A 121,896-nucleotide genomic window follows, 5' to 3' on the forward strand; every position below is an offset into this window, starting at 1 on the left:
ACCTTTAAAGTGCTTAAATTTGGAAGCTACAAAGTATTTCCCCCGTGACTGAGAGATCAGCAGGTTGGTCCCCTCCCTCACCTGCCCCGGTGTGTCTGGAGAGGCCTGATAATGCAGCTTGAGTTCAGATCCAGCAGCCTCAGGGGTGCACGACTTCGGAGTGAGACATTGGTTTTCAATGCAAAAACCCAGATAGAAAATCTTTAAGTGACAAAAGGTTTTTAAGACATAAAAGGAATGTACAAAACAAAGTAAGTTATGAATGGAAACGCTGGGCCCTCCTCTGAGTCCCCGGCGCCCAACGGCCTTTGCTGACAGAGCCTGGAGGGATCGTGAGGCCTCCCCGAACCCCACAGGATGAGACTAAGGCAGGAAACCTTGAGAAAGGATCAGGCTGGTCTGACCTGAATGTCCCCCTTTTCCATCCTGAGCCAGAGGAAAGAGGAGTGACCCTACTCCTCTGCTGGTGTCCCCCCCTCTCAATTACTGTGGGAAATAATCCCCCCCTGTTGTTTTTAATTAATTTATTCATTTTTGGTACAGTGAACTAAAGTGCCCTGAGTTGTGGGGGTTTTATGGCGTGTGTTGGGAATAGATATAAAATTTTCCCACATCAAAAGCTTGGGCATACTTCCAAGAGCAGATCTTTCCATAGCAAAGCATCATCTGTTTTCCAAATGACCCTAGAGGTCAAAGGAAATCGGGGTGGAAGGCAGGTCGTAGGCACCAGCAAGGGATCGGAATTGATCCCACAGGCCAGCGCCGGCCACGCACTCAGGCTCTCACCAGGAGGCGCTGGCCAGTGAGTGTGAGCAGTCAGGCAAGCAGCATTTCATAAAAGGCCTAGTAAGAACGCTGTAGTATATTTGTTCTGTTTTTATTTTTAATCTTCACCTAAGGATATTTTCCCCCCCACTGCTTTTCAGAGAGAGTGGGAGGGAGGGGGAGAGCGAGAGAGAAAAAAAATGGATGTGAGAGACACACGGACCAGTTGCCTCCCGAACGAGCCCCTGCTGGGAGTGGGGAACGAACCTGCAACCCAGGTACGTGCCCTTGACCGGGAATTGAACCCGCGCCCCTTCAGTATGTGGGCCGACACTCTAACCACTGAGCCACACCGGCCAGGGCTGAATGCCCTCTTTCTTTGGAGTTGCCTAGGTATTTGGGCAGGTGCTATCCTCTCTACCAGGACCCAGGGCTCAGGTGAGGGTCAGTGCCTCGGGCTCACATTGAACTAGAAGTCAAGTCCAGACTTAGCATTTTACAGCCAAGGCGACAAGCCCCGAGAGGAGGGGAACCTGCCAGTGGAGAGAATTCGGCTCACTGTTAGCTCAAAAGTAGCTTTTATCTTTGATTCCTCCCCTGCTGTCATTCCTTCCACAGCAGGTGTCCAGGTGATCTGGGTCATTCCCAGATGGTTTTCCCTCTGAAAGAGAAAGTTGTCCCTACTGGGGCACATGGCCAGAGGCAGGACAAAAATTCTGAGCTCCCTGCTCGGTGGCCTGATGGGAGCCCATACATTTTTCAGGCATTTCTCTCAGTAAGACCCCAACAAGCCAAGGGGATGTTGGGACAACCTTTTGAGCCACATAGCAGGCATTCAAAGTCCTGGTGGCTGAGCCCCACCTTCATCTAGGTTCTGGGGAGACTGAGGTCAGGCAGGTCCTGTCCTCAAGAGCTAAGGGTCTAGTGTGGGAGGCAGGAGAGGAGACTGGTGACCACCCCAAGCTGCAAGAGAGCCCCAGGGCACCAGAGATGGGAGGAGCCCTGGCTGGGACGGGCACTTTTCTCATTCCCCTGGGGTATCAGGTGCAAGACCTTAGAGGAGGGGTGTGTGTGAGCTGGATAGGCTTGAGTAGGGGAGAGCTCTCCAGACCAGTGAAGAGAGGCAACCATTTGGAATTCAGGACAATTTCCAGGGTCACCAGGAATCGGAAAAATAGTAACAGACACAATCTTGGATTGACCCAGATAGGAATTCACTCTTAGTTTCCGATAAATGATGTGCAGCTTAGGAACTTGGCTCAAAGGCGAACAGCTGACAAAAACCTAGAGGAACCACAGATTTTCACTAAAGCTCTGTAGACTGGCCTTTTGACCGCAGAAGCAGTGTTAATCTTGGGGTGCAATGGGCATTCCACACAGGGGAGAACTCTCGGTGTAATATCTGCTGAGGGAACAAATCACTTCTCTGGAATTTGCTTTTGCTAAAACGTTAATTGGGAATATGCATTATTTTTGCTAAAAACTAAGAAACATTATATAAAAAGAAAAAATTACTTACAATCCCAATACCCAGAAATACCCGCTGTTAACTATTGGTGTTTTAGAGTTGAGGTCATACAATTTGACTTTTTAAAAAATCTTTATGTATTGATTGATTTGAGAGAGAGAGATGGACTTGTTCTTTCACTTACTTATGCATTCACTGGTTTATTCTTGTTTGTGCCTTGTGCCCTGACCGGGGATCGAACCCACAACCTTAGGATATTGGGACGATGCTCTAACCAAACAATTTGACTTTTGCTTCATTTATTTAGCAATATGCCACAAGCATTTTCCAGTTAATTTAAAATGCATCGTGAACAACATTTTAATGTCCACATAATATCCTGTAACCTCTGCCGCCATATGCTCCATTCTGTCTAAAACTCTTTGCCATTTAACACAGCACTGGCTTAAGGAATGAACGATGACATGTCAGGATGCTGGTGGCTGACTTTCAAATGTGGCAGAACGTTGAATCTAAGTGGTCGGTACATAGGAATACACTATATTTTTCTTTCACATTTTCAGTTTGAAATTTTTCATAATAGACATTGGATATAACAGTGAAGTGGTGAAGCCTTTTGTATACAATATTTTTGTCCCTTTGTCTGATTTAATCACTCAATTTAGACTGATCACGTATTATATCCCAGGCATTACTGAGTCCTTGGGACTTGAAAGAGAGCCCTCAACAGGAAATGACATAAATCTAGAGCTACCATTATAAACCTACAGCTATGAATGTGGCTACCGGGTATACACAGGGACGGTGGAGGCACAGGGGTAACCAGTCCTTCTGGGCAGACCCCCTTCTACAGTAACAGTGATGACAACTGTGTCAATAGCAATATCAACATTTGGAAAACCCTGTTCTGTACAAGGACTATTAAATATCTGTTTAAGACAGAAGCTTTCCCTTGGTTTTAAAATGACGACTTTCTGGGTTTCCCGAGCAGAGGTATCACCTTGGGCAGGATGAGTCCTGAGTCACACGTCAGCGATGCTGGGAGGTTTATTAGCGGCACTTTAAATGTCTGTTTCTCCTTCCGTTTTTTAAATGATGGATTAAAGTTACGATTTCATTAAAAGAAGTGCTCTTATGCAGGGCAATACCTATGACATATCATTTGTCTAGAAAGGAATGTATAATACACATTTTTGGACAAATTTCGTATCTGGCAAACATTTTTCTTGAAGGACACACGATAGTATGCAAGTCTATGTAAGTCAGAGGAGAGCTTTGTAATGACTTTTCTCTGCTTCTGACCAGTTTGAACGTCTAAACCATGCATCGATATTGCTTTCATAATAAAAAATTAATTTAAAGCAAAATAAAAATCTCACCATAACATGCTATTAGAATGATTAGAATGGAAAGCACTCCACCAACACAATTGTCCCCAGGGCTGTGTTCAGGACTGAAGGGCTGAGTCACTGGTCGGCCGGGAGCTGAGCGCCGACAGAAGCTGCCCGGCCGGGGCGGGGAGGGAAAGACAACTGGGCAAAACGCCGCAGGGCAGGTGTTCGGAAAGTTTCACAGCATTGATCTGCCCGCCAGCTCTCTGCCCCTCCTGCCTCCAGCCTGTAGATGGTGGAGTCTTCAGGTCAGGGCCGGGTCCCTCCAGTCCCCCTCGCTGTCCCCTGTCCTTCCCTTTCCTCTGGCACCGTGGCCACGACCTGGACTGGAGCCAGGATTACTGATGTCCATGTCGCTTCAGGGCTAGAGACAGGGCCAGGGCGTGGAGAGAAAAATCATGAGCTCCCCAGGCAAGAGTCAAACAATCTGACAGCAAAACCAGCTGGTGGAAGCAAGGAGGTAGGAGTAAAGCTGAGGTCCCGGCTACACCCGCGAAACCAGAAATCCAAACACGCCAACACCAGGGAGAAGCAGCAACCTGGACACTCCAGAGGGTGTTCGCTCACTGAAGTGTCCCAACAGCTCTACGGTGTTGACACCATGCAAACCCTCATCTTACAGATGCAGAAACCGAGACTTAGAGAGACGTAGAGTTTGCCCAGGTCACACAGCTGGCAGGTGTGGAGATGGGGTTTAAATTCTAGAAGTTCAGCGTTACAGCCAGGAACTGTGCTAACGACAGAGGTAAAACACTCAGTACGTTAACTTATTAACCTCTAATAAACACGTGATTACAAGCTGATGTAAGAGGTTTGAAGGGAAGAAATGCAACTTGTGCCCAGCTGGTGCGTCCCGGTGGTTGAGCTTCATCCCAGGAGCCAAGAGGTCGTCGGTTCGATTCCCGGTCAGGGCACAGGCCTGGGTTGTGGGTTTGTTCCCCAGTAGGGGGCGTGCAGGAGGCAGCCGATTGGTGTTTCTCTCTCATTGATGTTTCTATCTCTCTCCCTCTCTCTCTCCCTCTCCCTTCCTCTCTCTCTAAAATCAATAAAAACATATTTTAAAAAAAGAAAAAGGAAATGCAGCTTGTAACTAAGACCCGAGGCATACACTGCGGGGTTAGGAAGGCTTTCCCGATGAAGGGAAACTTGGACTGAGGCCTAAATATTGAGTTAACTAGATGAAAGGTAGAGGGAGGGGGTCAGAAGAGCGCTCCCAGTGAAGGGAACAGCACATGCAAAGGGCCTGTGGGGAAGGACAGAGAGAAGGCTGGGTGTGAGGGAAGCCAGCCGCACAGGCCGGCCGGTCTTGGGGACAGCACGGGGCAGGAGAGCAGCTCCGGGGTGTGAAGCCTGGCTGCGATTTGGGGGTTGCCTCCTGCTCAGGCTTCAGGGTAGAGAGCGCCTGGCCCGCAGGACTCAGGCCTCGCGGGGAGTTCAGCGGACCGTGGGCATCGGCCCCCCGCGCTGTGCCTGCCGGGCACTGTCGCCTGACTCTGCCCCTCTCCTCCCGGGCCCGGCCTTTCCTCCGGCCACACTCCCGGGCCTGTGGCTCAGGCAGAGGGAGCGACGGGCCGTCCGCACTAACTGGGACGTGGCGGCCGGCTCCCTGCTCTTTGTCACAGGGCCCCCTCCCGGGGGAATGACTCAGAGCAGAGGAGAGGCGACCGCTGGGGCGCGCTCGGCCAGAGCCATGAGCACACTGCGTTGCAGAGCCTGTTGGCGCTTCCTGCACTGGGCCTGCAAAAGCAATTCGAATAAGAGAGGCACCGGGTGCCAGGGGCCATTGATCTGCGTCAGTTAGGATCAGGTGGACGTCAGCCGTGTCCCCGGTTGGCGGCTCCCTTCCAGGCGGTGCAGGGGCGCACCGGAGATGCCTGCGGAGCGTGTGAGGGGACCGGGCTGCCTGGCCCGCCTTCACTTTGTTTGTCTGGGCCTCTGCGCAGTGGCTCGGCCTCCCTCCACCACAGCATCGCCAGGTTCCAATTGTTTGACTTCGGCATTTTAACTCGTTTTCGTTTCTATAAGTAAAAAAAAAAGATTATTCACCTAATAATCAGAGGACTGTTGGTTATTTAAGAATGTCCTATAAGAATTACAGGGGTCAGTCGGTCCTTGACCTTTACAAAGAAAGGAAACAGCCCTGGCCAGTTTGGCTCAGTGGTTAGAGCATTGGCCCGCAGACCTAAGGGTCATGGGTCCGATTCCGGCCAAGGGCACGTACCTCAGTTGCAGGCTGGGTCCCCTGCCCCAGTCAGGGCATGTGCAGGAGGCAACCAATAGGTGTGTCTCTCTCACATCGATGTTTCTCTCTCTCCCTTCCACTCTCTCTGAAAAGCAATGGAAAAATATTCTCGGGTAAAAATATTCTCAGGTGAGGGGAGGGAGGAAGGGAGGGAGGGAGGGAGGGAGGGAGGGAGGGAGGGAGGGAGGGAGGGAGGGGTTTAATCTGCATTGAAGCAATCCTAAACTTCCTACTAAAACTGTAAAAGGTTAGGCAAAAATTATATTTGCTGCAACCTTCATTGGGTGACGCAAATCCTGGAGGTCAAGATGAGTGGCTCTAACAGTGTAACAAGGACGCCTTAAAGAGCAGTCTACATGGGAGCAACTTCTTTTTAAAATTTGTTATTCTGTGAGTAGCTCTGCCATAAGCTGGCCAGGGAGAAGAAAAAAAAAGACAATATATCACTCAGCACTTTGGAAACTAGAATATATAAGCCAAACCTCAAGGAGACAAGAATAAATAAGAGCCTCACCGAGTCCCTGCCCTCTCCCAGCCCAGGAAGGAGAGACAGAGAGTGAGGGATGGCATGAGTGCCCTTTTCCAGCACTGGGAGGGGGATGTGCCCAGCGGGCACTCAGGCCGGGAAAGGGTGGCCCGCTTGGGGGTGGGGGTGCCTCTGAGCCAGGTGAGACCGCACACCCCAGCCTTTCCCATGGGGTTTGCCCAATCTGGGGCCACCAGGGCTGCAGGGGTGTGGGGGGAGAATGTGGGGTTGGGAAGGGAGATCTGGGGTCCAGTCCCAGCTGTTTTATCGCGTGGAGACTTCCTTGCGGTGTCGCCCGAGCAAGTCAACGCGAGCGTGTTGGACACAGTGGGATGAGCACAGATGGTTCTGTTTAAACCTCAGCTCTGCCTCTGCTCCGTGTCCCCTGCAAGCACATCTCTCTGACGGCAAGAACTATGCCCCCTTCGTCCTTGCGCTCCCAGCACCTGGGCAGCAGACGCTCGGTGCTGGATGAACCTCTTTCAGCCTCAGGGTTGCTGTGAACGTTAGATGAGTAAGTAACTGTGAAGCGTAAGCATTTAGCAAGTGCTCAGTAGGTATTACGAAGGTGACAGTGGGAATAATGGTAACGATGCTGAATCGGCTTTTTTAATACCTCAATTTCCTTGACTATAAAATGAAATAATAATTATAATAATTGCTTGACAGGATCATGTTTGTAAAAAATTAAGGTAGGATGAATACAGAAGCATTTTTTTTTCCCCTCCCATGGAAGTTTTTACCTCTCTTTCTTAAAGCATTAGTTATAGTACATGAGAATTACTTTTCCAGCCAGCTCGGTAGCTGGAAAATAGTAGGTGCTTGATAAATGTGTGCTAAGTTGGTAGCTTTTGTAATAATAGGGAGAAGCATAATCATAGAAAATGACACTACAGAAATATAACCTTCAATTTTGAAGGTAGTAAGCATCCCAGCAATGCTATAAAGAATCTTTATAAATAGAAAGAAAGTGGCTTATAAATTAAACATTTTATGCCAGTGCATACATTTATTAATAATCTCCTGTAGTTGCCAATTTCTGGGGGTTTCCCATCCACAGAGTCAGCATCTCGGATCGATGTACCTTCCAGACATTGGTTCATCTCTTTCCTGAACTGAAAAATAATTTTTGTTTTTTGTACAGAATTCTTCCATCGTCAATATCATTTGAAATATTTTATTTATGTCACTAATACTTTCCCAATTTGGTTGAGCACAGGTGACTGAAACCATGAAAAGTGAAACCACAGATAAGGGCATCATCAGATGTCATAGATCCACTTATTTATGTATCAATACAATGAGCATTTACTGAGCATCTGCCATGTGTTGGGGCCCTGCCATGAACCACTCTAATTGACAACCATAAAGATTAAACTCGTGAATCAATGGTCTGCTCACATCACTGGTTGTGAGGGCAGACGTGCCAGAGGTTCCTGTCTGTTCCACGTTCCTCGCATCAAATCTGAATCACCCGTGTGAGCAGGTGGGATACAAACAGACCATCCTACTTCATTGTGTCTCATTTTGCTCTGGGAACATATGATGTAGTTTCCAAAGCCGGTAATGTCTGTCCTAAATTTGTTCATCTGTAAGTATTTTTGGTTGAGTAATTTAATGATTGAAACATTTCAGAGCTTTTCCCAGGGCATCAAAACTCTTAGCATGGTTTGTAAATTCTGCATCGCCCTCTGGCTGACTGTTCGCAGCTGTTGGGGAGCCTTTACCCTGTCTCTCTGTAAGTCCAAAGATCTGGCCTCACAAAGGAGTTTTCATACCTTTAATTTCTTTAAAATGTGTTTCAGTTGATCTTATATAATCAGGCTCTGATTGCGTAAAATACCAGAGACGGGACAGTCCAAGGAGGATAGATATTATTGTAAACATTTTTCTTAATCTTCACCTGAGGATATTTTTTCCATTGCTTTTCAGAGAGAGTGGGAGATAGAGAGAGAGACGTTGATATGAGAAAGACCTTGATCAGTTGCCTCCCACACATGCCCTGATCGGAGCTGGGCATCAAGCCGGCAACTATCGGCCAGAATCAAACTAGGGACCCTTCTAACCACTGAGCCAAACCAGCCAGGGCTATTGTAAACATTTACATAATCCTTTGTTGGAAGAGTTTTTGAACCTGGAGCTTGGGAACATCTAAAATTCTTTCTGAAGACCTGACAGGATTCGGCTGAGTGAGAAGATTAAGGGAAAGAAGCCTGCATGAGGTTGTTGTTACCACTTCCTGCCCGCTTATTAGGAATAAAAATGTAGTGAATAGTAATTGTGAATTAAGTGCAAAATTCATTCATCCAGAGTTGACCGTTAGCTGAGTTTAGAGTGTCCTAATTCAGGAAGCAAATATCCTGTCAACCGCCAAGGTGACTCCACGGCTAAGGCTCCCATCAGCAGCGCAGGCCTCACCGTGCACTCTCAGGGTGAAGGCTCGCTCGCCCTCAACACATGATTTTTTCCTTAATGTTCCCCCCTTTCCCTCACCCTTGGAATTTTTCTATGCTTCCTTTATATTCTAAGCATGATTTTATTAGGAGAGCTATGCACATTGCTAATGCTAAGCTGTATTAAAGAGCTGGACATAATGTCAAGAAGAAAACTATTCCGGGCAGAATTCCAGAAAACACAGACCCGGATGACTTCATTCCTAGCTCCGTCGCGTGGTGCTGTCCTTGGCCAAAGTGTGGCGATTGATGTCCCTTCAAATTCCGAGATAGCTAGAAGCTTCTGAAAGGGTTAGTGAGATTTGTGGCAAAGAGTTTTGCTTAGATTTTTAAAAAATTGTTGTTCCATTATAGCAGAAAGTTATTTTTAGTTCACTCTTCTGCATTCTTGTTAAATCATGTCTAATCTTGGTAAGGAGCAGCTTCCCAGATGAAGTCACAGGTCAGTTAAGGCTAGAATATCTGCTCATTAATAGTCCGACAAGGAGGACACTGATTTTGGTTTATATGGGTTAGCAGGCAATCATGTTCAGCTCAGTTGAATTGAGGCAACTTGCTCTGCTAAAAGAGCAAATAACTGAACTTCTAAAAGGTCTTGGAACTATTCAGTTGTGAAGTCCATGAGAACATCTTAACATCTCTGAAACTGAGGATGCGTCTGACTGATAACGATGGCATGGTGAAGTTAATTGATAATGCTTTTTTTAAAAAAAATATGTGTTTATTGATTTCAGAGAGAGGAAGAGAGAGAAAGAAACATCAATGAGGAGAGAGAGTCATTGATCGGCTGCCTCCTGCACGCCCCCCACTGGGGATCGAGCCCACAACCTGGCATGTGGCGTGACCGGGAATCCCACCGTGACCTCCTGGTTCATAGGTCGACGCTCAACCACTGAGCCACGCCGGCTGGGCAAGAGCACCTTTTTAGATATGAGTTCTTTTCAGAAAATTCTTGAACATTCTGGGAGGCAGTGTAATGTTGAATGCTCTCAAGGCTCAAATCAGGAGTCAGACCACAGACAGCTCTGGGCCTAAAAATGCTTCCAAATCTCTGAGGTGCTCACTTGAATGTTTAAAATTCCTAGCATATCTGCCTTCAACCCTTCAACCCATGGTCCTGAGAGCAGCGAATCTTCATTTCCTCGCAGCCCCCTCTTCTTGGGCTAATTCCACGCGGGAGGCAAGTCTGATAAACAACAGGTAACCTGTCACCCAGCCCTTTTCTCAACAGGCGCAGGGAACAAGAACAGGGCCAGAGACTCTCGGGCAACAAAACAGCCAGCGTTTATTGTTGATTTGTCACTCCTTCCGTGCCGCCTTATTTCCCCGCACACGTTAAACACACGCCCACCAAGCCTTCATCACGGTACACGCGGGGCGAGCGTGCGGGGCAGGCACGCGACCCAGCGCGTGGCGGTCCCCGCGGGGCCGTCCCTTCCCGAGTGGACGGGGACAGGGGCCGCGCTGGGCGGGAGGCGGCCGGCGCCACCAGCGTCTCTGTTCAGCTGCGGGCCCGGCTCGCCTTTTCATTTGTAATGAAGCTTCTCTTTGTTTCTTCCTCCAGCAAATGCTTTTAAATTAGTGAAATACTAGGGGAGGCAGGAAGGAGCCGGAGGACGGGTACAAAGCGTCGGTGGGAGCCGGGAAGTGGGTGGCGGACGTCGGGTAAGTCTCCTTGATGAAGACACAGCGCCGGTCACGACGACAGGAAGCCCCGGGCGACTCCACGGCCCACCGTCCTCCAAAGGGGCCAACACGCACTCTGTGTCGGGATAAATAGCTACGGCTCTTGCGGAGGGGACAGTGTCACGAGGAAATGGAAAATATCTCCGATGTCTATAGCACAGCAATAACTAAACGTGATAAAACATTAAAGGGCAAGGAGGTATGTCCGTAAAAAATCACAGGGCACATGTTGGACGAAAAGCCTGATTGATGGGGTTACACGGTTGTGCTCCCGGGGTGGCCCCTGGTGCCGAGGCGCAAACACCCCCTTTCAAGTTCATTTCCTCAGAGGCTGGACCTCAGATGCGGGCGCGCCCTCCACATGCTCTTTGCCTTCATTCTTCTTCATCCGAATGAACACCACCGCCAAAATTACACCTGCGCGAGAAAACTCGGTCAGGCGGGCGATCGGACAGAGCCGTCGCCCCGTTTACAGAGCAGCGCCCTGGCAGGAGCCCCGCGACTTCATTGACGTTTGTGGTTCGACAGAATTCCTGTCCTGGTGGGAGGGGGATGCCGGGCCTTGACCCTCAGGGGAGCCACTGTTCCTGAGGCCCAGGACGGAAACCCTCGAACCTGAGATGTTATACTCACCGATGACCAAAAAAGTGGTCAGGAGAATGCCAACTGCCATGCCCACCGTGGGCATCCCACGCTGGTGGCCCACTGGCTGGAAACACCTTCCTTCCACACACGTGCAGAAAGTAACTGACAAGCAGAAGGACATTTGGTGGTTTAAGTTTTTAAGTAAACAACTGCAGAGCCTCGTGTCAAAGACGAGAAATCCTTCAGACTAGCCCCGGGAATGGACACGGCCTGCAGCAAGATACCTACCTGGTAAAGAGACGGTCGCTTCCAAGGGTGGCTGCCCACCGTCGTTGATGCGGATCGGGACGTCATAAACTCTCTCCTCGAAGCCTGTGTGCTTGGTGGAGACTCTGGCATGAGTTCCTGTCAGAACAGGGGCAAAATGAGTGAAAGGCTCGCAGAGCCAGCACCCAGGGCAGCAGGAACCAAGCGCATGGTTGTCTCACATGCTAAGGGTGGCGGGAGTGGTTAACTGGAAGCAGGAGTTAAACTACCCAAAGTGTGCCCGCTCCACAGGCACCGCCCACAGTCTAGAGCGTTTTGCAAATCCTCAATTCACGCTTTCTCTGCAGAAACAAGCACTAAATGCAGCCAGTTGTCATTGTTCCCGGTAGTTAAGTTGATAAAGTTGCATGAACGCTGAATTATATTTAAAAATTTTGAAGAAATAATTGCTAATTCTTGCCACCCCAGATTTAATAAAAACGAAATCCTCAGTCCAAGAAGATCAGCGAATCTCAGGGAAAAGACAACAGCAACAAAACACACGGAACTACGACAAGGCTCATAACAATCAAATGGCTCAAAGCTGGTACTGAAGAGAAAAATCTTAAAAGCATCCAGAGAAAAAAGACGCATTACATTCAAGGGAACCAAAAAGAAAAAACGCAATCCAGAGCACAGGAGAAATCTTTAAAGGACTGAAAAAAAGGCTCAATACGCCGAAAAGTGTTCCAGCCCAATGGTTTCTGGTCACTGTGGAATTAAGTTAGAAATCAGTAACCAGAAAGATATGGGAACTAAGTGACACACTTCTAAATAACTCACGGGTCACAGGAGAAATCTAAAAAAAAACAAACTTATAAAGTATTTTAGATTGAATGAAAATGAAAACGCGATGCGTCTAACTTTGTGGAGTGCAGGTCAAGTGACACTAACAGATGGATTTATAGCACCAAATGCCTGAGTTAACCAAGAAAGAAGCTCTCAAGTTAGTTACCTCAGCTTCCACCATAATGAAAATCATCCAAGAACAAATTAAATATAGCATAAGAAGAATAAAGGAAATAATACATATCTAAGCAATGAAACACAAAACAAAAACACAATATAGAGAAATCAATGAAATCAAAAGCTGGTTCTCTGAGAATATCAATAAAATTAATAACCTCTAGCCAGATTGATGGGGGGGGGATAGAGGCATTATTTTCCAACACCAGAATGAGGTGATATCGCCACAAAGTCTACAGATATTAAGAGAATAATAAAATAATATTGCAAATAGCTTGTGCCAATAAATTAGACAAGTCAAATGAAATAGACAAATTATATGAAAGATATAAACTATAAGCTCAACCGGGAAGAAGTCTATAACTTGAATAGCCCTCTATCTATTAAAGAAGTTGTATTAATTTGTTTTGATAAAATCCTCGAAAATGCAAACTAATCCACAGTAGACAGAAAGCAGGTCAGTGGTTACCGGGGATGGGGGAAGGTGATAGGGATCGTAACAGAGCATGTAACACCTTTGGGGGGGGTGGAAATATTCTCATCTTGACTGTGCTGACTGCATTCAACGGTGTACACACACATCAATTTTCATAGAATTATATGCTTTAAATATGTGCTGCTTGTTGTCTGTCAGTCATAGTTCAATAAAGCTGTTTCTGCAAATCATTACGAAACCTGTGTCTCAGCTGCCATTGGAGATTCTGCAGATGCTGCTCGGATTATCCAACGATCCACCTCCGTTCACCAGGGGCGGCGGCTGAGTGTCGACAGCCCTTCGTCCCTCCCAAGCCTGGGCTTCCTCCCTCTGGAGAACCGCCCTGGGCAAGGCCCAAAGCAGGACATGCCCGGAGGGCGGCGGTGCCCTGCGCCGGGCGCTGCAGGCCCACCACCGGGCGAACAAAACCCGCCCGGGCGCCCGTCGGCGCTCCTCTCGCTGCGCTTGCGGCCACTCACCATTGATCTTGGCAACCTCCCAGTCGTTCCGCAGGCTCTCGCGGCCGAGGGAAAACGTGAACTGTGGCCCCCGAAAGGACTGCTGGTCGTCATCAGTGGCCTCGACGACGAGGCTGCCGGGGGCGGGGAGGGGGTGGCAGAAGAACAGGCCCGTGTACTCCTTCACTAGGCGCGGGGGGTTGTCGTTCACATCCGTGAGCGACAGGTGGAAGTCCGCCGTGGTGCTCAGGGAGGACCCACCTAAGGAACGGTCATCCAAACAGTGTCAGCTCTCATTTCCTCTTAAGAAAGAATACGTATTTTAAATATGTCTTTATTGATTTCAGAGAGAGGAGGGGGGGGAGGGAGAGACATCAGTGGTGAGAGAGTCACTGATCGGCTGCCTCCTGCACGCCCCTGCTGGGGTCGAGCCCGCAACCCGGGCCTGTGCCCTGACCGGGAATCGAACCGTGACCTCCAGGTCCATGGGTCCACGCTCAACCACTGAGCCACGCCGGCCGGGCTTGAAAGTTTATTTTTTGGTCTAAAACTGTATTTCTTTGGTCATAATTTGTTCAATTTTCATTTTTTTGGTAAACCAAGCAGATATAGTGACTACCTACTAATGAGAGGCTCAATCAGCATAAGATCAACAGAATTCCTGCTCTACCTTGAAAAAGAGCTTGACCCGGCTCCCGGGAGAGACCCCCAAGCACTTTGGAGAAGGCGGGCACACGGGAACCTCCCTGGAGCTGCGGCGGCTCCGGGAAACCAGAGTGAGCAGCACCCATGGGCCCCGCCGGTGCCAGGGCAGGGCGTCCTCCGCCGGAGCCAGGCAGGAGCTCCCTCCACTTCCGTGCGCGTCTTGTCCTTCGGCCACCAGACCGTCTGACAGCCCGACCCGTGAGCTTGCCCACTCGCCTTCCCGCCCTCCCGTTTCTCTTGACGACCCCCTGAGAATCTGGTACTCTTTTCGCTCACCTACTTCAGTGGCCACCACTTGCACGCGATACAGACTTTGGGCTTCCCTGTCCAGCGGAGCCGCGCTGAAGATCTCGCCTGTGACGGGGTCAATTTTAAGCCAGTGCCTCGTGTCGCCTCTCAGTGAATAACTTCATAACATGAAAAGAGCAAACGAAAGCCCGCATTACTTTCCATGAAAGCGTGAAGGTAGTTTACGCATCATGTGCTGTTATGTCAACAGGCATATTACTCACGGTGCGTTTAAAAGATCATCGTTTAATATTATTAACGATCTATTTGCATAACGTCTATCTTCAAGATGAAGGTTTGCCCATCTTTACAAAGTGGTAGTTTACTTGTTTTGTTAGAAAATGCACAGTCACAAACTCTGGGGGAAAACAGTTAAACTTTATCGGATGAAAGGGAACTTTAGTTCCCGGCAAGGAGTGGGTCCCGCTGGCCGAATAAAAGATAACTTTAATAATAAACAATACATTTTCTTTATAAATGTTTTTACTTTTCATAAATAACTCAAAAAATAGATAAGATAGAGGCAAAAAAGTAAATGCCTGCAGAGCTGAATTTAAATGCCCAAAAAAGCTCTGGCCGGGAGACCCCACTACGGGAATTTAAATGTCGTCTTTTAAAGGTTAAACTTTTCTGGCAAGCAAGGTCAAGTTCACCATGTGCACTGGACATGGCTTCAAATCGCTGGGGGCTCCCTTGGGAGAGAGCCTGGGAGTCAGACCAGCTCCCCTGCCCCTCCCAGGCCTTCCTCCTTCCCACCGGCCTTGGTCTCAGCCAGCCAGGCTTGCCCTGCCCAGCTCTCTACCTTACGTCCAGACCTTCTGGGTCCCTGGCGGTCACATTGCCCACTCTAGTGCGTACAGGCACATCTTCACTGACTTTTGCTTGGAATATGTGTTGGAAAAATTTAGGTGCTTCATTCACATCTGTTACAAAAAGATTGAATGTGGCAAAGGAGCTGGCGTTGTACTGTACACCAGGCACCAGAGGCTCGGGATTTTCCGCTTGGAACACGATGTTGTGAATGGCCGTTCTTTCAAAATCAAGAGGCTGTGGAGGGCAAAAAATAGAGAAAATTAATTCAGGGATGACTAGCTCCCTTCAAAGAGTCATTCCCTCTTCTCCTTTAAAAACTCGGACAGAGCGGCAATTCTCGAGTCAGTGCCAGCAACACCTGCTTCTCAGAATGATAGTGGAGTTGTGAAAAGTCTGTGCCGCAGGACTTAGCAGAGCCTTTAATGTGCTAATATGCATTTGGACTCTCCTAGAAGAGCAAATCAATGTAGCACTCCTCAAATTTATTTAACCCCGAGACAGTTCATTCACTCATTCAGCAGAAACTTATTGGTTCTCTCAAGAGAGTTCCCAGGAGACTGTGTGGAAAATGCTTATGTAGAGATTTCCACATTATATGGAGAATGACTTGAGAGGGACCTCGGGATCCAAACCCCGAAATAAAAGTCCTTAGACTCATGGAGGGCGGAAGAGGTGAGAAGAGATGATCGAAAGAGAGAGGACCCGCTCTTGTGCCAGGCCATTCCAGACAGGCCAGAAATGGAAAATCAAGAAGCCAGTTTTGGTTTAGTGGGAGGAAGAATTTAATACTTAACACTACAGTTAGGGCTACGGTTAGGGCTACATTAGGGCTACCCGAGACAGAAAGAGCTGCTTCAAAATCAGTAAGTTCTCAGCTCTGGAAGGTTTCAAGAATGGGCTTAAGCAACATGTGACAGGCCAGTGCAGAGAAGACTTGCATGTCATTTAAGCGGTTGGTTCTATGGGCCTTTTAAGGTCTCCCTCAAGGCACAGGGTCCATGAATCTAAGGGGAAAAAATATCCTAAGTCTGAAGAGTGGAAAGGTGTCAGCGCCCCTTTAACCTGATCGAATGGAAGAACAGAGGAAACCAGGAGCAGCCAGCATTGATCAGCCTGCCTAACTTTCACACCAGGAAAAACATGGAGCCAAATCTTCCAGGGGGAAAAAATTAGAAGTGAAAGATACCAAATTAGCTAATGATACTCAGCAGAGCTTGATCAAGGACAAGTCTTGTCACACCATGTGTATCATCTTTCATAACACAGGGATATGCCTGCAGAGCCAAGTCCAGAGGCCCATCCCGGCCTCTCTGGACGGCCTTGGATCCGTCTAGGAGACACAGTCACCAAGTCAGCTGAAAAAATATGCTCCCACCACAGTTCCTGTTCTGCACACAATCGTCTGAAAGGCCAAACCTGGTGATTTAGATTCAACCTGAAGGCAGAGCTAGAAGTGCTGAGGGAGAGGAGTGGCAATGGGGGATATTTAACATTTTTACCAATGATGGGTAATGAGAAAAAAGTGTGTGTATTAGTTTTCCAGGCAACACTGGGGCTGGTTAAAAAACAGGTCGTGCCTTAGCTGGTTTGGCTCAGTGGTCAGAGCGTCCGAAAGTAAATAGGAAAGTAAATGGAGCTGCAGTGAGAATTTTACCTACAATGAGCACATCTGTAATTTAGACGAACAGTTGCCGATAGAATTGTGATGAAGAGGCTTTGTTTCTGGACGTAATACGACAAGCAAAGGCAACAGAAGCAAAAATACAAGAGCAGGACCGTATCAAACTAGAAAACTTCTGCACGACCAAGGAGAGAATCAGCGGTGTGAGAAGGCAGCACAGAATGGGAAAATATTTGCAAGCCATAGATTTGGTGAGGGGTTAATACGCACAATGTGTAAAAAACTTCAAAGTAGGAGTCCTGGCTGGCACTTTTGAAGGCCGATAGCCTAAATGGCTCATGGGGTCCATCTAGTCCAACACCCCACATTTGCAACGGGAGAAGTAAAGCCCTAAGCACACACCCCCACCACCCAGACTCAGCAAGTAAAAACCTAGGACACCTCGTTAAATTTGAATTTCAGATAAACAACAAACAATTTTTCAGTATAAGTATGTCCCAAATATTACATGGGACAAACATATACTACAAATTGTTAATCGTGTATTTTACGGAGTTTATATGGCAGCCCTCTCTCCCTCCATCCACAAAGCTCCCTTGGTCAGGTAATGACAGTCCCAGAGCTAGATTCCTGGCCTTTGAGAGTCCTCCAGGCGTCCATCACCATGCCTGAGAGGTCACTGCTAATACATCACCTCTGCTGATCGGTCCTTGCACAGTCACAAGTAAATTAATCAATGGGGAAGACAAATTCCACTAAAGGGCCATTTACCTTCTTAATTATGACATATCCCGCATTGGTTTGGGGATCTGTGTCAATCCCCAGGAGCCCCTCACTGTCTCCCTCTGTAATTCTATACACGATCTTAGAACTCCCAGTAAATGGCTCATCAGCGTCCGTGGCCTGGATGATTAAGATGGTGGTTCCAACGGCTGTGTCTTCCGCAAGAGTTAGGTTTCCATACTGAGAAGGAAACAGTAAGAATGTGCATTGTCATCAGGAATAATTAATTGTCAAAGGGCCAACTTGTCTCTCTATCTTTGGAATGGACACAGGTCATAGTTTGCATCAGTACTCACCAAGCATGTTTTCTCTTATTAATAAATACGTTGCAGTCGATTTTGACATCAGTCAGACTCATAGACTGATATCCAGCGTACCAAGAACCACAACGTCTCAGACACCTGCTGGTGGGATTCTAAAACAGATTCCCACCCCCACACCCAGTACATTTAATAACCGTAATTATTATGTTAGCGAGGATGTAAATAAATACTATATATTGAGTACTTATAATGTGGCAGGTATTCTATATGCATTATTTTAATTAGTCCATAATCTACCAAGGAGAAGTGGTTAAGAGCCTGACCTTTGGAGTCAAACAGCCTTGGTAGGAATCCTAGGCTTGCCACGTATTAGCAGGCTGAGCCGAAGCAAGTTACCTAACGTCCGTAAGTCTCAGCTTCACCCTCTGTCCAACGCAGGGGTGTGTTACCAATGTGCTGGCCAAGGCTACCTGTGAAGTCTGGCATTTTCTCTAACTCCTGTCTGTGTCTCTATTCCAGAAGGAGGGATCAAGTCGCATGAACGAAGGAAAGAAAAAACAACGGGTGACCACTACTCACATCCTGCTTCTCAAAGATGGGAATCTGGTCATTGATGTCAATAACGTTGATTTGCACTGGACAGAGGGTCTTGAAATCTGAAAATCAAAGTCATAGCACAAAACTTTTTCACTGAAAAATCGTGCATTAAAATCAGAAACCTGCGAGGAAAACATTGGCTAGTGAAGTGAGAGCCACAGTCACGGTTCTGCTACTGACATGCCGCTGATGCGGAGCCGGGGTTCTCTGCTCCCCACCTGCCCCCACAAGCAGGGTCACCGCGGGGAGGCTGAAGAAGGCCCTAAAAGGGGTTCACCTGGGCTTCCCACCCCCTCCGCCTGCCCGTCCAGGGGAAGGCTTGTTCTCCAGCAGGCCTTCCTTTCCCGTGAAGCAGCCTCTCTTTTCTAACTACCGCAAGTTCCGTAGCCTTCAAGGCCCAGAGCAAAACCACCCTTCCAGAAACCCTCCCCCGAGCAGCCCAGCGGCTCTTCCCTCCTCTGAGCACGCCAGCGCTTACTGCCCCACGTCTCCCGCTGCCCGCCGTGGGAAGGGGCAGGGTGCTGCTCCCTTCGCTCCACGCAGGGGAGGGGCTGGCACAGTTAGTCCCCTTTGGCACCTGCTTCTTGGGGGACCGGGACCAACACGGGAATGTTGCCTGAGCCGTGAGCTGGACCAGCCGCCCTGCGTGGCACGTGAGCATCCCTCTGGGACACGCCCGGCACGGGGACACCGCCCCGGCCCAGCTGAGAGGCCCGAGCCACGCCGGCCTGGAGCCACGCTCACTCACCCTTGTCGGCCGCCTCCACCGTCAGGTTGTACTGGGGCGCGTCGCGCTTCCGCAGGGCCTGGCGCGCCAGCTGCAGCAGCCCCGAGTAGGTCTGGATCAGGAAGAGCCCGTCCTGGGGCAGCTTCGGGGTCTGGTCCAAAATCCTGTAGCGCAAAACGCTGTTCACCGTGTTCGCCTCGTCCATGTCGTGGGCGATAAAGTTCCCGATGCCGCTCACTGTGAGGAAGGAGGGGGAGAGGGCAGCCGTTAGGGGCCGGGCGCGCGAGCTAGAGCCGTCCGGCGGGACACGCGGGCTCCTAGGAGGTCTGAAGGCCACGCCGCGCCGCCGACGGGAGTCCTGAGGCTTGGTCTGGGCCTTCCAGCCCTCTCCACGGTGCAGCGCGTTGGGCGGTGTATTTGTGGGATTAGGGTCGTCACCACAAAGTGCCACCGGGTAGCTTTAGCAGCAGAAATGCACCTTCTCGCAGTTTCTGGGTCTCACAGAGAGGCCTGAGGTCAGGGGGGCAGCGAGGTTGGTTTCTTCTGAGACCTCCCTCCTTGGCTGGCACACAGCCGTCTTCTCCATGTGTCTTCACATGGTCTTCCCTCTGTGCATGTGTGTGTCCAGGTTTCCTCTTCTTGGAAGAGCACCACGTCAGGGACGGATTCGGAGTGTTGTGTCTATTCTACACACGGAGGGGGAAAGGGGCACAGAACTACGCCCCCACCCTTTGGGGGGCTTACGGTCTAGCTCAACAACGTACTAAATTATTCCTCAGTATTTTTATAGTCTTCTGTTTGGTGTCTTATATTAGCCAGAATCTTGTGGGACTCATGTCCCCAAGTCTTAGCCATGCTGACATTAAGTCATGTTGGATTAAGACCCGGACGAATGATAGCATCTTAACTTTATTTCTTTAAAGACCCTCTCTCTAAATAATAGTGGCCTTTTGAGGTACTAGGCATGAGGACTTTACCATATGAATTTGGGACAGTCACAGTTCAGCCCATAACAAATAGTCTCCCACAAAAACTCAGGTTCCCTCAGAACCTCATTGTGACCTAATTTGGAAATAGGGTCTTTGCAGATGCAACAAGTTAGGGGTCTTGAATAAAATTATCCTGGATTTACAGTGGGCCCTAAACCTAGTGATTAGTGTTTTTAATATTTTCTTAATTGATTTCAGAGTGAGGAAGGGAGAGGTAGATAGAAACATCCACGATGAGAATCATCGATCAGCTGCCTCTTGCACGCCCCCTACTGGGGATCTTGGGGATGGAACCCACAACCCAGCATGTGCCCTGACCGGGAATTGAACCAGTGACCTCCTGGTTCTTAGGTCGACGCTCAGCCACGGAGCCACAACGGCTGGGCTGATATAGTGTTTTTATAAGGAGAGAAGACACAAAGTCACACACACAGAGGCGGAGGCACGTGAAGCAGGAGGTAGAGATGAGCAAGCAGCCAGGGAATGCCAAGAGCCAGCAGAAGCCAGGAAAAGCAGGGGAGAGCTCTCCCCTGGCAGGCACCTTGATTTGAGACTTTCGGCCTCCAGGACTGTGAAAGAATAAATTTCTGTTGTTTTAAGCCACCAGCTTTGAGGTATTTTGCTACAACCACCCTCAGACACTAACACACAAGGCAAATGGTATAACTAAAAAAGGGGGAGCCAACAGCAGGTCCCTTCTTAGCAACATTATGGAACAATTGCAGAGACTGACTCCACCCCACAGATAACACGGGGCACAGAACAGGTGTCCTCTCTGCCTTGCTGCAGTTTATGGCCCTGCGTGTTTACGCCTGTGCGTGTTTCAGCCCAGGGAGTTCCAAAAGCCAGAGGTTACGGCTCAGCACTTCCCCAGGCCTGGGTGGGGCCCGATAGGTCATGGACCATCTTGCTCTGTGAAAGGGGAATCCTGGGTTTCTCTACCTGAGGCATGACCCCACCGTGGGACTAAACTTGAATATGTCCCATTTGTGGAGCTAGGTTTTCCCCTCTCTGCCATATCAATTGGCATCTACTGACTTACATGAAACGTGAAGGACTTTGATTGGGGGGAGGGAACTTCTGGCGTACGTCTATAATAGAACTGGGCCCATGTAGGTGTGTCTCGTGGCTGAGGAAGGACGGCGTCATGAGCAACAGAGCGGAGAAAAAACATGTATCTAGTATTGCAGCAGCTGCTGTTTCCGAGTCCATCACAACCAAGTGACCTTTGTGGCATCTCTGCCCTTGTTTAAAAAAAGTATCTCTGAGCTGGATCAAAAGAGGGTCTTACTAAATTCTGGGATCCTTTGATGTCTGAGCAGCCACCCTGCCCAGCCAATGGACTCAACACCAAGGAGTAAGAGAAGAGTTTCCCCAAATCCAGGGAAGTCATACAACTCCCGGAAATCCTAATGTAGTTGTCCCTGTGCAAAACGAAAGCTACCCTGAGACACAGAAAAGAAAACAAAGCAAGTCAGGAACAAAGGGGCAAAAGTAGACAGGACTGAACTTCATCTACCAGCCTCCGAGCCATTACCATCAGCTCCCTAGAGAGGGAGCACCAAGGGCCAAAAGGCACTCTCCATTTATTGTGCTTACTTTTTGCAGAGTATCTGACCTTGGGTGTAAATGCTGATTTAAATTATTTAGCAAATTTGATGAGGCTTTATCTGTGACTGAGTTTGTTAGAGGGCAAATAAGAATCTATGTAAAAACCTTGCAAACGATAACCTTATACACGGGCACAGGACAGTGGTGTAAGTGGTTACGGTGTTAGTGCTAGTGGAAAGGGTGGCCGTGGTCGTAACGGCGGTAACAGTACTAGTAGGGGCAGTAACAGTGGTAGTCGTGGCGATGGTAGTCACAAACGCTCCGATTTGCAGACACTGCCCGGATAGTAACTGAGCCAGAAGGCTGTGCTTGTGTGAGCCTCACGGTGTGTTCAGCCCCCATACGGCGCCAGGATGGACACCTGACGGCCACTCGGGTTTACGCCCACCTTCTACAGGACAGAGAGGGCAGGGGTTAGAGGCAGCAGAGGCGAGGCTGTCACCAGCCCAGCGGCTCCCATTCCTTACCTATCCCTTCATTCTCCTGGACCTCAAACACAGGCATTGCCGGCGGGCACGTGGGGGGGTTGTCGTTAATGTCTTTAACTTTCACGTGAACTTGCAGCGGGTACGAGAGTGGTTTTCCAAGCTCGTCCTTGGCAATCGCGTAGAAAACATACTACGACAGGGAGATGGGAGTTAAGACGTGGCCCGGCCACTGCCTTCAAAAGGCGGAGGAGTCGGCTGTTCCCGCTCTAGGCCACTTAACCCCTATTCCCAGTCTTCTTAGAATTGCGAAGTGAGAAAAAAAGGAAATGGGGTGGATTTGTGGGGATACCATGTCTGAGAGCAATAATGTACGCACTGGGGTTCAGAACACAGTGTGGCATTTTTTGTTACTGTTTTTAAGTAAAATCTTTCCTGCTGTCAGCTCCCCGAGCCCAGCCCGTGACCCGTGGCCTGCGGAACGCCCCCCAGGTCTACTCACTGCATCTTTCTCTTCTCTGTCCAAGGGCTGGGTCACGTAGATGTCTCCTTCCTGGTCGATCGAAAACGGGAACCGTGGCAGCTTCTCCTTTTCGACTAAGGAGTAGTGCGCGCCCGGCTCGTTCCACCGCACCTGCGGCCCAGAGCGCCCGTGAGAGAGGCCCACGCGTGAGCGGCCGCACCGCCGGCCGCGCCCACACTTTCCTCGACAGCCCCCGGAGCAAACAAGCACGCGCACCCTTTTAGCATTTACAAATCCTTATGGGAATAACCTAAGTACGAAATAGGAAGACTTGAGTCGAGGCCCCAAATCTGCAGCTGTCGTGGTATCGAGTCCCGACACACCCTCTCAGCTGGCAAAGCAGAATAACTCTTGCTTTCATCTTTTTCTCCTTAATGCTGAAGTTTGTGAATTCAACATTCAATAAATAAAAATTCTTTTAGGTTATACAATAGATATGGGATGGACCATTCCAGGGCCCCTCAGCAACAACGGTGTGATTTTGAAACAGTCTTAGGGGAACTGCAGGCTGGGACTCACTCGTAACATTAATACCTGTCATCCACTCTCACAGACACGACCTCTTAGTTAATCTCCACAACAACCCACAGAGGCGTTACTGTCCCATTTTACTGTTGAGAGGTTGGGGCTCAGAACAGTGAAATGACTTATTCTATGGTCAATCATTAAAGTAATGGAGCAAGGACATGGTTTTGGTCATCTGCTTCCAAATCCAGTGCTCTCTCTCTAACCCGCAGCTTTCATGTCAAGGAAACTCCTGATTTTCCAGAAAAGATCAGATCTAGGTGGAGTCCAGAGTGTATTTTACAGGCGCTGGGGGAGGAGGGGACTCAGGGTGAGGGCATCAGCCACCGAGGTGGGAGAGGAGAGCATGCGAATGAAGAGGAGAGGCACACAGAGGAGCTGGAGCTGGGGAGGGTGGTCTCCAAGGGTGGCCTGCTCAGCTCTTACTCTTGGCCAGTCCTGTCTACATTCCTCAGTCTATGAGGGGATGAGTCTACTGGAGAGAGATTTCCCCACAAGCACAAGACACAGCCTTTCAAAATTCAAATCATATGTATGCACATGATGTGTGCACCATACACAACCCGCTCTAGTGCAGCCATACCCCAGATTGTTTACGGGGAACGGCAAACATCAGTGGTACCTTGGGAATCTTAGATGAAGTTCTCTTCTAAAGATATAGAGGATATATAGATAGGCAGATTCAGATGTGAACCCAATTTGGTGAACCCCCGAGTTTACCCATGATGGTAAACTCCAGAGACTTGGGGCCAGAGACTTTGTCTACTTAGTTTGCTTTATAATGAGGCTGTGTAAACATGTACATAATAAATGTGTCCCTGAAGACCACGAGGGTGGGCTTCTGCAAAGCGAGAACATTTATCCGGTGGGCTCTCGGCATCCCTAGGCACTACCTGAGTGATTTTGACGGGGTGAGGCTCAGTCGAGTTTTCTGTAATCTCCACGGGTTCTGGTGCTTTCCAAATATTCTCCTTCACTGTAATATCCACAGATGTGCTGTCACTGAAGGAATTCTCAGTCTGGCCTCCCATGTCCTTCACTGAGACCACCAGACTGTAGAAAGGGTTCTTCATGGGATCCAATTCCTTAGATCCTATGGAAAGTAGGAAAGAACAGAAAAGGAAACATATCTAAGCTGGCACAGACCTAGATCCCTTTTTCCAACCCAGTCCTATGAGTGCATCACTGGACTTACCTTCAAGGGTGAGTGATATTGCCCCTGTTTTGTTGTTTATCTGAAAGTACATGATGTCGTTGATCTTGGGAAGCTGCATGACGATCTGATAAATGAGCTGGCCATTGGGAGTGGCTGGATCATCCAGGTCTGTAGCATTGACATACATGAAAGGCTTTCCTATTTAACAAAACGGATCCAGGAAAAAAAAAAAAAGATATTAATGGAAACTCAAACCAACCATAGCCACTTTGGCCTTCTAAGAGGCAAAGACAGAATGGGTAAGATGCCATAATTCATTTCAGTGGGGAAATAAATATTCTGCTTCCTTTCCCTAGGATGAGGTATGGTCCAGGGACCTCTAGGGGTCTCTGAGACTGTTTTTAGGGTCAATGGAGTCTAAATGTATGCACATGTAAAAAAGATCCACTCAAAGCACAAGTTAATTTAATGTATTTTAGTGTAAAGGAGTACCAAAAAAAACAAAAAAGGCAATGATATGGTTTCAGATTCCACATTTTAACCAGCCTTTAGGAAGCCATCACTTGTTGAGTTTAGGCAGAATATCAAAGAATACCCATAGTTATCTGGAAATGCTATTACAGTACCCTCCCTTTTCTAAGTACATGTCTGTGTGAGGCAAGTTTTTCTTCATAAGCTCCAACCAAAACAGCAAACGGCAACAGAGCGAGTGCAGAAACAGACATGAGAACCCAACTGTTCTTAATTTAGGCATTAAAGGTCTGCAAAGATCAAAACAATGCCATTCTCAATAATTCTTTTTGGTTTTGAATATATCATTTTTATTAAAAGTTTATTATATTAAATGAATTAATAAATATTTTGACGTTTCTCAGTTTTAATTTCTAGTATGATCAATATTGACAGAGATAACCAGTAATGGACTGAAGCCAGCTCTTGAGAGCCAACTGTTAAATTCCCAGAAGTTTTTTGAGCAAATTATTAACACCATTGATAACTTAAAATAGGCCATAGTAAGAATGTGCTATAAGCGGGACTTTTCCCCCCAGAGAGACAGCTATTAAACATTTACCAGCACCCCTCTGGATAGAACCCACATATAATACCACTGGGTACATCCAAAAGTTCACAAGAGTCCTTAATAATTTTTAAGGGAATACAAGAGCCCTCAGACCGAAAAGTTTGAGAACCACTAATCCGGCAGATCCTATTGATGAAGAGAGAGAGGAAAAGACATAGAAGATTCTTATTTAGCAGACTCTTATTTAGCAGAGTTTGAGAGTCTTTGGTGTGAAATTTCAAGGACAGAGACTGAAATTGCTGCACCTAATAAAGTGGAAAAAATACTCTTCCTGAGTTTTTGGAAGTGGGCATTCAAGGAGAGATAGGATTTAGTAGCGTAGAAGGAAACCTGACAGCGAGTTGATAGAAGTGGCCAATAACCTTTCGGAGAACTGGGAAGTCTAATGCTCCGTTCATTTCGTGCAGTGTCATGTGATGCCCCTTCGTCTCCCCAGATCCCAGTTAAGTCTGTGGCACACGCCTATGGCTTGATGGGCTTTTGTGGAAATGGAGGGTCACATAGTGAATGGATGAGTCACAGCTCGGGTGGGAAGTAAGAGAAGAAGAAATGGGAGCTGACAGTGACCTCGAGGATGTCAGATTCGGGGAGGACCTGGGAGGGTGAGCTCCCCTTTCCAGAGTATTCTGAAGTGTTACAGAGCTCTAAGGTGTTCTAAAGCTCACTCAAGAATAGTGGTTCTCAACTGGGGAGCCCCAGGGAACATGAGGCGTCACAACAGGGGTAAGCATTTCTCCTGGCATCTGGTGAGTGGATGTCAGGGGTGCAGCTAAACATCCCACAGTGCATATAACAACACCTGGCCAAAAAGAGGATTATCAGGCCCAAGATGTCAGTGGTGCCAAGGTTGAGAAATCCTGCCCTAGAGCAACAGAGATAATGAAACACCTCCCAGAGGACTGCTGTGAAATTAAATAAGAATTTAAATGCTTCACGAATGACGCTGCAGCTGTTGGCCACAGAAACCGGCCCTTCTGCCCCGCAGCCCCCCATCTTTCCATAAAGACCTCCGGGCCCTGATTACCTGGCCGAGAATTCTGCCTGACCGAGCCTTCATATTTTGACTGGAGAAACGTGGGTCGATTGTCGTTGATATCCTTCACTTCTATCGTGATGGGAACCGGACCCTCCACCGTGGCTCCGTGGGAATCCACGGTTGAGACCTGGGGTGGAAAGAGGAAAGGAAACCGGTTGCCTTGGCGGCTCTGGGCTTCACATTACACAACGAAAGTCACTCGAGGGAAATTAGAGCTCCAAGAACCAACACCTGGAAACAAGGGGTGAAAGATTCCCATAAAAGCCCGAGCCAAGATAGGGGCCCTATGAGTTAAACCTGGATTATCATGACTGCTTTTCCAGTGCTGGGGTTTCCTCTACACTAGACACGCTTCTTCCCTAAATAGCTGGAGCCAATGAAATCAGGACACTCTGACCCTGATTTCTGATCAGGCTTTCCTGATTAAATGAAAACTGATTTCTGATGGAGGGGGCATGATGTCCTCTTCCCGAGGCATTTTCATGGTCAACCTGCAGATCCACTAGTAGAAGTTTCCAAGCAGAAAGCTTTGGGCTTGCTCTTTCCCCCCACAATTAGCTCTCCACCGTGCCTGCGCCTTCAGACACCCCAAAGCTGACCGTTGGTTATTTCTGCTTCCTGCAAGGTCCAAAGAAGCTCCATCCCAGCCCTGATGCTGCCTTCTTTGTGGATCCAGAGCCCACACAACAGACTCAGGCAGGTACCAGTGAAAACCACAGAAGTGTTGGCTCGGTTTTGATCCAGGTGCCTGAGCCTGCCCTACTTGAACGCGTAATGCCACCTGAGGGCCTTGGCAATGCAAACTGGGTTGCTGTGGTCAAAATGTCTAAGGAAGAGGGGACCTTTGCCATACCCCTCTGTAGCTGGTGAAAAATGGACAAATGAGGTTTACCAAGCACACCGTTCACGTGAGGAGAGCCCTCACAGCATTCTACGCAAGGGCTGACGGTGCCAGTGATGTTTCCAGGGCAAAGGAAGCTCAGAAAGGAGTTAGGTGGAGTTAGGTGACTCTTTCTGGTCTCAATTCACCTGGAGTTTGTGAACTGCTCTCGTCTCCCTGTCCAGAGCTCCAGTGTGGTACAGAAGTCCATCTGGTTGTATCTCAAATATTCCATCTGTCTCCCCAGTTAGTTTGAAAGTCACGGCAGGAGAACTGGCCTTAAACTGGGAAAAAGCAAAAATTAGGCCGAGGCTGTAAGAAAAACAATGTTGTAGGTTTTGTAGAAAGTCACCAATTTCAGGTAATATATTCATTTGTACAATCGTTAATTAAGAAGTTCTGAGTTTTTAAAGTGAAAAGACAAATAACTCAATTGAAAAATAGGGAAAGGTTTTGAAGCATAAAATACATAAATGAAAGGAATAAAAAATGATGTGAGAAAATCTAAGTGCCCCCAGGCGAGGCGGGGAAAGTAAGTAAATGAGATGATCCCATGTGTGAGCCCCTGCCGTTGCCCTGTTCCCTCTCTCCTCCCTCCAGTTTGCGGCAGACCAGTCTTTCCTGAATGGAAACCTGAATTAGGCCATTGCTTTTGGGAGAAGACCTAAGAGCCTTAGGAGCCAGGGCCCTCGCCGTCTGCAGCCTCCTCTCCCCCTCTCTTCTCCTTGCTCCCTGCTCCCCAGTCCCGGCCTCCCGCCAGCCCTGGAGTGTGCGCTGCTCTCACCCAGCACCGGGCAGGTGTCCACGGGGCAGGTGTCCACGCTGTGCCTTGGCTGCAACGCTCCTTTCTCCCTTACTCTCCAAGTGAATTCCAATGAGCCTTTAGCTCCCAAAGCATCCGCTCCCCCTCCCTGCCTGACTCCCCCAGCTGGAGAGGTCAAGACCCCTACAACACCCTGCACGGCAGGGCTGCACAGAGACACTTGCACCCTTGCCAGCCATACCCTGGGCCCCCTGCACTCATCTGCACTGATACCAAATGAGAGAAGGGGCAGCAGGCCGCTCTCAGCCTCTCCCTGGGAACAGAACTGTCCAACAAACAACGGAAGGCAGCTGCCCCGGGAGGTAGTCTAGCAACCCTCTCTGCTCTCCAGGGTCCCGGGGAGTGGAGGTCACGGCACCCCCAGAGGCTTATCAAAGCGCCCTCAACCGCTCTGAGTCCGAGCGGGCTTCCCCAGGGGATTTCTGGTCAGTGCAGCAGTGCGGTTCTCTCCCTCTCCGTCACATTTCCAGGATTATTTCGGAGCCCTTTACAGGCGAGGTCTCACTCTCACCTGCAGGCCACCCCTTAATCTAATGCTTTTCCCAGTCACCTAACTAAAGGAGATCCCTGCCTCCCAGTGTGCCGCAGTCAACCCACAGGCAAGGGCCCAGGGCTGGGCTCCCAGGCGGTGGTGAAGAAAAGCAGGCCTTCGGCCAGATGGAGGCGCCGCTCCAGCACTGCTCCAGAGACCCCCATTTTCAAATGCTTCAAGTAGCCAGCGCATTGAACAGACTGAGGGTGAGATGGCCACCCCGCTCCCAAAACTCTTCCCACCCTGGGGGGCGGGGCAGAGCCCACAGGCACCAAGACCTCTGCTCCCGGATGGGAGAACTCGCCCCAGACACAATTGAGGAAGTCCAACTGAGGATGGCAGGGACAATGCCTTCCAGTCCTGAGGCCACCACCTCTCTGTTGAACTTAGCCCTGAAGTCATTCTTGATCTAAGATCTGCCAGGCCTCTATTCTATTTCATGCTGCACAGAAGGAAGGAATAAAAGTCAGCTGAGAGCACGAGAAATCAAGATGGCAGTGACCAAATGGAGTCATTACCTGGAATATGATTTGACTCGGTCCTGGGCCTTCAAAAATAGAAAATGTCATGGGCTTCAGGGGTCCACTAAACTTCCCCTCTTGGCTGTATCCAGTTGTCTGTTAAAAAAGAAAAATTGGCATCACCATCTACAGTGAATGTATCACTTGCTAATTTCATTATGGCTCCTGCTTAACAGAAAACTGCCTTCGTCAGCTTTCCATTCACACTAGTGAGCCGTCAGCCTTTCAAAGTTGATCACACCTGTGATGGTATCTGGAGGAAAACTACATCAGTCAGGCAAACCTCATAAAGCAGCCTGCGGTTTTCCTATGTGGACAAGCTGGCTCACCTATCAGGAAAGGAAGATATGTCTCAGTGCAAGGTTCAAAGTCGCGTTCTTATTCCAGGGCAACAGATCTTCCTTCCTGCCCATTAACGTAGTTATCTGGGCTATAAAGATTTCAAAATCCATGTGCACACTCTGAGTCATTGGGCCATCCTCCCAGAACTGGGAAGGACAGTGAGGTGGAAATAAAGGACCAGCGGGTTTACGCAAGATAAGCTGTCCCCTGCCATTGTTAACCTCCCTCCGTTGGGAAGTCGTGTGTTCTCTTTTCCAGACTCCCTTGCAGCTAGGAGGGTGGCCCTAGTGAACCAGTTCTGGTTCATGAAGCAAAAGGGAAAGTCTGCTGGGGGATTCTGGTTAAGCTTTTGTTTCCCTGATGAAAAAAAGACCAACGTGGAGAGGGTGACATCCACCATCTTGCACAAAAAGGTGAAAAGTGGGGAAGAGAATGGAACGGACACGTTTTGAGTGTTTCTTGTGCGGAAGCTGTGGGACTAGACCCTCCACACACATCATTTCGTCGGGTCCTCACAACATCAGCCAGGAAACTGTCTCCAGGGGAGTCCCACGGCTCAGACACTGATACCCTGCAGTGGGCTGGAGCCAGCCCTGCTGGACCACCAAGCCCCATCTCTGAACCGTGTTGCTACACCGCCTTCCGGGCCATCAAAGGACATGTGCAATGGGCAGATCTGCTGCCTCCGAGCCACCCTCATTGCACTTCCCAGAAAGAGTTCTCTGCATTGATTATATAGTATTAATGCCAGATTACTCTCCCTTCCCGAAGAAGCATAGTCCAGGGCAAAACTCTAAAGTAGGTGGGCCCTCCCTGATTCCTCCACCCTTCCTATTCATCACCCCTCCCAAAGCCTGGCGACCCACTGCCTCTTCAGTGCCCTTGCAGGGTGTTCATGCAGCGTTTCCGACCTCCTCGTGAAAACCAGTTCTCAGGAAACAATGAGAGAGCCCCGTGCAGGATGGGATGTGTGACTGGCAACCCCTTTAGACGGCTTTCTCTGCTGAAGAAAGCCTTACGCCGAAGGCAAGAGGCTTCAGCTGGACTATTCCACTCCTCACAGCGAAGGGCCTGGGAGCAAAGGTGCGTGGAGGCAGGAGAGAGAAGCGGCTGCACCCACCGACCCTGAAATCCGCCCCCACCCCACACAGGCAGCAACCTCCCCCTTCAACCAGAGGCCGCTGTGCTTGGGCGTCTCCTGCGCGAGGTTCCCGGCGCCCACGTGGTTGCTGCTCACTGTCGGTAGAACCCCCACTGGAAAGAGAGTGGAGGGAAGGACTTTTCAGCTTTTATCCAGGGAGGAAAACGCATGTCCTCTTCTTAGACAAAAAGCAGGTGAGCCTTCATGTCAGATTACTGTGGAAGAATCTTCTCTCTCTCTTAGATCCATCGTTGTTTCCTAATATAGGCCCATAACCCTGTATTTAATTTTTACCTTATTTCTGGCTCCGTGCTATGTGCTGCAAAGATGACTAAAACACAGTCTCTGCCTCGTGGAGTTCAGCGTCCACGCACGTGCGGACACTGCATATTTAAAACACGGCAGCAATGACAGCTAATACTCACTGAGGACCTAGACTGTGCCAGTCGCTGGTCTGAGGGGTCTCGAAATGCATTAGCTCATTTAATTGCCACAGCACTCTATAAGGCGGGCACTCTTAACAGACCCATTTCATAGGGCAGAAGACTGAGGTTCAGCACTTAAGCAACTCACCCATGTTCCTATCACTGGGAAGTCCCGGTGCCAAGTTTGACCCTAGGTCTGACTTCACCACAACCCTGTGATAATACAGATAGTAAAGGGCATTTCCGAGGATAGGAAGAGTACAGAAGTCAAGCAGGGATGTTTGGCCCAGGGTTCGAGCAGTCCTCGTAACAAGCTTTGGGGTCTTCGAGGGTGCTCGTTGCTCATGAAGTCTGAACTGCAGGTTATCTGCTCCTCCATCCCCAATGCTGGGAGGAGGGCTACGACAGTTTTAAAAGTTTAGTTCTACTTCACTCTGTAAATATTTTGAACTGTGTGGAAAACTCTAGGAAACTCTCTGGGACTTGAAATTTGCCATGTTGTTTTGGGGTCATAGGAGAAGGGAACCAAGAGTTGAGGTGTGGGCATCTAGAAACATCCTTCTAAAGAGAAAGCAATGGCTTCCCCATAACCTTGCTTCCTAATACAACAAACTGGCAAGTGTGTGACTTTTGTGAGTCTCGTGGGTACAATCAGATCGAGGGCTGTATTTCTCCAGGTTTCATCCAGCTCCAGCCTCTAGAAGCCTGTCAGCCAATAATAGGTTTTGCTCAACAAATGGCTAAAGACAAATTTAACTAGAAAACTCCAAATCATATATGGAAAGAAAAATACAGAGTAGAGCAGTGTTGAAAATAGATAAAATGCTTTTTTGTGTGTTTTAGTAGTAATTTTTCATGGTTAAGGTAAAAAAAAGGTCACGATTAAGGGACTTAGACTAATACCCATATCAGCATGCTTTTAGCTCTACACAGAGGTCTAAACCTGAGTAGCCAGTTTGTTTTAAATCTCGCCCAAGTGCTACTGGCTTTTAATAGCTGAAGAGAAACTACAGGCACAAGACTTGCAGCCATTTCATCAAAAATATCACGTTGGGGCAAGCTATGTGTCCTTTCCACGAGATTTAATTTTTAAAACAATCAATACATCTTATAAGCCTTCATCTCTATTGCTTTGTCTCATCTGTTGAGATTTAATTTTGATAAGACTTTTTAAAAAAGTGATAATCATTGTTTCCCTGCTGTGTGGCAGAAGGGTGGCGGAAAATATTTTAGTAAATAAATGAAGAACAGCTTCTTCCCTTACCAAGTAGAATGTGAGGAGACACAAGCAGCTCAGACGGGCCTGTGCCATCGTAGTTTTCTTTTATCCGGTCTCCTGCGAATAAACCAGAGATCAAAGGGATTAGCAACCAGTCTGTTAAAATCATGTCTTTCCAGCCAGAAAAGAGTGTTGGATGATGCCCAGTTACGAACATAGTAGAGCAGGATCCCTAAAGGCCGGTCTTGCCTTGCACGGAACCACCGAGTCTTCAGGAAGCGTCACAGTACCTCACCCGCAGCAACGCGCAAGTCACATCCCCCACGCTCATTTAAGGGTCTTAAATGACAGGTCATATGGATAATTTTCATTCCTATTCTGTGGGCAGAAAAGCTGTGTTTTAGCAAAGGCCAGTGTGACGAGATACTAAAATCTTTCTGGTTCTGATTCAAAGCTACAAGTATACGAGATCCCTCAAGGAGAAAGAACCGAGAATGTTCACCAGCCTCCTTCAAGGACCTCACCCGCTGCGTCTTCGGTCTCCTAGATGTTGTTAACTATGCAACACACTCAAGGAAACTTGTCCTTCTTGTTGCTCCAAGACGAACTAAAATAGAATCAAAAGCCTGCCCTTATCCTCTGCTGCTTAATGTTATTTTCCCTTCTCTCCCAGAAATTACACTTTTCATCCCGAGACACGCTGTGACAAACAGATTTTAAGACCTGGAGATCTTTCTCTTTGGACTCCCCGGGACATGGTTTTTCCAGTGTGAGCCGGCCTACTCCCGGCCTTATCTCCACTCCCTTGCCACGCCCGGGAAGCCTCACTGCCCCGCGGACTTTGCACCCCAAGCTCTCCTGTCTCCGGGCCTTGGCACTCTGTCCTCTCAACCCAGCACCAGGCCCCACCTAGAATCAATGGACAATGGATATTTGCTCCACGAAGTCCCATTGAGAGTAGCCGTCCTCACCTCTACTCCCACTTCTCATATCTTATCACCTAGTTCCAAAGTACTCATTTCTTTGAAAAGTACTGAATTGTTTTAACAAGCTTCTGTAATGTCCCAGATCCTGCGCTAAGCAGCAGGTACCACCGTAAGGAGTCCAGGGTCTGCCTTCCTGGAGCTGGAGCTGAAATCTTTTTTTTTTTTAATCTTCACCCGAGGATACCTTCTCCATTGCTTTTTCAGAGAAAGCAGAAGGGACAGAGAGACAGAGACACATCAGTTGGTTGCCTCCCACACTGGCCTGACCAGGGCCGGGGATTGAGCCTGCAACGTGCCCTTGGCTGGAATCAAACCCAGGACCCTGCCATCCACGGTCCGACGCTCTAACCACTGAGCCAAACCAGCCAGGGCCCAAGCTGAAATCTTACTTTCTTCACACGCTCATCCCCGATTTCCAGCCCGAAGAATCTTCTCAAAGCCCCTCCTGCCCACATCTTAGTTTCTGTTGGCCATTTACATGTGTGTGTTATTGCCTCTGTTAGAAAATAAAATCCTTCAAGGCAAAGGCCTGATTTTAAAAATTATTTCTTAACCTCTTACAGCTCTTCACACTATGCCTTGCGTATGGTAGGCCCTCAACAGACGTTTGTTCAATTCTAAAACACTTGTGACTGTCTGACCCTGATATGCTACTCGCTGGTCCACTCCATGAGGACAGATTGCAGAGCAAATGTAAAGCGTTAAAGGAAACTAACTTGAGATGTAAAGATTTACTTTGACACAAAGTAGTGAATTTTTAATTGTTGACCAAAGGATTGTTTTATTTTTTGTTTTCTTTAATCTTCACCCAAGGATATGTTTTTATTGATTTTTTTTAGAGAGAGAGGAAGGGAGAGAGAGAGAAACCTCGGTCGGTTGCCTCCCGTACTCAACGACGCTCCGGCCAACTGAGCCACCCGGCCGGGGCAGGATTGTTTTACTTTTAAATATACTAACAAATATCTGCTCTGTAAATAGGTTAAGAACTGGTTAATATAGATCGTCTCACCTTGAACTCATTTTCTTTTTAGCACTTTTAATCTTCCAAATACATGTAAACTGAATGATAGAAAAGCAAATAAAAAGAAATGTCTCATTTCAGTCAGATGTTCCGACAGGCCAAGAGCCAGGGTGTTTTGATGAAATCTAAGGAGTAAAAGTAGCAATGCCTTCATCTTTTATTTTGTTTTTTACATTTAGTCTTATCCCTCACAGCAGGGTTTCTCGTGAAAAATGGAAGTCATCCCTCGCCACCCTGGTGCCCAGGGTTCCATGATTTATTTGCAGACAAACCTGCCTCACAATGATGCAATTGTGAGGGGCGTGAGCCCTGGCTCTAGACAGGCTGGTTTGGATCCTGGCTCCTCCACCTCAGGACATGATCTTATTTGGAGATAGGTCTTTAGAGAGGTGGTGAAGTTAAAGTTAGGTCATTAGGGTGGGCCCTAATCCAATATGACTGGTGTCCTCATAAAAAAGGAAAATTTGGGTACCACCGAAACAGGCGTAGAGTGAAGACCATGCGAGGAGACACAGGGGGAAGATGGCCATCCACAAGCCTAGGGGGGGAAGCCTGGAAAACAGCCCCACAGCCCCAGAAGGAACCAACCCTGCTGGCACCTTGATTTTGGACTTCCAGCCTCCAGATGTGTGAGCCAATAAGCTCCTGTGGTTTAAGCCACTTCACCTGTGGTACTTTGGTAGAGCAGCCCTAGCAAACGAACACACCAGGAAACTCTAGTTTTTGCTGAGCAAGGTGCTGCCACCCCAGGATAGAGGTCGTCTCCATGGAGCTTTATTCGGCTATTACACATGCAACGCCCAGTGCACCCAGGTCCACTCGGAGGTTGGTTGGTTCCTCTGCTGGGCTCCAACACCCCCAAGAGGCATTTTTAGACCAACCTGTCGTTTCCCCATTTGTCTGAGTGAGGACAGGGAATCTTGTCCCACGTGTCAAAACTTCCAAGTAACTCAATACACAAGCATTGATTCCCCTCCCCCCTTATAAAAAGCTAAGCTCTAGGCAAGCCTTCAATAGCCAGTTATCTCATCCTTTTTGTTAAAAACAAACAAACAAACAAAACTCACTAAGGGCTTGGAATCAAATTAATTCATCTTTTTCTAAAGGTGAACCACGCGCTTCCAAAGAACAATGAAGGAGCAGAGAGAGGGGTCTGCAAAATTTGTTTTCAAACATGACAGGTGATGCGGGCAGGAAAGGCTGTGACTGGAGTTCATAACACCGCCAGGCCCAGTAGCACCCAGTATCCTGCGAGCCCCTCATTGCCCCTCTGCACTGTCGACCACTAGGAGCAGCGTCAATTGGAAAGCAAGACCAGGCACTAACAAAGACCAAATTAAAACTCACTCACACCATTGTTCATCAAGTAACCTCAGACCATCGCGCCCCTTTTGGTCTCACTCTCGAATCTCTGGCACCAATTACATCACTTAAGGTTTAGAGGACCAGACGGATTGGCACTCTTGACAAATTAGGGGCCCAAATACAGTGCCATTAATGAGCTAGAAACAAGCAGGCATAACATCAGGGCTGCTGCCTCGAACTTCAGGCTGATGAGGAGGGAGGCAGGATGGAAAGGAGGGGTGCCTGTCCCCCCTCAGACTCACACAGGACACCCCAGCCCTGACCGGAAGGGTCGTCCAGCCAAGGTCTAAGGGGAGAACGCACCCACCTGGGTACAACAGGTGGCCACTCGGCCACGGTGCTGCCCTGAGGCCTACGCAGGTGGCACTGACTCCCCTGAGGTGCTGGCTTCTGCTGTGCTGGCCACACCTCGGACACCCAGAGGGGGCGGGCCAAGGACTCTTCCCTCACTATCTAGCAGAGCTTCACAGGGGCCTCCGGGACCAAAGAGGGGGGCTGGCATCACTGCTCCCCAGAAGAGGCGGCTTGATGATTTCGCACAGCATTTCTCCGGGTACCGTAAAGTCGACCGATGAGCTTTTTCTCACCTTCTGGCCTTAGAAATGCAGTATGAGGCAAGTCAAAAGTAGAGCCCATCCCACTGGGTTCAGACACTGAGATTTAAAGAAAAACAAAAAAAACCAAACCACTTCTTGTAATACTAGTTCCCTTTACAAGGTGACTCTGAGGCAAGAGTCTAACGACAAAAACGTGCAATCACGCTCACGAAAGGCAGGGAAACTTTCCGATTTCTGTAATTAAATCAAAGCTGATGACTGGGGTGCACCAGAGAGTAAGAGAAAAATAAATTTAATTCTAGTTTAGTAAGGGATCCCATACCATATGAAATCTCACTCATGTGTTAGTTTCATATAATTAAAACTTTAAAAATAGTGGGCATTTTGTGAGCTTAAATGTTAAGCACTTTGGACAACTTATTTCATGCAAATACCGCAATTTAGGTCCTGTTGTCATCCTACGGGGCAGGAAGCCAAACTCAGGGAGGTGAGGAAGACGTGTTCATCTTTGGTTTAAACATTCTTTTTTTAAAAATTCTCGTCTGAGGATATATTTTCCGTTGATTTTCAGACAGAGTGGCAGGTAGGGGGGAGGGAGAGAGAGACACATCGATTGGTTGCCTACCGAGGGTGGGGATCGAACCTGCAACCCAGGAACATGCCCTTGACCTGGGATGGAACCAGCGGCCCTCTGGTGCGCCAGCCGAAGCCCTAACCACCGAGCCACACCTGCCGGGGCTTAAACATCCTTCAAGAGCACAAATCTACCATCTTGATTTCTCTTTGTTTCTTAATCAAGAACTACAGGTCCTAATGTTTTAAACTAATTAAAATACAGAAAGAAATGATTGATTCCAAATATCATGAATAAAAAAAATTCCCTATGTCCGTTTTAGAGACTATTTTAAGAGAAATTAAGTTTTCTTTGTGCTATATACATAACAACCAAGGATAACTTGGCCTGTTCCGTATGCCGAAGCGGAGAACCAACTTTAGTGTAATTAATACGTCAACCACTGAGTGACTGACCGCTTTTGTTAACACGTCTTATACCTAAGTGATCAGCCCCGTCTGGTCTCACAAGTAACACAGGTGGGTGGATAAGCCTCTAACAAGCCTCGGCACCACTTTCCTCGTTTAATCCGGAGCAGGCTACAGGACAACCCGCCGAATCCAAATCTGACACCGGGGGTTTCTAAACAAACGCAATGTTAGGCCGACGAATGCATGTGTGGATTTCCACCCATGGAAGCTTCCCCCCATAAAGGCGCTTATTCGCAGGCTTGGGAGGAAGGAGCCCGACGACGCTCAGCCTTGCTTCTGGAGCCACCTCCCGACGTGACAGAGCAGCGTGGCCCTCCTGCCCGGAGCGCTCGCGGGAAGTTGAGCCGCTGCCAGGATGCAGTTTGCCTTTCGTCAAAAAAAAGGGAGGCGGCGCCAGAAATGCAACCTTCACCTAGAAGGGTGACTTCACCCTGACTTTTCCCAGGGTCATCTTAGCAAGTTTCTCAGGAGGCCACTCCCACGCCTCACCGAAGGCCTGCGTAGGAAACCTCAGAGGGGCTTCTAAAAGCTCAGAAAAAAGAGTAGATCGCCCTCAGGCTGTTGAGCTCCGCTTCCTCAGGGTGGCGTCAGCTGCTCACTTGTACAATGAAACATATAATTTCTGCGGCCTGATGGGTTTTGTTTTTCCCCCTGGAGAATGACATAGCAGCTTCTGTTTGACCCGAGTCGCCTACTGGAACTTTCTCGTGGAAAAGAGAGCGAACAGCACCGAGGTCCCCACATGCTCGTCTCCTTTACTCTCACAGCTGCGTGGTTGGGCGAGTGTCTCCGTTTTATAGGTGAGAAAATGAAGGTTCGGAGAGTTCGAGCTATCTGCTCGGTGCCCGCCGGCTGGCAAATAATAAAAGTGGCCTAACCCACTGCCCAACCCTGAAGACTCATAAACTATACGCCCTGTAAACCACGATAAAGCCTCAGCTCAGTAAAGGACCCATTTTATTTCCTGATGGGAGCTGAAAGAGTCCCTTTTCCTTGTCATCTAAGCATGTACTTGCTTCTTTCCAACTCTTTCTCCCTGGCTGTCTAAGTTTTGGAAGGAAAATAAAGACAAGCACAGATCAGGGAATGCATTGTCCTTCCAATCTCCTGCTCCACAGCCCCCATCTCAGAGGGCGTCAGTCCCCAGAAAGTCGCCTCTGAAACAGAGGTAGGGACTGGATCTTTGAAGGCACCGGGAGGCTATATGTGACTTGACATCTCAAAATTATCACCCACGAGCAGATGGTGCCTCCACCAATGAGGCTGGAAGAGGTGCCAGAAGCCGGCAAACACGCCCATCGAGCCCAGCGTTCCCACTGTGAGAGCAGGTCCGGCGCTCCGTTTTCAATTCTTGCTGTAGTTCTTTTAAGAAAGGTTCTTTTCTCACACACATTTCTCCTCCCCGCTGGATCCCGGTCAACCCTCAGAGCTCTGAACTGAATCTCCTCCTCGGAGAAATAGTCAGAAGGCTCAGCTTCCTAAGACCACATCTGAGCAGGGCTCCTGTGAGATGACTTTCCAACCCCAGTTTCTAGGATCCAAGAGCCAGAGCATCGCAAGCTGGGCGCTTTCATATTTTAATCACAGAGAAGGGTCGTCATACTCACCTAAACATCCCCAAACTCACCCTTTCCTGAATTCCACTGTCCAGTTAGATTCACCCAGAGCCACTCACCCAATGAATTTATGAAAGACGGATGAATGGCAAGAAACTGCTTAAGGAATTATGCTCGGCAAGCAAAGCTCGTCCTACCAGCACTCAACTGCCCTTCCCGGCCACACTGCACAGCCCCCCTCAAGGAATACATTTGTCCAGAGCCTTCGCAAGTGCCCCACCCCACCATCTAGTTTGCCATTCTTGAAGAAATACATTGCTCACATAGATAAGAGGTGTCAACACTTACCTTTCTGTTAATAAATAAAATGTCTGCTAAAAGTTCTTTTCTTCCATTCAGCTGTTGAGGCTCTTGCTGGGACCGAAGTATCTCCCCAGGACGCTCCGTCTGCACTGCTCTCCTTTCCCAGAAGCCTCTCCCTTCGCCTCCGTCAAACATTAACCAGGAGCCCTCGGACGGCAGAAGAGGTAATGCGACATTCACTCCGGGGAGGAAGCTGCTTTGCACCAAAAGCAGCTCGTTCACAACGAGGACATCTCAAAACACGTCTCTGAATTTCTGAACGTAGGTAGTAAGTTAGAAGGCAAGGAGAAGTTCGAGTGTAAAAGCTTCCTGTGTACTCAGCTACTCCTAGAGTGTGAGCCCCGTGACATCAAAGACTGAGTTTTGCCCACAGTAGTCTGCACCCGCCCCCCAACACTGAACGGGGCCGGCGCAGAAAACCCAGGGGACCCACATGGGAGCAGATTCCATCCCCCGCGTCCCAGCGGTGGCAGCTCGCTGAGAACCAGCGCGGGAGACAGGAAACGACCTCAGAGGGGACACCAAGGACTCCATCTGGCTGCGCCTGTTTCTGAGCTCCTCGGGTTCCCTTCAAAGTCTGCATGAAGCAGCCAGGAGGAGCCTTCGCGTAAAACACAAGCCAAGTCCTTTGTGCAGGAGCAACTGCTTTGTGACAGGACCGCTCTGTCCTGCAAGCTGGACTCGGCCAGAGCGGACGTTGCTTCCAGCAACCCCCTTAGAGACTGATTATAACTGATGTCCATCCTGACACAATCAGCTCTCCTCCCTGCCTCCTTTGGGGGCTGTTCCTGGCCAGGGGCCGTCCTGGCTGGTCAGTCTCGTAAAGCACTTTCCCGTGCCTGGGAGCATTCACGTACCGGTATCCATGACCATCTCCCACTTCACCCCGTATAATTCTTGGGCACCTGCCAAGCTGTGGAGGGATCCATGTCATTTTACAACCACCCAAGACATGCCTTATATGTAAATTTCCCTTATAAGCTCTATTAATTATCAAACCAGACAGCCTTTCTCCAGCCTTTCCCTGCCTTCTGCTTACAGAGATAGAGCTTCAGTCTCAGGACTACCCCCTGTGTCTGTGTGTACGAAAATCTTTTCTCTCACAGCTCTGAAATGGATTTACCTAACAGCAAGTTACTTTTCCCCACTCAAAATGAGATTTCTGATTAAACAATAAAAGCCAATCACTCCAGATTTAAGACTTAGGTAACAAAATAAATCACTAGAACCATACGTAATGCTGTTGCAAAATCTTATCTGACAGCCACTTAAAAATATTCAATAAAGACAGATTGAGGATAGTAAATCCCCCCCCCCACATACTATCTATTTTCACAGAAGTGGACCCAGTTTACAGTTGCTTATTACAGGAATATTTTAACTCTATCTGTAGGTGGCTGCTCCAGGTAACTGCCCAGTAGGCAAGGTCCTTAATCCAGCTCTAGTTAACCATGTTGTGAAACTGCTGGAGAATCCTATGAACAGAATGGTGAGTAAATACCCCACCTTCAGCTGTACATCAGACAAATGCCTTCCAGAGCTTCCTAAACCTGGAAAGTTTATTAAACACAGGCCTTACACCATGAGATCCTGGTTCGGAAGGTCCAGGATGCATCCCAGGAATCATTTTTAAAGCACTGGGGGCTCCTTCACCCAGCGATCACTATATCACCTTATCTTCTATAAGAAACACTAGCTTAGAGATTCTGTGTAGTGAGGACCATACCTGTTTCATTTTGCCCCATATTTGGGGTCCATTTCTGCAGGAATGTCTCAGACAATGATGCTGTTGGTTTGGAATCATGCATGCAGGCCGAACTGACAGACACAGTCTCATTTTTCTCACAGTCTACTGAATTTTTTATTTCACCTCAGATTCTTCTTAAATTCCAAGAAATTGCAATAATCTTATTGGTTTTCTGAGACCTAGCTCTGTCTCTCCCATCAGATTTCAGGGCCATGAGTCTTTGCTCACATCCAGTTCACTGCTCAGATGACTGCGAGAGCTTCCACCTCCCCCATCCCCCCAAAGATGCACCCACCAAGGTAAACAACAACCTCCTCCTAATAATCAGAAACCCTTTCCAGCCTGTACTTTACCAGACCTCTCATGACATTTGACATTACCAATAGCTCTCCCTGCATTTCCCTTTACCCTTGATTCCCTTGCCAATACTCTCTCCTGGTCTTTCTTCCGGTTTGTGGGCTTATCAGATGCCTTGTCACTCACTCTAGGAAGGATCCGCTCCAGTCTACAGGCCAAAGTCTCAAGTCTCCCTCCCTAGTCCAGATCTCTCCTTTAGTTTGGGCTCCAGTCTTTTATATCCAACCACCTAATGCCACAGCCCTACCTGTATGTCCCATATGCACAATAAACACAACATATCCAAAATTAACCTCAGTGTTTTAGTTCCACCCAAACTGATCCTCCTGGTACCATCCCTGCGTGTTAGCCCTGGCAGTGACCAAGGCTTAGCCAGAGTGTGCTGTGACTGATTCATAATTCCTGTCATGGGCACAAGTAGGAGGCTGGCAAGGTACATGCATATGCCTGGGATTCTCCCGCCTTGCCCAGGACATCTGAGACTTGGACACTAGAAGCTCAATAAACATCAATTTCCCTTCTCTACTTGAGAGTCTGTTACTAGGCACCAAAACATTGGGATTGCCTCTGAAAATGTAGTCTTTAAGAAGTTTTTCTTGGCCAAAAAAATCAAAGCACTTAACAGGTACCCTCAGCTGAGCTCCAGGAACAGCCCGCTGAATACGTCTCCTTCAAGGAACAGGAATCAGGGATGGCTCAAGTCCCTTAAGCAGACTGATCAGCTCACAGATCCACAACCAAAATATCAAGACCCCCACCCCAATAACATTCCCACCAGCTGTCCCTCCCATTCCAATTTTTCTGAGACTTCCATCGCTGGGACTCTTGCCCCAACTGATAAACCCACCCAGATATCATTTCCATGAACTGATAATACCAACCACTTTGTCCCAGGGACTCATCCAGCTGATATGCTCCTAGATTTCCTCCTGAGCTCCTCTGTCACAGAACAGTGGTATCACTCGGCTGACAAATATCCAATTGTTAGAAGAGGCAACTAGACAACCATGAGCTGGGAGAAGTCTTTCGGCCCTAAAGGAGGCACGTGGGAAACGTGACAAATTAAAACTAGCAAAAAATAGGGACCCAAATAGGAAGGAAGTGGAGACAAAAAACCCTTTTAGGATGTGGTCTGATAGCAGTGTCAGATAGCGCAGCCCTGAAGCTTAAGTAGATATATTTTTTTGAGACGTGACGGGAGGGGGTGACTTGGTCCTTGCCTGGGGACAGTCCAGCCTAGGGGTATAAATCCTTTGAACTCCCAAATATCAGAGCACTTGGTTTGGTTTCCGTCGCTGCGTTTCCCACTCGGACTATATGCGAGTGTATTCCTTTTCTGCAAATAAAATCTCACCTGCTTTTGCTGCTATTTGTCTCTTGTTTTAATTCATTCATACAGGAAAACAAGAGCTGAGGACGCAGGGTACTGTCTCTGGCTAGAGGCCATCCCTGGCACAGAGACCGCCTCTGTCCACAGCGGACACAGTCACTCTCTTTCAGCTGGTCTGGGGGACGGTCACCCTCTGCCAGAGCTAACAAGGAGGTGGTCAGCCTCAGCGCGGCGCAGCTCAGACGAGCCAGGTCTAGCGGCCTTAGCATTCAAAGGGCTGCACGTAACGCACATAACGAGGCACACCCTGACCCCAGCGGTGACTGAATTGTTCCCGACTCAGTGGGCTTTCTAAAATGTATCCCAACCCGGCTGGCGTGGCTCAGTGGTAGAGTGTCAACCTAGGATCCAGGAGATCCCGGTTTGATTCCCGGTCAGGGCACATGCCCGGATCACGGGCTCGATCCCCAGCGGGGGGCGTGCAGGAGGCAGCCGATCAGTGAATCTCTCATCATTGATGTTTCTCTCTCTCCCTCTCCCTTCCTCTCTCTGAAATCAATAAAGACATATTTTTTTAATTTTATTTTAAAAGACGTTAGGCAGAAGAGAGGATACACGAATACAATGAAAGAGGTTAGATTTTTTTAAAAAAGAAACCTCTACAATACTAAGTTTAAATTCAAAATATTACTAGAAACTCATGATGCATTTTCTCCTAAATATTTTTCTTCAGAATTTCCAACGAAACAGCCTAGAAATAGTGATCAACTCTTAAGCAATGGGCAGCCCTAAAGCCAGCTTGTGATCTTTAAATATTGTTTTTCACAAAAGGAACTAAGCCTCCTTGGAAAAATTGCTGATCCTAGGCCTGGCGCAGGAAATGTTTAAACGTACCTAGAACATTTGTCATACCAGCAGCAGGAAGTTATACATCGGGAGCTCTACCAAAGGGTTCAGAGGCCAACAGTGAGAGGTTCTCACTAGCAAAAGATGGAAAATTTGGGGGAACCCGTAAGAATAATGCCTGCAATGAATTAATATACATCAAATGTGTTAAAAATCCATGAGGCCACTATTATACTCAACAACAAAAATTTACTGATCACCTTTGGAGGGAATCAATTCGTTATTCTGAAAGCATGTAAATACAAGGCAAGAGTCAAGGGTTTAACCTGCCCTTGCTGTACAAACTGTATGTCAGGGTAACCAAATAGTTTTTAAGGAAAAGTTCCTCTTTATAGAAATCTTCCAGCTAATAAATGAAAGGGCACCAGAATTAGAATGTTGCCATTTTGAAGCCCCTGATGAGATAATGGATCTAGAGAAAGATGAAGACAACTATTCACTCTGGGCCTCTGGAGAGAAGCAGGGATGCAACACTGTTGTTGGTGGAAGTGGGGTGTCCACAGGTGGAAGTGGGGGATCCCTTTCCCCACTGGATGCTGGGGGCAGGGTCCTTACATTCTGAGATCCGCACGAGAGGATGCATGATTTTTATTTGCGTGGATTTACATCCCTGTGTCTGCAAAGTCCCGTTTCCCTTAATCCAGTCCTGGAAGAGGTGCAGCTGGGGATTCAGCCGAGCTAGAAGCAAAGCCAGTGTCCAGTTTCCGTTCCATGGCGGAGCCGGGTCCAGGACAGCCTATCAGGCTAGTCCCAGTCCATCGGTCCATTGTGTGGGGGCCCCATGGCCGTGGGTGAATGCAGGAGCGTGAGGGCCCCCCAAGGTAGGAGCTGAACCAACAGGCGAGAGCGCCAAGAGGCAAGAGGCAACAGAGCAAACTCCTTTGTTTAGGAGCTTCTGTGTCTCAGATCTTCCCGAAGCTGCCGTGGCCACGCCCACTCTGGCCAATGACCTGTTCCCAGGTGTGACTGAGAGGCAAGGACCTTCCTTGTGTCACCCATAGGACATGCCTATAATATTTGCCTTCCCTTTGCTCCTTCCCTGTTAATCAATAACCAGGTTATTTACAACAGTATCAATACTACTTACGAAGAATTCTTGAATTTAAAAAAAAATTGTACCTGAATCTATTAAACCTCCAATCCTAGAGTGTAGGTCTAATCACTGCTTTACAGGGAATGCTGTCAGAGAAACAGGGTGCAGATAAAATGACACCTCAGCACTGCAAAAGACAAGGTCCGAGAAACTACAGGACAGATGACTCTCGTCTGTGTATGTACGTTGAAAAAAAGAGAGAGAAGCATTCAGATTCAGGGAAATTTAAGGGAATGTTTGGAACTTATTCTGACCTGATTGAAACAAAGCAACTCTTAAAAAAAAGAGGGGGGGGGTGTGAATACAATTAGGGAAATCCCAACGTTTCCTTTTTTAGGTGTGATAATGGTTATGTGGTTTCAGTTTTCAAAGAGCCTTAGCATTTAGAGATACATACGGAAAAAGTTATGGTTGCAGTTTTGGATTTGGTTCCGAAGAATCCATCTGGGGGGGGGGGGGGCAGGGGAGCATAGACGAAACAAGATCGGACAAAAGCATTCAGAGAGTCTGGCAGGTGCTGGAGGGCAATGAGCGAAGAGGAAGGGTATTTTACAGGCCCTTTTTCCCACCACTTTTTAAAAAAATGTTCTATTGATTTCAGGGAGAGGGAGAGAGAGAGAAACATCCATGATGAGAGAGTCATTGATCGGCTGCCTCCTGCACGCCACCCACTGGGGATCGAGCCTGCAACCCGGGCCTGTGCTCTGACCAGGAATCGAACTATGACCTCCTGGTTCACGGGTCGATGCTCAACCACTGAGCCACGCCGGCCGGCACCTTACATCACTTTTAAATAGATTATGAATGATATTTTTATAGACAAAATGCAGCCCCTTTTCCCCTGTGGCAAGTAATGTAATAAAAGTTGGTTCATTTAGCATCCTGGACAGAGATGAGCCGCACTCAGGCAGAATGGAGTGGGATGGGATGGGATTTCGTCCCGCGGCCCCGAAGAGTGCACCCTTTGAAACTGACGCATTGTTTATTCCTGGAATTTTCCATTTAATATTTTCAGACTGCAGTTGGCCATGAGTAACTGAAACCATGGAAAGTGAAACTGTGATTAAGGAGGACTGCTGTATTTTATCACGTCAACACTTTTTTCACCAAATAAGATCTTGTCTATGCCTTACCTCCAGAATTTTCCATGTATGTGACTTGTACTGGGCTGGCCACGTTTTAACCCAAATTGGTTATTTAATATATGAGATCACATTGCTCATCCCCTTATGCTATGTTGGCCTGACTTCAGCCCCCGTGACCCTCACCACTCCATTGCCCATGACAGCAACAGTAACATGGTGAGAGCTTGTGTTTCATGAGTACCTGCAATGCAGGGGACACGTTACAAGTGAAGAGGGAATTTGCTCCTGAAATTTTTTTTGAAAAAGCTTCTAAGAATTCCATATTTTAAGGAAGAGGCAAAATTCATCTCAGAGAGACATGGCGAAATAGGGCTTATGTATCTTAGACAGGTGACGGTTCAGCCAAGATCAAAAAACTGACCCACATCTCCCTGAAGGTCCATACGAGAGTCCAGCTGAAACCAGGAGAAGCGCACAGCTGACCCGCAGCTGTTAATGAACAGCATTGTGACCACTGGGTTTGGGATGATTTGTTACGTAGCAATAGCTAACTGATACAGATGACTGGTGAGGTGGCCTGTGGGATGGCTGAGAGACACTGGAAAGGTGATACGTAATACTCGGCTTTAGGTCGTTGTCCGGTCTGTGCTGTAAACCCTCTTGAACCACCCCAGCTAGGCCCCCATCTTCAATACACACACCGCCCTGGTTAATGATATTTTTCCTAGTGAATAAAGGGGCTGGGGGACAGTGAGGGCTGTCATAGCAGGAGAGCTGACTTGAGGACTTGGACGTTCTGCAGAGACACGAAATCAGAAAGAGAGATTATCAGGCGGGAAACAAAGCTCCTCCCCAAATTCAGAGAGCTGTGAAGGGGGGAGATGGGCCAAGCCGCAGGATGTGGAATGGGCCTCAGACGGGTCTGGCCCATCTGGATATGGAAAGGAAAGGTGACTGTTTGGCTGTAGGGCTCAGGACACACCTGCAGCAGCCCCTGGAGCACCGGGTACCACTCCCTGTGATCCTCACGTCGCCGACTGGGAGGTGTTTATTACCCTCCTGTTATAACTGGGTAGCCACCCCGGGATGACTCAACAGGAAAGTGGTGGAGCCGGGTCTATGGGACTCGAGCTCTCCGAGTAAATCTGCAGAGGGGGTCAGAGTTCTGAACACTCGTTACTGAAATTCCGAACTCCCAGGCCTCCTGGGCCGTGGCGTTCCGTTGGGTCCTGGCCTTATTTGACAGCTGAAAAAAGTGACTCCAGGTCCCCAGCTCCAAATCCTCCATCCCATCCAGATGCCATCCCAACCATCCGCCTGGGACCTTTCACCCCAGTGACCGATCCCCTGGGCTCCCCGCTTCCTGTGCACCCTGTTTCCAACAAGAGCCGGTGCTTCGGTGCTCCTGTGACCACCTGTGCTCCCCCACCTGGTGGGGCTGGGCCCTCAGGGCAGGACCTGGGACCAGCCCAGGTTCACTCCGGGGATCAGGTTCCACCCCGAGAAGTGGTGCTTCTCCCCAGAGCCCGTGCTTGGCGGAGACTCTCAGAACGAGCCCCCCACACTCCAGCAAGTTCCTCTGCATTGTACCCGAGGGAAACCAGGACATGAAGCAGGTCACAGGGAGTCTCAGGAACCCAGAGGAGCCCAGCCCACAGCTTGTGTTCCCGCCTCTTTGTTTTGTTTTGTTAATCCTTACCTGAGGATATTTCTTCCATTGAGTTTTTAGAGAGAGTGGAAAAAAGAGACAGAGAGAGGAACATCGATGTCAGAGAGACACATCGATTGGTTGCCTCCCGTACGTGCCTGGTCCTGGGCCGGGGATCGAGCCTGCAATCGAGGTACGTGCCCTGGACCAGGAATCGAATCCGAGGCCCTTCAGTCGGAGAGCTGACACTCTAACCACTGAGCCACGCCAGCTAGGGCCCTGCCTTTCTCTCCGAGCCAGTGCAGGGTTCGAATCTTCTGTGTCCACTGGAAATTTTTCCTCTTAAAAATTATGCTTCCTTAAGGGAAAAAAAATAAAGTGCTCCACCTGACTTCTCTTTCAGATGCCAAAAGGGCAGCCTTGGTTTTACCTCCCCAGGTCTCCAGGGCAGGGGAAGGAAGACAATGAACCTCATTATTCCTTCCTGCTTGGTCTGCTCTGTCACAAACACCCTCTCCAGCCTGGAAGGATCCTGAGCTGTGGCTCCCACCCGCCCTGGCAGAGAATTTCATCCTTAGCAGCAGCAGAGCAGGACAGACAAAAATTAACTGAACATGAATCACCTTCTCTTCGTGCTAACTGCAAACCCAATTTAGAGCCTCACATTTGTAAGAAACTTTTATCATAATTATGATAATCATGTGTTTTATGGGAGGGCGTCTATCTCTATAACGTGGTTCAGGTCCCTGGGCTGGGGCATGCCTGTGAGTCTCTCCCACAGTGACTCACAGGTATGTGCCTGACGCCCATCTCCATGGAGGCTGTGACCTTCATCCATTAGCATCTGTCACCCGTGGGTGACCTCTCCAGCTGTCAGAGTTACCTCTTATGAGGCTTTTGGGTTTCTCTCTGGGCTGCTCTGCTCACTCCATCGGTGACAGTCCCTGAGCTGCTCGCTACCTTAAAAGGTCCCTTTGGAGCCTCGACACATCCCACACACTTCCTGTTGCTAACAAATGAGTCTGAGCTTTCCATGGTTGCTGGCAAGATAATTAAAAATCAGGGCCTGGAGGGTCAACTTTCTGAGGCAATCAGGGCCCCAATTACCAGCCACCCACCATAGAGAACCATCTGGGCCTCACATCCAGGGAACTGTCACCTTACTTGGAACTTCCTAGGTCTGGAAAATCACAGGCTGCAAGGGCAGAGGGGAGCGCAGACACACTAGAGGGATCCAGAAGGTTCATGGCCTTGGGCTAGTTATCTTCCGTATAATGGGAACCCTACTGCCTGCCTCACAGGGTTTTTGTAGATGAGATAAAGCGCCTAAAAACAAACTCCAGGTGAGAGCGACCATTACCCCGCGTTGCTGGGTCCGCCCTGTACCCTGCCCTGGGAACTAAGGTCAAGCTTCAGGCCCCGATCCTGCTGTCCCTGATTAGTTAGTGAGCCAGTTCTGTCACCTGTAAACCTACGCTCCCCATCTCATTGTGGGGATGCGCCCACTGTTTTTCAGCCTTCCCACGATGACCTGAGGCCAAGCAGGGGCCCTGAGGGTTAATTATTCTCGGCCTCGGGCACTAGGCAGAGGGAACAGTGCGGTCAGGCCTTTGAAAGAAAGGCCTTCTGGGACCTGAGGCAGGCACAGCGGGAAGGCAGGGCCTCGGCCTCCAGAGCGGCTTCCCCAGCCAGTGACAGCATCTCTCCGGGACAATGACAGGGGCTCCTGTCTTTCCGCTGACTCCTACTGGGGCCTCTGAGTCGAAGAGGCCTAGGAAGTCTCTCGTATTTTCCCATGAAGGCCCCAGCCATAGGGCCTTCAACCGAGCGGCGGGCCGTGCCCAAGGCCCCTTCGCAACTAGCTCACTAGAGTCCTTTGGCTCTTTCTCTTTCCTCCAGTAGCAGCCCAGCAAGGAGCCTGCCAAAGGCACAACCTTCAGCGCTCCCAGAGAGAACAGTCCATTGTCCCTTCAGTCATCTCTCTCAGTGATTCCTGGAGGCAAGCAGCTGGCAGCTCCAGACAGGCCTCGGGTCAAAAGCCACTGACAAGCTGTGTGACTCTCTGCAAGGCACTCAACTTCTCTGAATCACAGTTCCCTCCTCTGTAAAATGACAATACTAATAGTACCCAATGGGATTGCTGTGAGATTCCATAGATAATGTTTGTAGCTGGACCCGAAGTAAGTACTTGGTAAATGGCAGCTATCGTTTCCCTGGGTGGGAAAATCTGGGAGGAGGGAGGCGAGTCAGAGACACCAGCTACAGAGCACAGAGCACAGGACTGAGAATCAGGAAACCTGGATTTAAATCCAGTTCTGACTGATTAAAAAGTTAGGTTGATAAATGATAATGGAGGGAGACTTGACTTGGGGTAGTGAACACGCAATACAATATATAGATGATGTATTATAGGATTGTACCCCTGAAACCTATGTAACTTATTAACCAGTGTCACCCCAATACATTTTTTTAAAATGAAGTTGATAGTGACCAAACAGATCAAGGATAAACAAAATGTACAATATGGTTGTGGATGCATACAAACGAACATTATTCAGTCTTAAAAAGGAATGGAATTCTGATAGATGCTACAACATGGATGAATCTGCCCGGCCGGCCGTGGCTCAGCGGTTGAGCGTCGACCTAGGATCCAGGCGATCGGGGTTCGATTCCCTGTCAGGGCACATGCCCGGGTTGCGGGCTCGATCAATGACTCTCTCATCATTGATGTTTCTCTCTCTCTCTCTCCCCCTCTCCTTTCCTCTCTCTGGATTCAGTAAAGATATATTAAAAAACAAACAAAAAAACCACGGATGAATCTTGAAGACATTATGCCAAGGGAAACAAGGCGGTCGCCCAAGGACAAGCACAGCGTGATTCCACGTGCGTGATGAAGCTGGAGGAGCCAGCTCATGGAGACAGCAGGTGGAATGGTGGTTGCCAGAGGCGGGGGGACGGGGGTTGGGGTGTCACTGCCTAATGGTGCAGAAGCTCCCTGGGGAAGATGGAAACGCTCTGGAGGTGGAGAGCAGTGACAGCCACACAACTCAGTGTTTCGGCCCCGAAGCGCACACTCAGAAACGCGCCGGGCAGTGCCCCGAGCCCGAGGCGGGCTCCCGCCTCCGCTCCCGTCAGTCGTGCAGGAAGGAGTTCAGATGCGGGACAGAAAGCAGCCCTGAAACAGAGCGAGCGAATTTAGGAAGGAAGCAGAGCCCAGCAAGTTTAGTAAAAATGCACTTGGCATAAAGCACAAGCGGGCAACTCGGCCAGTCTGAGTGCCCCCGCAGGGTTCGAGGGGGTTTATACCCTCCCCCCTATAGGTTCCAAAGTCCCCTTTACGCGGTTGCCGCTTATCGCCTATGTTTGTACACGCACCTGGTCATCTTGTTTAGCATGTTCTAAGGCGGCTGGCTTCTTTGTTTTAGTGGGTGAGGAAAACTCCCCACTTTCTTCCCGCTCCCCCTTTCCTGCCCTGGCAGCTATCCATCCTACCAACAGAAATGGTTAGAATGGTAAATTTTATGTTATGTGTATTTTATCAAAATTAAAAATAAGCCTATTTCACTTTCTATTTCCTAATTTTCCCTGACGGTATTTGACCATGAAATTCTCCATTTTCACCAGCACTCACTTGAATACCACGGAGAGCAAGGGTCCCATAGAACACACCTGGGGAAAGGCTGGCATCTGGCATCCTGGCTGGACCTTCAGGGATAAAACCCCAGGGTCCAGTAGGGGGAGGGCTTCACCTAATGTGGGGAGAAACATATTGGGCCCGTCATCTAAGGAAGGAAGATGCCAGCATCTCTCTCACTCGGTATAAACCAGGATTCGGAGGGAAACCACTAAACCACTAAGAGAAGCAGAAATGGCATCTGCTTCTCTGAGTCTTGATGTCAAGACATCAGTGAGGTGCCTCCTGAGTGGGAAAACTTAGGGGAGCCCTTTATTGGCAGCAAGCTTTGGGAGCTTAGAAACCAGAAACCCACGCAAAAGGCCTGAGACGGTAAGCACCCAGCATTCGCCCCCAGAGACCAGGGCTAATGACTTCGGCATTACAGGCTCCTGTTTACATTCAGAATTCAGGTTGCGTAGCAACCTCAGGATTTAATAAAGGCCTTTTCAAATTTTTAACCTGTTTTCAGTTGCTAAGGGGAACTCCTTTGGCAGGGAGTTTGTTCCACCCTTTGGCCAGGATATTAAAGCTGAATTACCCACCATAATGGTACTAAGATTGCCCAAGAGAAAGATGACAGTTTAGAAAAACAAAGTAAGACAGTCTCTTATTAGGCGGCCGCTCACTACTTCCTCCTAGCAACTGATTTCAGAAGGCTCTTGGTTTTCGTTTGAAAAAAGAAAATAATAAAATATAGCTAAAAGTTTCTGAGCCTTCATCATGTGCCGGGGTCCACACTTTGTATGCATTTTCCTCCCCATAAAAAAACCTCAAGAAGTAGATAACCTCTTTTAAAATTGTTTTAAATTGATTTTTAGAGAGAGAGGAAAGGAGAGGGAGAGAGAGAAACATCCATGAGAGAAACATCCGTCGGCTGCCTCCTGCACGCCCCCGACTGGGGATCCAGCCCGCAGCCCAGGCGTGTGTCCTGACCCGGAATCGAACCGGTTACCTCCTGGTTCTTGGGTGAGCGCTCAGCCAGCGGGGCACAGGTGGAGCTGGGACACAGACCCGGGCAACCGGACTCCAGAAGCCCCTCCTCAAGGCCCGTCACCGTGTCTTCTCGGCCAGCCTTGCCCGTGGCTGCACAGCTGCATGTTCTGGGCGACCGAAGGGGCGGGTTCCTCGTGCGCGCTGCTCTCTCCTCTCCCACACTCGCGGTTAGAACCGGAGGCACCTGTGAAGCCCTAGCGGCCCACTCACCTGTTGAGTGGGGTGCTGTTCTGCATAAAAGCAGGAAGGTGGAAAAAATCGAACTGGTTTTTTATGAGTCCAACGCCCTCATCTTCAACACCTGAAATAGCACTCCTGTTGTCCAATTTGTACAGAGACTCTCAAAGGCACAATGAAGGAAATAAAGAGTTCCTCTGTTGCTGCCAAAAGAGAGAGTGTTGGCATTTTCCCCGCTGCTAATGGTCTTTAACTGGCTTTACACGTTCCAGGGGACCAGGATCAAGGCCAGTCCAACATGTCAGCGAGCGGGTGAGTGTCTACACGCTGGAATCCCAAGGGCGAGCTGGGGTGGGCCTGAGAGACCCTCCTGCTCCAAGAGATACACACCTGTAACCCCCCCCAGCACTGCTGTAGCCACTGATATGCAAACCACCCCGACCCCCCTCACGTGTGCACAGTCGTTTACGAACCCGTAGATGTGAATACTCTCGGGACATTACCAAGCACTCTTACTTGTCTCGTCCTGTCATTTTAAAAGCCCCGTGGGGTTGGTATCACGTTCCTTATTCTGCATGTGAGGACTGGAAAGCTCACTAGTGATTAGCAAGGCCAGGACCAGCATCTGAGGCTTTTAACTCCCAGCCCAGTGTGCTCTGGATGCAAGATACCTGCAGTTATCAACAGCTCTTACACATTCCTTCGCTGGCAGAAGCCCGAGCCCGTGTCGGGAAGTTTAGAGATGCCCTGAGAATGGCCAAGCCTGGGGCTGGCATGAGCAAGCGGGAGGCCCGCAGGGTGGCCGAGCCCCTCTGAGCTGGAGGGAGGCAGCTGCCTGACCGCCGGGGGCTCGGGCTCAGAGCACCTGCTCCTGTGGGACGGCGAGCTGGGATCTGAAGCGCCGGGTTCCTAAGTCACCCTGAGCAAGTCACACTTGTCAGGGACTCCAGTCCCGACCCAGACACTAAACGGCTGGAAAACTTGGACGAGTCACTGATCCTAACACGCTGGCTGCAAAATGGGCTGCCAAGCCTGGGGGCCCTGGAGAGAGTCTACTCAAGATGAAACACTACAGAGGCCCCAGGGATGCGAGGCGCTGCTCTGCGGAGAGAGGAGAGGAGAGAGGACAAGGGAAGAGGAGCGGCCCCTGATTTTCAGGGGTCCCATTCCACTTGCGGGAGGCAGGCTCTACTTTACGTACAGTGGCAGACAGTCGGCAAAGAAAACTGACCTCTCCTGAGCTCTGTATAGTATGGCAGGTCAAAGGATGGGTGCTATGCCCTGGCCTACCGGTATTACTCGGTTGGTTGGAGCGTCTCCCAGACACCAAAAGGTTGAGGGTTCGATTCCTGGTCAGGGCACATACCCAGGTTGTGGGTTTGATCCCCGGTCACAACGTGTGCTGGAAGCAACAGATTAATGTTTCTCTCTCTCTCTCCTTTTGTAAGATTAAAAAAAAATTTTTTAAATAAAAGATAGGTGTTATTAGCAACCCCATTTTGTGGATGAGAAAACTGATGGATAGTTTAATCTTTACTCCAAAGACACACTCATGTTAACTGGCTCAGACAAGAGTCGCCCAGGCCTGTATGGCCTGAATCATTCCTCACCACTCGCCGTACTGTTTCCTTGTGCTAGTCAAAGATGAAAGCGCCCAGAGATGGGAGCCCTCGCTCTCAACTTGGAAAAAGGAGACAGGCCACATAAAGCGGAGCAGAGACATCTTTTAAAACTGTGCCACTTTAGTCAATATCTGAGGCCCTGTGATTGTCACTATTAGTGTGTCTGATGACAACCTCGGGGAGATAAGGGGAGAGAGTCAGAGAGGGAACACGTGAGAGCCAGAGATGTGAAAGGGGCACCGAGGAAGCTCCATCCCATCTAAAGGGTTACACATGGCCATCGGACAGAAGCCACGTGATTAACGTCAAACCACATGAATGTCAGAGAGAGGCGTTGGGTTAAAGCCTTGCCTGGCTAGACTTCGGGCTGAAAATCACCAGTTTCTTTTTTTTCTGTTTCTTCCTAATCCTTTATAATTTCCTCTAATGCTTTAGCCCAGCTTAGGACCACGAGCCTTCAGGGAGCAAAGCAAGGCCCATCTGTTCAGCCAGGAATTTGCCAAACAAGTAAAAAATCAACCTGGCTTTTACTGTAACATATCATTTAGATGACCCCCCAATACTTTGCAACCGTACCTGCCAAAAGTAACTCTGCATCGCTGTGAATCATGGTTCCAAAAGGGGGGATGTCAGGGGCATTCTTTGCTAATGAAAAAGAGGAATAAAGTAATAGGTATAGTTGTTTAGAATGTGCTTATTCTAAAAGCTATATCAAAATATGAATCATCACCACCTTGTTTGGGGAGGAAAAACATTTAAGAATGCCTTTTTTCCAAAGATTTTATTTATTTTATTATAAGACATATAGGTAAAGACTTGCATATTCTAAAAAAGATAGAAAATGATAATAAAATGGACATTTTTCTTATTAAGAAACATGTCATAAATATGCTTTATCAAATGTTAAAATGGTTATTATTTTGCAAAATAACAATAAATAGAGCAGAGCTGTGGCATACGAGGGTCAACTCAAAGTACTGGAAGTGTTTATGTTTTGTATTTTATAAAAATTCAGACCTTTGATTATATTTCAAAATGTGGCATTTTGCACTGCAGCTTATCAATAATTCAGATTTTCAAAATATTTTTAGGATGGCCCTATGATTGTAAAAATAATGAAACATAAAAAGTGATTTGACTAAGTTGAATTTGATTAAAATAAGTTCCCCTGAATACAAAATTATAAGACACAGAAGTACAGATACAATTTTTGAAACCCACCGTGGTACATGAGTCAGTTCCCACATTCTACAAATTTCTGGATCCCCAGCTGTGGGCACTGAACAAAAACTGTTTGCAAGCTTTAGTTTCCAGCCAGGTCCATCGTTTCCTTTCACAGCTTGATGGAGCAGTGATAGTCACGATGAGCTCAATTCCACAGTCTACCTCCATGAATACAAGGTACTTCTTCCTTTGAATAAACCCTTTCACTGGTCCTTATATTTGGTTATGACCCACTGGCCTCAAATTCCCATATCAGAACACTGGGGGAAATTTTAATAATGCAAAGTTCTTTTTCTAGGCATTCTTTTAAGGCTTCGATTCTCTACTCTCCAAAGGAAAGAGGACACTCACGTGAACACCACACACATCCTCTAGTGAGTCTCGGGTGTTCAAGGAGCAAGGTCAGGCTTTTCCCGCAAGTAAATACTGACCCTTTGCGAAGATCTCTCACTGCCCATGCATTTAGTTGCCCATAAGGCTAACACATGAATTCCCAGCCGCAGAAGGGGAAGCCGCGTCTAACAGTATTTAAGGAGTCAATCTAATATAGATTATCGGTCCCAGTGGCCTTCAGCGATGCCCACCGGGGGGCATCTGGGTGACCCCGGGTGCCTAGAGCACAGAGAGGTCATGGCAGGATTTGGACTTGAGCTTGAAGGCCATGTTCTTGTTGTTCTTGGCCACGATCTTGCCCCAGAAGCGCCTGGCCTTCCGGGGGATGCTCTCCCTCTTCTTCTGGTAGGCCAGCCGCCTGTCGTTCTTCTCTCGGCTGTCCCGCCGGAGGCGCACCTGCCGCACGGCGCCCTCGAACAGCTCCTTCACGTTGTGCTGCACGGCGGCCGACGTCTCGATGAACTTGCAGTCGAAGACCACGGCGCACGCGCGCCCCTCTGCAAGGGGCGGAGGGAAGAGGGGGCTGCAGGGCTCGGCCAAGCTGGAGGGGTCCCCAGTTTATTTTTATTTTTTTTTATTGATTTCAGAGAGAGGAAGGGAGAGAGAGTCCCTGATGGGCCGCCTCCTGCACACGCCCTACGGGGGATCGAGCCCGCCACCCGGGCCTGGGCCCTGGCCGGGAATCGAACTGGGACCTCCTGGTTCATGGGTCGGTGCTCAGCCGCTGAGCCACACCAGCTGGGCGAGGATTCCCGATTTTAAGTGGTCCTCACAGTAACTCTGAGTCAGTCCCACATGCAATGAGCATGCGAGGCCACCGTGGCACATGTCCTCCCAGGCCATAAACAGAAGCAAGGAGTCTCACAGGAGGGTTCCTGGAAGCAGGAGAGGTGGGCTTTAGGCCTGGTCCGCCACACTCACTGCAGGAAGGTGCCATTTCATCAAAAAAGCACTATTTATTATAACAGCAAAAACCATAGCCTTAATTTATTGCACTTACTATGCGCTGGGAACTGCTTTGTAAACACTTTTTATGCTCACAATCTTGAAAAATATATTATCCCTCTCAGGTAGATAAAGAAACTGCGGGGAAGGGTGGCCTTTTAAAAACCTGAGGGAGTTCACATAGCCTGTGAGTGGCAGCTGTGAATCCAGGGCTGCTTCATTCTCAAGCTCATATTCTTAACTCTTTCTCCTGACTCAGTTTCCTGAACTGAAAATAAGAATCCCACTACTTGGCTTTCTCTCTTTAAAAAATTTTTTGAAGCTTTAAAAAAAAAAATTTATATGTTTTTATTGATTTCAGGGAGAGGAAGGGAGAGGGACAGAGATAGAAACATCAATGATGAAAGACAGTCATTGATCAGCTGCCTCCTGCATGCCCCCTTACTTTTTGAAGTTTTGATGAGATATTTTGAAAAAATGTTGAGGCATTCACAAACATATGATACAGTTACAGCAAACTATACAAATAAGCTTTTCTGGAACTCTCTCAGTTGCACATGTTCTGTTGTGTTTAATGGCTACGTGTCCAAGGTTGGCTTGAAAGGAATGATTCCTGTAGACGCTCAACATTTCCTAAGAGTAAGACAGTCCCAACAAGTTGTGTCCATCAAACTTTTAATAGGTGTCTTTTCTCCTGAGCAGAGCCTGGCAATGCAGTATTTTATTTTCTACCATTGTATCAAACCCAAAAAGATGTCTTAACTGAAACTTAGGAAGCAAAGGGTAGGAGGAGGGTGTTTCTAGGGCCTACAGGAACTAGAGGCAGCCTGAATAGAAGTCTTATTCTCAATGACACTCTTTCTCACAGTTCCCCTAAATCAGAGCTCCCATCTGTCTTGCACGAAGATACTACTTCTACTTCTACTTCTACTTCTCTGAACTCTCGAGATCTCCCTAGAAAACAGAAAGGACCAGGAGAAAAGGTTTGGGACTGCTAGTAACCCCTGAGTATGATATCTTCCCTGAAGGAATTCCAGGGAAACCTTGGGGTGTGGGGAGATTGGAATCCTGTAGGTAGGCCAGATGAACAAAGGAGCAGCACCCAGCACAGAGCTGACAGGCTGGGAATATAGGGTGCGCATAAAGCTCCACAGAGCATCTGAATGAGTCCCCGGTTCCAAGTTCATGAAAGAGGAAAGGAAGAATAGCTGTTTGAAAGAAAATGCAGGTGACCCAGGGATTGTTTCTATGGAATTAGCACCACTCCTCTTACCTGAGATAGATACTTCCCGGCACCGCACCAGGTCACTCTTGTTGCCAACCAAAATTATAGGAATGTCCTCCGTCTGCCGGGCCCTGCGGAGCTGGATTCGCAGCTCAGATGCCTTCTCAAAGCTGGCTCGGTCTGTGATGGAGTAGACGATCAGGTAGGCATCCCCGACTTGCATGCAGTGGTCCTGGAGCCACTCATTCCCCCCCTAATGAAATGAGAAGGTCTCCCATGAGCGCACGTAGGACTGGTAAATGAGGCATCAGTTTGCAAAAGGAACAATAAATGTATGCTAAAGTACCCTTGCCGATACGAGAAAGAAAGAAAACTTATTCCAACTCCCCAAAATGCATCAGTCTTCCATGCCTGCAAGATGTCTGGTGGCTGTAAGGACTGCTAGCCCATAAAGTACTTGCCAAAAAGTTCCTACTGTCCAATTGAGTTGATAAATTATACAGTGACTCAGCCAAACATTATTTCCACTCTTTATCTAAACTACTAAAAATGTGCCTTTTCTGACTTCCAAAAAACTCCCTTCTTTCCCAGGTGAAAAAATTAAGAATCCTCTTGTGAGAATTAGAGGGGTTCTCAATAAACAGAAAGTCTAGTGTATATGCCCAGAAGCCCAAATGCTGAAGGCTAGTATTGAGACTGTCAACTTCATACAATGTGGTTTGATACAGTTTAAAATTACCATTCATACTTGTTAGCACTTTCCCTAAAACGAATGCACTTTTTTGTATTTTTGAGTAGAGTTAAGGGCAAATCACTGCAACTTGCTTATTATTCAGAACTCACCTGTGAATGATCTGTTCATTAGAACAGTCTCTCTCACACTTCAGAAATAAACTTTTTTCTTTTCGGATTTGGGAAGTTAGGTCATTTTATTTACTTATTTATTTTTAATTATTTTTATTGTTGAAAGTATTACAGATTCCCCCTTTTTTCCCCCCATTGACCCCCTCCAGCCCTCACCTGCCCCGCCCCAGGCCTTCCCCACACGACTGCCTGTGTCCGTGGGTTATGCATCTGTGCGTGTCAGTTCTTTGGTTAATCTCTCCCCACCCACCCCTCCCTTCCCTCTGAGGTCCCTCCGTCTGGTCCATGCTTCCATGTCTCCCGATCTATTTTGTTCATCAGTTTGTTTTGTTCATTAGAGTCCACATATGAGTGAGATCTTGTGATACTTGAAGCAAACACTTGATCACAAAAACCAACCTACGTCATCGGAACCAAGAAGTGCAAGGTCACCCTCACGCCCAGCAGCCCTTCGGAAGACAAGCCCCGAGGGAATTTACAGAGCCCCGGGCTCCACGTACCTTATTTTCCCACATGTCCAGGAGTATAATAGTTGCAGTTTCCCCATCAACAAGCAGCGTTCGCTCATAGGTGTCTTCTAGGAAGGAAAGAACAGTGGTACTGGAGTCAGCAATCAGTAACACTTTTATATAAGAGGACCATGCAAAAAATAGACTAGAAAACAAGTATTCTAAATATGGAATTAATTAAAGTAAATATCCCGGTATTCATAAAGGCAAGATTCTCTCTTTTATCACCTTCAACAACATTCTACGTATGTTCCTCCGGTCCTTAGAGGCAGGACGCCTGTGTCCTCTGAATGCGAATCACTGGACGGCCTGCAGTGCGAGGCCCGCTTTTCCTCATGCCTAGATCTGTGCTATAGAAAACCATCCATGAGTATAAACCCACTGGAGAGCTTTAGACTTGGATTCGAGCTCCGAGGCCACGAGAAGACACCAACTGCCCCGTGGAGCTGTGAGCCTTGCTCATAGGCCTTACAATCACTGCACCCTTCGGTGGGTGACCACTGAGCATTCACTGGCCATTTCAGGAACTCTGAGCGAAGAGACACTTCTCTTCTTTTGAGACATGAAAAAAATAAAATAAAATAAAAATCTTGAGACTATCCCTGCTTTGTTTTCTTCCTTAAAAAACACATCTCCCTAGGACTAAACGGGCTTGTTTTTCTATCTTAGGGACAGCAGAAGTGCAGCCTCCAGCTCTGCTTGGTGGTGGAAACTCCTCCCTGCATTTGAGCCCAGGCTGCGTGTGGATGAAGGGTGAGCGCAGTGTAACGGGCCAAGGCAGCTCCAGCCCAGAAAAATCAGTGGGGCGGAGGGGCGGTTAACTGACTTAACTGGAAGTTTTGCAGGTAAGATTCCCATCACCTCCATGATTGAGCCCATCCCACTCTATTTTCACATTCATCATTTAAAACTTACAATTTTTATAGTTATTTCTTTAATCATTTTTCTTGCTGTTCCTTTTGCCTAGAATCTGTTCCCTCAAATATCTGACCACCTTCTGGGTGAGGCATCTATTTATTATTTATAATTTATTTATTTATTTATTGTATTATCTTTATTGCTGAAAATGTTACAGATGTCCCTTTCCCCCCCATTGACCCCTCCCACCCCCTCTCGCCCCCTCACCAGGCCTTGCCCACTGCTGTCTGTGTCCATGGGTTATGCATTTCTGCATCTATGTTCTTTGGTTAATCTCTCCCTCCAATGTATGCCCTGACCATCCATTCAAACACCTTTCTCTACTAACATTCCTTACTCCCCTGTTTTATTTTTCTTCACTGTGCTTATCTCCATCTAACATGCAATCGATTTAATGTACTCCTTTTATTATTTAATGTCCCTCCCTGTGCTCAGAATGTTAAGGCGTGGATCTACATCTGTGCTGTTGACTGCTCTAACCCCCAGCACCCAGGACAGAGCCTGGGACAGTGCAGGTGCTCAGTAAATACTTATCAAATGAATGAATGAGTCATAAAGACAGCACTTCGGCTGTGAGCACCAGCGAACCTAAATTAGAATCCGAGCACTACCCTCTATTAGTTGTGTGGCTCTGGACTGCTTACGTAAACTCTCTGGCCCTTCAGCTATGAGCTGGGATTGACAAAAGCATCCACGTCTTAGGGCTGTCTGACGATTACAGACATTATGCCTGCACAGAAAGTAGAAATGCAGTAAACGTTAGCTGCTCTCATCACTTCCTCAGATGGGGGCCATCTGCTCTTGCTATTCTCGGCCCTTCTTGCTGTACCTAAGTTGGAGCTTAAAGGCAGCACCTGGGCCCAGGCGGGTGGCTCAGTTGGTTGAAGTGTTGTCCCATGCACCAGAAGGTTGTGGGTTCGACTCCCAGTCAGGGCACATACCTAAGTGGCAGGTGCAATCCCCAGTCGGGGTGCCTACGGAAGGCAACCGATCGATGCATCTCCCTCACACCGATGTCTCTCTCTCTTCCTTTTTCTCTAAAAAAACAAACAATAAAAACATATCCTCAGTTGAGGATTAAAAAAACAAAGCACTACAATGGGGAACCAGGGCATTTCTTTTTTTATTACAGTGAGGGGTTTCTAAAAAGCGGCACTCCTCCATCTAGGAACCAGAATCGGGAAGGAAAAGCAAAGCACGCATGGGCCCCATGAGGAGAAAGGGAACCAGGGAGGACTGGCTCTGTCTTCCTGTCAGTCTCCCCGCCGCCTTCAGGGGTCATTCTTCTAACCCGTGGTCACTGTTCCCCCTGGGGCATTAGCCATCCGTATGCCCATTGTGTCTGCCTCCCACAATATTCAGCATGAGTCGGATCACAGTGGGTGCACAATTTGGCTTACTGGAGAGTGGGGCCTCGTGACCGCAACAAGCAAATTCATATAACCAAGTGGTTGTATCGGAACCGAAGCAGCACAGGTGGGGAGGTGGGGGCTTTGTCTAAAAGCTCTCCCTGCGCTCAGAAAACTCAGCAGAGCCCTTTCTCTGCCCTCAGCCCGCCGCTCAAAACAGGTACAAGGGACTTGCTTGAGTCCCTGGTAGTTGAAACAGGAACGTGCCGTGTTCCCACAGCTAAGGAAAAAAGCCAACGGACGTTCACCTCACACTCGCTATGTGCCAGGCACTCTGCTACCTGCTTGCTACGGTACCTCCTTTAAGCCCCTCAGTACCACGAAGCAGGTATTATCTCTCCTTTACTAATGGGGAATCCTGCCCGAGAGCACGCAGCTGACCCATGCTGAAGCCGGGACCGAGCCCACACCAGCAGGCCGCGCGCCCAGTGCCCATTCGGGCAATGCCCGTGTGCGCGGTGCCTTCTCACCAGCCTGGAAGCTCCCCAATCTTGCTCGTCCTTAGGGTCCAGCTCAGAGCCCACCTCTCCTAGGAACCCTGTTTCTGACTTCCACGGCCAGAAGTAGTCTTTTCTCCTCTGAGTTCCCACAGCACTGTCCCTGTACATCTCTCCAGACACTTATCACCGCCCCTCGAGTTACGGTTGGCGGGTCCCTGCTCTCACCTCCACGGCATATGCCATAAGCATCGTCGGGGAAAAACCCACAACTCTGTCCCCACAGTCTCCACCCAGTTCCACGGTGTATGTTCAGTAACTGCTCAGAGATGACTGAGCGGCTGAATGAATAAATACATGAAGGGCATTCAATGTGCACACAGTCATAAGGCTGTTCCAACGTAACCACACGGCACCCATCTTTATCAGGAGAAGTAGTGATGAGAGTATTGTGCAGATTTTTTTCTTAAGGTTAATGCTGAAAACAACAACATAGGGCTGTGCCCCAGAAAATCCTCATCTTGGGGAACATAAAGCCCACTAGTGATTCCAACAGCCAGCTACAGAGCAGGGAGGTGATCCCAGGTGGGACAAATTAAGTTGCTCAATTAGGACACATTAGGTGGGTCACCTGAGCAGCTTCTTGATGCCAAAGATTCTCTATTCAAAGAGGTAAAGAAATGAGTCTTGCCTCCTCTCCCCCATTAAACGAAAAGGTTTCCAAATACCGAAGGCTGGCTCCCAAATCCCAGGTAGGAGCTGGTCTTCCGAACCCTCTGGGCCTATGGGAAAACTACCCTCCACATAAATACCACTCCACTCTGACAAACATTTCTGAAAGTCTGCTATCCACTAACTTTTACAATTTCCCCCTCTTAAAAAAAAACAAAAACTTTCAGGTAATCCCTCCCTTCGGTTAATCCCCAAAGCACTTCACTGTTACTTCTTAAGGTATTCGCGCGTTTTGCCCGGCCCTGGATTACAGCCGCTGGTACTAGCAGCTTCCCAAGAGGGTCTGCTCTACCTGGTCCATCACAGAGCCTCGGCCGGAGCCAGGCGCGCGGCCAAGCCCAGCCGCACTTAAAAGCATTTGGACGCCAAATCCAAGGGCTGCAGGGTACAGCGAAGGAACGCGGGATTTGGGTTCAACAACGAGGTTTGAAGCCTGCCAGGCCACGGACTAGCTTTTCCACCCTGGGAAGGTCACTGGCTTCCTAAGCTTCCACTTCTTCACCTGTAAAACAGGTATAAGTACCAAATTGGTTCAGTTTTGATACGCGTTATCAAAAATGTTAACGGGAAGTACTTAGCACAGCGCCTGGCACACAGGCTCCCTGCCAATGACAGAATGAAGACAATATCAAACCAAGACGATAAAGCCCCATGTTCTAATCCCTGCTAACCCACTTGGTATCCCTGAGACTCAGTTTACTCCTGTGAGCACAAAAATTTTGTGAGGACCAAAATAAACAGCAGCAAAGACAAGGCACCCACATAAAGTGCCTCCCCACTGCAAATGTGCGCTCTGTCTTTTTATTTTTTCAATCCTCTCCCGAGGATACTTTTTCCAGTGCTTTCCAGAGAAAGTGGAAGGGGGGGGGGGAGCAAGAGCGAGAGAGAAAGATCAGTGTGAGAGAGACACATCGACTGGTTGCCTCCCATGGGCACCGTGACTGGAGCCTGCAACCGAGGTACATGCCCTTGACCAGAATCGAACCCAGGACCCTTCAGTCCGAGGGCCGAAGCTCTAACCACTGAGCAACTGGCTAGGGTGCAAACGTGCATCTAAATGTTAGTTACTCCCTCCCTCCTACAGCCACAGTCGTCCACCGGCCTTCGAAAGGAAAGAAAAGAGCCGTTGAAGGACACTGACCCTGCCTCTCCCTTGACTCTTGTTTAGCTACAGTCCCCGAGCGTCCAGCGTGCGGAGAGAAATCAACGTCCCGATCGATGAGTCATCACTTACAGGCCAGGTCAGGAGCCTGCCTTCCGGAGCAGTGGATTCCCTCACGGAGGGGACAGTCAGGGGAATAAACATTTCATGGAAGCGGGCAGACGGTACCAGGGACGGAGCAAGACTCCTGAGCAACAAGTGCAGGGCAGAACCGAGCCATCACTAAGCATCTCCCCACTCCCCCGAGCCCGTGACTCAGCTGCGGCTCACGGGTGAAATTCAGACAGCCCGTGCCACTCGGGCAAGGTTCTTCCTCCATTTCCACGGCTGCGACTAGGGACATGCAGCCACCCCGGCCAGGCAGGCTAGGACGGAAACCATGGCTGAAAGACACAGTCTGAGTACCATGGACAATCAGGACCTTCCCATCAGTCCCCAGAACACAGCGCTGTGCTTTCCACGACTGGAGGCACACGTGTACTGTGGAGACGGTGTGACCTCAAATCAGTTTTAAAAACAGGCATGGTGCCCGGCCGGGCGTGGCTCAGGGGCTGAGCGTCGACCTGGGATCCAGCTGATCGGGGTTCGATTCCCGGTCAGGGCACAGGCCCGGGTTGCGGGCTCGATCCCCAGTCGGGGGCGTGCAGGAGGCAGCGGATCAATGACTCTCTCATCATGGCTGTTTCTATCTCTCTCTCTCCCTCCCCTTTCCTCTCTCTGAAATCAATAAAGATACATTAAAAACACACACACCAGACATGGCTTAAACATTTTAAATGGAATCATACAGGGAAAATTTTCTTGAAAAACTGTAAGACTCTATACAAACATATGTATCATTACTGCTATAATTAAAAAATGTTTAAAAACATTGTAGTATTTCAAATACAGATTTTAAACTATGTTACACCCTCAAAAGCCACTCTAATATTGGTGGAAATAAACTGATGAATCGGTTTTTCAAATCGGTTTAGTTTCAGGATTAACCACGGGAAAAAGCTGCATCTACAGTGACCTCCTGAAAGGTCCGGGGCAGAGCTGGCAGGAACCAGAGGTGGGAGCCTTACCCTCTAGCTCTGCCCTCTTCCATCGGTGCCCCCAGACCCGTTAGAGCTGGAATCTAAGAAACCCCCCTTCTGTTTTATCTATAAGCGTTTTCATTTATTGTCCCACAGGCCTGTGCCAATGCTTTTCTGGGGACTTAGCTCCCGGGTCAGTGCCAAGAACGCATAACTGCAGTTCTCAACTCTGCAGATAAACGACCCACTCTGGACCACTGCTGACCTGCGGACGGACAGAAGCGCCCTGGAGCCGGGCCACCTACCTCCCAGCACCTCGCAGTCGCTGTCCACGCTGTCATGCACGCCCGCAAAGATGTTGGCCAGAGTGGACTTGCCCACCCCCTGCTCCCCTATGAGCACCACCCGGTAGTAGGGGTTCCCCGACTCCGAGGAGATGACTGAGTCCGTGGAGTCAGAGGACCAGCTGCGGCGGCAGGGCTCCTCGGGGGGAGCGGGGTGCCGGCTGCGCTGGCTGCGCTGGGGGGGCTCCCTCTGCACCATGAGGTGCCTGAAGTCCGCCGGGATGCTCCAGCGCTGCTGCGGCTGCACAGCCACCGGGCCCTGGCGCATGGTGACATTATTGAGGGTCATCGTCGGGTCCTGGAGAGCAAAGTGGCCAAAATGTTAGCAGTTCTAATAAGCATGGGCAAGAGCTCAGGGGGCTCACACGCACAGTGGGTCATCAGTGATATTCTATTCACGGGGCGAGACCCCAGTAGTCCTAACGTAAGGAACATCGGTGAAACAGCCCCCAAATCCAACAGGCTTTCGACTGGACACACGCACAGACACACACGCACAGTTAGAAACCAGCTCCTGCGCTGACCATCCGTCATTTGCAAAGAGAAAAAAGGTACCGTTAGCAGCGCCCACCGCCCGGGGGCCGCCTCCATCCTCAAGGGAGCCCTGGGAGCCCACTCGGAGCCCGCACTCAGGCAGCCAGAAGGGACCGCAGCCCCAAGGAGGGCTGGAAAGTCCAGGAGCTAATGGAGCTGGGAGCCAGGGTGCCAGGTTAGCTGCTCTTGTCTAAACATGGCTCTTAATTGCACCAGCGGGTTTGTGCCTGGGTGGGGAACACGTGGCCATGACATCACTCCCGCAGGCCGGGCTGGACAGGCACTTATTGGGACTTCCATGTTTAGTAAAGTTGCCCTGATGCTCTCCAGCTGCCTAAATGAGCTATTATTTGGGGGCGGGGAATAAAGAATCCCTGTTTGAGGTTTAAGCCACAGCTCTGCCCTCTTGCCCACGTTTAAACCATGCCAGCCCCAAGCCTTGTCCTTCTGGCAGGGAAATGACCTGCTCACGTTCAGACCTATCACACTGGCAGGAAAAAAAAGAAAAGGCTTAATTCCTATTAAACCACGCCCGCTCCTGGAGTTTTTTAATCCAACCCGGATTTCCACCTTCCTGCAGCGAACCAGGAGGCGCAGGACCCTCGCCGACGGAGCTCGGCCACCTGGCAACAATGTTGCCTTCGCGAGCCCCGCGCCGCCCCGCACTCGGCTCCACCACCCGCACTCGGCCACCTGGCAACAATGTTGCCTTCGCGAGCCCCGCGCCGCCCCGCGCTCCACTGCGCCGCGCGCCTGAGCTAAGCGCAGGGAAGTCTCACATTCACCAGCGACATCCGCTCGCGAAAGTGTGCGGGACACAGACACTCCCTTCCACTCCCGCCCCGCACTCCACACTCCCACACGCCGGCCTCCAGCCGCGATGACCGGCGGGTTTCTCAACCTCGGACGCAGCGCCCGCGTGGGCACTCCGCACGCAAACAGCCAACGCCGAGCGCCGCTGACCGCTCCTCAGCCCGCAGGAGGAGGTGACCCTCCCCCTGAACTGAACTGAACAAGAACCTGCGGTTGACAAATGGTCCTTAAAACCCGCCTCCACCCGGAGAACCCCGGCGCCGACGGCACGTTCCAGGGGCTGCGTCTCAACTTAGTTTGGGGGCTGGGAACGCTCGCTCCCGGACGGCCAGAGGGCCCCCCAGAGAGCCCCTTACCTGGCTCGGCCGGGTGGGCATCCCCGCCTCGGTGCGCGCGTGCGGGGGTGCGCGCCAAGGTGCCCGCAGCGGAGCGCGCGGTCCCGCCCGGAGCAGCCGCCGCGCCCGCAGCCGCCCGGCGGTTTATAGCCGCCAGTCCGCCCGCCGCGCGGGGCTTTTCCGTGACGTCAGCGCGGGGGGGGCTCTGCAGCAAACCCCGAGTTGCAGCGGCTCCGCTCAATCCGTTACTCGAAGTCATGTGACCCCTCTCCCCTTTTGAAAAATAACGACAGTCCCCCTACACACACACACACCCGCTGCTACATTTTGTTTTATTTCACCTGCTGGACGCGGGAAGATGGGAAAATACACTAAGTGCCGCTTCGTGGAGCTCCTAGAAGGGGCCGCAAAAAGAGCGCTCGCAAACTGTCCTGACGGGATGGAGCACTAGGCAGGTTTGAGTTGAGAGCCCAGCTTTGCCAAAAAAAAAAAAAAAAAACACCGAAAAACACAGAAACAAAAAAACGGGGGTCCCCCAGGCGCGGAGACCTGAGCTTCTCGCAGGGGCGCAGCCAAGGCTCGTGCCCGCCGGACCTTCCGCGCGGACCCCGGCCTGTGCGCGGCCCTGTCCCCTTCTCGGCGGACAGGACAGGACGGGAAGCCCCGAACTAGTTTGTTTCCCTTCTCCGACAGGGACCCAGAAAGAAGGGACCAGGGAGAGGCGAGGAAAGGGGACGAGACCTGGAAAGGAGCAGTTCTGAAAGATAACTGAATTAGGCTCCACCAGCCTGCGCTAATGTCCGCCCTCCTGCTCCAGGTCAGGATGCTGAGGCTCCTCGAGCAGGGAATTTAATCAGCGTCGGAACCAGCAAGGTCTTTGTGCCAGGAGTCTGGGCCTGGGCTTGGAGCCAGTCAGCGCCTCCCAGCCGTGGGGAGAGCGCTGGGCCCGTCCCTGGGGCCCACTGCCCCCCACCCCCGCGCCCCAGAGACTCCTGTGCGTAAAGGGCACAAGATAATAATAATAATAATAATAATAATAACAACAACAACTGTAACTGCCTTTTTCTAAGTACCTCTGAGTGCTTGTAATCAGTAGGTACGGTTAGGCCTTGGCAGCACCTCAGTCCTATGGGGGGGACACATTGCCACCCCATTCTACATAGGAGAAAATGACCTTCAGCCAGAGCACCTGCCCAGGGTCACACAGCCCATGTAAGTGGCAGAGTCAGGATTTAACACCTAGTTTGCCCGACTCTGCACTGTGCCGCCAGCTGAAGGGTTTGAGTGACCCCTTTCTGGGGACATGGGCACCTCCCAGATGCTGTTTGGAGAGAGGACAGTGGCCTTTCCAACACTTCCATTCTCTTTTCCAGACGGCTTCGTCTCTGTTGGCTGGTGGCTGCAGGAAGCAGCCAGAGGCGCCCGCATCTATCTGAGTGGCCAGAGTCAATTCATCGTCCTGCAGACAATTACCTGCTTTGGGGTTTATCCAAGCCTCAGCTGCCGAGGCCTGCCAGGCCCAAAGGTGGAATCCACAGACCTCAGAGCTCCTTTAGTTCCAGCTGCCCCGACCCAAGCCTCCTGCGTATTTTATATGCGAGGAAGCTGAGACCCGGAGGGATGTCTAGCCCTGAGTTGTAGATGGCAGGGCCGGAACTGGATCGTGGGTATCATAATTTCCTGGGTGGTGCCCTTCACTTCGATCAATTTTTCTTCTGGGCTTAGCCAGGAAGAAATAACAACCTATGGGGGGAAAGAAAAGGGGGACAACGGGGTTGAGGAGAGAGAAAGACCAACAAGGGGTGCATTGCTGACTCCACGCTAGAACGCAAGGAAAGTAACCTGTAGATCACCTGCATTTCAGAATTACCCGTGCTCTTTCCACACCGAGCCTCCTGCTTTGCCGACTGGTCTCAAAAGAAACATCATGTGGGTAAAAATTAAGAATAAATCAGAATTTTTAAGCATATCACATAACCTCTCAATTCCACTTTTGCCCATTGACAAGACCCAAATTCTACACGTAGGCAACAATCACTATGAGCTGTTTTTCACTGGTTTGTGCGAGGGCAGGAGGGGAGGGGAGGTGGGGAAGGAAGAGGCAAATCTCTGACCAGGGCTGTGGGGTAGGGCATCAGGGACTCACAGCCATTCACGTAACATCCCTTTGAATCTCACCCCTTGGGAACTCTAGGCCCGGGGTCTGCACACCTGTAACGCCGTCCTATGAGCCCTGGCACCACTCACTCAGTCTTCAGCGTGCCACACTGCCTCATGGACACTGGGACTCACACAGCCCCGGCCAAACCTGACCAGGCTACTCAGCGGTAGAGTGAGCCATTCACATGTCCCCCTCTCCCACCAACAAAGACTGAAATGTTTTTCAATTGCTTTGAAACGTTTTGCGTTTTGATGCCTTTAGGCGAGGCAAGCTCTCCAGCTCCCCACACCCTGGCCACTCCCCAAAGCTTGCTGCCCCTCAGCTTCTCTCCTTTAGATGATCTACCTGGCCCCAAGGGCACTTGGCTTTGTGACCCCCGCAAGAGCTGAAAAACAATGTTGGGGATTTAGCACCAGAAAAGTAAGTTCAAACCCTAGGCCTTCCCTCGTCCTAGCAACCGGATGCTGGAGGACGTCACCAAACCCCAAGGACCGTGCCTCCTGTCGTCCTGAGGGCTAAAGAGCCCCCCGCTTGTGGAAGTGCCCGGTCAGCAGCACAGGGCACTGCGGAAATGCGAGCGATTACGGTCATGACGCAGGAGCCCGGGAGTGGAGCTTGGCAGCCTGCCCTGGGCTGTGCTGCCTGTAAAAACTCAAGTTAAATTAATCCAGCGGAATTCAGGACACACGAAGCAGAGGGAGGGAGGGTGGGAAATGTACTCACATTGCTGTTAGTGAGAAGAGGGAATTAGCAAGGAGAGTGGCAGACAAACAGGGAGCTGGGGTCGAATCTCCAGCGCACAGAATTGGTGTCCACCGGCCCTGGGGCTGGGGAGGAGCCGAGCGCGAGGGAACGTGCAAAGTGTTCGAGCCCCAAAAAACCCACCCACCCCTTCTGGGAAGAGTAAAGGAAAGAATGACTGTATGGAAAATCACTGCTTACAGAAGGGGGGGAAGCTCCCATTGCAAAATCAAGACAGCCCTGATTAAGAGAAAATAGAGACTGAAGGAAGGGTGGCTACGAATAACCTCCCACACCCAGAGCCTGGGGGTCCACGCGGACACTCCCTCCAGCCGCAGCCTCCTTTCCGCCAGCCCCTGATTCTCATCAGACTCCGCTGAACAGATTTAATTTTCCATTGAGAAAAATCTGCAGCTGTCACTCTGCCCCCATTTCCTTAGCCCAGCAGCCGCAGGCCTCTAGGGGTCCTTCTAAAACCCCGCAGGGGGCGCGGACCCGGAGCGTGTCTCAGGAGGCCCGGGCGCCTCCCTGTGCAGGTTCGCCCCCTCCTTCCTTCACGGCACCGCAGTAACTGCTGGCCTCTGCCTGCGCCAGGACGCGCGCCTGTGCCACTCGCGCAACGTAGGGTCGGTCTGGTAGGAGAAATAAGAGATAAATAAAATGCCACCATATGAATTCAGTCATTCACTCACTATCTGAGCGTGCCACTCTTTCTCACACGGGCGCAAGAGACACCTCCAATGTTAGGAGGGGACAGCTCCATAGGACGGAGCTAAGAGGCTCATACGGCCCCTGGCTGTGCTCCCAGAGGAAGAGGGAGGCCTGGGATCCACCAGGACCAGTGAGGCCACCCAGGAGGGACAGCCACACACAGCGCCTCCAGCTAGAGCCCCGAGAGGTTTCCTGCCCAACACCCGCCTTCCCTCCGCAGCTCCCTCTCTCCTCCTCGACCCACCGACCCACCGACCCACCGACCCACCGACCGCCTCACTCCTCTCCACTTCTGTCCTCACTCTGCCTTATTTCTCTGAGCGTCCGATACACGGTGTACACGGCCGGTGCCGGGCCAAGGAATTCTCATCTATACCCAGCACGGAACATCATGGTTGGATGGGGAACAGATGTTTCTGCCCATTAAAATTTATATTAAAACTAAACACGCTCCTCTGACAAGTGAAATAAGTAAAAGCTTCCGAGAAATTGTGAAGTCATCTCCCCTGGGGAATTCAGCAGGAGTGATACATAACCCAGAGGCAACTGAGCTTGCCACTTTGCCTTCAAAATTAAAACACTGTCTGGGGGGAAATTCCCCGCAATGACACACAGACCCAGTATTCTTCTCTATGCTCCCACGTGAGGGATTTACACCGTGAGGATTAAGAAGTTGCACAGCGAAGATACCATCGTAATCAACATCCTAAAGACTTTTATTAGGCATCTACCTATTTGTGTGCTCGGGTTTTATAATTTACGATGTGGTTGGGTTTCAGGTTTTATATTCTGGTGTGTTTTTTTGTACATTCACACTGCAATTGAGAAAAGCAATTTATTCAGTCTTTCACTCCATAAATTTTGATGGAGGGCCTATTAGGGATTGGGCCAGGTGCTAGGCTCCAGGGTAAACAAATGGCAGCAACACAGTCCTCGCCCCCCATAATCACAGTCCCCGAACCCACATTTTGTACCGAGGTGTCTGTTCACCGAGAAGGCCAAGCCCTGTCGGCACAGACGGCAGGATCAGAGTGAGACTTTAAGTGGGGAAAGAGGGACCTCTGAGCCTGAGCAGGGGCTCTCCCCATTCCTGTGGTGCCAAGACAGACCCTGCCTTCCAGGAGCAGAGCCATAGACAAAGTAAAAGTAATGAGAAGAAAAATAGCAGAAGTATCTAAAAATAGAAATTGGTATTTGGTGTTTGAAGATCTAACTCCATTCGTTCCACCATGTCAGATTCTTCAGGTATATTTGTTGGTCAGTCCCTTCTAGGTTGCGAGAAAATACAAATACTCTGCTGGGAGCTTGTTGTAAGAGAGGAGAGAAACCTTGACAGCTGCCCTTCTAGGTTTCACGGAGCACAATTTCATCCAGGTTACCACACCGGCTATTTCATCTCGATTTTTCATTGCAAAAACTGGACAGTCCCTTAGGACAAAATAAACAAACAAAACTGAAACAGATTCATAGATACAGAGAACAACCTGACAGTTCAAGTTGAAAGGGGGGTTGGGAGGCTGGGTAAAAAAGGGGACAGGGTTAAGACGTACAAACTGGTAGTTAAAAAATAGTCACAAGGATGTAAAGTACAGCACAGATAATATAACTATGTATGGTGCCAGGTGGGTACTAGACTTATGGGGGATCACTTCATAAATTATACAGATGTCTATCCACTATGCTCTACACCTGAAACTAATATAAAATAATGTTGAATGTCAACTGTAATTGAAAAATAACATACAAATAACTGAAAATGCAAATGAAAACCTCTGTAGCTATATCTATGCATGATTATAAAGGTTTATCTGTTAACAGTTTTGCATTAAAGTATTCATGTAACACTTTATTGCATGGTGTCTTTATATGCTCAGATTTCATTGTGTAAATCATAGGCAGGTCACCAGAGGGAAATACAACGCAGCAGCGAAGACCTCAGTCTTTGAGGCCATATACATGTGGGTTTGAATCCTCGCCGTGCGACTGGGACAAGCCATTGGAACTCTGTACCCAGTTTTCCTGTCTGTAAAGTGAAAACAATAAGGCTCCGACTTCCTAGGGCCATTGTGAAAGCAAACACAACGGTGCATGTAAAATTGTTAGAAGCTTGCCTGCAGCATTGTACCCATTCCTTTGAGGGCAATGCCACAACCTACATCACGTCCCCACAAAGGGCCTCATATTCTGCAGACTCTTGGAGGTAAAATCTTAAGTGAGTTGAATCAACTGTTGCCTTTGGAGTGAAAGAAAAGGGGGGAGGCAGGGAGACCTAAGTAGAAACAGTCGATGTCCGAAGTGAAGCAATGAAAGAAAATAGCCCAGGCTAACATGAACCAGCTACTAAGACTTGCAAAGTACCTACAGATTTTCTAACAATTAGTCCCTTATGAAAGGTTTTGTTTGTTACTTGGGAAGATTCTGAGATTTTATTTAATTATCTTCATGTTGGTCCCAGGTCTTGGCACTATTCTCCTGGCGTTCCCTACGCCACGAGGCAAAGCATCAGGACAGGCAAGCCACAGCACAGCTCCTGAGAATGTTCTTCCCCCGGCAGCGGCCTCTCCATTGTTAATTATGGAGGCTGTAAAAGAAGAGACTGTTTAAGGGATGGTTCTGCTTGGCTCTGTAAACAGCCCTGAGACAGTGGAATCAGACCCTGGCTGGAATCAGGAGCCAGTTCAGGAAGGAATCGGCCCTGGGGCTGGGGACAATTCCCTAATGACCAAATTTTATGATGGCCTCTCTAAACCCAGATTGTAACAAATCCAGAAGAGAGTACACGGGGCTTGAATTCAGGGAATTAAGTCAAATTTTGATCCTAATTCAGGCATCCATAGTGTCTGAGCATCTTTGGTGAATTTATTCGTTCATCTATTCACTCGTTCAATCCCTATCTGTCGCTCACCAACCATGCTAAGTACTGGAAATAGAGAGATGAGTACAGTTATCTCAGAATCATTTAAATATTGTTAAAAAATAAAACAACAGGCCCCAAATGGGTAAGTGTACTAAACTTCATGTCACCAAACTGAGTCTTAATGAGTTTTGGCTTTCCCAGAAATGGAATCTTAAACCAGGAATCGCCTGGTCAGCACTAACTAATGAAGGTAATTTGCCTGACAGACCTGTGCCATCCCCTACAAGGAAAGAGAGAGGAAGGGAGGGAGAGATAGAAACATCGATGAGGGAGAAACACACACACTACACTGTCAAGAATTATGAAGGATTTGAGATTTTGCCCTACTTGCAAGCTAACAACTAAGTCTACCAGTTTCATGGATGCTGGCAGAAGACACAAGATGTCTTGGTCAGAAACAAAGGACTTTAGGCCTGAGCATCAGCATATTCAGCACTGGTTTCCCAAGCTCCAGTTCCCACAGGACAACGTGAAGAGGGCCACTTGCTCACACAGGGATTGCACTACAGGAGAGGAACCCAATGCTTAGGGAACCCGAATCTTTTATAGCAAGCAGTGAGCATGCCTATGTCATGTTCTGGAAGGAGACAACATTGCCATCTTCCAAGACTGTTTGCTGTACAAACATCTTTGAAAAGATAATACCAAACAAAGAGTAGCCAAAGAATAACCGGTGCCTACTCACAAGACATGCAGAAACTCAGCAGATGCATGGGGAATGCCCACCAACCTCAGAAGGTAGCAACAGAGACTTTGGTGATATACTTACTTCTGTTCAAATCCTAGAGCCCCCTCTTACTAGCTGTGTGACTTTGGACATGTTTCTTAATTTCTATGAACTAGTTTTCTCATCCACTAAATAGATCCAGTAACATTCAATATAAAGTTGTTGTAGACTGAATAATACCTGAACAATGCTTAGCAGGATGCCTGTACCTGTGAGAGCCCACTAATTGGCTGCCATCGTTACTGTTACTAACATCCAAGTGTCCCAGTTCCATCCGTCTGTAAAGCCCAACATAGCTGGTATGTTTCTGGAAGCCCTCCCTGGCCACCTTCCTGCTTCCCCCCAACCACACGAAGCTCAGCCTCCCTTCTAAAGTCTTGGACCTTGCCTCAGGTAGGTATGTTTCAGCAGGGGATGGCTCTCGCTCTGCGTCCTGTCAGTTTACTGTGGATGCATGCGTCTTGCCTTCTGAACTAAATTATTTCGTTCAAGACGACAGGGATTCGGACTTCTGCTTCTCAGCACCCCCACAGCAGGCAGTGTTATACCCGTATACACTCTAGAGAACACTGACAGGAAGACAACTGAGAAATATCACACTCCTGGGCAATCATGCCCTCTCAGGCTCACGCACACACACACATGCACATACACACACCCATACGGTACTTGGGGGAAAAATAAATTTAAAAAAATGTCAGAGGCCCTTTCCAGCACAGGGGTGAAGCTTGGCCTGTCGCCTGAAAGCTGCCAGCCCAGCTCCCATCACCACACACTCCCCAGCTCCTGGCCCTGGAGCCAGACCCTCCCGTGAATCATCTCCAGCGCTTACAGGAGGGGCCTGTCAGAAACCCTGGGAGGAGTTGTTCCCTTGGCAAGAGGAGAAGAATCCTGGCCATGAGGAGGTACTTGTTTGAAAAGAACCACTTGATTCAAAGTTTAAAAAAAAGAAATGTTATCCCCTGGAAAACCAACTGCCAGCCAATCTCTAGAAGGAAAAACACCACCACCCACCCCCACCGTGATTAAATGCCATGCCCCAGGGTGGCAAAACACAGGCACTTCTCACCCAGCAGTAAACTGGTAAACCAGAGACATCTTCTGCGGGCACTTTAGTGTTTATTAACCACTCGACAGCTGATCAAATCCAGATGTGCACAAAACAAACGGGCCTTCCCAGCATGCCATCCCCCCCCCCCCCCCCACAGCGGGCCTCTGAGCTGCCAAACTCCTGCTACAGCAGAACCCGGGGGCTGCACCACAGGCTATCACGTCCCAGTCAAGGACTGACCATGCCCACCACCCTCCATCCAGATAAAATCCTGCCCCTGCCACCATGCCCACACTCCCTACCACCACCTCCACCCAAGGAGCTTGGAACCTAGAAATCTGGGGGTTTGCAGTTTTCTCTTGGAATCCCTCCATTTTTTGGAAAGCTTTTCAGTGAATTCTGCAATGTATTTTCACCAAAATTCATTATCTCTGGATTTGTCCAACTGGGGTCCACATGGACCTACTGATGTGGAAGCTACGGGGTACCCCAGGTGCATCTTCCCAAAGCATCGATTTCACTGGCTGCTATTAATTTAATATATTGTACATTAAAAAGAGGGTTTTTTTGTGGAAGAGACATGCAGGGGTAGGGTTGGAATGCTGCTGAGAGAGGAATCTGGGCCAAGGCCACCCCAGTGTCAGGGAGGCAGAGGGCACCGACACTGCAGGGCTGCGGCCGAGCCTTCGGATCCCATCGCGGCCTCCCCGGGAGAGCAGGCCCTGGCCGTGACCCCGTCTTGGCCAGAGCATCCTCAGGTGATGTCTGCTGGGGAAGCAGGGGCTGAGGGGTTTCATGGAAGGGTGTTTCCTCCCAAATTAAAAGAGATCCGTGGAAGGAAATATGTTTTTTTTTCAGCCAGGTGACCCTCCACACCTGACCCTGAAGAGACAGGCTCAACAACAAGCCATTGTCCAAAGACTCCTGAGAAGGTGGATGGAGAAGACCGGGTCATGGTTAACCCCATCCGGCTCCAAATTAACCAGTCCTAGAACCACCTTGCTCTAGGAAATACCCAACGTCCGTATTTGTATGAGCCATTTTTGTTGGGTCTTTCTATGCCTGCGGTTGATAAAGTCAGGATCGAGGTGGCAGTTTTAGATCCACCCTCCATGTCTCAGTCAAGGTTCTCTCCCCGACCTAGGAGACAGGAGAGCGACACACAAGGGTTGCTTTAGTGTAGACGGTCACTCGGGTTCATTGAGTCCCGTTATGTGCCGGACCCTGGGTTCACCTCATTTCATTCCCCTAACAACCGCACGAGTGGCATTATCCTGTCGCTTACAGGTGGCTAAACTGAGGCACAGAGAGGTTAAGTAACCTGCTCAAGATCACCCAGCCAGCTCGTGGCAGAGGCAGGCTTTGCACCCTCGCCCCCAACACACACGGCATCACCCCAGTGCGCACACTTCCACGCCTCCTCACACCCCGCTCAGCCCCTCGGAGGAGTTCAAGGGCCCCGAAGGCAGAGAGCCCCCGACACAAAGGCAGGCGGGGTCTGCCAAACCCTTCCCAGGGGTTCTTTCCAAGACGCCCCGATCTCCGTTAAGGGTTGGTGTCTACTTCCCACAAAGGCAAACACTTGCTTTTACTGCCCTTGTGTCAAAGTCACTGGAAATGCGCCAAGTGTTGCCTAACGCTGAGAGTCGCCTGGAATTATATGCAAGATGTTGTGTGGCTTGAGGACATTTTCCTTGGGAGAAACAACAGTTTTCAAAAGGATCCGTTACCCAAAAAGGTTAAGAATCAGCCTCCCCACACACACATGGTCATGACAGCCTTATTCTCAGTAGCCAAGATACAGAAACCTAGACGACCTTCAATAAATGAAAAGATAAAGAGAATGTTATATATATGTGTGTGTGTGTGTATACACACACATATATATTCCATATTCCACATACGCATAATGGAATATTATTCAGCCGTCAAAGGAGCAGCTCCTGCCGGGCCAGCGTAGCTCAGCGGTTGAGCGTCGACCTATGAACCAGGAGGTCAGTTTGATTCCGGGTCAGGGCACAGGCCCGGGTTGCGGGCTCGATCCCCAGCAGGGGGCGTGCAGGAGGCAGCTGATGGATGTTTCCCTCTCTCATCAATGTCTCTCTCTCTCCCCCCCATCCCTTCCTCTCTCTGAAATCAATATAAATAAATAATAAATAAGTAAACAAGTAAATAAAGGAACTCCTGCCATTTGCTACAACAGGATGGATGGATAAACCCGGAGGGCATGATACTAAGTGAAATAGCCAGAAAGAGAAAGACAATACTGAACAGTAGTACTTGTATATGGAATCTAAAAATTTTTTAAAAGCCAAATTTGTAGATACAGAAAATAGAACGGTGGTAGCCAGGGGATGAGGGGAGAGGGAAATGGGGTACAAATTTTCAGTTATAAGAGCAAGTTTTGAGGATCTAATGTGTATTGTTTACTTGAGAGCAGATCTTAAGCATTCTCACCAAAAAAAGAGTAACTGTCTGAGGTGATGGATGGGCTAATTATCTTGAACTTTGTAATCATTCATATATATATAGTCGTCATATTGCACACTTGAAATATATACAACTGCATTTTTCAATTATTCCTCAGTGAAGTCAAAAATAAAATAAAATTGACTAAGTATCAGCCTCCCAAAGAAAATCAGATGCAGCCAGGCCGTAAGAACATTTTCAGCATCTGCAGGGCCCGTAGACACCGTGGAGACCGACGCTCTCATACTGGGAAGGAAAACAAGACCAGGAAGCACACAGACTTGCCAAAGCCACCCAGCTAGTTAGGAACGAGCCTGGCACTGGGCCCCGTGGCTCCCGGGGCTAACCTGCCCCGCTGCCTGAAAATCCACCATCAAATTTCCCCGTCTGAAGAAAGAAGCCGTCAGGCCACCTATAAGCACTTAGATGCTCCTGTCCACTGCCCCGAGGCACACTCCCCTCCTCGGGCATGTGGTGTCGTCACTGCCTGTTTAACGGTCTGTCCTGGCCCCAAAACAGACCTCCTTGCAAACTCCATCAGCGTAAAGAGAAGGTGTTACTCGCTTCCCACTGCATCCCAGGCTCCAGTACACAGTGGGCTCTTGCTATTAAAATCTTAATATTCACTGCTTGAAAAACTGAGTGCATGCTAACTACCTCCTAACAGCACAGCCCTTGTGAGGCTACAGGAGACTCGGGACGACCAGCTCCCCTCCTCGATCCAGCGGAGACAAGGCTGATGATCCGATGAGGAAGGGAGGAAGCAAATCCACAGCGGCGTCCGGAGGACGGCAGGTTGAGGCAGGAGCCCGGGGGAAGTATCAGCATCCAGAGCACCTGACGCAGGTCAGGAGACTCAAGTTCAGTGAGGGGGAGGAACACGGGAGAGGCCCGTGCCAACTCCGCTGGCCCACGATCCCGTGCAGGGCTCTGCCATGCCAGGGCCAGACCTCCCCGTGGAGCAGCAGGTGTTTCCCAGCCAGAAACTTTGCTCTCACTGCTCGTGTCCCTCTCCTTCACCAAAGACGACTTCTAAAGCATCGCTGTCCTCTCAGCCTGCAGGCAGCATGCCAGGAGTTTCCTGTAGCTTCTGAGTCATGTCCCCTGGGCACGGAACATCTCCCGAGGGGAGGGAGGGCTCGTGGGCATTCGAGCCCTAAGGGAAGCTCTGCCCAAGGGTGCACAGACCCAGGGGCACCCAGGAAAGGCTCTGATGGAGGTGCTGGGGTAAATCGTGCAGGTGGTCAGCGCTGAAAGAACCCAGAGCGGGCAGGAAACCAGGCACTGACCTGGCCACGGGCAGCCTGGTTCTCTCAGGGGAGCCTGGGCTTGGTAGGCTTGCTGAGGTCACTGGATGAGAAGACGTGAGATGTTGTGCAGACTGTAAAATACTGTTACTGCTAGTTGCTATGGTTCAACAGAAACTGGACGTCAGGCCTGCCTCTGCTTTCTGTTCCTTCGAGTCCTGCTCTCCAGGAAGGACAAGCAGCGAACACGCAGAATGTCTGGACTGTGGGACTGAGTTCATCTGGCTTTGCTGGCGGCAGACAGAGGCTCTTCTTCACTGATGGAAAACATCAAGGACAGGAGGCCCGGAGAAGAAAGGTGACCTTCAGGACCCGGGCTGGTACCCACAGAGACCTGCAAAACAGATGCAGGAATCACAGCCTCTTAAGTTTGCACACACTGTGCGAGGTTGTCCTTACACTTCGGAGCAGGCCTACTTGTTACAATCCTCCCTGAGTCCATTTATTCAGCCCCCGCAATGTGCCAGGACTGTGTTAGGCCTGTGGTTTCCAGAAGTCATCCAGAATCTGTTGCATCCTTAAAACTCTTGCATGTGCCCAGCCACTGTGGCTCAGGGGTTGAGCATCGACCCATGAACCAGGAGATCAGGGTTCGATTCCCGGTCAGGGCACATGCCCGGGTTTCAGGCTCGATCCCCAGTGGGGGGCATGCAGGAGGCAGCCGATCAATGACTCTCATCATTGATGTTTCTCTCTCTCTCTCTCCCCCTTCCTCTCAAAAACAAAAACAAAAACATTTTTTAAAAAAAAAAATCTCTACCATGTTACCCACCTAACACTAGTACTACATGTTAATATTCCCTTTGGACTATTAATATCATTCCTTTGACCCAAATGGCCAGACAACAGAGACAGTTTGGGAATTTACTTCCATGTCAAATGCTCGTTTCCCAGTTTCCAATCTATCATTTTCTGCTCTCAGCTTTCTGTAGAATACATTCCCTTTCAGTTCCTTCCTTCTGTTTGTCACACAGCTAGATACACACACACATGGAGCTCAAACGCTGACAACTGCAGGACACTTCGCTCCCGAGGACCTCAGTGTCCTCACCTGAAGCTGGGTGTTGACGAAGGGCAGGCTCTCAGGACCCTCCCAAGCCTGTCTCTCTGAGGCCCTGAGGTTCTGCGCAGACAGGTCTAAGCACCCAGGTCGTGAGCAAAGTAAAGAATGTAAGTGCGCGCACATATATCCTTACGAAAGGGATGCGGAGGGAAATCTGACCCATACAAAAGAGGAGACAGTGTGGCCACGGGGGCAGAGACCAGGTGACCCAAGCCCAGGTCAAAGCCCAGGCGTGAAGGCCGCCCCCAGGAGCCGGGAGCTAGAGGCCAGGGGCAGATTCTCCTGTCTGGAGGGAGCAGGGCCTTCCTTACCAGCACTTTGATTTCTGCCCCGTGACACTGATTTCAGACTTATGACCTAAAATACGTTGCTGCTGTCTGAACCCACAGAATCTGAGATACTTTATGGCAGCCGTAGGGAATTAACAGACTCTGCAAGCACCTAGGAGAGCGGCTCACTCAGCGTTCCTGGGTCAAGCTTGGGGATGGATTCTGGCTGGTTTAGACCAAAAGACTCCCCTGGAAGGCTATGGGGTTCTCTTATGTGGTGCTTAAAGGATTGAGGGGGAGCTGGAGGAAGCTCAGGAAAAGGTGGGGACCCCAGAAGGCTTCAAACGTGATGTGGAAAAAATAACCCTTCGGGGAGGCAGCTGTCCCTGCCACTGGAAGCAGGAAATCAATTCTAGGCACCTCTTTTGTCTTTGTGTCACTTAGAGGATCCAAAATCCAGAAAGTAGAATTTAATTGGATGAGTCTTGGGTTGATTGGGGGGGTCTCCCCCCATTTAGCTTCCTCAGCAGGAAGAACAGGAAGGGACCTCACGAGTCCTGCACACGGAGGGTTCCTCCCAACATTCAGTAGGGGTTTTGGGTGTTAACAACCAGAAACAACAATAACAAAAATACCCATGCCAGGAGACACCTAATCCAGTCTTGGGGAGCTTTGCGGGGAAAGGGATATTTAAATTGAAACCCAAAGAACGAGTAGTTAGCCGTGGGTGTTCGTAGATGTAAAGCATTTCACACACACACACACACCCCAGATATGTTGGTATCTCAGTTGACAGTCGGCATTAAAAAGGACCAGCTCCCTCTCCATTCGTCCGTGTCTCATTACTTCACTCCTGATTACAAAGTGTGAAACCAACCCGAAGGGTTTTGGAAAGGAAAAAAGGAGAACTTGGGGTCGAAACGAAAGGAGACCCCGTATGACCCTTCTGGACTTCCCTGGGCATGTCCCGTGTGTCACCGACAGAGCAGGCCGGCCACCGTGGCAGCTCAGGAAGTGTATGTCATGCTGCTTCGCAACCCGCAATTTGTGTGACCAACTCCTCGGCTGGACACAGACGAGTGTACGGTCTCTCTGGAGGTTATACCCGAGTCACAATTCTACCTCGAGATGAAGGAGCAAAACCATTCTTTGCCGGGGTGGCTGCCCGCAGCGCCTGAGACGCAGCAGAGCTCTGAGGCCTCCAGGTGAGACGGCTCAGAAGGCCAGAGGGAGGGCCACGAGGACGGACGGACGGCACGTTTCAGGAACAGGCTGGAAATAAATCCTTTTAACACCAGCCTCCGGGAGAGGCAGAGCAGATCCAGTCCCAGGGCCTCTCAGCCAGGGCGCTGCTGCTGGGCTGGTGGTCAGTGGAATCCCTGGGATTTATGTCAGACACGATCTCTCAACACTGTTGTTGTTTTTTTCAAAAATATGTTTATTGATTTCAGAGAGAGGAAGGGAAAGGGAGAGAGAAAAAGAAACATCAATGATGAGAGTAATTGATCGGCTGCCTCCTGCACACCCCCCACTGGGGATCGAGCCCGCAACCCTGGGTGTGTGCCCTGATCGGGAATCAATCCCTGACCTCCTGGATCATAGGTCGAGGCTCAACCACTGAGACACACCAGCTGGGCTCACCACTGTTCTTAAATTGGGTCTTTATACCCAGAAGTTTCCTGGGAAGATGTAATACTCATGATCTATGGGTAAGATTAAAAGAAAACATACTGAACACAAAGCAGATCCAGCTGTTCACGCATCTCCTGGGTTGCCGTTGGTATAAATAAGCCTACAAGCAAGTGATTCGCATTTAGGCCAGTGGAATTCACTGTCACTTTGCGCCAGGGGCTGCTCCCCCGCTTCTTGGTCTCTCCCTTACCCTGACATCCTCTTGTCCATCATCAACAGAACCACGTAAGAAACAAATCATTCCTGAAGGTTTCTCAAAACATTCTCAGTAAAATAAATTTTTCATTCTGTGCAAAACTCAGTTTATTAAACCCGTCTTTACCTTACAACTAAGGGGTGACTGCTTTCAACAGTCTATTCATTCCATCGGTTTTTCAAAGGTTGCTCACTTTTTAATTTATAATTTAACGCCTACCCCCTTCTACCCCCACAACCCCATGGGGAAGTGAGTATAAAACTCTGGCGATATAAAATGCTCTTGAAAAAAATCCTGTCAGCCCTATGGACAGCTAGAATGACTTGCCCATTTCTACAGCTCTCACCACAGCAGCCTGCAGTCTCAACTCTCAGGAAAACAGAAAGCTCTTTGCTTTAAACGTGCCCGGAATGCCCGATCCGACGAGACAACTGTGATCTGTTGCTGCCACCAGCAGGTCATGCTCACAAAATGATCTTTTCCCCTTTGTTTCCAACTCATCATCTATAGATATTTCTTGCCCACCTAATCCTTAGATGAAATAACAAATCTCTTTCGCAGGTATTCTCAGTGACAATTAGTTTTAGAAAATACACTGTGCGTAACCTTTTCTTCTAGAAATGGACCTAGTCTGCCTCCTTCTCTTATTCCTTCTTTCATTTGCTTTCCTGAGCCCCATAATTCTTGCTTTTTTTAAGATTATTTTTCTGGCAAATGTATCTTAATTTGAGAACAAGTGGCTCTGGGTAAGAGGTAGAGGTCCACAGTCTACCACTCGGAATGACTACAAGATGCTCCTTAAATTTTCTTCTAGCTTACAGGGTTTTCTTTGTTGTTTTTTAAATTTATTTCTTTATATGTTTTTATTGATTTCAGAGAGAGGAAGGGGGAGAGAGAGAGAGAGACAGAATCATCAATGATGGGAGACAGTCACTGATCGGCTGCCTCCTGCACGCCCCCTACTGGGGACCGAGGCCATAACCTGCGCAGGTGCCCTGACCAGGAATCGAACCATCACTCCAGGTTCACATGGGCGGGCCTGCTCACAGGTTTAGGGCTGGCACACGCAAGTGAATTCTAAAACCACATCGGACAGAATCAGACCCAGCTTCTACCACTAACCAGCACTGTGCTCTTGGGAAGTAGTTAACTTTTCTAGGCCTAAGTTTTATCCCTGTAAAATGGGGACAATAAAATCTCAGGAGTGTCAAGAGGAATACATGACATCATAAATATAAAGCATTCAGCAAATGACTGGCACATAGTAAGCGATCAGCAATTGATTCATTATTATTATTATTACCAGAAAGTGCAAAAATTAAGTGACTTCTGTACAATCAGAAGCCAAATCAATGGGAGAGCTCTGGCTAGAACCTTCAATTCAGATGAGACTGGGCGCGTTCAGGGTGGTATGGCCGTAGACAGAACCCTCAATTCAGATCACTGACTCGGAAGCCAGAGCTCTGACTGGCCCCTGCGGCGAGGCTGATTTTATATTCGTCCAATTAACATTAAGGATCTGCTTCCCTTGTAACCATTACCTTTTAAAATATTCCCTACGAAAATTCCTTAGCGGGCACCTGATAAAAGTGCATTAATTATGGAATTAAAAATAAACAATTGCATGAAGATAGATGTCTTTACTGTTTCAACATTTAAGAATATCTACAAAAAATTAAACAGTTGACTGTGTATCAAAACCATGATGCACTTTGCAACAAACTGATTATTGTAATGTAAAAGTCTATTCATTTTCAAAAGTTCCAGTTAGTTACTGTTATTTTTTAAGGGGGGCAAGGAAATGCCATGAAGTAATCTTTTGTTACAGAGCAGCAGTTTGGTTGGTTATATTCTGAAAAAAGAATGACACATTTTCTCTTATTCTCTGGAGAAAAGGATCTTTGAGATCTAAATGGTCTCCAGAAAAATGTTTCCATTGCTTTAGCTGCGACATGGAGAGAGGTTTCAGGAGGTCAGACTTGTGTGGACCGAGCTGGCAATTTCTAGAGACAGGGAGTTTTTTCAATGAATCACCTGCAACGAGTAAAAGGAGAAAATCCTAAACCAGATAAAATTCAGCTACATACAGTACTTTTTATTTTATGACATAACGAGTTTATGCAATTTATTACATATCCTTCTCTGATTTCGAGGGCCTGAGGGTCTACTGGGAGACACGGACAGTAAACAAATCATCATCCAAAGAGAGAAGTTACAGGTGTGCATTCCCCTATCTAAAACCTTTGGGACCAGAGGTATTTCCAAATTCAGAATATAATTGGAGTAATCTGGGACAGCACCCCATGATCAAGCCCGTTAATATTCTGCAGCAAGTCTTATGAATAGTCCTGTGAAATGGGTTAAAGGCTATTGATAAATTCACATCAATTTTGGTAAGGTTTTTGCCACCAAATGAGTTTGTTGCAAATTTATAAAGAGAAAACAGGTTTTAGTCTTTCGAATTTTCTAGATTTCAAAATTGAAGATAAGGGACTATGGACTACTTACTACCTTATAAACAGAGGTAAAGGTAGTTTCTTTCCTAGGGCAGGGAGCCACAGCTCCCAGCTTCCACTGCAGTTCAACGCAGCCAGGGTCTAGCCTGTGGAACATGGACAGGAGTGATCTAGGCCATTCCAGGCCTGGCCTATAAAAATCTTCTCCACCACACGGTTTTCTACCTCTTTTTTCCTCCCACCCGCTGGCAGGCAGATGCAGGGGTCCCAGAAGGGACCCCTAATGCTTAAGGGGATGGCAGAGCCCAGGGTGGAAGGAACCCAGGTAACGGCCTTTCATTTCCATTCCCTGCAGTGTCTTCATCTGGTTTGGGAGCTAGGATGCCGCTGCCCTCGTAAACTCCTGAGCATCGCTTGCTCAAGTCCCAGTGGTGATCCAGTGCCTGCACGAATGGCGTTAGTTACAGGGGACTGATGTTTTTAGCTTCACTTCACCAGCACTCGCAGTTCACCGAGTATGGGAAGCGCTAACCGCCTCGGAAAGGGCGCCCGTTATGATTAAGGGCTACAGAAAATAAACAAAGAGCAAGACCATCCTATCAAGTGTATGTTTTCAGTGAAACAGAAATAAGCAGGAAAACATTTTTCTAACGCTGAAGCCATTATACCCGGATTTGAAAGATTTCTCTAAGCTAAATTTTCCACAGCTGGTTCAGAAATAAGCAGCAAAACTGAGAATGAGGCTCTGATTCATATTTTCTCAAATAGCTGCCTGTGACCTGAAGGGGGAAAAAGTAACGTATACAAATGGTAAATATTTTAGTTATTCTGTATTTACATATTTTCGACTGCTGAAGAGACAAATTAACTCGACCATCATCACAGAACTAAAATACAGCCCACCTGTGTGGTCTTGGTCTCCGGCACATTCACAGGCAAGCAGGTCATGGGTCACACAGGGCGAACTTCCATGGAATGTGAACAAATCTTTAAGTTCCTCTGCTGAAAACTGGATGTGTTCCGATGTCTTGGTTAGATCTACGACGGCCCCAGAGAGGCCCTGCTTACTGATCTGCCTTTGGTAGATCTTTTCTTCTATCGTACCTGAGGAGAAAACACTCATTAGGTCTACTCCAGATGGTTACGTCTGTTATTTCTGTAGGGTAAAATATGGTTAGCATACTAGTTAACAAAAGAACAATTACTAACACTGAAGCACAGATTAACAACAAAATGTTTTAATTATTCAAAGGAAATACATTTTTAGGCTCATCGAAGGGTTATTACCTGTGGTTAAGAGTCTGTAAATATGGACCGGATGTTTCTGACCGTCTCGCCACACTCTAGACATTGCCTGGGGAAATAAATGAGAATTCTGAGAGTACAGTTGAAACAAATGGCCTTTTCCACATAAGCAATTTGCATTAATACATTTAAGACTAGGAATTCTAGATTTTACTCATAGCTTCAAAAACCAAAGCCCAGCATTATGTCAAAGCATTCCCCACTTCCTGAGAAAAAGAAGAGATGGATGGCCACTGTGGTACCGTAAAATAGTGGCGGGATGGCAGCAAAGTGAGAGCGCCCACCTGCATCACTGAATGGCACCGTGAGTTTAGACAGCAAGAATGCAAAGGGCCTCATGTAGCATGAGCATGGAGGGTTCATTCCCAGTCCCAGTAGCTCATGATTCCTCCCTAAAGAATCACGAGGATGCCTGCAACCAGTTCAGGCTCTAGGTAGTTCATGTGGTTTCAGGATCAATGATACTGTGCAGTAAAGGGTTCATGTTCAAAACTTGCACATTCCAAAGAAAAGTCTGGCCTTCCAACCAGCTCCTAGGAGATAACCTCTGCCCTTGGAATATCCTGCCGGATAAGAGGGTCTTTGTTTACCTGGGGCTTTGTGCCACACCAGACAGTTTATGCGAACAAGCGGTTCAGGTAAGGGCCTTGGGCCCTGTCCCATCAGTGTGCCCACTGGTGGGACTAGAGACGGAGTAACTAAGGTCAGTCACTCAAGTGCTTCGTGTCCACAGGACTAACCTCCAACAGAAACCCTGGACACCAAAATGCAAGGGAGATTCTGTTTGACAATACTCCATCCATAGTGTCACTCATCGATTCTCAGAGAATTAAGTGTTGTCCATACAACTCCACAGGGGAGGAAAACTGGAAGCTTTGCCTGGTCTCCAGTTCTGGACTCTGCCCTATGTACCCTTTACCTTGACTGATTTTAGTCTGTCTCTTTTCGCTGTAATAAAAACACAGGTCCCAACGGAGGTGCAAGTCTATAAGTAGAAATCTCAAAACACATAAGGATAGGCTGTACTCTGAAGAATAGCAAAGGCTTCTTCTGAAATATTTCCCTACATAAGCTAATGTTGTATCTTTACTGTACTCTGCACAATCACTGATCGCAGCAACTGCAATACTTGACTGTCTTCCCCTGGTGGTCATAAGCATCCTGAAGTCCCAACTGTGCAGTGAATTAGAGCCCAGACACACACAGGTTTGGGTTTGAATCCTGGCTCTGCCTCTTGTAAGCTATGTGACCTAGAGCAAGCTTCCATATCTTCATCTGCAAAATGGGGCTATGCACACTGGCAAGAGTTATTGTGAAGGCTGAGTAGATGGAAAGCACTTAGCAGAGTGCCTGATGCAACATCAGTTCTCACACATCACCATCTCCGTATCCCCAGCAGGTACATCCCCAGTGGGCATTCTATAAGGCTTATTTAATGCATAAAAAATAGTCCTACCTGGATATCAGTGGCTGGATTCCAATCAATGTCATAGAGAATTAAGTGAGATCCTCCAATAAGATTGAGTCCCACACCACCAGCTTTTGAACTTAATAAAAAAATAAAATCCAAAGAGTGTTTACTGTTGAAGCCATCAACAATGTGCTGCCTCTGAGAGACGGGTGTTTGTCCATCAAGTCTTTTGTAAGCATATCCATGACGCTTGCATACTTCTTGTAAAATATTCAAAGTTTGCGTGTAGTTGGATACCAACACCACCCTGTCAATCAAAAAGAAAGACTTGATATATGCAATTTAAAGGCAATATTAGGTTATTTTAATTGAAGGAAAAAGAGGCATTTGCCAGCCAGGTCATGAAGAATCTTGCCCAATGTGCTAAAGCATTTAGACATTTCTGGAAGACGACTGGGAGTCTTTGAACAGTTTTTATAAAGGGACTGACGTGTCGCATTTCTATTTTATTTCTATTTTAGAAATTCATTTAGGGCACTGTTGATATGTAATGGAGTTGAAAGTAAGAGAGAAATAAACGGTTTATAATAGACTATCATAACCCAAATCAGTAATTATAAGAATCAAAACAAAAATCTTGGTACCAGAAGGAAATGGATTCCTGAGATTAGGAAATAAAATCAACAGAACTTAGTTACTGATGATGTCGAGGACAAGAAGAGAAAGGGGGTCTAGCATGAGAAGGTTTTTTGTCTGCATTATGTCCCACTCATCAAGCTGAGGAATGATGAAAAATGACGGGCTCGCAATGGCAGAAGAATGACGCTGCTTCAGGACATGCGAAGCTTAAAACCCAGTAGGACATCACGACAGATTTCGATGTCCACTACACAGAATGAAGGGTGTGGAAACTAGGAGAGAGGGTTGACTGGAGACAGACTTGGACTATATGGGTGACAGTTAAAACTACGGGGAGTAGCGATCACCCAGGAAGGGTGTTCAGAGTACGGAGGTGGCTGAGGAGAATCAACACTGACGGTATGGTAAAGGAAAGGCCCTCAAAGAGATTAAGGTACAAGCTAGGTGTCATATGCCAAAAGTCATCTCTAGGGGTTTTTAAAATATATGTACTTATGTTTTGTTTTTTCTTAAATAAAAACTTACAGACGCATTGCTAATGACAAGTTTAACAAATACTAGGAGCTGATCATGCCCCCAAAGAAAACTACTTACTGCTAATGTTTTCTTCTTTCGAAAGGAGGGGCGGGGCGGGGCCAGGCCGGGCGTGGCTCAGCAGTTGACCACGGACCTAGGACCTAGGTGATCGGGGTTTGATTCCCTGTCAGGGCACATGCCTGAGTTGCAGGCTAGGCAGCTGATCAATGACTCTGTCATCATTGATGTTTCTATCTCTCTCTCTCCCCCTCCTTTCCTCTCTCTGAAATCAATAAAGATATATAAAAGAAAAGAAAAGAAAAGAAAAGAAAAGAAAAGAAAAGAAAAGAAAAGAAAAGAAAAGAAAAGAAAAGAAAAGAAAAGAAAAGAAAAGAAAAGAAAAGAAAAGAAAAGAAAAGAAAAGAAAAGAAAAGAAAAGAGAAAAGGAGGGCGGGAGTGAGGTCATACTCTAAGCCAAAACTCCACGAGCACTAACAAGCAGGGATCACATTGACCACTTACCTCTCAGTAGGACGAAGTTCGTGGATGGCAGCTAAGAGCTTTGCCAGCACCTGCAGTTTTCCTGACTCCTCCTCAGCGAACACGAGAGGGTCATAAGCAGCCGGGAACACACTGGCCAAGCCTTCATATAAACTCTTCTCTTCATTTTCATTCCAAGTTGAGCTGCATTCTTTTTCCTGTTCAACAGAATGACCGACACTAAACTGACTGGCTATATCAATAAAAAACAGGAAGGGAGGCCAGGACAAATTAGTAGACAAGGTACCAAAGGGCATGGGGCACATCCTCGAGAAGGTAGAACCTCAAACCCATGAGCAGAGCCACACTGAAGAGACTCAGATCTTTGGGGGAAACCACACACAGGACCCCAGGGATCAGTGCACTCTGCCCTCTTAGATGCACATGACAGAAACCTCAGCTCCCAGCCTGACAGTCTCACACAACACTTACCTTTATGGAGTTGAACAGAAGGCAGGGGTGATTGCACAGTTTTTTAAGAGCGCCTATGCATATCAGATGAGGACTACTTTCCAACGACCCTTGCAGACAGAACCTGACAGCCTGAGAACTCAGCAGCTTTTGGTAAAGCTTAATCTGTAGCACCCCCGGTCGGCAAAAGACCACATTCTCAATTTTAGGTGGAAGGTATTTATTTATGACTTCCTGGGTTCTTCTAAGGAAAAAGAGTCCTGTGAGGCAAGTGAGCTGAGCTGCTCTCCTCTCTCCCAGCTCCTTCTCTTCCTGTGAAAAAGTAGCAGACCTAAGTAGTGCTAAGATAAAAACACTTGCCGTTAAAACGAACATGAAATATTTTATGATGATCAACTAGTTACTTCCATTCGAATTTTTTTTTAACAGAATAAATGAAATACAAGTTTGGGAAAGGAAAATTTAGCATTTGGCCAACTTTAGGGTTTGCTATATATGTTGGGTAAATAAATACATGTGATTTATTTTTCAGCAATGCATCATAAACATTCTCCATGCTATAAAATACTTGCATAAACCATTGTGTTTACAGTTTCTGTTCCAAGGGAAATGTTCCATAAATGTCTGTTGACCAATTACCATATCTTATTAATTCTGAGACATACTTTTTTACACTGCATATTCTCTTAAATAGAACGCTTTTTTATAATTAGTGACTTCTTACAGTAATAACTGATAGCATGTTTCTCTTGTTGATATACATAATAGTGATCGTTTTAGAACTGTTAGTATCTTGGACTTAATGAAATACTGAGTATGCACAACATGTAGACTCTGTTTTCTTACCTCAGAAACATTTACTTCCAATTAGTTTGTTCCCTTTAGTATGTTTCTGATTTTTACCCTTACTACTAAATCTTTAAGCATATCTATGATTATTTCTTTATAATAAATTCCTAAAAGCTGTACAAGGCAACAAGGCATTCACCATTCTAAGGCTTTTGATACACCCCCCCCAAACTATCCTGTTTGTACCAATTTACATCCCGACCAGTAAAGGCCACTACACTCATATACACTTGCTATTACTATGAAAATCTAACCAACTAAAACATCTACAGGAAAGTACAAAAGTTACTTCATGGTTATTTTGGTTTCCTTTTTTAACCCTCACCCGAGGATATGTTTTTATGGATTTTAGAGAGAGACAGAGGGAGAGAGCAGGGGTGGGGGAGAGAGAATCGCGGATGTGAGAGAAACATCAACTGGTTGCCTCCCATACACACCCCGACCGGGGATCGAACCCATGACCTTCTGGTGCACAGGCCGACGCTCCAACCAGCTGAGCCTCGCCGGCGAGGGCCACTTTGGTTCACTTCTCAATGCCAGCAAGGGTGAGCATTTTTACATGTTTACTGTCAATTATAATTCTTTATGAAGTACCTATTTATGAAATTTTAAAAAGTGATGTTATTTCCTAAAATAAGGAATACAGGAGTTGAAGGACTGTGAGGGGGGGAAAAATTCACTACACTAATATAATTTCTCCTAGATTAAAACTACCCAAGTTATACATAGTTTTCCCAAACATACTGCTCTTTTTATTTTTTTCATACTGTTCTTTTTGAACCTAAATTTATTTAAAAAAATTATACCTCAGAAGCAGAAGGTTGTCGCGAAATAATGATGGGTTCTTCATATATTTTTCTATACGATGACAAAGAGCCTAATATTCCTGGATTTACAAAATCAATTAATGCAAAAAATTCTTGCAGGTCATTCTGAACTGGAGTACCTAAGGAGAGGAAAGCGATGAGGTCAGGTTTGTGTTTTACAATCACAGGTCTACATAGAAATTTGTACTGTCTTCCTTAAGAGAGCTAAATGTAAGCCAAGTCCCTATAGCTGAGGGCAAAGCAGTAATTCTTATTATAACTGTATGACTTTGAACAAACTGCCTTAGCTCTTTCAGTTAAACTCAGGATATTTTTCATGGTAAATTTTGTATTTGTTAGCACCAAACAAAACTTTACTGGCTATATTAATAAAAAAACAGGAAGGGAGACCATGACAAAGTAGTAGACAAGGTACCAAAGGGCATGGGGCACACCCTCTAGAAAGCAGAACCTCAAACCCGTTTCACCCCTGGCTGAGCTCTATGGATGTGGAAATGCTCTGGGGAACAGATAGGAGGCTGGATCTGCTCTGAGCAGAACCATTACTGAAGAGACTCAGATCTTTGGGGAAAACCACACATACAACCCCAGGGATTCATCCAATCCACCCTCCTAGATTCACAAAAACCTCAGCTCCCAGCCCGACACAGTCTCACACACCATCGACGTAGTTCAACTCGTTTACCCTCACAACAACTCTGTGAAGTAGACGGTATTATTATCCCTATTTCACAGATAAGGAAACTGAGGCATGGAGAAGTTAAGTAACTTGCCCAACATTGCACAGCTGTAAATATGACTTGGGAGTCAAGCACAGGCAGTCCAACCCCATCTCCGACATTCTTTGCCGGACCATTGTTTATTCCTCAAAAACCCAAAATCTGAGTTGCAGAAAATTACACAAGGATTTGAAAATTCAATCTTACCAAGGCTCAGTTATCACAGGTGTATTAGTATGAACCCCATCCAACACCACAGGTTCTTTGGGTGCCAAGCATCATATTACAGGTCTTACATGTTCAATGGGCAACAAGTCCATCACATCCACCCAAAAGTGAGTACTGACCAGTGAGAATTATTCCTCTCTCACAAGCAAGGCTCATGAGGGCCGTGGTTGTCTTAATGGCACTGTTCTTCAAGCGATGCCCTTCATCGCAGATCAGAAGATCAAATTTCATAGTCTTAATCTGATCCAGGGAACGGAGTTCATAACTGATAATCAGAACAGAATAAAATGGACATCTCATGAATTCTTCTATTTTGTGGTCCTAAGAAAAAAGGAAATATTTAACAAATCATGGGCAGAAACTGTATGAAATGAAAATTAAATAGCATATTTCTCACAGCCACTAATCAAGTATTAGAACAAGTTCACTCAAAACCAAACTGTATGCTAAGGCTCCATTTTTCCGCAAAGGAGGTGGAGAGTCACATGCGCTGAAAAGCTGCCACATTAGAGGGTGAAAATTGCAGTGTTGATTTGGAAAACTAGAGGTTTAGAAAATGACAGAGGCTAGACTTTTAAGTCTCTTACCTGATCGACAGTAAATGTTTTAATCCTCTCACTTCCTAACCATTTCTGAAATTCTTTCCTCCAGTTATTCACCAAACTTCCAGGGGTGACAATAAGTGTCCTCTTTATTACTGGCTTGCCTCCGTAGGGACCCTGACACTGCAGGGTCCAGATGAGTGAAATGCACTGCAGTGTTTTCCCTAAACCCATTTCATCAGCAAGAATAGCTCCACATCTGCCAGTCACTCTGTTAGAAATAATTACACTCCTTTAATCACAACAGGAAAATATTTTATCATCGCTCATTAGTCAAGAACCAGAAGCTGATATTTTGCAATTAAAACAAATCCTACCCCCCTAAATACTTTTTCTAGTTTTTCGTTCATCTGATTTACAACATCTCTCCTTTGAATCTTTGATAACTGTATTCATTATATATTTATTGTCTACGAAATTACTAGACAATAAACAAGACAAGAGTGAGGCCCTGGTGCCCAGCTCCTAGGACTATGGTCCTGCTCCTGCACACCCAGCTCCTAGCAGGATGGCTGTTCTATGGTATCCATCAAGAACTACTTTTGAAATAAATGCACACATTAAGTATCACTCATCATTCCAACTAAATGCATGATGGATCCCCTGAGAATCACTGTATCAGACTCTTCCTAGAAAACCATCATGTTACAGGCTAAATCAAAACTCAGATTAGACTCAATGAATTATGTATTTTCCTACCTCATTCCCATCACACATTCATAAAGAAACATGACTCCTTCTTTCTGATGTGGTCGAAGGTGGTATACAAGGTGAGGATCTATCACCACATCCACAACAGGGAAACTACTCTTATTGAACATCCTCTGGTGGTCTTTGTTGGGTCGTGGCATCACAAGGGAATCTTAAGAAAAAGGTAAAACAGTGACTGTAAATGAACTGCAATTTCGCTTCATTGGCAACTACATTACCTTGCTTTAATTATGCATCAGATTGAACTGTTTGCCATCGTCTGTGGCAAAAAAACAAACAAAAACCTTCAAATTTACTAACACTAACCCTAAGCAAGGGTACAAAATTTTAAAAATAAAATCTCATGCCTTATTGATGTAAGACTTCATGCAAAGAATTACAAAGAGTTTTCTAAACTTCATCTACTCAAAGTGCTCTGAAACCACCATTGTCTAATAAGAAATCCACTAGGCCACACCACTTAATAGTTCAGTCAAAGCAAAGAGAACTATTCTACCCAACAGAAAGACAGGCTGGAAGCCTGCCAAGACGCACTTGCTAATGCCGGCGGCTTCTTACTCTGGAAGGCTCTCTTTAGTTCCAGTGCTGCGCACAGGGACAATGACCACCACTCCCATCAATCAGAGGATCTGAGGGCTTTCCACTGGCTTCGCCACCATTATCTGCTTCAAGTTAATCACTACACTCATGAGTGTCAAACTAATGAATCTTTGCAAAGCAGCATGAAGTAACCATGGAAGAATTAAGTAATTCTTTAGAGGTATGCTAATACGGTTTAAAAGATTTATTAAAATGCCACCAAAAAATACAAAATCAAATATAAATAGAGAGCAGGTCCCAACTTTAGATAAATCTGAAGGCATAATAAACTCATCCAAGTGACTTTTTGAATATACTTCTCTGTCTCCGAATAAGTGCCTTTCTCTCCCACTCCCCACGCCCTCTGCCACGCAACAGCACGGTCCAGAGAAGGAAGGGTAAAGGAGAGGGAGGAAGCTTGTTAAAAGAGCAGGAGGGACACAGTATCTGGATAAAGGAAAAAGCAGAAACATAAGCTTCCACTGTCTATATTTCAACTGAGTCTCAACAGGCTCAGAGAGAGCTGGACGTTTTTAAGCTGGGGTGTTTACCCCAATTATGCCAATAACGTCTGAATTTAGGTGCGCCAGCTCATCTGTCTGCCTCACCTCCTCCAATGCAAAGTGAAGTAGCTCATCTCCACGACCTCCAAGGCGCCTTTATTTCAAAAACTGTTTCCATGATACTTGCAAGAAAGGAAAAGACTTAACTATGCCACTTCGTACACTTTCATTTTACTCCTGTTATGAAACAAGCCCACTCTATTCCCCAACCTCCCCACCGTGCCACAATTCAAATGTTCCCGTGTCCTCACCGAATGAGCAGCTCTCTGACGAGCTTTACCTCTGAGCCCGTACAAAAAAGGCATCAGGAAATACTTACTGAGTACATAATCAATTTATTTTTTTAATCAAAAACAGACTAGGTTTCATTTTTTAATGTGATTTTCAAGTTAAATTCATTAATGTGAAAATTAACTAATTGAGCAAAATTCTCAAGTAAAATTTGAATTCTTTATGTGACATCTCATTATTCAACATTTTAATATGATAATGCAGGTAATCAAAACATAGTCTTCAAAATGGAAGTGTAAAAAAAATAATCCTGATTCATGAATTTATTAATTTTCCTCCTTCCTAAATGTCAGATTTTATCCCAAACCACACACATATGAATGTGTGTTTACATCTACAATTTGCATATTTTCCCTCAATGCACAGAATTTTTTTAGTTTCTTGTAATTCACTAACTATATTGTTACTCAACATCAACATTCTCTCTTACAAATCAGATTGTGCATCTGAAGAATTATATACATACTTGCACCCAAAAACTTTAAAAGAAAATTTAAAGTTTAAATTCACATACCAAAAATCTTTTGACAGGAAAGACAGAATATTCAAACTATTTTTTAGCTCTTACTTGGTGCACATGGATCGTGGCGAGGTTTGCAATTTTGGAGACTGTTCTGCCTATTTTCCTTTGAATTTGGTTTATAGACACTTTTTAAAGGGTTAGTAAAACACTTCTGGGCAGCAGGAGAACTTGATACAGCAGGACTTCCTCCTCTATCCTGGAAACATCTGCCGCTGCTGAAATCGTCTGGGGAGATCACACCCATGACTTCTACCTCTTTCCCACCAATCACCATCGTATGGCCCTCTGCGATCTTCTCAAGCTCTTTGCGTTTATATCCAGTGCCTTTAAATTGAGAACAAAGACAGTTAATTTCCTGACACTCTAAGATGACTGAATTAGTGATACCATAGTCACCTCCCTGTAACTGTACAGAAAAACTGTGCTTTGAACGCAAATAGCCTTGTATAACCCATTAGCCAGAATGAAAACATAATTTCTCATCTTGGCAAAAAACACACACAAAAAAAACAACAAAAAAACCCCTGAGAAATCAGAAAAAATAAATAATAATATAGCTATAAAAATTAGCCAAGTTTTACCTGTGGCCAGTGTGGCTCAGTTGGTTAGAGCATCACCCTGTGCACTAGAAGGTCACAGGTTCGATTCCCAGTGAGGGAACATACCCAGGCTGCCAGTTCAATCCTGGTCAGGGTGCATGCGGGAGGCAACGGGTCAATGTTTCTCTCCCGCAGATATATGTCTCTCTCTCTAAAATCAATAAAAAAATGTTTTTTAAAAAGTGGGTTATTTTATGAAATCAAGCCTGTTTGAATTATTATTAATTCAACAGACATGTATTAAGTGTTGCCTTGGGTGAGGATTGAAAAAAAAATTAACAATAAGCAGCAATGCAAAAAACCATGGCTGGTGTTAGGCATTCTGAATCTGCGGGCTCATTTGTATTAGTTTAAATCACGCTGGCAACATTTTATAACAGACATAATGGCAACCTCCAATGTAAATGTACAATCTAGGTCATGCCTAGCCATTATCTCCTTGCTCTTTTTAAATTTTCATTTGAAATTATTGAAATTAGATTTTATTCCACTCCTGATAACATCTTTTTCACTTTTAATCACTTAGCATTCTGCAAAGAATAAGGGGGGGAAGTGTACTAGGACAAAATGCTTCATCTCAGAAAAATGCCAAACTATATACAGCTGGCTGACCATTTGATTTTTTTGAGAAAAATCAATTTTTGGAGAAAATGAAACTATGAGATGGGATTTGCCTCATTGAGTTAATATACATAAGACTAAATAGTATGAGAAAAGTTTATGTTTATGAGATAATTTAGGCATAAAAGATCATCTTAATCTACCCCCTTTATAAAACCCAATCAGATTTCAATTATGTAACCAAAGGTATATACTAATTTTAGGCCAAATCACAAACATTAGGTAATTTCACAATACCTCTTCCAATGTCTTTGCCTCCCAAGTCCTTCAATGTAAGTGATTTTCCTTTGACAATGAGAACAGCGTCACCTTCCCACTTTTTGTGTTTTTTCTTTGAAGCCTTACACCAAACAACACTGAAATATTTAACCACACTATCAGGTTCCACTTCTTGTTCCTTAGACACCGTTATGTCTTTAGACGATGAGTAAACTAGAATAAAAATATAAAATATAAACGACATTACTAAAGATCACTTCAATACCTAAAAGTAAAACCATTCAAACAAAAAGACACAAAAGGAAATCAGACTGCATCAAGAAGCATGAAAGAATATTTGACCATATCATGTTAGCATTTTATAAACTGAGAAACTCAAATCAGGTGCTCGCATTACCATGTGTGCAATAAATGTAAATTTCTTATCTCAAACTCATACATACTCAGTTAAAGTAAAATGACATAATAATCACTGCAAACATTTTAAAACTCTAAGAATTTAAAATAATATTTCAACATCCATGGGAAAATATCTAAAATCATGTTTTGAACAACTGACTTAATAGTGATACAAGTCAGGAAAACTAAGATCACAAATTTCTCTGAAAGAAAAATCTGTAGTTTTTTCAAATAAGAACAAATGTAAAAGAGCAAAGTAGCAATGAGATTCAATTTCCTTAAAATACTTTTGCATCCCAGTTAGAGAGTAATCGGGCTGGGCCACTGATTCTAAGGCTCTAAGTTCCTTCTTACAAAAGCCTGTACTTTTCTCAAAAGCACTTCCAGAATCACCTTATAAACACATATCCAAGGTTAACTAGACTTATTGTGGTGATTATTTCACAACATATAAAAAATAGTACGTTGTACACTTGAAATTAGTATAATGTTACGTGTCGAAGATTTTCAACCAGTATGTTGCAAGAATTTTTAGAACATGCAATACCTGCTGGACTCCCTCTCACCCACCCTGTGGAGCTCACCCCTGCTGAGGAGTACAGCCAGAGGCTCTTTCTGTGATGGAGCCTAACAGGCAGCCAGCGGGCGGAAGAAGGCGACACGGATCTCAGAGTGCCTCAGGACTTTTGTTGACCTGACTCTGGCCCAGTGCCAGAAAAAGCCAGCCTTTGTGTGCAGCTTGGTCCTTCCCGCATGCACCCAGGCCCAGCACAGGCAGTCACAACCTATGGCTCCCCTGTAGCTCCAAACAAGTTGCTGAGGGCTAGCCACAGGCAGTGTCTTACAAGAATCCTGCACAAGAATCCCTCCCAAGAGGCCCAGAACCAACACACCCAGTGGCTAGCCTCAGACAACATCAGAGCAGGATCCAATAAGTTTCACAAGTGGCATATCCAAACGGAGATTTTGGCAGGCACCCAACCCTGCGGAGGCAAATTCCACATTGTGTGGCCAGCACCTGCATGGCAGCTTGCATGCCATGGCTGACATTGAGCCTCACAGTAAGCCAGCCTCAGGGTCGATCCCAAGCAGGAACAGGCCAATTGCAATCAAGACTCAATAACAACAGGAGGGCCCACATAACTGCACAAGAGACATTCCTGGAGCACCCAACTCAGGCAATCAAGAGGACTGCACCACTGGACCCAAGAGACAACTACTATATAAGGCCACCCTAGGAAGACTGGGAGTCACAGCAGCTCTATCTAATACATAGAAACAAACACACAGTGACAGCCAAAATGGAGAGACAAAGAAACAGGCTTCAATGAAAGAACAAGAGAAATCTCCAGAAAAAGAGCTAAATGACAAGGAGTCGGGCAATTTATCAGATATAGAGTTCAAAGCAATAGTTATAAGGATGCTCAACAGCATGAAAAAGAACATAGAAACCATAAAAAAAGAGCCAGAAATGAATAATATAATATCTGAAATGAATAACACCCTGGAAGGAATACACAGTAGGTGGGATGAAGCAGAGGACTGCATCAGTGATTGGAAGACAAGATAGAAAAACACATTATCAGAGCAGCAAAAAGAAAAAATTATTTTAAAAAATGAGGACAGTTTTAAAAACCTTTGGGACAACATGAAACATAACAACATCTGCATCACAGAAGTACAAGGAGAGAAAGAGCCAAGGGATGGAGAACCTATTTGAAGAGATAATGACCGAAAACTTCCCTAACCAAATGCACTTTTGCTAAGTCAAATTTTGAATACCTAAATATTATCAGAATTTATCACTCCATCAGTTTTTAGTCAAGAAAACTTACCAGTTTTTAGATAAGTTGATAGCTGTCATGTGTGATTTTGGTTGTTTTACCAACCTTGATTTTCCCAGATAAAGTTTTTAGCATTAACAAAAAACCCCAGATGTTTTGATTAGTTTTTTAACTCTAAAAAAGCTTTGTGGTATGCTATTCGTTTTCTTTTTGCATTATTTCTACCAGTAGCAGTTACTGTGCATTAAATAAAAGACTGACAATATCTAAGACTGATGATATCTTTCTGCATTTTAAAAATTTGTTCCTGTTTTATACTGGGCAAGAGAAAAATGTAATTCCTCAGGATTGCTGTAAAACGGGGGGAGGGGGGGAGGGGGGAATGTCCTCATCAAATGGTTGTATTCCTAGGACCTAAAACAGTGACTGTTATAACCCCCTGCCAAAAAACAAACAAACAAGAAACAGAATACAACAAAAGACAGTAAACTCTGAGAATTCAGAAATTACCTATAATTAACTTTGAAATACCATAAGCTACTCAGACTTAGATATATCTTTCTTTTGCAGAAGAGCAGGATTAAGACCTAATCTGGCTGGGTTTGAATCTTGAGTCTGCCACTTACTAGCCATGTGACCCTGACAAGTTATCTCTCTATGCCAATTTATGAATCTGTAAATAAATATAATATTAACACCTGCCTCACAGACTTGTGGGCATTAGATGAGCTAATATATGTAAAACACTTAGAACAGGACTTGTCATATAATAAGTACTCCTTAAATGTTACCTGCCATCATCATCATCATCTGGCCCTTCTGCCTTTGCCACTTAGTCCCGTTTTAACTGTAGGACTTAGGGCAGGAAAGGAAAAGTAATTCCAAAAAGTAGAGTGTAGACAAGTGGAAATAAAACATATATCGAACATCACCTCTTATATCTACCTTACTTGTCTTACATAAAATATTGACTAGTTTGAAACATCCCAGACTAACCACCCCTAACAATTCCACCATAACAGTACTTTTTCATTTCTGAACTTGGTTCTGATCTATTTCCCCCTTGACCCAGTCTTCCCAAATCAGTAACAAAAAAATGGTCAACATAAACAAGAGACTTAAAGCCCATCAGCAAGACTCACAAGGTAAAGATGCTTAAAACCATTCTTTGAAAAAACAAAAAGAGGTACAAAATTTCATGTTAATACTGCTGGTGGACATTATAATCTTAATGATTCATAAGCACAGTCACTCCAGGGTTGGGTGGCTTAATTACGCACTGCATAAACCCAAGTCTTTAATAATCTTTCTTTCCTTCCAAAAGTTCTACATAAATACGCTGTTTTCAAGTGAGCACAAGAAAGTTAAAATGCTTTTTATATTATCAAGTTCAATAAAGAATGTAAGTACTCTTGCAAGCTGTATTTTTTTTTTTTTTAGTTTTAAAATTACCAAAACATACCAGAACTTTTAATATGCATTAACGTAACTGCAATATAAATTTAAGATTTGAAACAGTTTTTATTACACTAAAAATATACAAACATTAATACACAAATTCCTTGAAACTGGTAATCAACCACAGTTTTCTTTATGTAATAAGAGATTGAATGTCAACTAAGGACAATTATCATTATATATAAAATAAACCTAGAGGGTATTTCTTTGCATTAAAGGTCACTTTCAGAATGATATTTTATGAGAGCATGACAGGGACTATACATCTCATCATATTTCTCAACACCTCATCAAAGCATTATACGCAGTAAGTGCCAAAATAGAAAAAAATGAATAAAACTACAATATTTCCACATATTTAATCATCTGCCCAGCAATTTCATTTCATTTAAATATCATAAAAATTATTCATCCATTTCAATTCTCACATTCCAATCACTGAACATGTGAAACTTTATTTTTTTTAAAAACACACACACTGTAAATGGAAGTTTAAATGATACAATCACTTTGGGGGAAAATCTGTTTCTTAGAAAGTTAACTGTATACCTTCCCTAATCCAACATTATGGCCATAACAAATTTATGCAATACTATTCACAGAACTTTTATACATAATAGCCAAAATCTGGAAATGACCCAGAAGTCCATCAAAAGATATTAGATAAACCAACTGTGGTATATTTATTTACACCACGGATACTACTCAGCAACAAAAAGCAGTGAATTACTGACAAGATGGATGCACTTGAGTGAATATTAAAAATGTTAAGATGGGTGAAAGAAAAACAGAAACAAAGGGTACATGCTATATGATTCCAAGTACTGAAGTTCTAAAACTTCTTCATGAATTTTTTACAAAATTAGAATGGTTGCCAGAGGACTGATTAGAAAGGGACAAGAGGAAACTATCTGGGTTGAAGATAATGTTCTGAATTTGAGAGGGTTTTAAACTACAAAGGTGTCATTATCTGCCACTCATCACCTAAGTTTTGTGCATTTCAGTTTGTAAATCTTAACTTAAAAAAAATAAACCACATACACAAATAAATACTAAACTCCAGTTCATAATACTCATGCTGAAGTATTTAGTATTCTAATTCTGCAACTTGTTTTAAAGTAAGTTTTCTTGCCCGGCCGGGCGTGGCTCAGCGGTTGAGCATCGACCTAGGATCCAGATCACAGTTCGATTCCCGGTCGGGGCACAGGCCCAGGTTGCGGGCTCGATCCCCAGTAGGGGGCGTGCAGGAGGCAGCGGATCAACGACTCTCCCATCATTGATGTTTCTCTCTCTTTCCCTCTCCCTTCCTCTCTCTGAAATCAATTTGTTTTTCCTAAAGTTTTCATTGGAGTTCTCTATATACAGTATCATGTCCTCTGCAAATGAGTTTTATTTCCTCCTTTCCAACTTGGTTGCCTGATTTCTTCCTGATTGCTGTGGCCAGGACTTCCAGTGCCATGCTGAGCAAGAGTGGTGAGTGCATACCCGTCTTGTTGCCAATCTTGGAGTTTTTTCCCCTTGAGTATGATACTGGCAGTGGGTTTGTCATATATGGCCTTCATTACATTGAGGCATGTTCCTTCTATTCCCACTTTGAGAGTTTTTATCATAAATGGGTGCTGGATTTTATCAAGTGCTTTTTCTGCATCTACTGATATGATCATGTGGTTTTTAACCCTTCATTTTCTTTACGGGGTCATGTTTATTGATTTGTGGATACTGTACCAACTTGCAATGCTGGAATAAATCCCACTTGATCACGGTGTATAATCTTTTTTAATGTATTGCTGGATCAGGTTTGCTAATATTTTGTTGAGGATTTTAGCATCTATGTTCATCAGGGATACTGGCCTGTAATTGGTGGGGTGCTGAGGGATTGGGGGGATGGAGGAATTGAGCACAAAAGAAAAAACTAGTAATAATTTTCCTTTAAAAATGAATTGGTGGCCTTTTGGTTGAGCAGCATCCCATGCACTGAGAGGTTGCCCGTCCCATTCCTGGTCAGGGCACATGCCTGCGTTTCGGGCTCAAGCCCCAGTAGGGGGATCTGCTGGAGGCAGCAGATCAATATTTCCCTCTCCCTCTCCCTTCTTCTCCATAAAATCAATAAAAACGTATTTTTAAAAATGGACTGATGGATGAATAGATGGATAAAGGAAATACAGTAAAAAATTAACTATAGAATTTAGGTGACAGACAAGTTTACTGTAAATTGCTTTTGACTTTTTCGGTATGTTTGAAGAGTTTCTTAATCTTTGTAACAAGTGAGTTCACACATAATTTTAAAATATGAAAGATGTACTAACAAAGTATAAGTCTAATAATATATACACTTTAAAATGTCTGAGCTGCCTTGGGTAGTATTTTTTATCTTATTTACTTATTTTGCTTTCCACTATTTACAAAGCAACTGAAAACTAAAAATAATGTAAATTCAAATCATAGCTACTAATTTAATCAAACAAATCAAAATCATATGCAAAGAGTTAGCATAACTGTTAATGATCAGGTTGCATATTTTAAGATTTTAATCTTTTGTATTAAGTACAGCAACTATATTTCATCTAATTATTTTTAAGTATTTATAATCAAATTTGTTTAATTGATTTTGAGAATTTGTGGATCCTAATATTTGAAAAATAAATATGATATTTAGACATGGTACATCTGATATCTACTATAACTCAATCATGTAAATAAATTTATTTCAATTATGCTTCATCATAAGATTTTACCTCGACAGTACTGAATGCTTTGTCTTATGACACACAAAACCAGTACACAAATCAGTATTATGTGTTACTCTGTATTTAAAAGAACATGTATTAACAAAACATTCAGCCACCATTATTGACAATATATATTAAATACATTTTTATCACACTCCAAATTATTTAAACATGTCTATTTAAGATTTGACATTACTCTAATAGAAGGCACATGGAAAATAATTCATACTTTAAACATTTCTATATAAGTAAAAATGCAACAGGATACAGTGACTCTTTCAAAAATGAAATAATCCAAGTTGATGTCTCATTAGTATACAGAAGCACTTGATCTAAATATTTTAAGAAATCTGCTGGCATCTTTAGAAAAGGAAGAGCTTCATTGTCTTTTTCAGGATGTCATTACAAATCATACCTAGTTTAGAAAATCATAAGTTGTAAAAATAACAACGTACCCCCATTGGAAAGTAAAGGGAAAATAGGAACCATAAAAAATAAATAAATAAAAAATAAAAACCAACCTGAAAAATAAAAGGTATCATTTAAGTTCACATAAGAAGAGATATAGGAAAGCAGCAAAGATAACCTATCCACTATTTAAAGTATAACACATTGGATGAAATAATATTTTGACTTAGGGTATTTTCAAATTTAACATATTTCTAGGGAACCAAGTCTACATTTCAAAAATATAACCACTCTTTCCCTATGCTTTCCCAGCACTGCACTGCGTAGGTAAAGCTCACAGCCCCCAACAGTCCTCTACAGTATGCAGAATGTCCGGTGGCTTCAGTTGTATTCCATTGGTACAGGATTTGCCCTTATACATTCTCCTTAGTAAAATCTGTCCTCAGCAAAACCTGCTAATGTAAGTTGCTAAGTAGTCAAAAAACTCAAAAGTCTCAATACCAAAAAGAAAAAATCTTTAGCTCAAAAGTTCCCTAAGATAGGCCACAAAATGATAATAAACACCTCCGAAGAGAGCTCAATGATCAAATGAGTTTTCTTTATACTGGAATTTTCATAAACTACACTATGCTAATTACAGTTGCGTGTATGTAGAAGTGGTTATACAATGAAGCAGAATCATAAGTTTAAAATTTTTTGCAAATTAAAATTACACAAGACAGACTGGAAAAAACTGCTACTGCAAACTCACTGCAATGAGTGAAATTCTGGTGTTTAAAAATATGTAAAAATAAGGTTTTTTTATTCTACTCAGACCCTAAGTGCTAATGAATTTGCCACCAGATACAACCAAAAAAACAACAATCTTGAACAATACTGGAGGAAAATCTGACTACAGCAGACTATGTTTACAACTATTTTATGGACAGCAAAAGAATTTTCAAGGGCTATTTTGTATATACATGTTTACCCTCAACACTAATTTTAGAACCTAATTACCAAAAAAAGATGTATGTTACACTTTTTTGAACACAAAACTCTTTCCTAGAAACATCTCACAGAATTAATCTCACAGAACACATTTTGGAAAACACTGATTTAGCTGCACAGAGTCAATATTCAAATTAAACATTCATCATCAATTCTGAGTAGTAACATGCTGAGATTGTAGTATGAATTACTTTATATATAGTAATTTGCTTTCAATAATCTCAAAAAGTTAAAGCTGACTATTGTAAGAATACATTTACTAGAATTATATTGTAAAAACATTTCCTCAAATTAGAATTATAAAATTCATTAGACTCAAAGAAGACATAGTACAGATTAAAGATGATGAAATTGTCAAAAGGATAGATCATATTACATATTCAAGGCATTTTTATAAAATAATAGCAGATATAAAATGTCGATAAAATTAAGCAATCAACAAGCTGAAATAAACTAACAGTCCATTTTATTTTTATTATTTCTATAGTCATAACCTAAATTTCAGACTTCCTTACTCTCACCACAATGCCCGTCCCTAAAAGATGCTATTATAACACTAACTTGGAGCTCTAATTTACATCCCCCTAATCGAAAGTCTTCAATGGCTTCCCATTGTACATTTGAGTTTGATTCCTTAAAAAGTTTATTTTTTATTTATTGACTGATTTGAGAGAGAGGGAGGAAGAGGGAGGGGAGAAACAGAGAAACAGATTTACTATTCCACTTATTGATGCATCATTGGTTGATTCTTGTATGTGCCCTGACCAAGGATTGAACCCACAACCCTGGCTTATCCAGAGGACACTCAAACCAACTGAGCTACCTGGCTAGGGCAAAAAGAAGTTTTTAATGCAGTCTATAATCTGGCACCAACCAACTTCCAAATTGATATCCCTTCATTCACCTTTACTTTTTTCAACAAATTTTTTGAGACTCTAGTATGATTTAGGCACCAAGCTGGCTTCCAAACTACTCTATTTCAATGGTTCTCAAACTTTAGAGGGTGTGTTAAAAGATTGCTGGACTCCACCTCCAGAGCTTCAGATTCAAAAGGCATGAATTTACATTCCTCACAAATTCTCAAGTGATGCTGATATTGCTGGTCAGGATCTACTCTTGGTCAGGATCTACTCCAAAGGCCACAAAGGAAGCCCACTGGCTGAATGAGGCCCACTCACACGTTTTGTCTGTGTAGTGTTTTAAACATTTTGATTTGCAAACATTTTAAAATTGGGAAATTTTCACATAAAATGTAGATCTCTGGCTTATTCCTGCATGTAAAATTTATCCTGGAGCTAAACAGCTGCTACCCCATTTAGTCAAGGAAGATGTACTAGTTCAGATTACCACTGTCCTCATCGGCCCTCTACAGTATATTCATGTAAAATCATCTGGTTTAGCACTGTACTTGTGCTTCTACACCATGATCTACTTTCCCTCATTCTCTAGGCCTTTTTCATGTTGCTCACTTTGACTTAAACATCCTTTCTCCACTACACTGCTAAAATTCTACCTACCCAATTCTAAAGCTTGGCTTAAAAATCCTTCCTCAACACAGCCCCAGCAAAAATAGAAATCCTTAATATACATATCAAAGATTTAACTTAAATTTAATATGTATGCTTTAAGAATGAAGGTTTTATTCCCACAAATACTAAAATAGCAATTTTTTTAAAAAAAAACACATTACAGATTACATCATAAACTATTAACATACTTTTTGCTATTTTTAATCTATGTAAAATTTTAATTTTGTTCATTAAAATTTTTACTGTGAAATCTTTTTCAGAATAAGACATTAAAAATGAATTAAGACATTAAATCTTACAGCCAAGATATATAACAGCTCCAAGAGAAAATCTTATTTTGCTGGCCAAAAAGAAACACGGGAAGATGGGATAATTCACACAATCCCCGATTTTATAACCTCCTGATCTTTAAAAACAATTTTAATGAAATAAACACTTCCAATTGTTTAATATCGAGGGTATGCAATGGACCTTTACTTCTATGGAATAGCAGGAGGAAAGGTTACAAACAAAAACTCAGTGCTGGTTCTTGCTCTGCCATCACTGAGTTCTCCTGGACCCCTTTTATTAGCTTCTAAATTGAAGAGGTGGGAAAAAGTGATCTCCAAATAGCTTCTATCACTAAAATCATAGGACTTATGCCTTCAAAAAATGAAAGCATAAAAATCAAGGTCATAAAGACAAGCTCCTGTCAGTAGGCTAGTACTGCTTCTAAATTAGACTGAATTAAAAACCTTGAACTACAGCTTTCCAAACTCTAATTTAAAATGCTGAAGACTCAGAACTTTGAAAAAATGTGTATGTGTTTGTGTATATATTTATGTATCTTATATTTTAATGATCAAAATATAACATCTTCTGTAAGGCCAACAATTAAACTTCTTAGGAAAAAATTCAGGGAAATCAAAAAAATATAACCATGCCACCCAATCAATACATTATAACATATCTCAAAAGAAAATAGTTAGAAAATGCCAAAAAGGTTTTTTTATAATAGAAATTAACGACATTTTATAAGAATACATATTCTGCTTTAGGACATTCCCAAACAAAAGTAATTTGGCCAAAATTAATATTATCATATTCTGAGACTGAAAAAAAACTTAGAAACTATTATATTCAGGCAGATCGTGCCGTAAGCGAACTGCTTTCAGCTTCTCCACTTCAATTTTTGCTTGTAGCAGCTCCTCTTCTAGCTGCTGCCTTCTTTTCAATCCATCCCTCTTCTCCTGAACATATAATCCAAAATTTTTTTGATTTTCTAAAATTATCTGATGCTCCTCTTTCAGCATTTGCAGAATCTGAGGATCACATCCTAACTGTGACCTAAAGTGTCCCTCTCTCCTCGGGAGGGAAGATGGAGACAAAGTCATACTCATATCAACAGAGGACAGGGACGGCGACACGGAACTTTCCAAAGCATGGCCGAGCACGTGTTCTTCTCTTTGCTCAAGAGCATAACTCTGTTCAGAACTTAAAACTAGTGGAGGTGGCGGCTTCACGTCGTCTTCTTGCTTCACCTCATCTTCTTGCTTCACCTCCACGGTATTAGCAACCGGGTGGTGGTCCAACATTACCTGCAGGGAGCTGGTGCCAGCCTCCGCTTCCTTGCCCCAGCCGGCGCTACAGCACACAAAAAGGCATTGTCAAGTTCAATCGAACGAAGGCCAGAGCACACGCACACCAGCTACACGTCTAACACACACTAAACTGTCAAGCTTTAAAGCTGTAAAGAAAATGATGACACAAAAAAAGGTTAACCCTCAGAATAGCAAATTAAAGTGACTAAACTTAGGATTTTAATAATGGACACACAGCTCTTTCCCAACCTAAAATCGGGCTCTCGATAGGGCAGGAAATCACAAACACTACGCAAGGACAAGTAGGTAAAGAAAGAAAAGCCGTTTCCAGTGGTCTCAAGAGACACCAATTGTCCCTGTAAGCCTGGCCGTCTGGATGGCACTGAAGTTCATTCACTGCCTTCTGGGCCCTGCTACTCCTCACCTCAGCCCTGATCCGCTTCTGCTCTCCTAGACGGACCTAAAAGTCACCCAGGTCCCAGGCTTCTAGGGGAACAATGGAAGGCCATCTACGAGAAGCAATGTTTTCTACGTTTGTCAAAAAAAGCCCTCAAGATTCTGGATGGCTTTCAGCTGTCTGACTATCATGGTTATCCTGACTACCCAATGTTTAGTCTTACCTGTCCTATACCAGTTGTTCTCTCAGTCTTTCAACCATTGGTTAGGTAAAGTTAACAGGCCAAGGGTTTATATCGACTGCTCTATCCCCAGACCTAGTCTAAGATTATACTTGAAACCCAGCAAGTGCTCACCAAATATGGAATGATTAAATGTAAATGAAATTTTTTTTAATGCAATGTTTTTAAGTAGCCTATATACAATAATATATTGAAAGTTTATTAAGTTTACATGTAATTTCCATAAAACTGTGCAGGCACCTACAGTTTTAGCATAACTTATCAATATTTTTTATGATGTAAATACAATGTACCTTAAAATTCTACTGTTTTTTAGAAGAGTTTCATGTATAACATGAAACTGTTAATCAGGAATATATAATCTTGTTTCTTACTTAAAAATAAAAGTTAGAAAAGGGAAAGAGATTATTGGAATATTAATGGGAAAGTGCTATATTAACATTATTTAGATAACATTTTACAAATGATAAGTAACATAGTTAAGATATATTCTACATGGACATGATTAATATGCTGAAACAAGCTGAAGTAGAACATAGGAAAAAATTTAAAATCCCCATATGTCACTTACTAATGGCATTAAATTGCCAAAAATATCAGATATTTGTCTAGAGATACAAATGAAATAATAAGGTATATAGTATGTGATGAAAAACCAATTTGTAGATTACGTAAATTCATTCATTTTCACTCTTAACTATTTTGTCATCCCATGATTTTGAAAAGCAAAGCAACAGAATATAAATGTAATTCAAATTAGTAAGATTTACTTTTATTAACATCTCTAAGGCCTAGAATGTAAAAATATTAATACTACAGATGAAAATTAAATTTTTTAAATTTACACTGTGACTATTCCATATTAGTATGTATAATACTCACAATTAGACATAGACATTATATTCTCATGTAAATTAACAATATGCCTTATATCTGGAATATTCCATTCCATTTTAGTTGAAACATTACAAGGTCATTATATAAAAAATGCTTTAGAGAAAGTCAAAAAGTGATAAACAGAAAGACTTCTAAAATTTATAACTATGAATTTTAAGGATCAAATGGGTTACAAAAACACAAAATATAATTTGATACTAGAGAGAAGTAAAAATAAAGACATAAATCAATGTGTTATAGAGATAGCCTAAACCAAAGAGGCGTATAGTTTTAAATACCTTAGATAATATAAACAGTAAGATTTTCCTTATTAAGAATGGAGAGTTTGGTGAGATTAACAGGCATGTTTATACAGAAGCATGATTAAAATTATAGAATTATAAACTGAGACAATTATTGAGATTCATGGTGTCAAATAAATATAAGCACATTAAGTATATCAATATATTACATGAAAACACCAATAAAGAAAAAATGGCAGTGTAGACACTAACATAAGCAAGCATTTAAATGGCTTATTTCTAATATTCTTCACTTTAAAATATGATACAAATGGTTAAAATTTAACAGATACTTATAACTTATTTCTCTTCTATACCCACTGTATTTTTTAAATATGCAACTAACTAAAACTACAGTTTCTATGTGTAGTTTTCAAATTATAAAAGCCTATACTTAATACCCAAAGGATGGGTTTATACCTATAATGCAAAAGCCACTTTCCTCTATAGTTTGAGGAGGAAAAAAATTTAATAAGTAACACAGCATAAATCAGTCTTACTGTGGAGGTTTTTGGACATCCAGCATATCAGGATTTAATCATTTGTCATCACAGTGAACATTTTAGACAGTGGCCCCATGATTTAATACAACTGTTTACTATGCCGTCAACTAGAAATAAGCAGTATATGGTAAGAAGCTGGGCTCAGTAAATTATCAAAATAACAAATATGTTTGGCTAAAAAGTCCCCCCCCCCCCGCCGTGTTTCTCTCCTAACTTCAAAAAGATTTCACAGGTGATCAATAGTTTTGCTTATATGAGGACTCTTCCACTAATAGAAAAGCGCATTGTAAAGCTTTGTTTGAGGTCCCTCAACTAACAAGAAGTTTACAGCTTGTTTAAATTACCCTAAATGGCTCAGAAGAATGTGCCTGCCATTTTATCTTTTGCCAGGGGTTAAAATTTGAATCAGTAGTAAGATAATAGTTTCTAAGATTCCCAAGCAAGTAGTTATGGAGAGCATAAATTTAACACAACAAAAATGTTTCCAACACTTTATGAAACCAGTTGCTCTTACTGGTATATTAAAATTCATAGTTTGATATCCTTGCAAAGCAATTTGTGAAAACCTGCCCTTTCCTATGTGACCCAAGATCAAAGTGAAACTATAACACTAATTAATAAAAACACAAAAACTTGGAATTTTATTAAGTAATCTGAATTCCTAATTAGGCGTTAATTCCTTTTTTTGTGTTTTTTAATTTTAAGTATAAGTTAGAAAAATAATTTAAACTGTCTTAATATATGCAATAACACCATTAATAAATTTACTTAATTACTGATTTTAGTTTTTTAGCTCAAAGAATATTCAAAAAGTGGAGACCGTGACAATTTCATATAAAAGCAAGGGTTCCACTTCTCCTGCAACTAACTTTTTATGAACCTGAGAACTGCAATGAAATGTAATCTTAAATGAAATCTTAAAAGGCCTCTCTCTCAGCTAATTAAATAATTTAATTTTAAAGCTTAAAAAGTTTATGAGCTGATGCCACAGATTTCATCCCATCCCATCCCATTTACTCTTCCCTAACCTTTACTTTTTAGAAACTACAGAGGCAGGGTAGGGGGAAGGGAAGACAATAAAAAGTGGTTTAAATAAAATGCAGCAGCAAATTCCTTATAGCCTCACTTTGGTTTTTTTAGAATGCAAAACAAAGGCGCCATTCGCTGCTCCGTGTGGGGATGCTTAATATGCATCTCTCTACCACAGCCAAAGCCAGAGCCCAGCAGATAGGAGGCGCCATAATTTTCCACAATGAAATAAAATAAAGCTTACCTTTGTGTGTGGTTCCTGTCTCTGACCAGGCAAAAACTGGAAATCTGGGGAATCATCTCCATAACTTTCTTGGTTGGCTCAGAAATACTGCCTTTAAAATCTGACTGGGTATTTTTCTGCTGCAACAGCTCCTGTTTGGCGTATTCTTTGAGCCTTTTGTAAAGGGTGCGCAGGCCCTGCGCTGTTCGAGGAGGGCGGTCTACTCCAGTTGCATTATAGTTAACTGCTATGATATCCCAACATCTATTCTTTTCCACTATCACTGAATGCTTGTTAGTGTGTTCCTCGAGAATTTTCACATATGGCTTCACAAGCTTTAGCAAATCAAGCTTTTCCGATAAGGTAAAATTGGAAGATCTAGCCTTTCCTACCATTGTTCTTTTCAAATTAAGGAGGCAGTGTCTGAAACCACCATGCAGCCCTCAGCTCTGCTCAGCTCTTTTCACCAGCGGAAAAAGATCAGGCTTAACTAGGCTAGCCTCATTTAGGCCCACGCCTACAGGGGAGGGTTTATTAAAATTCCTCCAGCTTAAGCTGACGCAGGTTCAGGAAATCTGCTTAAGCCAAGCCTGACCTACATAAAGCTTCTCACTGAAACAGACAGGAAGGCACAAGCAAAACACACTTGTGTATAAAGAGAACAGCTCGAGATGGAATTTAATACACAAAGGTCTAGAGATAAGCGTGGAACCCAGCTAAAAATCAGCTAATTTGGTGAGATCAGATTTCCACACGTGTATGCCCAGCTGATAGGCTGAATCTGCACTGCAGTATGACTTTAATAACAAAAGAGGAACTGTTTAGTCCTATTTGTTTACAAATCCAGTAGACAGAAAAATGACTAACTAAAGATAGGAGTGGTGGTGTAGTGACTCCTAACTGAGCAGGGCCCTAATCACTGTTTCTGAGCTGCTCCTCTCTCTTACAAAATCTGCATAATGCTGGTCCTGCTGTCAATCAGGAATTGCATATCCTCTAGCTAGTTAGGTTACACCCAGACTCAGACTCCACAGTAAAGCTAAGCTTCCCCTTCATTTCACAATCTACAGTATCCACTACGTTGTTGTTTTTTCCAGTTACTTAAGAAGAAATTTTTGTCAAACAATGAATCTACGAAGCAGATAAAAAATATGTTTTTAAAGCAAGGAAATCATTCCAGTTGTAACCTACGTGAACGTGCCAGCCTGCTCTATCGTGTGTAAAATCTCCATCCATGGGGAGAACTGCATAATCTCGCCTTAAGGCTGCACACAACAAAATCACATTTGCTGTTATTAAGGGTGGGATTTTTATTTAGCCATACTCACACAATCTCGGCTATGAAAGGAAACAGCCAGTCTAGCCATTTGCAAGGCTACCAGTTTGCATGCTTAGAATATATTTTCTAATCCCTGTCTGAAAATATGATAAATAACAATGTAAGCAAAATAAGCCTAATTTCTCCTTAAATATATATAAACACATATATTTATCCAGATAGAAGAATGAATTAGAACATATCTGAACACAGTTCCACTCAACTGAACAATTACTGAACACCCATTATAACTGCTCCCAAGTGCTGTGCCAGGCCCAAGGAAAACAAAGGTGCATCTAGCTGATACAGCCCCATCCAGGAAAGTGTAGGTATGCAGAAATGCCATAAATTTTCAACTCCTTGTTTTTCATTCTTTTAATGGAAGAGCAGCAAATTGAATGTTTTAAGCCCTCACTCTGAGCCACACAATGTGCAAGAAGCTTTAAATGTGTCCGTCAGGAAAAAAGTGAAAGACTGCCAGGTGTTCTATGGAACACTAGGTGTTGTCTGCCGCACCCTACTGAGAATCTGATTTGTCAGTAGTTCTAGCCTTTCACTGCCTTTGGACAGTTTTATTGCTCAATAAATTGTAGCAAGTAGTAATGCACCCGATTACCATCCACAGAGATGAGAACTGAAAAACTGACCAGCCCCAGCAACCTGACCACAGGCATGCAAAGGAAAATGAGAACACAAGATATAAACTGTCTTTAAATAATATTTCACTATTTTTGGAAGAAATACAGATATTGTGTTAAGAAACAAAATACTAATAAAAATATTTTTAAAACATTCAATCTTACTAAATTAAAAGAAAATGTATACTAAAAATGGTTTTCATCCACAAGATTGGCAAAATTCTTAGAGGCTGAAAATGACAAGAGCGGCTAAGGGGCAGGCCAAGAGCACTTTTCTGTACTGTCGATGGGCATGTAAAACAGTACTCTGGACATCGATCTCGGAGTATCCATTAATATTTTACACATGTAAAACCTTCCAAAATTGTTAACCTAAAAATAAATAACCAGAGTGATAGGTAACAAGCATTTATTTGAGAACTAAAACAATAGCTATTCAGGAAGCAGTGATTCAGGCAGAAACCCAAAGTCTTCCGATAAGGAGGGGAAGGCATGGGGTACTGATGAGACAGAAAAGGGGAATAATTACAGGAATAGAATCAATGGTGCTAATAAGCCAAGGAGGGAAATTCTGTAGGTGCAGATAAGCTAATACAGTGATGCTGATTCTTAAAAATGTCTTTAATTTTTGGTACAGTGGTCATAATAACTGCTTTCTTATTATCTCTGCAAATAGTTCTTGGGAACACAATGTTGCTTTAGGCTCAGACCAAGTATTATTTTGCCCAGTTTTAACATTCCAAAGGTTTGAGGATCAGACAGGCAAGGCAGTACCTGTGGGATTACAGCTGCAACTCCATTTTGAAATGGCTCCCTTTATATCATTTTTTATAATACTATGGTCTACACTAGGCAGTGTTAAAATAAGAGAATCAGACTTCTATGTATTGACATACAACAAGCTCCAAAACATACGATGAAAAACAAGTACAACAAAATTACAGTTGACCCTGGAACAACACAAGTTTGAATTGTGTGGTTCAACTTACATGCAGCAGTTTTCAATAAATACAAACAGTACTGTAAATGTATTTTCCTTATCATTTTCTTAACATTTTCTTTTCTCTAGCTTGCCTTATTATTAGATACAGCATATAACGTACAAAATACGTGTGAATCAACTGTTTTATCGGTAAGGCTTCGGTCAATAGTAGGCTATTAGTTAAACTGTTGGAAAGGCAAGTTTTATGTGAACGTTCAGAGAGTCTGGCTGGCGGGAACAGCAATGGCAGCAACTCCTGCAGAGAGCAGGACGGCCAGGAGATCACTTCCCTTATCCTGGTAAACTGTGAACATTGTTCCTTAGCTATTACTTTAAGGAAGAATAATCCTGAAGTACAGACTGACCAAGACCCTGTCCAGATATTACACACATCTAGCCAAGAATCAAGTCTGACTCTCTGGACACACATCAACAGCAGTGAGGGAAGGCAAATGGAGGGCATGTATCTACACCTGAGAACCACAGTGTTCCTTCTGGCCGAGATGGTGGCATAGATGAATGCAGTACTCACATTCTCCGGAAACCATTTCAAAATTACAAATGGCCTGTCTTGGTTCATGGTATACACTTTACTAAAATCTCTCAAAGGCTCACAAATACGAAACAAGCAGCAACTGGCCTCAGAATGCCCTATACCTCTTGCTAAGTGGCCCCAGGCACACAACTAGTAGCAGTCGGCCTTGGTTCATAGCTTGGTCTCTCCCAGGCACCTCCAAGCCCAGCACAAGTAGCAGCCATCGACTTGTAGCTCATGCCCAGGGGCTGCAGGCAGGGCACAGGCAGCGACCGACCTTGGCCTGCAATGCCCAAGAGGCCCTACTGCCAGCCCATCTGGTGGATGGCTTCAGACCACACTGGAGCACCACCCAACCACCTCCACGAGCAACACATTCAAGGGGCAGACCAAAGCCCAGATGAAGTGAATCCTGAACCATGAGGTCAGCCCCTGCACAGCTGATCCTCTGCTATGGTCACTGCCAGTCGTCCACAGGGAATAACCAGGGAGAAAATCCCCTCACTGACGTGACAACAGCAATCAAGGCTTAACTAAACAGGAAGGTGCACACAGCCCACACGGGGAAAGCACCTGGAGCATCCAGCTATAATGACGGAGGAGGCTGCACCACTGGGCCCTACTGGACACCTACTACATAAAGCCACTCTACCAAGATCGGTAGACAAAGCAACTCCACGTCAAAACAAACACAGGGAGGCAGCCAAAATAAGAAGACAAAGAAACATGTCCCAAATGAAAAAACAGAACAAAACTCCAGAGAAAGAACTAAACAAAACAGAGACAAGCAATGTACCAGATGCAGTTTAACGCCCTGGTTATAAGGACCCCACATGAACTCAGGGGAAGAGTAAATGGACGTAGTAAGAACTTAAAAATATGGGAAGCATAAAAATAGACATAGAAAACATAAAAAACAACCAATCAGAAATGAAGAATACAATAACTGAAATAATGTTACAGGGCTCTGGCCGGTGTGGTTACAGTGTTGGTTGCTCTGAGCACCAAAGAGTCATGGGTTCTATTCCCAGTCAAGGGCACGTACCTGGGTTGCAGGTTCCCCGGCCCGCCAAGATTACTCCACCCAGAAAAGCTATCATTTAGAATCGAAAGAACAAATAAAGAGCTTCCCAGACAAGAAAAAGCTAAGGGAGTTCATCACCACCAAACCAGCATTGTAACTTCTTGAAGGGAGAAAAGATAAAAAATAGGAATAAAATGACCATAAATATACATCTATCAACAATTACTTTAAATGCAAATGTATTACATGCTTCAATCAAAAGACACAGGGTAGCTGAATGGGTAACAAAACAGGACCCCTCCACACGCTGTCTATAAGAGACTTCAGATCAAAAGACACACAGACTGAGTAAAGAGATGGAAAAAGATATTGCATGAAAATAGAAACAAAAATAAAAGCTAGGGTCCCAGACAAATCGACTTTAAAACAAAGGCTGTAACAAGAGACAAGGAAGGAGCAGGCCCCTGGCCCAGTAGCTCTGTTGGTTGGAACATCGTCCCACATGCTGAAAGGTTGCCAGTTCGATTCCAAGTCAGGGCCCATGCCCAGGTTGCGGGCTCAAGGCAGCTGATTGATATTCCACTCTCACGTCAATGTTTCTCTCTCTCTCTATCTCCCTCTTCTTCCCCTCTCTCTAAAAAATAAAAATACAATGCTCTTTTCCCCAGTTAACCTCTCTCTCTGAATGACAGGCAGGAGGGTATCAGGAGGTTGGCCCAGGTTCCCCAGTCCAGTGAATGTATTAAATCAGAGAAGGATTATGGGATTAAGGGTTAGAGTAAATTAACTCCCTCTCCAACTTACCTTAACTCTTAACTCTCTCCTCTATTTAGCAGGGAAGAGAATAAGAAACCATAGTAGAACACAAATGAAGCCCCAAATCAGTAACAAGAAATGTAACATACTGTAGAGTCTAAATATCATTCTCTGAAGAGATTAGTTACCATGATAGAAAAAAACCCACAAAAATAAACCAGGCATACATGGGAAAATAGGATATTCAACTAACTAAGATGGAAGAAAAGAGGGAGGAAAGTAAGGTAGAAAGAAATAAGGAGAGCAAATCAGTGAAACGTGGGAGCAGCTAAACTGCCAGGCCCAGAGCTGTTTCTACCAATCTCCCTGAATTGGTACCAGCTCCAAAAGTCCTTCCCAACTTTTAAGTTATGAGGAGCATAAATGGTACCAAGGATCCTGGCCAGCTGGGAAAATAAAGAATTCCTTTCTGCCCCAACAAGAAAGGAACCCATTTTTAGGTAAAATTAATTAGTCGTCACCAAGCTCAAGAACTTCCTTCAAAAGGGTTAAGCAATTAAGGCACTTTTTGCTGATTTATGCTGGTATCTTTAGGATGGCACTTACAATTCTACAGACCAGCAGCTGGGGCTCGTTCCCTGAATATACTTATTCAACCAAAAATTAATAAAATGCAATTTGGAAAAATGTAGTTTTGATGTTGGCTTTCACAAGGCCAAATAAACGTCTGTGAACAATCCTAATTATTTTTTTAATTACCTGAAAAATACTGATCTATTATAGATACAAAAAGAACCATAGCCATTATTTTAACTCAATTGAACAGTGGGGGCAGGGAACATTTGTTAAATGCTTGGTTTTCCTGCAATTATATACCTTCATAATTCCCATCTAACTGATCTGAAGTTACTCCATGGACTATAATGAATGAACAATTTTACTTATTTCAAGTTCGCCTCTCCGATTTTAGTAATGTTAACATGTTTCTTAGGAATTTTATTTTTCAAATCTTTAAACGTATCTTGGTACTTGAGGCCAAGACCATATTTGACCAATACATTTATAATGAACAGTAGTAGACATACACCTAATATAAAGTATAAAATCTTAATTACATGGTTATTAACCCAATCATTAAAAATCAATTATAACAAAAAATCTGAATTGCCAACAATCTAGTTGGTATTACATCAAAAACTTTCAAACGTAACATATTCATCCTTATAAGTAATCAATTTAAATAACGCTATAATAAAACTGGTCAAGTGTAAACCTGATTAATAAAAAGTACAGTCTTACCTGTAAGATGTAGGTTTAATGTTGGCATTGCAGATGTTTCAAAACAGTCTTTTCCCCTGTAATTATCCCCATGATTCATTTCTCTACCACTTTCTTCAGCAGGCAGAAGATTTAAACTGTATATTCTGGGATCAGTTTGTGATTGGAGAAAAGTATTATTTGCAGCAACCTAAAAGAACAAAATATATATATTTTATGCAGAAAGTCAATCTAATGTTCCATATATTTACATAATAGATGACTAATCTAAAACATGAGCTACCAGTTTAGTATCTCTACATATAAATATGGAATAGATATTTAAAAATAAATTTAAAATTCAACTTTTAAAAATGTGTGTTTATTGATTTTTTTTAGAGAAAGGGAGGGAGAGGGATAGAGAGAAACATCGATGAGAGAGAAACACTGATCGGCTGCCTTCTGCACGCCCCTACTGGGGATCCAGCCCACAACCCGGCCATATGCCCTGCTGGGAATCAAACTGGTGACCCACTCTCAACCACTGAGCCACACCAGTCAGGCAAGCATTTACTTTTTATAAGTAAAATGAAATGTCCAGAATAGTGACCTAAATCATTATTTACATGTTTCTCTTTAAACTGCCTTATCTAAAGTTTTCATTTATTGATACGGTATCTTTGAAAAGAACACAAATCACCCTGGCCAGTGTGACTCAGTGGTTGGAGTCAGCCCATGGGTCCACTGAAGGGTCATGGGTTTGATTTCTGGTCAAGGGCGACTACCTGAGTTGTGGGTTCAATCCCTGGCCCCAGTCGGGGTGTGTGCAGGAGGCAACCAATCGATGTGTTTCTCTCACATTGATGTTTCTCTCTCTCTCTTTCTCACCGCCCCCCCTCCCTTCTACTCTCTAAAAATCAATGGAAAAAATATCCTCAGGTGAGAATTAAAAAAACAAATAAAAAAAGAACACTCATCAGAATAATTTTTTACAAGAATCTCCACCCCTTTCCTCACAGAGACATTTTTTACTGTTACCAAAATTTTATTTTATGGACCCAACTGCATGTCATTCCTTTTTAAAAATTTTTCATAATTATTTCTAAGGTTTTGGGAAGACTTTGTCAGAAATGCTGAAAATTCCTATAGGCAGTAAGTACTTTTAACTCTTTAGATGGCACTTTCTATAGATACATGCTTCTCTATATTATGCTTCCTTTAATTTTTTTTTTTTTTTTACCTCAGATAATTCTGTATCTGGGTCCAGCTTTGTAATCTCTTCATTTGGACTTGGATTACTTCTTGCTGGTGGTATAAACTTTGGTTTTTTGAAGGGTTTCCCCTGCAACTGACTTGGTGCTGCAGATCGTCTCATATTCAGCAAAACCAACCTGAAAAATACCAAAAACAAAAATCATCCATAAATCTGATTAGAATCACCTCCAAATATAAAAATAGCTCATTACTACAACCATCATATCTTTTAAAATATAAGAGAATAAGCCTGTAAGTAGGTTTAAAAAACAAATTCACCAGCTGGTAAGATTTTATTTTCCATCCCAAAGGGCTTTTGAAAAGAATTTAAATTTAAATTGAATGGTGTAAACTTGAACATACGTTACATCAATTTTGATAATACTATAGGTTATATATGATAATATAGTCTTTAAATGGGATTTAGACAGTAGTTTCAAAATCAAAGGAAACATAATTATTCACATACATATATCAAGCGGGTTGCTTTTTTTCCTACCCCACTGACCCATAAGGGGCACGATGGCAGCTTGTTTTCTTCGTCACTCTATAAGCAGCATCAACGACTATGCCAGACACATTACAACTACTAACAAATATGTCTGAATGAATGAAGTCCTGGCAATTCAAAGGACAAATTTACAATTCAATTTATTTTTACTATCCTACTTCCTTGTAACATGGTGGAATTTTTAAACGATATAAATCAAGACGCTAAAACCAGGTTTCCTAACTTTTCCTCATTATTATTTCCGCCAGGACTGGACAGGGGAAGCCATGAAGACAACATCATTAGGTACACAGGCCACACTTCTGCAAAGGGCAGCAGCAAGCACTCCGCAGCTATTTCACAGAACACTGAACAAGAAGGGCCATCACCAAGGATGTGCATGGCTACCAAAAGCATTTGTTTAACCCAGAAATTCTACTTCCAGGAATTCACCCTAAGGAATTATCAAAGAGATACTCAAAGCATTAGGCATGCCCGCCGGCTCAGCGGTTGAGCATCCACCTAGGATCCAGGCAATCAGGGTTTGATTCCTGGTCAGGGCACATGCCCGGGTTGCAGGCTGCAGCCGATCAATGACTCTCTCATCATTGATGTTTCTCTCTCTCTCTCCCTCTCCTTTCCTCTCTCTGAAATCAATAAAGAGATATTAAAAAAAAAAAAAAAAAGCATTAGGCATAAGGATAATCTATGCCAGCATTGTCTACAGCGAGCGGGGCGTACTAGTGGATAAATAAGTTATGTTACACCCACACAACAGAATGCACTGTTCACATACCACTACAACTGCCTTCGTACTGCAGTTTCCCAGACAAGACAGTTCTCTCTCCCCCGTGGCCGCGGCCCCAGCTCCTACAGCGTTGGGGATGCCTTTCCGCCCCTCGGTGCCTGACTCACTCCAGCTTAACCAGAGCCCCCCATTGCCTCCCACACTTCAGGCCCTCCCCGTGCGCGCACCAGCCGCGCACCTTCCCGCCGCGGTGAGACAGTCTGTCGTGCGCCCTACGCGGCAGCTCCTCGGGGCGCGGCGGGGTTCAAGGAAACGCTGGAAGCACTCGGGACAAAGCGCGCTCGTCGTCAGCACTCATGTTCCCTGTACTGTCCTGCGCATAATCACTACTGCACGCTTACTACCCAGGGAGGTCCTACGACGAAGGGAACGTGCCCTGAGGGGGGACAGGGAAGGACGTAGTTAACAGAGGGGAGCAGGACTAAAACCTGGGGACCTGTGCGGGCTCTGAAGGCCGGAGGGGGCGCGATCATCAAGCCTCTGGGAGCAGGAATGTCGCCGACCGACCCGAATACAGCAGCAGAGCCCCTGCGCTGCCTCCGCACCGCGCGGCTGAAGGCGCTGCTCCGACTTCACGGCCGCGCCGAACCGATCACCAAACACCTCCCGTGAGTTACCTCGCGCGGCCGCAGCCCCGGGACCCGGCCCCGAGCGCACCGGCGCAGGGCGGGCGGACCGCGGGGCCCGCGCCCGGGCGTCCCTGGCCCAGGGCCCTCCGCCGGGGGCCACCCGCCGCACACGCGCCCCCACCGCGGCCTCGCCACCCACCCCCCGGCCCCGCCGCGAGGGCGAGCTGCGCACTTCAGGTCGCTCCCGCCCCCGAAGGAAACGGCCGCGGCCGCGTCGCCGCCTACCTGCCGTCCGCTCGGAGGCCTGCTCGGGCGCCTCGCCCCTCTTAGTCCCGCACCAGCCCGCAGGTGGCGGTTCGCCCCCGGGACGCGGCGGCCGGGACCCGGGGCAGCGCAGGACCCGCCGCGAGGACCCGGGCAGCCGGCGCCTCCCCGCCCCCGAGCTCAAGCCTCCCGCCTCCGCGCAGCCAATGGCGGGCGAGCGCGCCGCGCGTGCGCACTGCCTCCGCCGCCCCGCGCAGCCCGACGCTGATTGGCGGCCTCGCGGCGCGGCGCTTGGCGTTTCCAAAAGGTATTTGCACTGTGCCCGCCGTCGGGCAGCGTGGGTCCGAGGCTGCGGACCTCGCCTTTGAACAGATGGGTGGCACTTCGAGAAACACCTACGTGGGCAGTCCACGCAGTTGGGTGGTCTGCACAGCACGCTTTGCTTTGGAAAAAACTATGCATATGAAACAGATTTTACTATAAAGCTCTTAAATTATACTGGCGTTTTAGTAATAAAGTGCCTGCATCAACTTTGTGTAAATAATATAGCCCTTTAAAGTGCCTGGCGCAGGCCTGGCCAGTGTGGCCTCTGGTTGAGCCATGGCCAGTGCTCCAGGGGGTCGGGGACGAGCCCCTCCATCCCCAGCAAGGGGCGTGCAGGAGGCAGCCCATCGGGGATGCTCAGGTCCCTGTTTCTCCCTCTCCTTTCCTTTCTCTAAAATCAATAAAAACATTTTTTTAAAAAAAAATTTGGCCCTGGCTAGTGCTGGTCAGTGGTTAGAGCTAGGCCTGCGCATGGAAGAGCAGCGGGCTTGACTCCTGGTCAAGGGCACCTACCTGGGCTGGTTTGATGGGTCCCCCGGCCGTGTGGGGGGCAACCCCCCCGCGTGTCTCTCTCACGCGG

The 121,896-nt window shown here is 46.0% G+C and overlaps 4 protein-coding genes across 8 annotated transcripts; all 4 read right to left on the reverse strand.

Moving 5' to 3' along the window:
• Window positions 1–10,109: 10,109 nt before the first annotated feature.
• On the reverse strand, window positions 10,110–39,608 carry CDH17 (cadherin 17). The gene is made up of 18 exons (XM_081116503.1): window positions 39,225–39,608; window positions 32,393–32,464; window positions 29,218–29,316; window positions 27,494–27,628; window positions 26,453–26,591; window positions 24,387–24,545; window positions 24,085–24,284; window positions 22,646–22,777; window positions 22,186–22,336; window positions 19,140–19,355; window positions 18,374–18,450; window positions 17,520–17,711; window positions 15,117–15,361; window positions 14,303–14,433; window positions 13,343–13,582; window positions 11,405–11,521; window positions 11,165–11,278; window positions 10,110–10,948 (listed from the first exon to the last, which is right to left on the reverse strand). The coding sequence occupies exons 2-18, from the start codon at window positions 32,438–32,440 to the stop codon at window positions 10,848–10,850; spliced, it is 2,496 nt and encodes an 831-aa protein (XP_080972629.1). The 5' UTR covers window positions 32,441–32,464; window positions 39,225–39,608; the 3' UTR covers window positions 10,110–10,847.
• A 15,037-nt stretch (window positions 39,609–54,645) lies between these two features.
• On the reverse strand, window positions 54,646–66,923 carry GEM (GTP binding protein overexpressed in skeletal muscle). Of its 3 annotated transcripts, none has more exons than XM_081116567.1 (5): window positions 66,758–66,923; window positions 65,016–65,352; window positions 59,025–59,101; window positions 57,709–57,913; window positions 54,646–55,987 (listed from the first exon to the last, which is right to left on the reverse strand). In XM_081116567.1, exons 1-5 carry the CDS (start codon window positions 66,776–66,778, stop codon window positions 55,710–55,712), a joined length of 918 nt encoding a protein of 305 aa, XP_080972693.1. In that variant the 5' UTR covers window positions 66,779–66,923; the 3' UTR covers window positions 54,646–55,709. The 3 variants fall into 3 exon arrangements, with proteins under 3 accessions (XP_080972693.1, XP_080972694.1, XP_080972695.1); XM_081116568.1 differs by having other exon boundaries at window positions 54,652–55,987; window positions 59,025–59,098; XM_081116569.1 differs by lacking the exon at window positions 54,646–55,987 and adding an exon at window positions 56,421–56,757.
• A 14,656-nt stretch (window positions 66,924–81,579) lies between these two features.
• On the reverse strand, window positions 81,580–121,168 carry RAD54B (RAD54 homolog B). 3 transcript variants are annotated; one of them, XM_081117354.1, is made up of 15 exons: window positions 121,014–121,168; window positions 118,848–118,998; window positions 117,650–117,818; window positions 96,668–96,862; window positions 95,256–95,534; window positions 93,243–93,405; window positions 92,529–92,754; window positions 92,061–92,262; window positions 90,974–91,113; window positions 89,340–89,630; window positions 88,890–89,065; window positions 87,258–87,519; window positions 85,784–85,850; window positions 85,400–85,600; window positions 81,580–84,074 (listed from the first exon to the last, which is right to left on the reverse strand). In XM_081117354.1, exons 2-15 carry the CDS (start codon window positions 118,980–118,982, stop codon window positions 83,863–83,865), a joined length of 2,718 nt encoding a protein of 905 aa, XP_080973480.1. In that variant the 5' UTR covers window positions 118,983–118,998; window positions 121,014–121,168; the 3' UTR covers window positions 81,580–83,862. The 3 variants fall into 3 exon arrangements, with proteins under 3 accessions (XP_080973480.1, XP_080973481.1, XP_080973482.1); XM_081117355.1 differs by lacking the exon at window positions 121,014–121,168 and adding an exon at window positions 120,376–120,420 and having other exon boundaries at window positions 81,586–84,074; XM_081117356.1 differs by lacking the exon at window positions 89,340–89,630 and having other exon boundaries at window positions 81,586–84,074; window positions 121,014–121,157.
• On the reverse strand, window positions 103,081–112,135 carry FSBP (fibrinogen silencer binding protein). The gene is made up of 2 exons (XM_081117357.1): window positions 111,119–112,135; window positions 103,081–107,569 (listed from the first exon to the last, which is right to left on the reverse strand). The coding sequence occupies exons 1-2, from the start codon at window positions 111,490–111,492 to the stop codon at window positions 107,050–107,052; spliced, it is 894 nt and encodes a 297-aa protein (XP_080973483.1). The 5' UTR covers window positions 111,493–112,135; the 3' UTR covers window positions 103,081–107,049.
• Window positions 121,169–121,896: the final 728 nt, after the last annotated feature.

The sequence above is a fragment of the Miniopterus schreibersii genome, assembly GCF_964146895.1.
Source record: "Miniopterus schreibersii genome assembly, chromosome: 17".
NCBI lineage: Eukaryota > Metazoa > Chordata > Mammalia > Chiroptera > Miniopteridae > Miniopterus > Miniopterus schreibersii.

Excerpts from the sequence above, each read along its gene's own strand:
- CDH17 (XM_081116503.1), bottom strand. The coding sequence starts at position 32,440 with ATGGCACAGGCCCGTCTGAGCTGCTTGTGTCTCCTCACATTCTACTTG. Across the intron at positions 15,362-17,519 it reads GATATGTCATAATTAAGAAG|CCTCTTGATTTTGAAAGAAC; the intron begins GTAAATGGCCCT and ends TGCCCTCCACAG. Across the intron at positions 14,434-15,116 it reads CCAGAAGGTCTGGACGTAAG|TTATTCACTGAGAGGCGACA; the intron begins GTAGAGAGCTGG and ends CATGTTATGAAG.
- GEM (XM_081116567.1), bottom strand. The coding sequence starts at position 66,778 with ATGCCCACCCGGCCGAGCCAG. Across the intron at positions 65,353-66,757 it reads TGCCCACCCGGCCGAGCCAG|GACCCGACGATGACCCTCAA; the intron begins GTAAGGGGCTCT and ends TTTGCTCTCCAG. Across the intron at positions 55,988-57,708 it reads CCGGGAAGTATCTATCTCAG|AGGGGCGCGCGTGCGCCGTG; the intron begins GTAAGAGGAGTG and ends CGCCCCTTGCAG.
- FSBP (XM_081117357.1), bottom strand. The coding sequence starts at position 111,492 with ATGGTAGGAAAGGCTAGATCTTCCAATTTTACCTTATCGGAAAAGCTT. Across the intron at positions 107,570-111,118 it reads GACAGGAACCACACACAAAG|CGCCGGCTGGGGCAAGGAAG; the intron begins GTAAGCTTTATT and ends TGTGTGCTGTAG.
- RAD54B (XM_081117354.1), bottom strand. The coding sequence starts at position 118,982 with ATGAGACGATCTGCAGCACCAAGTCAGTTGCAGGGGAAACCCTTCAAA. Across the intron at positions 89,066-89,339 it reads TTCTGTTCAACTCCATAAAG|GAAAAAGAATGCAGCTCAAC; the intron begins GTAAGTGTTGTG and ends TCTGTTGAACAG. Across the intron at positions 85,601-85,783 it reads TTACAGACTCTTAACCACAG|GTACGATAGAAGAAAAGATC; the intron begins GTAATAACCCTT and ends TTTTCTCCTCAG.